The 114,183-nt window shown below is 43.5% G+C and overlaps 3 protein-coding genes across 10 annotated transcripts; 2 read left to right on the top strand and 1 right to left on the bottom strand.

Moving 5' to 3' along the window:
• Nucleotides 1–10,026: 10,026 nt before the first annotated feature.
• DCPH1 (damage control phosphatase 1) lies at nt 10,027–25,769 on the bottom strand. Its single transcript, XM_073337667.2, has 5 exons — nt 25,693–25,769; nt 20,238–20,343; nt 19,211–19,452; nt 17,432–17,597; nt 10,027–15,715 (listed from the first exon to the last, which is right to left on the bottom strand). Exons 1-5 carry the CDS (start codon nt 25,731–25,733, stop codon nt 14,948–14,950), a joined length of 1,323 nt encoding a protein of 440 aa, XP_073193768.1. The 5' UTR covers nt 25,734–25,769; the 3' UTR covers nt 10,027–14,947.
• On the top strand, nt 25,758–77,505 carry RMND1 (required for meiotic nuclear division 1 homolog). Of its 8 annotated transcripts, none has more exons than XM_073337659.1 (12): nt 25,758–25,896; nt 38,687–39,195; nt 49,410–49,518; nt 55,201–55,276; nt 56,401–56,440; nt 65,384–65,484; nt 66,741–66,847; nt 67,389–67,453; nt 68,495–68,571; nt 69,738–69,858; nt 76,816–76,932; nt 77,286–77,505. In XM_073337659.1, the coding sequence occupies exons 1-12, from the start codon at nt 25,773–25,775 to the stop codon at nt 77,316–77,318; spliced, it is 1,479 nt and encodes a 492-aa protein (XP_073193760.1). In that variant the 5' UTR covers nt 25,758–25,772; the 3' UTR covers nt 77,319–77,505. The 8 variants fall into 8 exon arrangements, with proteins under 8 accessions (XP_073193760.1, XP_073193766.1, XP_073193763.1 ...); XM_073337662.1 differs by lacking the exon at nt 25,758–25,896 and adding an exon at nt 25,905–26,021; XM_073337661.1 differs by lacking the exon at nt 25,758–25,896 and adding an exon at nt 25,905–26,028.
• A 15,760-nt stretch (nt 77,506–93,265) lies between these two features.
• Nucleotides 93,266–103,294, top strand: ZBTB2 (zinc finger and BTB domain containing 2). The gene is made up of 3 exons (XM_073337657.2): nt 93,266–93,483; nt 98,012–98,194; nt 100,343–103,294. The coding sequence occupies exons 2-3, from the start codon at nt 98,022–98,024 to the stop codon at nt 101,703–101,705; spliced, it is 1,536 nt and encodes a 511-aa protein (XP_073193758.1). The 5' UTR covers nt 93,266–93,483; nt 98,012–98,021; the 3' UTR covers nt 101,706–103,294.
• The last annotated feature ends 10,889 nt before the right edge of the window (nt 103,295–114,183 follow it).

Raw genomic sequence — 114,183 nt, 5'->3', positions numbered from 1 at the left:
GCTTGCCAGGGGCTGAGATTCGCGATGTGACGGAGAGACTGCCGAGACTCATCAAGCCCTCAGATCGCTACCCCTTCCTGCGTCTCCATGTGGGCACCAATGATACTGCCAAGAATGACCTTGAGCGGATCACTGCGGACTACGTGGCTCTGGGAAGAAGGATAAAGGAGTTTGAGGCGCAAGTGGTGTTCTTGTCCATCCTCCCCGGGGAAGGAAAAGGCCGGGGTAGGCACCATCGAATCGTGGAAGTCAACGAATGGCTACGCAGGTGGTGTCGGAGAGAAGGCTTTGGATTCTTTGACCACGGGATGGTGTTCCATGAAGGAGGAGTGCTGGGCAGAGACGGGCTCCACCTAACGAAGAGAGGGAAGAGCATCTTTGCGAGCAGGCTGGCTAACCTAGTGAGGAGGGCTTTAAACTAGGTTCACCGGGGGAAGGAGACCAAAGCCCTGAGATAGGTGGGCAAGCAGGATACCGAGAGGAAGCACAGGCAGGAACGTCTGTGAGGGGAGGGCTCCTACCTCATACTGAGAATGAGGGGTGATCAGCAGGTTATCTCAAGTGCCTATATACAAATGCACAAAGCCTTGGAAACAAGCAGGGTGAACTGGAGGTCTTAGTGATGTCAAGGAATTATGACGTGATTGGAATAACAGAGACTTGGTGGGATAACTCACATGACTGGAGTACTGTCATGGATGGTTATAAACTGTTCAGGAAGGACAGGCAGGGCAGAAAAGGTGGGAGAGTAGCACTGTATGTAAGGGAGCAGTATGACTGCTGAGAGCTCCGGTATGAAAGTGCAGAAAAACCTGAGTGTCTCTGGATTAAGTTTAGAAGTGTGAGCAACAAGAGTGATGTAGTGGTGGGAGTCTGCTATAGACCACTGGACCAGGGGGATGAGGTGGATGAGGCTTTCTTCTGGCAACTTGCAGAAGCTACTAGATCGCACGCCCTGGTTCTCATGGGAGACTTTAATCATCTTGATATCTGCTGGGAGAGCAATACAGCGGTGTATAGACAATCCAGGAAGTTTTTGGAAAATGTAGGGGACAATTTCCTGGTGCAAGTGCTGGAGGAGCCAACTAGGGGGGGAGCTTTTCTTGACCTGCTGCTCACAAACCGGGAAGAATTAGTAGGGGAAGAAAAAGTGGATGGGAATCTGGGAGGCAGTGACCATGAGGTGGTCGAGTTCAGGATCCTGACACAGGGAAGAAAGGTAAATAGCAGAATACGGACCCTGGGCTTCAGGAAAGCAGACTTCGACTCCCTCAGGGAACTGATGGGTAGGATCCCCTGGGGGAATAACATGAGGGGGAAAGGAGTCCAGGAGAGCTGGCTGTATTGCAAGGAATCCCTATTGAGGTTACAGGGACAAACCATCCCGATGTGTCGAAAGAATAGTAAATATGGCAGGAGACCAGCTTGGCTTAACGGTGAAATCCTTGCGGATCTTAAACATAAAAAAGAAGCTTACAAGAAGTGGAAGATTGGACAGATGACCAGGGAAGAATATAAAAATATTGCTCGGGCATGTAGGAATGAAATCAGGAGGGCCAAATCGCACCTGGAGCTGCAGCTAGCAAGAGATGTTAAGAGTAACAAGAAGGGTTTCTTCAGGTATGTTGGCAACAAGAAGAAAGCCAAGGAAAGTGTGGGCCCCTTACTGAATGAGAGAGGCAACCTAGTGACAGAGGATGTGGAAAAAGCTAATGTACTCAATGCTTTCTTTGCCTCTGTCTTCACGAACAAGGTCAGCTCCCAGACTGCTGCGCTGGGCAACACAGCATGGGGAGTAGGTGGCCAGCCCTCTGTGGAGAAAGAGGTGGTTAGGGACTATTTAGAAAAGCTGGACGTGCACAAGTCCATGGGGCCGGACAAGTTGCATCCAAGAGTGCTAAAGGAATTGGCGGCTGTGATTGCAGAGCCATTGGCCATTATCTTTGAAAACTCGTGGCGAACGGGGGAAGTCCCGGATGACTGGAAAAAGGCTAATGTAGTGCCAATCTTTAAAAAAGGGAAGAAGGAGGATCCTGGAAACTACAGACCAGTCAGCCTCACCTCAGTCCCCGGAAAAATCATGGAGCAGGTCCTCAAAGAATAAATCCTGAAGCACTTACATGAGAGGAAAGTGATCAGGAACAGTCAGCATGGATTCACCAAGGGAAGGTCATGCCTGACTAATCTAATCGCCTTTTATGATGAGATTACTGGTTCTGTGGATGAAGGGAAAGCAGTGGATGTATTGTTTCTTGACTTTAGCAAAGCTTTCGACACGGTCTCCCACAGTATTCTTGTCAGCAAGTTAAAGAAGTATGGGCTGGATGAAGGCACTATAAGGTGGGTAGAAAGCTGGCTAGATTGTCGGGCTCAACGGGTAGTGATCAATGGCTCCATGTCTAGTTGGCAGCCGGTATCAAGTGGAGTGCCCCAAGGGTCGGTCCTGGGGCTGGTTTTGTTCAATATCTTCATAAATGATCTGAAGGATGGTGTGGATTGCACTCTCAGCAAATTTGCGGATGATACTAAACTAGGAGGAGTGGTAGATACGGTGGCAGGTAGGGATAGGATAGAGAGGGACCTAGACAAATTAGAGGATTGGGCCAAAAGAAATCTGATGAGGTTCAACAAGGATAAGTGCAGGGTCCTGCACTTAGGACGGAAGAATCCAATGCACCGCTACAGACTAGTGACCGAATGGCTAGGCAGCAGTTCTGCAGAAAAGAACCTAGGGGTGACAGTGGACGAGAAGCTGGATATGAGTCAACAGTGTGCCCTTGTTGTCAAGAAGGCCAATGGCGTTTTGGGATGTATAAGTAGGGGCATAGCCAGCAGATCGAGGGACGTGATCGTTCCCCTCTATTCGACATTGGTGCGGCCTCATCTGGAGTACTGTGTCCAGTTTTGGGCCCCACACTACAAGAAGGATGTGGATAAATTGGAAAGAGTCCAGCGAAGGGCAACAAAAATGATTAGGGGTCTGGAACACATGACTTATGAGGAGAGGTTGAGGGAACTGGGATTGTTTAGTCTGCAGAAGAGAAGAATGAGGGGGGATTTGATAGCTGCTTTCAACTACCTGAGAGGTGGTTCCAAAGAGGATGGTTCTAGACTATTCTCAGTGGTAGAAGATGACAGGACAAGGAGTAATGGTCTCAAGTTGCAGTGGTGGAGGTTTAGGTTGGATATTAGGAAAAACTTTTTCACTTGGAGGGTGGTGAAACACTGAAATGCGTTACCTAGGGAGGTGGTAGTATCTCCTTCCTTAGAAGTTTTTAAGGTCAGGCTTGACAAAGCTCTGGCTGGGATGATTTAATTGGGGATTGGTCCTGCTTTGAGCAGGGGGTTGGAATAGATGACCTCCTGAGGTCCCTTCCAACCCTGATATTCTATGATTCTATGAAGGCTATAATTTAGTCACAGAAGTCATGGAAGTCATGGAATCCATGACTTCCAGAGACCTCCGTGTCTTCAGCCTCTGATGGTCAGGAGCTGCAGGGTTCCCCGCTGCCTGCAGAGCCACAGAGCTCCCGGCCATGGCGGGGGAATCCCACAGCTCCCAGATGCTGTGGGTGGCAAGGGAACCCAGCAGCTCCCAGCTGCTGCAGGAAGCCCTGAGCTGTGGGGGAACCCTGCAGCTGCCGGCCGCTGCAGGTGGTGAGGGAATCCCAGAGCTATGGGAGGCAGGGGTACCCCGCTGCCCCCAGCTGCTGCAGGTGGTGGTGGGGAAGTGGGCTCCCGCCACTCCCAGCTGCTGCAGGTGGCCGGGGACCCTGGAGCTCTGACACCCAACCCGCGGTGGAGACCCCCAGAGATCCCAGCCACCCTGCAGCTGCCCCCGCCCCCACTGTGGGCTGCGTGGGGAACTTCAGAACCCTATTTTGTCACAGATATTTTTAGTAAAAGCCATGGCTTCCATGAATTTTTCTTTAATGCCCATGATTTGTCCGTGACTTTTACTAAAAATATCTGTGACAAAATCTTAGCCTTACCCATAGATCACAGATATGATTGGTGGAAGCTGCCCAACCTGCACCATAACGGAACCTTTGGGTGAGTAGACAGTACATATGTTTGGAAGGAACTCTTCTGAGTCTCTTTAATCAACTGCTAATCATAGGTTCTTGAAGGGAAGTATATTGCAGGTGCCAAGTACAAGTGGACCTCTGTATTAGTGTGGTTGAAACAGAGGACTGCTGCCCTTGGATCCGGTCTGAGAGAGGTAGAAATTCAGGGTTCCACCTCGATAAACAAAAGCATAGCAAAAGGTGTCGCATGAGGGGTATAAGTCAGCAAGCACCATATATAACTGGGGAAGTATAGTGGGAGCAGGGCATGTTGTAGCCTTGTGAACCAGTCCAAAGTTAGGGGACTGTGGAGTTCCACTCTGGGAGATGAACAGGTCTGTCACTTGAAAAGAGTGCCCACCAAGAGAATGGGACAAAGATCATCATTGAAGCTCAACTCTGAATCACGACAGTGGGTAATAAAGATGAGGCACTGGATTGCTCAAGGAGATGTCAAAACAAATGGATAATTATTTATGGTAACACCTAGAGGATCCAATCAGAATTGGGGCCCCATTGAGTTAGGCACTGTAAGAAGCACATAGGAAGACATGGCTGTGAAACACTGTGCCCCAAAGAAACACTCTGCACCCCATATTCACCATGGTGATATAATTATATGTTTTGTACAAGGTATGCTTTGTAACGTATCATTCTAAAAGTCTTAATCTGTTGACCATTATTATCCTGTTAAGTTGTATGTGCTATCATTGTATATAAAGTTATGAAGTTTTGCTATGTATGTGCTACCGTAACGTATTGTGAGGTTGAAACACCCACAAGCAGACTTTCAGGTACAACAATGAACAGGCCAAACAATGTTGATGGCCCATTGAGGAAATACACACACTCACAAGGATTACCCCAGGAACTGGGTACAATAGGAACCTCTCAGAGATAGCACTACACAATGGGAACTGTGTGATCCAGGTCACAGCAAAAGATTTTTCCAGCAAGTTGGAAAAAGATATAAAGGGGGGAATGACATCATGACTGGCCTCACTCCCCACACAAGAGAACATCTGAGGAACAAAGACTGAACTGGGGGAAGTGCTGGTCCCGGGCAGGAAAGAAGGAAGCCTGTCTGTGTAGAAAACCTTGATGGACTGTTTATACTATTTAACAGGGTGAGACAGGGTGAGACACTGCTTAATTCAAACCCTATCTATTATATTAGGCTTAGTGTGCATTTTTGTTTATTTGCTAGGTAAACAACTTTGATCTATTTGCTACCACTTATAATCACTTTAATCACATTATGGAAGCTTTTACCCTTTTCTGTAAAACATCTTGTACTAGCTACAGTTGAGCCTTGGAGTTATGAACACCAGAGTTATGAAAACACCTCATTTGGAACTGGAAGTATGCAGTCAGGCAGCAGCAGAGACACAAAAAAAAAAGTATGTATAGTACAGTGTTAAATGTAAACTACTAAAAAAAGGGAAAGTTTACAAAAGATTTGACAAGATAATGAAACTGTTTCTATGCTTGTTTCATTTAAATTAAGATGGTTAAAAGCAGCATTTTCCTTCTGCATAGTAAAGTTTCAAAGCTGTATTAAGTCAATGTTCAGTTGTAAACTTTTGAAAGAACCACCATAACATTTTGTTCAGTTACAAACATTTCAGAGTTACGAACAACCTCTATTCCTGAGGTGTTCATAACTCTAAGGTTCTACTGTACTATTTGCCAAAATATTGGGCTAGACCAGGGGTTCTAAAATTGGCAGTTGGGAACAGTCAGGGGATTGCAAAGTTATTACATGGAGGGTCATTAGCTGTCAGCCTCCACCCCAAACCCCGCTTCACCTCCAGCATTTATAATAAGAACATAAGAACGGCCATACTGGGTCAGACCAAAGGTCCATCAAGCCCAATATCCTGTCCTCTGACAGTGGCCAATGCCCGGTTCCCCAAAAGGAATGAACAGCAGGTAATCATCAAGTGATCCACGCCCTATCACCCAATCCCAGCTTCTGGCAAACAGAGGCTAGGGACACCATTCCTGCCCATCCTGGCTAATAGCCATTGACGGACCTATCTTCCATGAATCTATCTAGCTCCCTTTTGAACCCCGTTATAGTATTGGCCTTCACAACACCCTGAGGCAAGGAGTTCCAGAGGTTGACAGTGTGTTGCATGAAAAAATACTTTCTTGTGTTTGTTTTAAACCTGCTACCTATTAATTTCATTTGGTGGCCCCTTGTTCTTGTATTATGAGAAGGAGTAAATAACACTTCCTTATTACTTTCTCTATACAACTCATGATTTTATAGACGTCTATCATAACCCCCCTTAGTCGCCTCTTTCCAAGCTGAAAAGTCTCAGTCTTATTGTCTCCTCATACGGAAGCCATTCCATACCTCTAATCATTTTTGTTGCCCTTTTCTGAACCTTTTCCAATTCCAATATATCTTTTTTGAGATGGGGCGACCACATCTGCACACAGTATTCAAGGTGTGGGCATACCATAGATTTATACAGAGGCAATAGGATATTTTCTGTCTTATTATCTATCCCTTTCTTGATGATTCCCAACATTCTGTTCACTTTTTTGACTGCCACTGCACATTGAGTGGATGATTTCAGAGAACTATCCACAATGACCCCAAGATCTCTTTCTTGAGTGGTAACAGCTAATTTAGACCCCATCATTATATATGTATAGCTAGGATTATGTTTTCCAATGTGCATTACTTTGCATTTATCAACATTAAATTTCATCTGCCATTTTGTTGCCCAGTCACCCAATTTTGTGAGATCCTTTTGTAGCTCTTCACCATCTGCCGGGGACATAACTATCTTGAGTAGTTTTGTATCATCTCACTGTTTGCCATCTCACTGTTTCCCCTTTTTCCAGATTGTTTATGAATATGTTAAATAGGACTGGGTTCAGTACAGATCCCTGGGGGACACCACTGTTTACTTCTCTCCATTCTGAAAACTGACCATTTATTCCTACCCTTTGTTTCCTATCTTTTAACCAGTTACCAATCCGTGAGAGAGCCTTCCCTCTTATCCCATGACTGCTTATTTTGCTTAAGAGCCTTTGGTGAGGGACGTTGTCAAAAGCTTTCTGAAAATCGAAATACACTCTATCCACTGGCTCTCCTTTGTCCACATGCTTGTTGACCCTCCCTTAAATAATTAATATTGTTTAAAAAAATTTAAGTGTTTTTAATTATTGGGGGTGGGGGTCACACTCAGAGGCTTGCTATGTGAAAGGGGTCACTAATACAAACGTTTAAGAACCGCTGGGCTAGACAGACCCGTGATGTGGTTTCACAATTTTTATATTCCTAATAAAGATTTTTAAAAATCATTTTTTATTAATTCAATCTACAATTTGGCTAGCTCAACTTTTAATGTTTTGATCCAAAAATTCTTCAGCAATATTTTTTGTACAAATGTTCTCTACACCATACACGATGTAACATGGTTATCACAAATAATCTGATATCTAAAGAGGGAAAAGAAATTGGACCCAAGAATAACTTCCAGACTCACAGTTTAAGAATTTTTTTCTGATTAGAAAACCAATTAAGTTGCCAGTGTGAACCAGATGTCTTGAGAGCATATGAAAAGTCCCAATTCCAGAAAAACAAAATATTGAAAAATATTTTCTCTGATAATAGAAAACCAAATTGCTTAAATTAACAGTTGTGCGTACTTTAAAGATGAAAAGGGCATTATCCCTAAAATACCGTATCAACATTGTTTTTGTGTGGGTATTCTGACCAAATCTTAAGTTGTGCTATTTGTATTAATATTTTATTATGTACTCTTAATTGCTACTCAGTTTAAGCAATTTTGAGTTTAGCTTCTTCAGTCAGGTGAGCATCATCCTAAGCCTTTGTTTTATAGTTTGAGAGCAAGTGAGAAATTCAGCAGACAGAAAAGTTCTTCAACCCGCAGATACGCTATGTAAATAAAGTTCTATTGTAATGGAATTAGTATTTGAAATTCAATTTGGTTTTTGTAAGTTGGTACATTTTATAGTAATAATCTTAATAGAAAACTAGAGTGAAGGTTCTGTTACCAGATTTTCCCGTTACTTTGGGGTATGCTCATTTATTAGGGTTACTCTTCTGGCGGTGGGGGGGGAGAGGGCTGTGTAATTCTGTTAATGTACTGCTTGTGTCACTTGTGTTTTCATATGGAGCTCTACTCCTCCCTTTTGCAAGTCCCCTCCCAATAGAGCTATCCTGCAGGACCTAGTTCCCCAGGACTAGGTTCCTTCAGCCCCAGAACCAGCTGGACACATGTACGTACACACACACACACACAGAGAGCAAGTCTGAGCAGACCAGGTCAATCAGCACTTTCAAGCTGACCCCTTATACGTCCCTGGACTCAGTGGGCTGGGTCAAGCAGCATTTTCAAGCTGCCACCCTTATGCGCCAAAGGTACCACACTGGAATAGAGTAAGCTTGAGCGGGCTGGCTCAAATGTCACTTCCAGGCTGCCACCCTTATGTGCTCCTGAACTCAGCAGACTGGGTCAAGCAGCACTTTCAAGCTGCCACCCCTATATGCCCCTGGACTCAGTAGTCTAGGTTGACCAGCACTTCCAAGCTGCCACCGTTGTATGTCACAGGTTCAGCACGTCCCTATCCCCACTTTCACGTCACAATTGCACTTGTAGTAACCCACTTGTTGAGCAAACCCCACAGTATTTTTGGGCGCTGCAGGGATCTTTAGCTTAGGTAAAAGAAGCGTTGCTGCAGAGTAAACGGGGAAGCTAAAAAACACAAAAGAGTAAAGTTCAGAGAGAGAGAGAGGCAACCCGCTTAACCATAAAAGTTATTAAATAATAGTAATAATTACACAAGGAGATCCTAAACCAACATCATTAAAGGTTAATACCTGAGGTAGGCGAGAGAGAGAGAGAGAGCAGGAAAGATCTCACTGCTCCATGAAGCTTGAACTGGTCGGGGTTCCCAAGTGATGGTGGTAGCTGAGGGTCTGGAGTGCTGAAGACAGGCAGAGCCCCCAGCACAATCAGTCAGGAGAAGATGAAATCCCAGTGGAACTGATGCATGTTTGGATCCATGTATCAGAACACTTACTGGAGCATAAGTAGGGGTTTTTGTAGGGAAACAACAATGGTTCAAGGGAGAATACTCGATTTGTTTACGGGTAAACTGATGACTCAAGGGTTTTCTTTAGGCTAGATAATAGGAGCTGATCCCTCTTGGCTATGGGTGGTGTTCTTCCAGGGAGCTCACAATGCAATTAGGCTGCTTCAGGATTTGGATATCAATCAAGGATTTATTACTATAATTGGTCTGATAACTGCTGAGCTAGGTGGCTGCAGGCATAGGTTCATTAACATCTGGAGCAGAGATCCCCCATGACGGAGTGCTTCCCTGCTTTTCTGGTCCCAGAGTTCAGTGCGGTTCTTGCTTTGGAATCTCTATTCTCCATTCTGTATGCTAATAGAGATATCTCCCTGTCCCATCTTCAATACAGATGGGGCTAGAGGAGTTGCCTTAATCTCGTCACCCTTGTCAGGAGGAGTCTAGGTGTCTCTCCCACCACCCTTCACTGCTCTCTGCAAGTCTTTTCTCTGATCGGTTTTGGTTCAAGCCAAGGTGGGGAGGGAGGGTGTCCTTCATGAGTCAGAGAGGCTGGATACTGTGCCCTGGTTCCCCAAGAACACAGAGCTGACTAGTATCAGTTCTCTCTCTGTTGTCTGAAGGATTCCAACTTATCAGGGAGCAAGGAGTTAAGTGGTTTAAGCATAAATGGAAGTTGTCTGAACTTGCAAGGAACTGTTTCAACTCCAACCATATATACACCCATAAGAGAAAAGGAGTACTTGTGGCACCTTAGAGACTAACCAATTTATTTGAGCATAAGCTTTCAAGTGAGCTGTAGCTCACTTGAAAGCTTATGCTCAAATAAATTGGTTAGTCTCTAAGGTGCCACAAGTACTCCTTTTCTTTTTGCGAATACAGACTAACACGGCTGTTACTCTGAAACCCTTAAGAGACTTCAGGATGACAGCAATAGACTAGTACATTTTAAGAGAATTATTGGGGAGATTCTTCAATTATGCTTAGTCGGAAAATATTAAGTTGTTTTTCTCTTCTTTTAAGTTCTTGGAATTCCTTTGGGTTTTGGAAACACTGTTGCTAAGAAAACAGCAGCAATTTGGCATGTGGTATTATATTTTGGAAGAGAGAGTCATTAGCACATATGCAGTTGGAGGAGGTTCAGGGCTACTGAACCACATCCTTAAACATTTTAATTTTCAAGATGAATTAACATTAGAAGCTGTTGGGCGGACACCAATTGGTTTGATATATATATTTTAGGAACCCTTCTCTCTTTTTTGGTTATGCCCTGTGAGGGAGTGTACTACCCCTTTAAGTGACAGGCTGGAGCCAACATTTGGAACAGCCTAGGGTGTAATCAAGGAAGCCCTGCCCTATGGCAGGGCTATATAAAAAGGAAGAGGAAGTGAAGAATGTGTGCATGCTGCAGTGGATGATGGTTTCTCTCAGGCTCCAGAGGATCAGCCCTATGACACTCAAGGCTTGTCTACATTTACAGTGCTGTAGCTGCACCAGTGCAGCTATAGCATGTAATGAAGATGCTACCTATGTCAATGGGACAGCTTCTCCCATCGGCGTAGGTACTCCACCTCCCCAAGGGGTGGTGGCTATGCCAAAGGGAGAAGACCTCCTGTCAACATAGCACTATCAACACTGGGGATTAGATCAGTAGAGCTAAGTTGCTCAGGGGTGTGGAATGACAGTTATACCAACATAAGCTGGTAGTGTAGACCAGGGCTCAGAGACTTGGTGTTATGGACTTTAAGGTGGGAGCTCTCAACCAGGGTCTGGAGGCAAGGACTTATTTGTTGTAATTGCTGCTGCCCACAAGACTTATTTAAAAAGGGACATGCCATTTTGTTTTTTTGTGTTGGCTTCTCCTTGCCTTGGGCTTTTAAAATGGAAACCTATTGCCACCCAAACAGGGGAAATTAAGATGGGGCACATCTACAGCACCACAGTGGGGTGCAAACGGACTGCCCATAAATTTACATGCCCTACATTTTATGTGGAACAATTCTTAAAATAAGAGAAATATGGAACCTTTAAGCTGGGAGAGGATTTGGTGGAGGAAATCTTGAAGGTAAATTTGAGACTGACCACACCCTAATTCTACCTTTTCTTTCATTAAGTTTTAGTACAAAAGCCTATAAACGACCAATATAAGTTGAAAAGATAGAACTGCGGAAACCTTTAAACCTGTGCTTATATAAAAGGTCTGCTTTTCCATTCAAAAATATTCATAATTAAGTGGAAGACTAACATTTCAAAACAAACAGAAATGTATTGCAAGATTCTTGTTCAAAGGTTAGGTGTTGTCTGTCTGAAGATTCTTTTTAAGGTTTGACAAAACAATACCTATTCTGATGGAAGGGAAATTACAGTTCAGCATAAATCATTCTCACTGAAAAAACCCATACTTGAGTTTCAAGTTTATAATATATTGCATATTTTTATAATACCTGATTTGTCTTTTGGAAATAAGTTTATAACTTTCTATACATTAATGTTGACTTGCTGATTTCCAAAGGCTGCAAACTGTGTGTGCAACAAATGATTTTCCTGGCGTTTGTAGGTTTATAGCTAAGAGCCACCACTGTAGTTCAAAATTCAAGAACTATGAGATAGAGCTACTTACTCAGAAGGTGGATGGAAATGCCAATAACCTAGTGATCATCTTAGAGGTGATTATAAATGCCCTTTTGTTAAGGAAATTCAAATGGCATACAAGGAAAAGCCCAAGAAATTAGTTTAGAAATCCCCTGGGCTGTTAGGTCATTGTAATATGCAACCAATGTTAGAATAATTACATAGATTAAATGTAAGTGTGCAGGAAGCATTTCCCTAAACAGAGGTATTAAAAGTATATCCTTATTCTATTTTGTTCCTACATTAATAAAAAGAATTAGTGGGCTCCCCCTAATGACATAGGCATCCTGAAAGTTACTATTACAAAGAAGTGACAAACATTCAGGAAAATACTTCATAATATACTTTGCTCCTGACAACTAAGCACATTTTTCTGAGGAAGTATCTTATTGTAATAGGTAGAGACTACTATGACATTTGTATGGGATACAACACTGTTAGTTTTTTTAGGAGAGGATAGTTAGTCTGCAAGCCCAATAGCAATTCAGTAGGGTTTTACTGTGTATTCAGTATTACATATAAAAACTCCCTTAAATGATGGTTAAGGTGGAAAGTCAAGCCTTCAAATTAGGAAGTGCCAGAATTAAGGTTGCCTATGCAATCTTAATGTGGCCTACTTCAGTGTGTGAAATATGATGGAGTCTTTAATTACATTATCTCATACTATTATTTCCACCATGCCATTTAGTGTACAGGATGTGTCCCGAGAATGAATTGTGGTTGTGTTGCTAATGATGCTCTTAGCTGTTGAATCCCTGCTTCATTTGTTGCAGAAGTTGGAAGGTGTGTAGTGAATGAGGCAGGGGAATGCAGGGAGAGGCAGGCTGTTTTCATGGTTTAGGCAGGATGGAATGCCACCTTGGAGAACTGGAGTCTCTCACAGCCTCTACTATAGAGTTCCTGGGTGATGCTGGGCAAGACACTTAAACCAAACTTTTTACAGGCGGTCACTGTGTTCCTCATTTTCCAGGTGGCCAATAGGATACCCAGGGGTCTGACTGAAGAAGTGCTAAACACTCACGGCTGCAACTGAGGTCAATGGGAGCTGTGCTCTGAATATATAAAGTTCTATAAAATACTAAGTTTTCTGAAAAGAGTCAGCCCCTCTGCATCTTAAATTGTACACCCAAAGTCCCAAGCAAGCACCCTAACCACGGGACAATTCTTCCTAGTATTCCGGTATTTCCTAGTTGTTGAGTGCTTCATTTTTAAACCTTAATGTTCTTTCCATAGAGGTTGTGTTTGTAATTTCCTAATTTAAAAAAAAAAAATGGGGAAAAAAATTCCAACATATGGCTCACAGTGAGACCAAAGCAGTCATCAGCAGAGCAGGAACCTTTAGACCCACTTCACAAATATCTGCTGCTTGAGCTAATAGTAATTCACAGCAGTGGTAGGTTGTCACCCTGTATATGCACTCTCTATTAGAGGGAGATGAGGCACAGGTTGCACTGCTATTTGCTGACAGCACAGGAATTTGGGATTTAGTCCATGCTTTGAAGGGAGCGTGCAATAATGGTTAAACCCCAGGGAGTACTTCTCCTCCCCCGCACCAGACCCTTCTTCCCTTGCCCTTCCAGTCTGTCCTTGTTCCAGTATTTCCCCCCAATACATGCAGCTCCCTCGCTACATGTGGCTCATCTGAGACCACCTGCCCTACCCCTTCCCTAGGCCTAGCTTCTCACCCCTCCGTCTTACAATCAGACCACTGCCACCACCTCATTGCATGGACTCTGGTAGCATAGGAAAGAAAATACCACTGCCTTCAGTTTCTGCTCCCAACATTTGGTTGCTGGAAGGAGGAACTCTCAGGAAAATCCTTCTCCAGCCCAGGGCTGCTGGATTGAGAATGCTCAATATTTTTTCCCCTAACCTTGTTCTGCGAACAGCTGAACCCTTTTTGCTGAAACTTAAAAAAAATTTCAGCAGGAGGCAGACACCCACCACAGAAATTTCAGCTGAAACAGATCTGGCAGTGTTATAAGCAGCTAAAATAGGGTTGCATCATTAACGGCAAGTGAGGCAACTTTAACTGTACATATTGCTACCTGTGCCATCTATACTACAAAGAAGGATTAAGCATAAATCCTGAATGAGTTTACCAAGATATCTGCTCCCTCACAACCATATTCAGGCTGCATCAAATGAGGTAGGGGTGTGGTTTCCCTGCTCACTTACACATTCTCATACTAGTGCAAGTATAAACAGCAGTGTAGTTGCAGTCACACAGGGTAGCAGCAAAGGCACAGCTTAGCTGGGATAGCAAGATTGAGTAGGTGTTCACATGCTTGCGGGGGGGAGGAGAGAAAAATCACACCCCTGGCTTGTTGCAGTCTCAAATTCTTCACACATCTTTAAAGATGGACTCTTACTCCCAAATTTCAGAGTCTGACCTTGTTGGGGGAGGAGGGGGCAACAACGACATGACACACTACCCCACTTGGCAGACAGCTAGCTGGTACTACTTACCTGTGTCTTACTGCTTTGACTCAGTTGGGTATCCAAATCTTCTTTACAGGACCATGGTCTCACCCTAAATGATTCTTCCTTAACCCACTACTGACTACACCTACTTAGCTTTCAGAATGGCAAAAAAAAAAAACTATTAAAAAACTATTTGCACATATTGACCACACAGATGAGCAAACGTTGTCAAATTATGTAAAATACTCTTTGTAAGAGACAAATCAAACAGCTTTAAAATAAGACCTCTGCTGCAGTGATGCAGAAAACCCAGAAGTTAATTTTTTTTGAATGCATGAATCTAAGTACCATGCAACATATGGCGCTTGAAAATGCCAAACAGTACTGGAACAGTAAACGCATGCCAAGGTGGATCCAGTTCCTAAAGTAAATTGTAACTTCCACTGAGCATTAATTCTCTTTACTTACTGAAAGATAAAGTATTCTTAGGGACAACTGAAGTCATGTTCATCTCCAACATCTGTTGACATTTTAGGTCATAAAATATCTACAATTTAAAAACTTGAGTGTTAAAAGGAAAGTTTGCAAACTGTTGCACAACATCTTTATATTTTGTAAATCAGTTGTAACAAGCCACTTGCCAGAAATAGGAAACAAGTAAACGAAGAGCCCAATATTTAACAGCAAAAGCACAGCTCTCTGTGCAAATTAAACCTATCCCTAGGTAAACTATCAACCTCACAGCTGAATCACAAAGATGCATCAAACTGAACTACTCCATATTTCCCACATATCATCCAGTCAGGTTCAGAATTCACAAACTGCTCACCCTGTCCAGGTTTCAGACCAACCTGAACATCAGATTTTAGTGTTCTCAAGCTGCAAAGGGGTGCAGGATGAAATTTGTTTAAGGCTTGATGAAATGGAACAGTAAACTCCCATTTTCTATCTCCAGTTAGTTTCCTGTAGTTCAGATCACCTTTAAAAATAATTAAATGTGACTTCTGCAGCTCAGTGTACAAGTCAGTAGCAACCTGAGCCATACTACAAAATTCATGTGGCAGAGTCCAAAACATGTGATCATGGTAAACCAAAACTCCTTTTTTAATACTGCCCTCCCAGTTTATCCCACACCTAGACATCCACCTATTATTAGCTGACAGCAGCTGTTTAATAGTCCAATTAAAATCTTGCTTTGTAGTATCTGATACATACCATGGAATACACTTTCCATGGAAATGGATTTCAGAAACTAACTTTGATGATAACAGAAAATCAGCCAGTACTAGATCAGTAATAAGTTCATATCCAGCATTATCCAGGACTATGTCAACTCTAGTAACTTCTTTTGAAGTTCTTCTTTTCTTGCTGTTAATAAGCAGTGACCAAATGCTTTCCATATCATCCACTAAGATGGAAGTTTTCAAGTTGTCCAGTGATTTTACAGGACTGGCTTTCTGAGAGTTGTCTTCACCAGCTGAAATGGAGAGGTCGCACTTATTCCCCCACAATGAAACCTGAAGAGAAAAAAAGTCCATTTTGCTAAAATCTCATTATTCTATAGTCTTTTGTATTGTTCTAGAGACAGTGGGACCTGACTCCACATACATACTCCCTATTAAAGCTCAACATTTGGTACATAAAGAGTTCAGAATGATTTCTGGGAGAGAAACCAAAACAATACTCTTCCCTTCCAAAGAGACACAAAAAATGAGTTGGAAGGAGGAAATACAAGCCTCTTTCCCATCTTTATCCTGGACTCGTGACAGATTAGGTTTGGTATAAACACACTGACAGAGCTAAAGAAATTTATATTATATACACAACTCCAAAAAGCCTTGGCAGGAGTACACATAGGACTAATAATGGGAGGATAAGTGAGTTTTGATTACCTGGAGTTTGATAAGTTGGTCTATATTGCAAGACTATGAAAATGTGCTCTTTTATGAAGTCTCAACAAACAGCTAGGTATGCAGTGTTGCCAACTTATGATTTTATTAAGCCTCATGGTAACTGGTGTTTTCCTAAAGCTTCAGCTCCTAGGGCAAGGAGATTGTGAGAACTTCAACTTTCAGTTAAATAAATAAGTTTCTATCCCTAATGGTTACAGAGAAAAGCTTGAAGTTGTAAACGATAACACCAAAACAATTCTTTTAAATCGTGATTTAAAGCAAATCTCATGACTTTTGAATGCTCAGGGATGGCAACACTGGATTTACATGAAAAAGAATAAGCAGGGCTTGGAACATGTAATAGACCACCAGCAGCATGGAATTGACATGATTCTTGTCAATTACATGGCTACTCATTGGTCTTATTCAAAAACCCTAATATCTAACCACAGTCTTGTTAGTTTCACTCTGCTGCTCAGATCTTTAATTAGCAGCAGAGGCACAAGAAATGTTTGCAGACTCAGCAATAAACTGCATCAGTCAACATATGATAGGATACACCTCTACCCTGACAGAACACTGTCCTCAGGAGCCAAAAAAAAAAAAAAAAAGTGTGTATATATATATCTTACTGCATTATATCGAACTTGCTTTGGCCTCGAGCATTTCTGTTATTAATAGTCACTTCCCGTCCCAACTGACCCCTCAGAACCCCGACCCATCCAACCCGCCCTGCTCCTTGTCCTGACTACTCCCTCCAGAGATGCCCCACCCCAACCACACTTCCCAAGACCCCACCCCATCTAAGCCCCCCTGCTCCTTGTCCCCTGACTGCCCCCTCCAGAGACCCCCCAGCCCCTAACCACCCTTCCCAAGACCCCACCCAACCCCCCTGCTCCCTGTCCCCTGACTGCCTCGAGCCCTATCCACACTCCTGCACGCTTACAGGCCCTCCGGGACTCCCACGCCCTATTCAACACCCCCATTCCCCATGCCCGACTGCCCCCAGAACCTCTGAACCACCAACCCCCCCGCTCCCTGTCTCCTGACCACCACCCGAGACCCTCCGGCCCTTATCCAACCCCTTGGCCCCGGCCCAGCACCCTTAACACACCGCTCAGAGCAGCATATCAGAGCCAGACAAGCTGATCCACCAGAGCGCAGCTTTACCATGTTATATCCGAACTAGTGTTATATCGGGTAGCTTTATATCGGGGTAGAGGTGTAATTGCAAACACAAGGCCACAGAATTTTTTTTAAGTTTAAAGTTTAAGTTTTGCAGAACTCAAATTTTGTAACTTGCCACAGGCAGGAACTGTGAATAAGAAATGCCAAGTTTACCTGCAGCAGCTTAAAAAATTCTTCCTGAAGTTGTTTTTCATCTAGGTCCTCAATGTTTTTAAGAAGTTCCTGCAAGTAAGTGCATAAGGCAATAATAGCTTGTTGGGATTCAAAGAAGCTCTGAACCTTTGCTTCTTTAAATACATCATAGTCATCAATAGGAGGACTAAAATAGAAGGGAAAAGATACAATTATTAATATGATTTCCATTTTCTCTCACAGCAGCAGCAGCAAAAGTGTTAAACACAACTTTATTTAGATGAATGTTAAACTCGGGGTCCTAATCTGAACTTTCACAGTAATGTGGCATGCCAGACTCCTACATGGCTCCAGTAATACTTACTTTGCCTGGTATTTGGTCTCATTTATTTTAATAACCATATATATTATGGTTGTGGCCAAATGTCTCAATCACGATGGGCCCCTTCTCCTCCCATTATATGGGGCACTGTATATGCACTTTGGCTGCCCTTGAGGGTTTTCAATCTATGAGAGACAAATTGATGAAGGGTGACAAGCCAACTGAGGTTAAATACTTGATCCAGTTTTTTTTCAGTACATTTGTATTTATGGTTGTGTGGCAACTTTTCATATGGACATACCTAAACCCTTTTTTGAAAGGAAGGGATTCGTCTTGTGGAAATTTTCATCTGGGCCATTCTAAAAATTAGCATGATAATTCTTCTGTTAAACTTTAAAAAAAAAAAAAACTTTACATTTATAATGTACTGGAAAAGATAAATACAATTTTTTTTAACAAATGACTCAATACACCACACAAATAAAAGTTTTAGTCAAAGATCCTCTAGTATTTTGAATTGCTGAACAAAAAAGCCCTTCATGTTGTTGACTCTCTAAGATTACAAAAGAATTCTTCACTTTTGGTGTAGAGGGAGATTTAGAGAACACAATTCCAAAATAACAGGAAATACAATGAATGGATTCCCAAAAGTGCAACTGACACAGAAACTGACATTTTCTGGTTTGGAAAAATGTTATTTTCCACCACCCCAATTTGGAAACTAAAAACAATTTACTCATTTAGTTTACAAAGATCTTTGTGCGACACAGAACTAATGAAAATTTTAGAAGCCTTCTTTCACACTATGATCTTTTCATTATTTGTTTCGTGTGTGGGGTGAAGCTTTTTTGGAGAACTGAATTCTTAACATTGTGGCTTACATAAATCACTCAATATTTATCTACACAAAAACGTACAATTTTTGGAAGTGTTTAAGTATCAATTAGGCTCTTTTGAAAATTTTACCCAAAAATATCAGTGGTAAGAAGTGTATTAGTATGTATAATTACAACTAACCCTACTGTCACCACATTTTCATCTTTTAGTGCCTGCTACTACTCCTGTTGAAATTAATGGGAGTTTTGCCATTAACTTCAAATGAGAGCTGGGATTGGCCCTTTGTTTTCAAATGAAAAACACCAGCCAGTTTAACCTTTTTTAGAGGGGGCACACAGAAAACGTTAGCTCAACCTTGTATATTACTTAATTAAGGGAAGGATATCAGAGTTTGAATTATGCTATGTTGCAAAGGAAGCAAAGCCTCATTAGTACCTTAACCAGGGAAATTGTTGCTAAGTCTTCTAGCAGTGGAGTTAGTAGAAAATCGAAAAAGACTACTGCTCTACATTTGTAAGAAAGGTCTGCATTTTAAACCAATTGCTTCATTTTAAGCTTACTCCCTTTCTTCCCCCTCTCAGATGCACAAAATCAGAAGAACTATACACAGGGTAACATTTCATGTTAGAGTATATACTTACTTATGAACTAGTGCTTCATGAATGCGGCGATACATGTAACACTCCACATATAACCAAGGGGACTGAAACCAGCTTGGTTGTTCATTTCCATCTAATAAATTTTGTTGATATTCTAGGTATTGATTCCACAGTGGAACATCAGGGAGTTTATCATCCAAGGGAACCAATGGTTTGTCTGTTTGCAGCTCATTCCTTAACTTAGAGAGGATAGATATAGTATTCTTCTCTGCCTCAATGCCTTTCTGAAATAAAATGGAAAATAAGTGTCCCTAGTCCAAAAATACATTCCTGGATAGCCACATACTCTATGGTAGATATTTTCTTTTGCAGTAAAATTTAAGTTTTGAATCTTAAAAATCGAACAAAAATATCAGACTCTCAGGATCTTGCACTTGAACAAAGACAAAAGTCTAAATGACGCTCAGTGAAGCTTTTGTTCTACATCTGACATTTACTGCAGTTTCAAACCTTCCAAGCTAGAAGAATCCCCTTATGCCATGAAAGTTATCTGATTCTGTGTTGAGGCAGGACCTTTTGCTCATAATCCATTCTGTTCAACAAAATGCCTGGTTCCCTGGGGAGAACTGTTAGGGGTCTGTTACAGTAGTAGGCAGATGAGGTTCTGTGGATTGCAATTTCAGGAGATTAGACTAGATGATCATGATTCTCTCTTCCGACATTAAAGTCTACAAATCTATGAGAACAGCAGCCTGAAACCTTGCCATCCCCACAAGGGCTAAGATGGATATGCCACAAAACACCATGTAGCCAAAGAACAGAGAAAACTGAGGAAGTTTCAGGAGCCAGAAAGAAAAGAAAAAAAAAATTAATAAAAGTGAGACATAACATAAATAACCAGGAAAGCAGAGGAAAAAGACAAGTCAGGGGTTGAGAGAAAAGAGGGACGACATGAGAAAAATTATGAGAGAAGACAACACGAGGAAAACAGGAATAAAAATAAAACAGAGAAAAGATCTCTAATAAGTTTCAGAATGAGAAAAATAGTATGAAACAACAGTACTCTTACCTCTCCATGTTCTTCAAAGAATTCATTTTTATGTCGGTGCAAAGTATCAATAACCCTAGTTAGGATTTGAGGCAGCCTGTCCTTAATTGTAAAATATGCAAAAGATCTAACAAGAAAAGAATCAAAGCATTACATTAATTACTCAACTAACACGAACAGATTTAATATCTTTTCCCTATTTATTCATTACTTTATTTTCAAGTGCAATCTATCACATTTAAGGATAGCATATAAAATGCAGTAATTTCTGTTTTGCTAGCTGCTTTTGAAGTTAGAGGGAGGAGTTAGCAAATGTGAAAAATTATTTTTCATTTCACCATATCCTAATGGACTAAAGAAATACTTTGGCCCTGGCAGACCAGTGAATTCCAGTGTAAAACACCCTTTCATGGAGAATGCTCAGTTATCAGATGTTGAAATCAAAGGAGGTAGGCCCAAGTGCCCAAATGACTCATCAGAAGAAACATACACTGTTTTAACCTTGTATCTTATTGACCCCGGCTAATAAAAGCAAAGTAACCTTACACTTACCCAGTTCCTAAAATAATTTACCTGGATGAATCAATACCAGATTTGAAGAAGGGCAATAAGCAGGGGTGAAAGTAAGTTAGAGGACTTACCGGTAGTCGGAGTCCTGAGCAGGGGGCGTGGCCTCAACCGGAAGAGGCAGGGCCTTAAATCCCTGGGCCCTTTAAATCTTGATTTAAAGGGCAGGGCTCCAGCTGCAGTAGTGGCGGCTGGGAGCCCGGGGCCCTTTAAATCACCCCCAAGCTACCAGCTGCAGAGGCAGCTGGGAGCCCCGGAGGCAATTTAAAGGGCCCAGGGCTCCAGCTGCCACTACCGCAGTGGAGCCCTCTGCCCTTTAAATCACTGAGGAGCCCTGGGGCTCCCAGCTGCCACCGCTACCCTGGGGCTCTGGCAGAGCTTTAAAGGGCCTGGGGCTCCACTGTGGTAGCAGCTGCCGGAGCCCTGAGCCCTTTAAATCCCCGCCTGAGCCCTGGGATAGTGGCAGCAGGGCTCTGGCGGGGATTTAAAGGGCCCCGGAGCTCCAGCTGCCGCTACTGCCCCGGGGCCCTTTAAATCCCCGCCTGAGCCCTGCTGCCCGAGCTCTGGGGTAGCGGTGGCTGGGCTCCATCACAGATTTAAAGGACCCCAGGGCTTCAGCCGCCGCTACTGCTCCAGCCCTTTAAATCCCTTCCGGAACCCCGCCACTGCTACCCCAGGGCTTCGGCAGCAGGGCTCAGGTGGGGATTAAAAGGGCCCCAGGGCAGTATCGGTGGCTGGAGCTCCAGGGCCCTTTAAATCCCGGCCTGAGCCCTGCTGCCTGAGCCCTGGGGTAGCGGCGGCGAGGCTCTGGTGGGGATTTAAAGGACCCCGGGACGGTGGCGGCGGCTGGAGCTCCGGGGCCCTTTAAATCCCCGCCACTGCCGCTACCCCAGGGCTCGGGCAGCAGGGCTCAGATGGGGATTTAAGGAGCCCCAGGGAAGTAGCAGCGGCTGGAGCGCCAGGGCCCTTTAAATCCCCGCCAGAGCCCCGCCGCCACTACCCCAGGGCTCAGGCAGCAGGGCTCAGGCCGGGATTTAAAGGGCCCGGGACGATAGCAGCGGCTGGAGCTCCAGGGCCCTTTAAATCTCCGCCGCGGCCATCCCAGGGCTTTAAATTGCCCTCTCTGAAAGCCGGTCCTGATACAGCACACCGGCTCTTACTGGTACACCGTACCGGCTTACTTTCATCTCTGGCAATAAGTAAAAGAAAATGACATGCATTAAAGCGCTCACTATAACTAGTCAGAACATTTTCATTTAAATTTCAATTCAGCAAACTATGTTTTGTCAAAATTAAAACGTTTCAGGAAGACATATTGTTTTCACTAAACTTTTGTTGGGAAGGTTTTGGGGTCCAGGATGAGGGATGAAAAGCCTTGGCTCTGAATCAGGCAGAGCAGGGACTTGAACCTGAGTCTCCCACATTCCAGACCAGTGTCCTAACTACCAAGTTGTAGAGTACGGATTGGAAACCTATGGCACGTGTGCCAAAAACAGCATGCGAGCCCAATTTTTAATGGCACGTTGCTGTTTGCTGGACCCGGGCAGACAGCAGCGTGCCACTAAAAATCCTGCCCGGCCCAGCCCACTCTTTTCCGCTCCCCACCCTCCCGTTGCAGGGCAGGCAAGCTTCCCCCTCCCCCAGCCTCTTCCCCGAGCATGCTGGGTTCCTGCCCCTCCTTCTCTCCCTCCCTTGCTACAGAGGGGGAGAGGGAAAAACGGAACTGCAGCACGCTCCGGGGACCTTGGGGAAGGGGGTGGAATCAGGGCATATCCCCTCCAGCCCCCTGCCCTGAGCTGCTCAGGGCAGTGGGCTGGGAGCACCCCCAGCCCTCTGCCCTGACCCCTGCAGCCCCCCCACACACACCCACACCCCATGCCCTGACTCTTGCACCCCCCACATCCCCACTCCCACCCCTCGCACCAAATGGGAGCTCCTGCACACACACCCCCACATTCCCACCTGCATCCCTCGCACCAAATGGGAGCTGCCCAGGTAAGCGCTCCACACCCAAACCTCCTGCCCCAACCCTGAGCCCCCCTCCCACATTCTAGCTCCTGGCCAGAGCCTGCACCCTAACCCCCAGCCTGCTCCTTCTCCCCCAGCCCTGTTCTCAGCACACACCCACCCTCATCTCAGTGCAGAGAGAGGAAGAGAATGGCTAGAACCAGGGAGAAGGTAGGTACCTACTCTACGTGGACAGGGCCGGGACTCCAGACCGGCAGCGGGCTGAGTGGGGCCGGCAGCCGGGACCCTGGCTGGCAGGAGCCGGTGGACGGAACCCCAGACCAACAGCAGGCCGAGTGGCACTCAGCCCACTGCCAGTCCGGGGTTCTGGCTGCCTGCCCCTTACCAGCCGGGGTCCTGGCTGCAGGCCCTGCTCAACCCGCTGCCGGCCTAGGTGAATGGAACCCCAGGCCAGCAACAGGCTGAGCAGGCCAGCAGCGTAAGATCAGCATTTTAATTTAATTTTAAATGAAGGTTCTTGAACATTTTGAAAACCTTGTTTACATACGACAATAGTTTAGTTATATAATATATATACTTATACTTATTATTATATAATATATACACTTATAGAGAGAGACCCTCTAAAAATGTTAAAATGTTTTACTGGCACACAAAACCTTAATTTAAAAAGTGAATAAATGAAGACTCGGCACACCACTTCTGAAAGGTTGCCGACCCCTGTTGTAAAGCAACCTGACATGCAGGCACACTCCCCTTTACCAGTCTGTTTTTCTAAACAAATTCAAAAGGAATATTTTTGGTGGTGTTGTTCCAATATGGAACAAAAACAAATTTCAAAACCTTAAGAGTTGCTACACAATAACACTGCCATTTTCCCATAGCTCTGGTCCTCATCTCATGAAGTGTTTTTCCAACTCTGGTAAAGAAGATTCATCAAGGACGCAAGTTGACAGGCATCACTTGCGTCACCTTTTCAGATGATAATATAATACTGTCAAGCTAGTGCTACAATGTATGTACACTGATAAGGTGATATACAATCCTATACATATGATTACTTTAATACACACAAAAAATTCACTGTGAAGCAATCAGGACTGCTAACCCCACAGCATACCTGATCCAAACTCACAATATCAGGGAGAAGTTATGGTATGTTAAAGTACATAGACTCTGTTCCTCCACTCACACTTCATCATCACCACAAATATCAAACACAGACCATGCACTGCAACCTCAACTCTGTTTCCCCTGTTTTGTTTCTGCACATACCCCTTTGCCAGATTTCTCCTCCTTCACTTCTTCCCCCAATACTATTAGTTATGGATATCAGGTATAAGGTAAAGGGATAGATGCAGAAGGATTGCTAAAGGAAGACTGCCCAGCCTTCTGTCATGAAAGGACAAAATTAAGGTTGTCATGTATGGTCTTTGTTGTACTGCATAAGTCTCTTCTGTCAGATTTTATTCTACAGCAGCAGAGAAAGTGTAGCTCCTGGTGGGGAAGATTTCATATGTCCCGGATTCCAATGAACCATTAGGCCACCATATGCAGTGTATAACCCTAAATCCAATCTTTTTTTAAAACCTCTCATTACACCAGCTCTACTCAGAATACACACCTCTCTACCAATTTTTTTTGTAGACAGACAATGTTTTGAAGAGATATTGGTCAATAACAAAAAGGTAAAACTCTCAAAAAAAATTTTTTGCCAGAACCCAATTTCAGAGACTTCCTGTTTAAAACCAAACCAAACAAAAGCTACCAGGGAAAACCACAAAGGGCATAAGAATTAATCCTGTGTGAAATTTCACCTCAATAAGCCACCTACCTTTAGAGAAAAATAGGAATTCAAGCAATATTTTAAGTCAATTTTAGTCATTACTAGTCACCTCCATTTACTAAATGTCAGTAATAATACAGAGAGATGACAGGCTGACAAAGGTGGCTGGTATCTACCACAGTGCATCAATTTACATTAACACTGAGTTACTGGTCACAAAAACTACATTAATAACTTTAGAGACTAACCAGTGCCACAAGTACTCCTTTTCTTTTTGCAAATACAGACTAACCCAGCTGTTACTCTGAAACCTGTCATTAATAACCTTAAACTACAATTTTAATAGATACCTACAATTTTTATATAGAGACTAAAACCCATCTTCATCCAGCTGGAGGAACACCTCCATGGGTACAGAATACATGCAGATATACCGGCGCTGAAGCCCCCAGCACAACTGCACCGACTGGGGAGCGAGAGCTGAAGGTCTGGCCAGAGGAGCAGTTTCACTTCCAGTGGCACGTCTGTACCTCTCTGCCTTACTACCAAAACAGCGTTTGCGGTGCCCCCGAGGATGCAGGGAGTGCGGGTTGACAAGGATGCCCGCAGGGCTTGTGTAGAAGGGAGACCAGCGATAAGGGCGAATCACCCAGGACAGCCGCCCCAGCTGAGCGGGGGTAAGAAGGGCCCATGACAGCCTGGTCGGCACCGCACAGGGAGCGACGCTGTCTGACCGCGCTGCGTCCCCGCGCACAGAAGCGGAGCTCAGGCGACAGCGGAGCTCCACAGCCGGCTCTCGGGCTACCCACCCCTCCGCGCCTTGGCCGCCCCCGAGTCAGGGAGCCCCGTTAGCGCACCGGCCCAGCGGCCGCCCGCGCACGCTGCCGAGCCGTGACCGGCGGGGAGTCAGGAGCCGGGGCAGGGCTCGACGTTCCGCCGCCCTCTCCAGCCGCGGCGCCCTGCGGAGGTCGCTGCTAGACGCAGCCCCCCCCCCCGGACAGGTTCGCCCCACGAGAGCCCGGTGCCAGCGCCCCGGTGTCGGGCGCTCTCAGGGAAGCCGGTGCCAGAGCGGCGCCTGGATGGGCTGAGATGCGCCGCGACTCGCCCCGCTTCAGCGCTACCCCGCTTGCGAACCCCCGCCGAGCCGTGACGGACCCCTTGAAGCTGCCCGCCAACGAAGCCGGTACCCCCGCCATCTTCCCCCCGCAGAGTAGTACTGCGGCACCGCTCCGGAAATGACGCAAGCACGCCTTGTTGCGTCCTCAATACGCAGCATTAGCGCCGCAGGGAGGAGGAACAAACGCGCGGGGCGGGGCCGCACGGGAGCGCAATTGGTGGCCGAGGGGGCGTGGTTACATGGTAAGAGCGCGCGGTGTGGCGGGGATTGAAGGTCGGGAGCCGGGTACGGGGACAGGCAGTTGGGCGCTGCCATTCCCCGCGCGACAGGAAAGGAGCCGCCCCTCCCCCCACCCCCGGAAGCTCAGGTCACTGGTAGGGTGCGACCCCCACCCCTTGTGAACAGAGCCGCGCGCGGCTGTCAGGCCTTCCGAGTGTGTCGGGGCGCGAGCCCCCCCCGTGCGCGCGAGGGGTCCGCGGGCCCCCGGAACGGCTGCCGCTGAGAATCGGCCCCCGCTGGCTGCCAACGGCCGCCTGGGGGGAGGCGCTGGGTCGGGGCTCTGAGCGCCGAGGGCTGGGCCTTATGAAGGGGAGGCTGGAGGCGGCGCCGGCCTCCCCCCGGCTCGGGCTCCCGGCTGCTGCCCTGCTGCCGCCCGCAGCCGCGCGCCTCCCCCGCAGCTCCCAGGGCGGCCTACCGAGGAGTCGGTGTCATCGCCCCATTTTATAGATGGCGAAACTGATGTCTGGAGGGAGTGGGCGAAACCACATGCGTTTCTGTTCTAGGCCTTGGCTGCCCTGGCCTGTGCCAGTTCAGCAGGCTGGTCGGAAGCAGAGGCCCCAGCTCCTGACTGATGTATGGAGGGGGAGGGGGTCTCTTAGTACAACCTTTCCAGGTGCCCTGCCCAACAGGGCTCTTCCCGTTTCAGGACCCTGAGGTAGGTCAGGATTCTGCAGCTGCTCCTACATCACAGCAGTGCTCAGATACAACCACCAGCGCCCCAAGCTGCAATTCAGGGCATGTCTACACTGGCAGAGTTACAGTGCCATCAGAGAGTGCTGAAGGGAAACCGCTGTTGTGTGGTCTCACTGTCAGCTGCCAGTGCAATAGCGTGTTCATACTTGCGGCACTTGCAGCGGTATTTGGAGCGGTGCACTCTGGGCAGCTATCCCACAGAGCACCTCTTTCTCTTCTGCTGCTAAGACTTGTGGGAAGGTGAAGGGGGTTGCAGGGCATCCTGGGTCCTGTCCCAATGTCCTGTGATGCATTGCTTTGCATCCCAGCAATTGCTGTGCTTCTGTCTGTATTTGGCGCCATCTTTCAATGGTTTCTGTACTGCGCACCCTGCCTCTTCAGGCTGCAGGAGTGGATCCCGAACTGTTGACTAGTATGCTGCTCGCTCTGACCAACACGTCACAAGTGACAGTGGAGTTATTCCTTAAACTATAAAGGCAAGAGGAGTGTGACATTGATCTCGCTACGCATAGTAGCTACGACACAAAATTACTTGTGGCATTCATGGAGGTGCTGACCATAGTGAAATGCTGCTTTTGGGCTCAGGAAACGAGCACTGAGTGGTGCGATCACATCGTGATGTATGTCTGGGATGACAAATAGTGGCTACGGTTGGTGGATGTGATTTAAATCAAATTAGTGGAAGACTCAATTCAATCATGGTTTTCTACATAAAAGTGCATTCTTGTTGATAACCTTAATACATATTCTTCACAACTCCGATAAATGTAGGTTTCATTGTTAGAAGGTGCACACTATACATTTTTAAAGTGAATTATTTTGAAAACTTTTCAGGTTAGTTTTACAGCTATATCAGAAAATGAATGATTGGTTAATTCATTTACCAAAAGTAATTAAAGCATATATTTATGAAGTTATTGGGAGGTGAGCTATCTCCAATTCAACAGGTTAATCATTAATATTTGGAGGAGTTTCTTGCTATGCTGTATTAGGAGGAGTACATCAGCAGACATTTAAATTGTTTTATTTAACTAAAACAACGTTATGTATTCTGGATTTTTTTCCTTCAACAGCAAACATAATGTTTTAACAAAACAAGCATATGAATTTTTGAATTTAGTTAAACATTCAAGTTTTTTAAAATCAGGTTTGTTTTTGTTAAAATTGTTTAAAATAGTTAAATGAAATATTTTAAAAAAATTAAATCAACTATGGCAGCCAGGTCAACATGAGAAACTTAAAATATTGGCTTCTGCAGCTAATTCAGTCGTCTTCACCTTCATTTTCCTCTTTGTTCATAATCTGGGAAAGGTCCCAAACAGTTTCTCAATTTGGAATGAATTGGTCCAAAGGAAGAAAATATTCTTTCTACACCAGCAGAGGAAGCAACTGCTGGTAAAAGTGAGATTATCACTTCAGCAGTCTCTGAATCCAAGTATTTAAGTGACTTCCAACCAGTTCACTGGTGTGACTTTCTTTAAAACATCATCAGCAAACATATATTTCTTGAATGGTTCACACTTATTATAGTTGGCATTATGGAGGGATGATTGCTGGATGTCCATGTCATAGCCAACTCCTCTTCTTCAGCAGTTAAGGTTTGACGAGTATTAGGAATATTTGCAAGAAAATGAGCTGGAGATGGTGCTTGTCCCATTTCTTTTTTTTAATGCTTGTAATTTAACTCTGTCATTGTATATTTCTCTTTTTAAGATCTCACTCAATTCCTTCGAGATTTCAACAGCGTCAGCAATAAAACAGCTATTTCCCTGCATTTTGTTCAAGGCTACAGAAATGTGCTTTGGGGTACTCTGCATGTGTTCAACATTTCTCTTAAGTCCAATGTTGAGAACTTTGGCTCTGACAGTGCAATCTATTTTTTTCACTATTTTGTTCACAAACTGTCCTAAGATTAGGCCACTTCTTGATATAGTGCTCAAAACAGTCCACTACTGAGTTCCATTGCACGTCTTGTGGGAGAGTTAGCTTGGTTCCTCCCACTTTTTTCAGAGCAGCTGCTGCAAAGTGGTTGTTACAGAAGTATTTTGCAATTTCCACAACATTATCCTTTATTTCTGGAACACTGAAGTCTGGCTAAGAAGTGGATCAAATGAGCACTGCAACTATATGTTAGCTTGGGACTCTTTTCACACACTCCTAAATTATTTCTTCTCATCTTGGATACATTTGCAGCATTGTCTGTGACCAAGCTGCTTACTAGACATTTGAATTTTTTTTTCAGTTTGTTATAGCTTTTACTGCTGCTACTACTTGTAAGTATTCTGCTGTGTGTGCATTTCCTGATGTATCAATTGTTTCTGTAAGGAAGACACTCCCTTCTTCTGTTGTCACAGAAGCACATACAACAGGATCATTGTGGACATTGCTCCACCCAAGACTTAGGTTAATAATTTCACCCTCTAGACCTTTTGCACACCGCTCAATTTCTCTTTCATACACTTTACCCAGCAATTTGCCTGCAATATCTGCTCTGTTGGGTGGATTGTATCCTGGTCTTAATGACTGAACCATGTTAATGAAGTGTGGGTTCTCAATCATATGGAAAGGGGAGTTTTTTTGCATAAACAAACCGGGCAATCTTTTAATCAATTACTACTTTTTGTAATCTGCTGGTTCTTATCACAAACTTGTCTATGGTGGTTTCTGAATGATGATGGAGTTGTTTTTTAGTTTTTGCTACAGGTGATATACTGTGGCTATGTGACATACCTTATGTGACTGAAACACTATCATTAGCAGATAACTCTGAAACTATAGAAAATTATGGTGATCTTGAAGGTGGATAGTCTTCAGAATCCTGTATGTTGAGGATGGATTCTCCTAATTAAATAATTGCATTGACTTATTTTGTTTGTTATTACTATACTGCTCATTTAGTATTACTCATTGCATTCACTGATACTCAGTACTGCTTTAAAGGTGAAATTGTAAAAGGAAGATCTGTCTATTTCAGCTATTTATTTTTTATCACAACTGCACCTAAAATGATAGTACCAGAGAGTAACAACTATATTTTTTACTCAAACATGAGAATTTAAGAATAGTCTAGAAGGAAGATAGGCAGTCCTTAAGAAAAGTATGAAATAAAAAAGTTTACCAACCTGAAGATCCTGCTAGTTCAGACATGTTCCTTTCATCATCTTCAGTGCAGCTTCCTCCTGAGAAGAAACACTTCTCATGATGATGTTTCTATCAGGCAACCCAGGCCTTGCATTTCTTTGTTGCACTGTTTGCATTTTGCACACATGCCTGTCTTACCCACAGGTAGAGGAACTTCATTAAAATATTCCCAAGCTGGGTCTCTTTTACGGCCTGCTGCTATTATAGATTTTCCCTTCTAGTGAGAGAATAGTATGGTAGATCTCAAATCAATGATGGCTAAACTCAGAAAGACCTCAAGACTTCTGGAATATGCTGCTCAAACAGTTTCACTTTTGTTTCTGCTGCCTGTCCCTCCCTTCTCACATTTATCTCCAGACTTCTTCTCCTTGTCCAGATCTATTCCGTCCTCAACAATCTTCTATTCATTGAACTTTTTGAAACTTTGCACTTTTAGAGAGAGGTAAGAGAGTGACTCTGTGTACACAAATTTGCAGAGGGACAGTAAGGTTGAGGTCTGTTATTTCTCACCTCTATATATTTTATTTATAACATTTTTGCTGTTAACAAGCATGTTATCTCTGGAGACAAATCTACCATTGGAGAACTGCAAAACTAAGCATCTCTGATGCTCAGTCTAGAAGATACCGAGTCCCATTGGGTAGATAGATTAACCTAAATAATCTATACAGAAGCTCCTGGAACCCCATAAGATTTGGGTCCTTAATCCATGAACTATTGGAACACATTTACAAGACTTTTTTAAACATTACTTGAATATATTGTCTCATACTATAGAATTAGAATTTATAATCTCTATTCTATATTATGATGAGATATCTTTGAGCTATAATGTATCTTAATTAAAACTCTTTTCCTCAAAAAGCATTTTATAAAAAATATCCGATTTAAATGAAAAATCTGATTTTTTTTTTTAATATCATTGATTTTTATCCACCATGGCTTCAGAAATTTTGTATGAGGAAAGCCACATTCATGGGACTGTGAGATGAACTCACCCCAGCCCTGCACCGCAAGGACACAAGAATGGGAGCTACCCTGCCATTGGAGAAGCGCGTGGCGATTGCACTATGGAAGCTGGCTATTCCAGACTGCTACTGATCGGTCACTAATCAGTTTGGAGTGGGAAAGTCTACCATTGGACTCATGTTGATGGAAGTGTACAGGGCCATTAATTGCATCCTGCTCCGAAAGACCGTGATTCTGGGCAATGTGCGTGACATTGTAGCTGGTTTTGCACAAATGGGCTTCCCTAACTGCGGAGGGGCAATACATGGCATGCATATTCCGATTCTGTCACCAGACCACCTAGCCACCAAGTACATTAATCACAAGGGGTATTTCTCAGTGGTTCTCCAGGCACTTATGAATCACCATGGGCATTTTACAAATGATGCAGGCTGGTCCAGAAAGGTGCATGACACATGCATCTTTCAGGACTCTGGCCTGTTCAGGAAACTGTAAACAGGGACTTTCTTCCCGGACCAGAAGATCACCAGAGGGGAAGTCGAAATGCCCATTGTGATCCTGGGAGATCCTGCCTACCCCTTAATGTCAGGACTTATGAAGTCATACACTGGGCAACTTGACAGCAGCAAGGAGCAGTTCAACAACAGGCTGTACAAGTGCAGAATGACTGTTGAGTGTGCTTTTGGCAGTTTAAAGGCCCGCTGGCGCTGCCTCTATGGGAAGCTGGACCTTATTCAATATTCCTATGCTTATTAGCTTTGTGCTGTACACTCCATAATATTTGTGAGTGGAAGGGTGAAAGCTTCACTCAGAGCTGGACCGCTGAAGCTCAGTGCCTGGAGGCTGAGTTTGAACAGACAGAGACCAGGGCTATTAGCAGGACACAGCACGGAACCATAAGGATCAGGGATGCCTTGAGGCAGCAACTTGAAGCTAAGCACCACTAATATTCGTTGCTATGCTCGGGAGTGCGGTGCTTGTAATGCTAAGAGGTGATTGGTGCACATGATGCAATATGCGGGTTTAACATAATTGTGTGTTGCTTTGCAGGGCTCATTTTGCTTTCAGTTAATAGAATAAAGATTGCTTTCAAGCCAACGCAATTCTTTTATTAAAAGACAACAACTGTAGGAGAGAGTCAAATAAAAAAAGTAGTGAGGGGGATAGGGGAAGGGAAGGTCCCAAGAGGAGGAGGAAGAAGAGGGACCCGGGGCTGGCTAAAGATTTGTGTATGGCCAGGGATCATACCCAACCTTCTCCTTTGGAGTACAATGCAACACAGACAATACTGATTCAGTGATTTAAAACACAGCCAGTACTCTCACACCTGTCACTAACTGGCTGATGCCAGGCAAGCACACATGAGCCACAAGACCCCCAAAATGGTGAGTAGCTGCAGGGGCAGGGTAAATCACTCTTCCCGGACCCTGCTGTACACTGGGCACGTGGCTCTTGGGGAGAGCCAGCACTATGGGGGGGCCTGATAATCATTCTTGTCCCCACACTTTCTACAGGATGTGATAATTATGAAAGATATCCACCATGATTTCAACAATTTCCATCCCACCACCAACCTCAGCCTGGTCCAGTCCACACAAGAGATCCACTTCCTGGACACTACAGTGCTAATAAACAATGGTCACACAAACACCACCCTATACCGGAAACCTACTGACCGCTATTCCTACCTGCATGCCTCCAGCTTTCACCCTGACCACACCACACGATTCATCGTCTACAGCCAAGCTCTGCGATACAACCGCATTTGCTCCAACCCCTCAGACAGAGACAAACACCTACAAGATCTCTGTCAAGCTTTCTTACAACTACAATACCCACCTGCAGAAGTAAAGAAACAGATTGATAGAGCCAGAAGAGTTCCCAGAAGTCACCTACTACAGGACAGGCCTAACAAAGAAAATAACAGAACGCCACTAGCCGTCACCTTCAGCCCCCAACTAAAACCCCTCCAACGCATTATTAAGGATCTACAACCTATCCTAAAGGATGACCCAACACTCTCACAAATCTTGGGAGACAGGCCAGTCCTTGCTTACAAACAGCCCCGCAACCTGAAGCAAATACTCACCAACAACCACATACCACACAACAGAACCACTAACCCAGGAACTTATCCTTGCAACAAAGCCCGTTGCCAATTGTGCCCACATATCTATTCAGGGGACACCATCACAGGGCCTAATAACATCAGTCACACTATCAGAGGCTCGTTCACCTGCACATCCACCAATGTGATATATGCCATCATGTGCCAGCAATGCCCCTCTGCCATGTACATTGGTCAAACTGGACAGTCTCTACGTAAAAGAATAAATGGACACAAATCAGATGTCAAGAATTATAACATTCATAAACCAGTCGGAGAACACTTCAATCTCTCTGGTCACGCAATCACAGACATGATGGTCGCTATCTTAAAACAAAAAAACTTCAAATCCAGACTCCAGCGAGAAACTGCTGAATTGGAATTCATTTGCAAATTGGATACTATTAATTTAGGCTTAAATAGAGACTGGGAGTGGCTAAGTCATTATGCAAGGTAGCCTGTTTCCTCTTGTTTTTTCCTACCCCCCCCCCAGATGTTCTGGTTTAACTTGGATTTAAACTTGAAGAGTGGTCAGTTTGGATGAGCTATTACCAGCAGGAAAGTGAGTTTGTGTGTGTATGGGGGTGGGGGGGATGTGAGAAAACCTGGATTTGTGCAGGAAATAGCCCAACTTGATTGTCATGCACATTGTGTAAAGAGTTGTCACTTTGGATGGGCTATCACCAGCAGGAGAGTGAATTTGTGTGGGGGGGTGGAGGGTGAGAAAACCTGGATTTGTGCTGGAAATGGCCCACCTGATGATCACTTTAGATAAGCTATTACCAGCAGGACAGTGGGGTGGGAGGAGGTATTGTTTCATATTCTCTGTGTATATATAAAGTCTGCTGCAGTTTCCACGATATGCATCTGATGAAGTGAGCTGTAGCTCACGAAAGCTTATGCTCAAATAAATTGGTTAGTCTCTAAGGTGCCACAAGTACTCCTTTTCTTTTTGCTGCTGAGGGTGAGCAAGGAATCGAGGGAGGGTCTTCTCCAAGACTGCTGCTTCCACCCTGGCCCCTATGCGGCTCGCCTGTGTGCAGCAATGGTACCTCCTCTTCCCACCCTCCCCGTGACATAGTGGAGCAGGAAAGTTACCATTAATGGGGCAAGAAACAAAGCAGCTCTGCTGAAGAACCTGCGGCAGCAGATTGCCCAGTATCTCCACAAGAGTTTCCTGGAGATCTCTGAGGGAGATTCCCATGAAGTGAAGGAATCAATCAACATCCTGTTCCGCCACTCAGACTAGGCATGTGGTGGGAGACAAACCTGCTTTCTGCAAACCTCCTGCCCCCAACTCCTTGCTTCAGCAATTCCCAAAATCAAATCCACTTACCGAGGGCTGCCTCTCCTGTTTGTGCTTTGCCAACATCCAACAGCTGTGACTAGCTAGCCTCTGAGTTATCCTCTGCCACCCCATCCTTGTCCAAGATTTCCTCCTCCTGGCTCAGTTCACTCTCAACTGGCACGTGAGCCACCGAAGTATCCACGGTGGTCTTCATATGGTTTTCATAGTGAAGGTGGGGTCACAGCTGAGTATTGCATCCAGCTCTTTGTAGACCCCGCAGCTCGTGGGCGCAGCACCAGAGCAGCTGTTTGTCTCCCATGCCTTGTGGTAGGCATTCCGCAGCTCCTTCACTTTGAGCCTGCACTGCAGTGTGTCCCGGTCATGGCCCCTTTCTGTCCTGCATCGTGAAATTTGTCCGTAGGTATCATAATTCCTACAGCTGGAGCACAGCTGTGACTGGACGGCCTCCTCTTTCCCAAATGTTGATGAGCTCCCGCAGCTCAGCATTTCTCCAAATGGGGGATTGCCTGGTGTGTAGAGCAGGCATGGCCACCTTAAGGTGACCAGATAGAAAGTGTGAAAAATCAGGACAAGGGGTGGGGGTGTAATAGGCACTTATATAAGAAAAAGCCCCAAATACCAGGACTGTCCCTAGAAAATCGGGACATCTCGTCACCTTAGGCCACCTGGAAAGATGCACTGAGACCCCTGCACGTGTCACTGAGCAAACAGGAAGGGGACTTTCAAAATTCCAAAGGAATTTACGGGGTGGGGATGACGGTTGGTCACCTGAGGGCAGGGCAGTAGAGTTCAAACTGATGACCATAGAGGTGAGAACAGGCATTGTGGGCCACCTCCCGGAGGCCAATCACAGCACTGTAATCGACCACGGTGTCTACGCTGACACCGCGGCGCTGTAGCCTCGGCACAGAAAGCTCTATGCCTCTTGTTGGGGTGGTTTTTCCAAAGCACTACAACTGCGCGGTTCCTGTGTACTAAGTGGTTTGGCCGTGTGTACACCTTGGGAGTTACAGCGCAGAAACTTGCTAGTGTAGACAGGGCCTCAGGAATCAAGTTGGATCAGTGAGGCGTGGTCTGCACCTCAAATGTAGGTTGAGCTACCTACGTTGCTCAGGGCTGTGAAAAATTTCAAGTCCTCTATGGTGTGGAAGAGTCAACCTAACCCCCACTGTGGATACGGGTAGATCAGTGGAAGAATTCTTCCATCAGCCTAGCTGTTGCTTCTTGGAGAGGTGGATTGCCTTTGTAGACAGAAAAACCCTTTCTGTTGCTGTAGCAAGAGTCTGCACTGCAGTACTTGGGTAGGTATACGCTGAGTCTCTCTGTCTTGAGACAAGAGCTCTGTCCTTTGGGGAGGAAGTGATTACTGTGTCTTCTTCCATTAGTCAGAACCTAAGAACTGATTTGAAACTTCTTCTCTCCCACTCAGTTCATATAGGTCTCTGCCCCTAATTATATCCTTCCTGCCTATAGTACAATTAAACTACACACAACTGGTCCACTGATTCTCTTCTTCTGAATGTGTAAAGCCCCTCATCCGACAAGTCTGCAAATATCGAAAAACATGTTTAACTTTGGGAGTAGTCCTATTGAACTTGTATATGTTTTTACAGGACTGGGCTACAGGCTGTGCATACACTTAATATTTTTAGAAATTCTTGCACAAGTGGTCACTGCAACTTCAGCAGTGCTGGTAATGGAAGAACACAAGTGCATTTTAACCTCTGCTGCCCTGCATCCAGTCTACATTAACGTTCCCACCATTGTGAGTACTAGTAGAGCAGCAGTGGTCATAGACAAATGGTGGAAGAGTTTCTGAAAATGCTTAGTGGAGATAAGGCCTAAATGCAGAACGCTGGTGCAAGAATGGGTTATGATTAGTACATAGTATTTAAAGGGCTTGTGTGGAAGAAACTGGAACCCATGATCCATTCACAGATTTTGATAATCCTACATACCACATGGTCTCCTCCTGTTGCATTTCCAGCTGAAAATGCGATTGACTAACTACTTATTATTTGCAAAAAGAAAAGGAGGACTTGTGGCTAACAATTTGAGACTAACAAATTTATTTGAGCATAAGCTTTCGTGACCTACAGCTCACTTAATTGGATGTGTTCAGTGGAAAATACAGTGGGGAGATTTATATACACAGAGAACTTGAAACAGTGGGTGTTACCGTACACACTAATGAGAGTGATCAGGTAAGGAGAGCTATTACCATTGGGGCGGGGGGGAGACACCTTTTGTAGTGATAATCAAGGTGGGCCATTTCCAGCAGTTGACAAGAACATCTGAGGAACAGTTGGGGGGAATAAACCAGACTCCCAAGGAGAGACTGCTGAATTGGAATTAATTTGCAAACTGGATACAATTAACTTAGGCTTGAATAAAGACTGGGAGTGGATGGGTCATCACACAAAGTAAAACTATTTCCCCATGTTTATTCCCCCCACTACCCTCCCCCCTCCCCCACCCGCTGTTCCTCAGACGTTCTTGTCAACTGCTGGAAATGGCCCACCTTGATTATCACTACAAAAGGTCCGTTCCCTCTCCCCTCGCCCCCCGCTCTCCTGCTGGTAATAGCTCACCTTATCTGATTACTCTCCTTACAGTGTGTATGGTATAACACCCATTGTTTCATGTTCTCTGTGTATATAAATCTCCCCACTGTATTTTCCACTGAATGCATCTGATGAAGTGAGCTGTAGCTCATGAAAGCTTATGCTCAAATAAATTTGTTAGTCTCTAAGGTACCACAAGTCCTCCTTCTCTCTTTGCGGATACAGACTAACATGGCTGCTACTCTGAAACCTACTTATTGTTTGTATTTATTACTTACATAGTGCCAGCAGCATTCTGGAATCTGTAGAGACATCAGAAAACAACCGATGGACATTTATCCCAGTTAGTTGTTATGTAAGATGTAGTGCACTAACTATGCTGATTATTTCTTAAAGGAGGAATGAGAACATGATTTTATATTACATTTTATTTGCTGTTATAAATTTGACATCAGCTCTGACCTTTTTGGTGAATCTTAAACTGGGTCATGGCAAGTTTTTTATTTAAAACTATTGAGTAAAAAATCATTCTTGGTATGATTAATTAAGTTAGTGGAGTTACCCTACCTGCCCCTCCGGATGGATTTAACTTTGTAGTCATGTTTTTGTTTGTTTAATTATTATTTGTATTATGTTAGTATCTAGATGCTCCATTCAGAATTGAGGTCTTGTTACAATGTGTGTTTTTGTACATTATTCTTCATCCACAAGAACATGACAATTTGAAGTATTATTTCGAATACATGTTGGAGGATTGGGAATTGGGTTCTTGTTGGGTATACTGTAATTTTAATTTGCATATTTCATTAGGAATGCTCCCATCCTTGAAAAACTTAGCACATTCCAAAAAACAAAACAAAAACCCCTAAGCAAGTGCAGTTTTAATTTCATTGTGCATTATGTCCCTATGAGGGAAAAGCATACCTTCTCCTAATAAGAAGCCTAAAGACCCCCTGAAGATGCCTCTATGCAGGAGGTTTTTCCAAAAAAATGTTCTCCAAAAAGGCAATTTTTTCCATAAGAAAACACTTGCTGTGTTTCTGTCTGCCTCTTATTACAAGGGTTATTTGCCTGAAAACAGCTCCTGTGTTTTCAGGCAAATGTTCCACATAATGAAAAGCAGGTGGGGAAAGACTTAGAGTTGCGTAACTGTTTATAAATGGAATGTGCTTCATGAGGTGTTAGTAGCATGTTAAATTTACCACCTTTGGAACAACTCTGGCAGCTTATTTATATTGGCACACATAATGTGGTCCAAAATCTTCAGGAACTCTCTCATTGTAGCATAACTGATTTTATTTTGGTTAGTGCTAGTTACTGGACAATGTCAAACTCCTGTCAAAATCATTGGGGTGGAATTCAAGCAGTTCTTCTGCAATAACTTGCAGGATCGAGGCCTTACTGACCTAATTGGTATCAGTTTCTTATGGGATTCTGTATGATAGATTAATAACCACAACACTTGTATCTGTGTTGGGCTGTTTGTGAGGCATGGTAATTGGTATTGTCAGACAACATGCATGTATTGTAGGTGACTTTCTTTAAGAAGTGTTCACTAACTAATATAAATGTTAGAGATCAGTATTCAGACTATAAGGTCTGTATAGTTTGATGTCCTAGTCAATGTGAGCATCTTAATCCATGAGTTGAAGCTAATGGGGCTTACTCCATAATAAGATGCTACTTGGTGTGAGTAAGGGTGTGAGAATCTAACTGAAAGTGCCTGCCTATCAGCTAGCATAAGAACCACTGCATTATCTTTCCCTGTCTTTTGAGGATGCTGGGCAAGAAATGCATTTTGACCTCATTCAGGAAGAATATCAAATGTTAGGGAACAGTATTCAGAACCATCAATATTTTTTTATGTAGAATGCAAGAGGAGTATTGATAGACTCTTCTCTTTAAATACAACTGAACATAATGTGATTTCTTTCCAAGAGTTGATCTTTTAAATTTTTTTTTTTATGCAGTTCAGAGAGAAGCGATGACAGTAAAACTGTTGGGATTCCTGGCTAGATGTTCCCATGTTTTAATGAAAATATGTGAATGCCAAGGCCGTCATAAACTTAGGCATCCAGTGTTGAAACTAAGCAATGATGTTGTCAGGGCATCATTCAGAATTCTAGCACCAAACAAAGACTTGAACTTGTGCACTCCTGAAACTGCTACCTGTTGCTTGACAAATCTGTGTGTGCGACTCAAGAATTGGCAAATGTCAGAAGCAAAAATTGTGAATTACCAGATCGGAGAAGTTTATCCTCCATTCAGGGACCATTTTGATACTCTAAGGACCGTGAACTACAAGCATGGACTACGTAGTGCTAGAAAGTTTATGAAAATACCAACAAGACCTTACTCAGTTGTATCAACTAGTAAAATACTGCCAAAACAAAGTATTCTGCCAACTAAGAGACCACCGAAGGCACCTAGGACCAAACAGCCATCCAGAGCTAACCAGCCACTAGTGTCAGAAACTGAGGTAAAGTATAAAACTTATGTTGTCTGTTATGTGGAATGTTAAAGGAACACTGTCAATTTAGTTTAGGTTCCAATTTTTTTAACAAACACTTTTCATAAAATTAAGTGAACTCTTTTTTTGGTGGAAGGAGGAGGATTTAAACATTCACATACGTGATTGTGAACACGAACAGTAGGACTATGCTGATAGAAGAAAAACAAAGTGAAATTCACTAGAAATAAGAATGTTATTGTCTAAAATGAAGCAGATGCAGCAAGCAGACTGCACAAATGGTGAGAAGAAAACCATATTATTAGAACAGAATAAGCTATAAAAGTTTTTTTTAATGGATTTAGCTTGTGTCCCTCTCTGGAGGTGTTGAAAGAGAAAATCTGCTCTTCAGAATCATTTAATCCTTGAACACTCTTCTCTTTCTGCCTCAGTGATTAACTGTCACCATTTAAAAGGCTTTTATTCTTCTCCATTTTTCTGCTGTTAAGAAAGTAATATGAAGGTATACAGAATAAATTTCCAAATCGGTTTAAAAAAATTTCAGTTCAGGGAAGAAATAAGCAAAAATACTTAGGAAGTTTGTTTAGCTAGACAACAGAAGTATAACATTTTTTCTTTTTTGAGTCTGATTTTGCTATTCTTATCTTTAAAGGGATAGTTACACGTCAAGCTAAAGAGAAATAAATTATGCAAAAATGTTCCTTTCATTGGAAGCTCACAATATTTTCCTATAATCAGTCCTGAATTAGTGCATAGTTGTTGCATATACATTTCCCTAGGGGTTGGAGAAGGACAGCTATACATTTTGTATAGCTAGTTTCTGGGTCTGAGAATAAGCACATCATTGCACTTAGTGTTTGTGATATAATCAATGACAGGACAAATCTTGCTTCCCTGATTCATGTGGGAAGTTCCATTGAAATCAGTAGAACTACTTGAATAAGTTGGGTGAGGAAGATTTGGTCTGACATTTATAAATGAAGGTAGTGTTTGTCACAAAGCTCTGCAGACCTGTTGGTTAAATAACTCCCAAATGATGGCAGAGGATAGAAACTGCATCAACAGAGCAGGAGGACTGAATCATTCAAAAGGAAAAACTTGTATGCTCTTAAGAAACCATCTGGCATTGGGGTAAAGATGAGTAGTATGCCAGTGTAGTGTATGTTTGTGGGATTCAATCGGAACAAATCAATCAAGAAATCCATTTAACAACAACTGTCAATAGTCTATAGATATCTTTGCTACCCATTTCGCAGCGAATACTAGACCATACTTAACATTTTGCTAAATGATGACCAAGAGGGGGTTATCATTGAGCTGAGGCTGAAGCATATGTCTACCCTACAGTGTAAGCCCATGCTTGAGCCTGGAATATGGTTACTTTTTCGGGTCTGCACATTGCCATGTGGACGCCAGAGCCCTAAGTTCAAGCACAGGTTAGAAAAGTCTTAATGTAGGGTTAAAGTACAATATAGATGCTCAAGCTTAGGGTTCCCTAACACAGTTCGGCTGACTTGAGTCCCACAAACTCTGGGCATATCTTTTGAGGCTTGTGAAAAGCACTATACAAAACTAACAAATTGCTTAATTTTTTGACACTTCCATAAGCAGAATATGCATGTAAAAATATGAGGTGCAGCTGTGATTTTTCCATTGTCAAAAGGCAGAGCAAACTGTCTGAAGTACTGAAATAGTACTTCTTTCAGAGGAAGCTTTCATATTTCAAAACATTATGCCAGAGGTCACACAAACTCAGGCCTAATAAAAACATTTGTTATTTCAGAAATGACTTCTGTGCTTTTTCTTAACGTACAGCTCCACCTACTGGAATGCTGACATTTTGTAACCCAGCAAAAAGCTGACACAGAACACGCTGCAACAAGAATATATGTTGACATTAAAAAAAACTTTCCTTACATTGTACAAAAAGTCTCTAAAAGGCGTGTCTGAATCTCTATGGATAGTAATTCCATGCTCTAATAAGAATAACACAGTAGGGAAATATTATCAATCACCCGACCAGGACAGTGATGGTGACTATGAAATGCTAAGGGGGATTAGAGAGGTTATCAAAATAAAGAACTCAATAATAGTGGGGGATTTCTGGGGGTTGGACTAGATGACCTTCTGGGGTCCCTTCCAACCCTGATATTCTATGATTCAGTTATCCCCATATTGACTGGGTAAATGTCACCTCAGGACGAAATGCAGAGACAAAATTTCTCGATACTTTACCAGCTGCTCCAAGAAGCAGTCACTTACAGGAACCCACAAGGGGAAAGGCAATTCTTGATCTAGTCCTGAGTGGAGTTCAGGATCTGGTCCAAGAAGTAACTAACAGGACCGCTTGGAAATAGTGACCAAAATATAATAACATTTAACATTCCTGTGGTGGGAAGAACACCTCAGCAGCCCAACACTGTGGCATTTAATTTCAGAAAGGGGAACTATGCAAAAATGAGGAGGTTAGTTAAACAGAAATTAAAAGGTACAGTGACTAGAGTAGAATCCCTGGAAGCTGCATGGACACTTCAAAGACACCATAATAGAGGCCCAACTTAAATGTATACCCCAAATTAAAAAACCACAGTAAAAGCACTAAAAAAGAACCAGCATGGCTTAACAACCATGTAAAAGAAAGCAGTGAGAGATAAAAAGGCATCTTTTAAAAAGTGGAAGTCAAATCCTAGTGGGGTAAATAGAAAGGAGCAAACACACTGCCAAATTAAGTGTAAAAATGTAATAAGAAAAGCCAAAAAGGAGTTTGAAGAACAGCTAGCAAAAAACTCAAAAGGTAATAACAAAATGTTTTTTAAGTACTTCAGAAGCAGGAAGCCTGCTAAACAAGCAGTGGGGCCCCTGGACAATAGAGATACAAAAGGAGCACTTAAGACGACAAAGTCATTGCGGAGAAACTAAATTAATTCTTTGCTTCAGTCTTCACGGCTGAGGATGTTAGGGAGATTCCCAAACCTGAGCCGTCTTTTGTAGGTGACGAATCTGAGGAATTGTCACAGATCGAAGTGTCATTAGAGGAGGTTTTGGAATTAATTGAGAAACTCAACAGTAACAAGTCACCGGGACCAGATGGCATTCAGAGAGTTCTCAAAGAACTCAAGTGTGAAATTGCGGAACTATTAACTATGGTTTATAACCTGCTCTTTAAATCAGCTACTGTACCCAATGACTGGAAGATAGCTAATGTAACGCCAATATTTAAAAAGGGCTCTAGAGGTGATCCTGGCAGTTACAGACTGGTAAGTTTAACATCAGTACCGGGCAAATTAGTTGAAACAATAGTAAAGAATAAAATTGTCAGACCCATAGAAGAACATAAATTGTTGTGCAAAAGTCAACATGGTTTCCGTGAAGGAAAATCATGTCTTACTAATCTATTAGAGTTCTTTAAAGGGGTCAACAAACATGTGGACAAGGGGGATCCAGTGGACATAGTGAACTTAGATTTCCAGAAAGGCTTTGACAAGGTCTCTTACCAAAGGCTCTTACATAAATTAAGTTTCGTGGAATAAGAGGGAAGATCCTTTCATGGATTGAGAACACATTAAAAGACAGGGAACAAAAGGTAGGAATAAATGGTAAATTTTCAGAATGGAGAGGGGTAACTAGAGGTGTTCCCCAAGGGTTGGTCCTAGGACCAATCGTATTCAACTTATTCATAAATGATCTGGAGAAAGGGGTAAACAGTGAGGTGGCAAAGTTTGCAGATGATTCTAAACTGCTCAAGATAGTTAAGACCAAAGCAGACTGTGAAAAACTTCAAAAAAAATCTCACAAAACTAAATGATTGGGCAACAAAATGGCAAATGAAATTTAATGTGGATAAATGTAAAGTAATGCACATTGGAAAAAATAACCCCAACTATACATACAATATGATGGGGGCTAATTTAGCTACAACTAATCAGGAAAGAGATCTTGGAGTCATCATGGATAGTTCTCTGAAGACATTCATACAGTGTACAGCAGCAGTCTAAAAAACCTAACAGGATGTTAGGAATCATTAAAAATGGGATAGAGAATAAGACGGAGAGTATCTTATTGCTCTTATATAAATCCATGGTATGCTCACATCTTGAATACTGTGTATAGATGTGGTCCCCTCATCTCAAAAAAGATACTGGCATTAGAAAAGGTTCAGAAAAGGGCAACTAAAATGATTAGGGGTTTGGAATGGGTCCCATTTGAGGAGAGATTGAAAAGACTAGGACTTTTCAGCTTGGAAAAGAGAAGACTAAGGGGGGATATGATAGAGGTCTATAAAATCATGAGTGGGGTGGAGAAAGTGAATAAGGAAAAGTTATTTACTTGTTCCCATAATATAAGAACTAGGGGCCACAAAATGAAATTAATGGGCAGCAGGTTTAAAACAAATAAAAGGAAGTTCTTCACTCAGTGCACAGTCAACCTGTGGAACTCCTTGCCTGAGGAGGTTATGAAGGCTAGGACTATAACAGGGTTTAAAAGAGAACTAGATAAATTCATGGAGGTTAAGTCCATTAATAGCTATTAGCCAGGATGGGTAAGGAATGGTGTCCCTAGCTTCTATTTGTCAGAGGGTGGAGATTGATGGCAGGAGAGAGATCACTAGATCGTTACCTGTTAGGTGCCCCAGAGGGAGTGAACCTGGCATTGGCCACTGTCGGCAGACAGGATACTGGGCTGGATGGACCTTTGATCTGACTCAGTATGGCCATTCTTATGACTTCTGCAAGATGACTGATGTAGTCCCAATGAATGGAGCAGAGTGAATTGATTCAGCTCAATCAATTGATTTAAATAGGCAAGCAGGAAACCTTGATTTAAATAATTGATTTTAATCTTGTTTTGCGTTTCTGTTCTTTAGTTATTTTTCTAAAAGTTTGATTCTCATTGGTTAGTTAATCATTGAAACATGTTGATTTGCAACATAATATAGTGGATTGTTTTTGTTTTTTTTTTTACACTAAATTTGGTATTTCTTTTTGCTAACCATGGAGATAAATTATACCTACACACATTTAGGCAGTTACATAGCTTAACATACATTTATTCAGATTCTTAATTATGTTAAGAAATGTGTCAATCATTTTTGATTCACTAGATTTTTTTTTTTATTCTTGTGATTCATGTCAAGCTGCCTTTGGTTGAAAACTGGAAATCAATTAAAATACACAACAGCAGCATTTTAAGATTGCTGTTCATTAGTTAAATAAATCTACCTTAAATGTGCTGGACACAGAAGAAAAATTTATCAAAAGATGTTTTGCATTTAAAACTGATTTATTAAACAAAGTATCCATGGCTAGGGATTGAACCTTTTCTGATCACCGTGTCTTGCAAGGTTTTAGAACTAGCAGATCTCATCCTTACACCGTCATAGTTTGGAAGAGGAAAATGAGCTTTACTGATCTTAACTCCCAATGAGTTTCTCAACTTAGAATGAGCTAGTCGTTGAACTGACCAGATAAATAAACTGAAAGGAAGAAAATATTTTCTTTTTACCTGCAGAAGAGGCTACTCTTGTTAAAAGCTGGTTTAGCACTTCAGCAAAGTCTGGTTCCAGGTGCTTAGCCAGTAGGTTGACTTTCTTTAAAACTTTGGCAGCAAACATGTACTGCTTGAATATTTTTATTTATATTATTTCAATAAATTAAGATAAGTTTAGGCCTTAATATAGGTTATCATAATTTCAAATTTAATTTCCCATACATTTCTTTTTAAATATAAACCTATTTAAATGAAAAAAAAATCTGTTTTTTGTGGAGTTCTTAACTCTGTTTTTATCCACCCTGAAATGGAAAATCTTTGAGGTATTTTTCCAAGGTGTCATTTGTTTTCCTCACTAACTTTTATTCTGCATAGGCCCTTACACCGTGGTATCTGAGTGCCTTTCAGTAGTGTATTGAACAGTGTGACTATACCTCTATCTTGTGTTGTTTGTTCTCTCAATCTCCCCAGAGGGAGGAGCATATATAGTGTAGGGTTTTTTTAAAACTGTTTTAAAAAAAAAATTTATACACATGTTGCTATATGTTCCTTAGAGAAGGCAATGCAAAGGAAATGTGTCTTGCACTTGTAACAGAAAGTGGTAATGTTTGTAATGGTCCTTAGTTCCTGTGGGAGTTCATTCCACGGTCTCAGACTGTCCCCTGAGAAAGTTCTGTCTCCTGCACAGATGAGCTTTACCCTTATTGTAGAGAGTTCAATAGAGTAGAGTGTGCCAGAGGAATGTGGTTGTCAACCATGGTCTTCATCCCAGAGCTTTAGGCAGTCTTAGATATCCTGGCCCCCACGCCATGGAGCACCTTGAATATGATTCAGTTCTATGGGAAATCAGTGTAGAGAGCAGGGGACAACTTTTGTGTGCTCACAGCCTGTGTGGTTGAAGAGAGATACTGTAACATTCTGTACTAGTTGGGGTTTCCTGAGTGCTGAAGGTTTTATGCGCAGGTATATTACATTGTTGTACTCCAGCTGAGAAGTGACTAAGGCTTGTATAAATGAGGTCAGGCCATCATCTGCCAAGGTGGGACAGAATCTCTTAGCCTACTGGAGGTGATAGAAAGCATTACTCATGAATGCTTCTGTGGAACAGTTTAGCATCAATGAGGAATCCAAGAATACTCCTAAACTATGAACTTCAAATTGACCAATTTTGAATGTGTACCTTTCACCAGTGGAGACTGTGCTGTGACTGCAAACTCCTGAAAATGCTTTTCTCTACCCACCATCACCACCTCTGGTCCTTGAAAAGCACAATCTACTCTTCCTTTGCATATCTTGAATAAACCCAGAACTCTTCAAACATGCAGGCTATATGATTATCACTGCAGTTGTAAAAGAGCATGCTGCTGTATCTGAATCATAAGTAGCCTTTAGAGAGTGTTTGACTACATCCTGCCTTTTGGAATGATGGCTTTAGGTTCCCTCTTTAGGTCTTCTGGCAGGTGATCCATGAGGGATTTCAGCTTGTTCTTTTGGAAGTAGTCTCATCTGGAAGTAGTCTGGCCAAAAGAGTTAGACAGTCATCCTCATTCACAGAATAGATGAGGAATAAGCCTTCTTATCAAGGAGATTCAGTTTCCTTATACTCTGTCATCAGGAGAGGATTTTAGTATTTCTTCAGCGACTACCGAATACTTGCTGCGGGGTGCTGGTAGAAATATCCCAGCCATGGCAGTGCAGATTTGTCTGTGGTAGTCTGTCAGCTTTTGTGGAAGAAACTAGGATGAGTGGATGGGTTACTTGCAAGTCCTTGGATTGACCAAACAAGTCCTCAGTGATTAGTGGTATCACTATTCTGTCTAGCTGCTGTGGCCACAAAGTATGAAACAACCTCCTGTTCAGCTGTCTAAAGTGGTAGCTATGCAGGCTAGTAAGAACTTGAATTTTAAGTGCAGACACAGTAGGTGAGGTGGTTCTTACATTCCTAAGAGCCCATGAAGACTGAATCCCTATAGGGATGCTAAGGAATAGGTTCTTCTTCCAGGTTTCCTGTTTTAAAGATTCAAATCTTTCAGCTAGTGGGGCAGAGGATGCGGTCTTCAATGGAAACTGGAGAACTACATTTAAGAACCAGAGTCCCCAGCTTTGTTACAGGGCCTTTTTCTAGGTGTTGATATTCAAGGCTGTCCAAACCATTCTGCTAGTTCCATAGGGATAATATGATGAACAGCAGTTCATTCACCCTGGTGCTTTAGACTGACTGATTCCTTCTTCCCCTTCAGTCCAAGGTCTTAATGGATCCACACCTCTGCTTGGCTTTTGCCAACGAAGAGGGTCCTGGTGCTCAGTCTGAGCTTCTCAGAGAGCCTGCACAATCAGGGAGGACGAGGTAAAGGTAGTACAGGAGAACACGTTTCCAGCAAGTGAGTCTTTGAGGAAGATGAGCCATTGTGCATGCATTGACCTCTCTGCATTACACAAAGAGGGCACATGTCAAGCTGGTTACCTTACCAGCCATCCTTCAGTGCCAACTGGAGGCATCCATAGCACTAAGAGAGTAAAACAACAAATTTAAATTGAAAAACTGAAAACCATGTTATGGGGCTTCTAGTCTAAAACAAGTGACAAAGAACTGCGTAAGATGGAAAGCAACTAGAGCAGAGATGGGCAAACTACGGCCCATGGGTCACATCCGGCCCATGGGACCATCCTGCCCGGCCCTTGAACTCACAGCCGGGTAGGCTATCCCCCTTTCCCCGCAGCCTCAGCTCGCCGTGCCGCCAGCACTCTGGGTGGTGGGGCTGTGAGCTCCTGCTGGGCAGCACGACTGGCTCCAGCCGGGCAGTATGGCTGCCAGTCCTGGTGCTCTGAGCGGCATGGTAAGGGGGTAGGGAGCAGGGGGGTTGGGTAAGGGCCAGTTAGGGGACAGTTGGATAAGTGTGGGGCCAGTTAGGGGACAGTTGGATAGGTGTGGGGCCTGTCAGGGGGCAGGGGTGTGGATTGGTGGTGGGGTCCTGGGGGTGGGAGGGGACAGTCAGGGGACAAAGAGCAGGGGGGGATTGGATGGGTCAAGGGTTCGGGGGGACAGTCAGGGGGCAGATAGGGGGCAGGGGCTAGGCTGTTTGGGGAGGCACAGCCTTCCCTACCCAGCCCTCCATATAGTTTCAGAACTCCAAAGTGGTCCTCAGGCCAAAAAGTTTGCCCACCACTGAACTAGAGGAAGGTTGAGGGTTTCTGACTGTGTACAGCTAGCTGGAAGGAACTGAGGGATAGAGCTGCTGCTCTCTCTGTAACCTTGGGCCCAAATGTTTGGGACCATGAGGGACCATTTTTGCAATTCCAATAACCTAAGCTTTCTAGAAACTTAGGGTAAAGACATGGATTTTATCAGCGTGAGAGTGTATAGTTGTACAAGAAATACTCTTAAAACCAGAACTTTATTTAAACAATTCTAGCAAGTGAACTGGCAACAAATACCTTCCCTTGTTAAGTTAGCCTTCCAAAATGGTCATGAACATTTACCAGATACAAAACCATTCACTCATTCTTAATATAAGGGTGATCTTAAACATGAATATTTTATTTGCTTCTCAAATTAAACTCCTTACCCCAGATGAGTGATGAAGTAGAATTTTTCTAGGCTGTGTTAAACGTAGAATTGTAACAATCATTGAATTGATGAGATAATAAGATTAGGGCAGGGATAAGAAAAAGGCTTACATTAAAAGGAAACAAAGTTTTGCTGTATGGGCACTGATTCACATAACTGGGTATAGGCATCTCTGTGAGAAAGTAGGTTCTCATCAAGTTACATGGGGTTTGATAAGTATCAGGAGTGACTCTCGCATACAACATGAAATGCACCCCCAGAAGTAAAAAGCCTTTTCCAGTAGTATTATAATCAGCTGCAGATTGCCAGTGTGTCTCATTTGCAACTGTGTGACAATACACTTTTTTCATCGATTACATTGTGCCTACAGTTTGTTTCAGTGTGGTGTTTTAGGTATTTAACATATGTTCTTTGAATATTGAAAGATTATGGCAGTTATCTGCTGTTCTGCATTAGGAGCAGTGGAGAGCACACTGTTCTTTCATGAATACCGTGCTAGCTCTCTGCAGCGTGAAATGTATCCCCTACAGTTGTCCATTTCTATTGATTGGTGCAAAGCACGGAAGGGCTATGGCCCATTCTGCACTCCAGCCCTTTTTGAGGTAGTTTACATCCCAGGGATTGCAAATGGGGAGTAGGCTCTGCACTCACAAGAATATTGGGCCTGCCGTTGTGACTAGCCCTTGCTCAGGAGACATGGGGTGGGCGGGAACTGGCCCTATTACCTTAGTTTCTTAAGGGCCTGATCCTCAATGGGAGCCTTGCCATTGTTTTCACTTGGGAGCAAGTCCTAAGTCATGTACAAAATTAAGTAGCAGTAAGAGTGGAAGGATGGTCTTTCTGTTAAGGCACTGGACTGGCATTCAGGAGACCTGAGTTCCGTTCCTGGCTTTGTCATAAGGCGACTTAAGGCACATCACTTTATCTGTTGCTCCAGTCCCCTATCTGTAAAATAGGGATAATTATACTCCACTATCTCTTAGGGACAGGATAAATTCATTAGTGTTTGTGTGGTGCTCTGATATTATGGTGATGACCACCATAGAGAAACTAATAATTAAATGAATGTCAAATCATATAACAAACTTGGCCACAGAGCCAGACATATATCCTGTAAACATGTCACTTCAGCATTTTTTTAACCCAAGCTTGTATTCCTTTGGCACAGGATCTGATGCAGTGCACAGCCTTCGCAACAGCAGATGAATATCATCTTGGTAATCTGTGTCATGACCTGACTTCATATGGATATGTTGAAATAACAAGTTTGCCTAGAGGTAGATTTTTAAAACCTATTTTGAGCAGCTTTATCTTATTTTGGGAACAAAATATGGGTGAGTTATATAGAAAAGTAGTAGTAATTTTCTACACTCTCATATGTACTTTGACATAGTATCGGAATATTTTGATACCTTCGAACAAAATTGCCTTCTCACAATTTTCTTAAGAAAACAAAAACTGAAGACAAAACAAACCTTTGGCAGAGCAACATTCTCCGCACTTGCAAATAACTTATGATTTTCCAGAAATGACAGAGCTGGTTGGAAAATAGGATCCCTCCTCCCCACCAAAAATAAATTGCCCCGAAAAAAATCATTTTGAAAGTTTGATAAAAGAATTTCTATTTTTGCAAGAAGTTTCAAATGGAAGGTTGTTCTGTTTCTAATCAACATTTCAAAACAAAAATGAAGTTTTTCGTATTTTTTCTTCCTTTATGCCACTTTTCCTGGTGAGGGTTGCAGCGGCAGCATGGAGTGTAAGAAGGACCAGACGTCCTTTTCCTCCGCAACAGATTCTAGCTGTTGTCTCACAACTTTTAAACAAAATAAAAAATGGTGGGATTTTTGATAACCAAAATTCTTCATTTTGAAAAATGTCGGAAAAAAATAAATTGTCAAATAAAAATTTCTCAAATCTTTTGACAAAAACCCTCCTTTCCAACTACAAAATTTTTTAGTCTGAACATTTTTTGACCAGCTGTCACGTATAGTAAGTGCTAATATAAGAAGGTAGCTGGTAACTTAAGATGATAACATAACCAATAAGTTGTAACCTATATATTGACTACAAAAGGTCTAAACTAGAATGCAGTAATATACCATCTGTTCTGCAGCCTACTTGTTACTGGGAAATACGAAGCTTTTTCTAGTAAGTAGTCCTTTGCCATCAAATTCGGCAGAATTAAGCTTTCATCTGAAAGTTTCTAGATATTATAGTTATGAATATAGCACAGCAGTAGTTTACATGCAGATTGTCATCTTTAGTCTCCAGACAGTTCTAATTCCTCTATAGTTGCTCATAACTTTACCAATCTGCAGCAAAATGAAAGCTGACCAGTCTTGGCAGTTTCACAGCTGTTAATCAGAGCCCTGCAGATAAAAGTAAAAACACATCTTTCACTCTGCTCTTGCTTGGAAAAGCTAAGAGGCATTGTTGCTTTTTATTGGGGAGGAAGCTTGGGATGGGAATAGAATAGTGAAGACATCTTTTGTGGGAAGCTGAATAGAGCAGTGGTGATATCCTCAACCCACCCATCCACTGCAGGGGTCTTTGGGGTGGAAAGGAGGGAGGGAGGGGATGCGGTTTCTTTCCTGCAGCCAGAAAGTTTAGAGGTTTCATATTTATTGGGCATTCTAGTGTGAGGGTGATCTTAAAAGCCCAGAACAAGATCCTGGGAGAGCAGCCTGGTTAGAATTCCAACAATCTCCCCTTTCCTTGCAGCTGGCTGGACTTCTCATCAGGGCACTTTCCCTAATCATTGATGCTCTTTTCCTGATCTTTATTGTCCCTTGCATGTCTGATAAACTTCTCCAGCCCTGATCTGTATTATGAATTTAAGATGTGTCCCCTGAATACTGCAAGCTGGCCATTAGGAGGAGGAGAGAGAAGCTTGCTGAATATTTACCCTTTAAAACAAAAATTACACACCAAAGTGAAAGGATACCTTTCTGATCAAGAAAATACAGTGGATATAGTGGGCCAAATTTAATCACTGGTGTAACTGTTGAAGAGTCCACTACGGCAAGCCTTCAACAAAATATTTGGCAATGATTCAACCTGAGATTTCTCAGAAAAATCTGGGAAGCTGTGGCTTGGATATGAATATTGTGTGATGAATGCTGAATTAGCTGAAGGGTACTAACCAGAGAATAATTCTTGGAATCGTTGTTGGTCTGGAAGACCACAAGTGGGCTTCCACAAATGTTGGCTCTTGAACAGTTTACTATCTTGGAAGAAGTGGAGAGTACATTAGTTAAACTAACAATGTATGTGAAGGTAAGAGGGATGAAAGATACTGTTAATAGGCATTTCAGCAGTGCTCAGCATAGTATCAGGGTGTTTCACAAACGTTAATGAATTAAGCCTGGCCAAACCCCAGTAATGAAAGAAAGTGATATTAACTCGTATTACAGATGAGGATGCAGAGACAACTTACACTACTGTAAACGAGAACAGAATCTAGCCCTTTGGCTTCAAACACAAAATACTTTTGGACATATTTTGCTTGGAAAGATTAATGTGGAAGAATGAAACACTGTACAACAGGTCTATGTGTATTAGAACAAGGGAGGCAATGCTTCCATATGAGCACTGGCTTTTTACTTCGAGGCAGTAATTTTGTCTTTTCTGTTTTATACAGCACAATGGGGGTCCTAACCCAGTTGGGGCCTTTACCATAAGATAATTATTATTGGTGGTGGTGGTGCCATCCCCCCAATTGTAGCTGCCATCTCTATTTCCTCACTGCTTGCTCTGACTTCTCTTCTCTCATAGATGCAAGTTTTCTACTGGGTTGGAGGGAGATTTAAAACACTTGTTCTTTTCAAAATGTGATTGTGCTAGCAGCTAGGATGTTTTGTGGGTAGTCATATCCTCATGCTGAATGTAGTGTCAGATGGCATGCTGACATGGCAATGGTTGGATAACAACTCGCTCAATCCTGTACACTGGAGAGTAAAATGTTGAGCATATATAAGCACAAAGTAACAAACTTGGGAATTATGTCCCTAATCCCTGCCTACTAAAGTGCACTGGTTGCATTGTTGTTTCATTTGGCAGCTATAGAATCATAGGTTTGGAAGGGACTTCTAATCCAGTCGTCTGCACTCAAGGCAGGACTAAGTATTGTCTAGATCACCCCTGACAAGTGTTTGTCTAACCTGCTTTTAAAAACCTCCAATGACTAAGGAGATTCCACAATCTCCCTCGGCAATTTGTTCCAGTACTTAAGTACCCTGACAGGAATTTTTTCCTAATGTCCAACCTAGACCTCCCATGCTGCAATTTAAGCATATTGCTTCTTGTCCTGTCCTCACAGGTTAAGGAGAAAAATTTTTCTCCCTCCTCCTTGTACCAACCTTTTATGTACTGGAAAACTTATGGTGTCTCCCCTCAGTCTTCTCTTCTCCAGATCAAACAAAACCAGTTTTGTCAGTCTTTCCTCATCAGTCATGTTTTCGAGACCTTTAATCATTTTTGTTGTTCTCCTCTGGACTTTCTCCAATTTGTCACACCTTTCCTGAAATGTGACTCCCAGAACTGGACACAGTACTCTGTGCTGATAAGACCTCAGCTGGAGTAGAGTGGAAAAATTACTGTTTGTGTCTTGCTTACAACACTCCTGCTAATATATCCCAGAATGATGTTTTGCAATAGTGTTACACTGTTGACTCCTGTTTAGCTTGTGATCCACTGTGACCTCCAGATCTCTTTCTGCAGTACTCCTTCCAAGGCAGTCATTTCCCATTTTGTATGTGCAATTGATTGATCCTTCTTAAGTGGAGTACTTTGCATTTGTTCTTATTAAAAATTTCAGCCTATTTACTTCAGACTATTCAGTTTTTCCAAATCATTTTGAATTTTAATCCTGCCCTTCAATGCACTTACAACCCCACCTAGCTTGGTATCATCTGCAAACTTTATAAGCATATTGTCTATGCCATTATTGAAATAGTTGACAAAGACATGGAACAGAACCAGACCCAGGACGATCCCTGTGGGACCCCACTCAATATGCCCTTCCAGCTTGACTGTGTACCACTGATAACTACTCTGGGAACAGTTTTGCAACCAGTTATGCACCCACCTTATAGTAGCTTCGTCTAGGTTGTATTTTCTTTGTTTGTTTATGAGAGGGTCATGCAAGACCATATCAAAAGTCTTACTAAAGTCAAGATATACCACACCTACTGTTTCCCCCCATTCACAAAGCTTGTTACCCTTTCAAAGAAAGCTATTAGGTTGGTTTGACATGATTTGTTCTTGACAAATCCATGCTGATTGTCACTATAGTATTTCTAAGGTGGTAAGTAACAGAGTACCACAGATTTTCCTAGAAGGCCACAGACATGAGGAAAAGTAGTATTTGGTGGGATATGGAGATGGGAAGTTGTGGCTTATCCTAATTAGGTATAAACTTTTGAAATGCCTGCCTAATTAGTAATTTATTACTAAATGATTCTTCAACTTTTCTCTCTCATTCTGTTCATGCAGTTCTCTGGTAACCACAGTGGACACAATTCTGGCATGCTATAAGTGGACAAAACTCCCATTAAATGTAATGGGATTTGTGCCCACTTTATACCATGATATTACATGTTATGTAATTCATTCTATGTCAAATGTATTTTAACCATGATGGAAAGTATAACAAATACAGATGAAATAACTGGGCTGTGATATTTTAACATGGGAAAATGAAGGGATATGCTGACAAGTGCTCTCTTCCATCAGAGAACACTGATGATATTGTAATAGTTTTGCATAGCATTTGAGACTTTTGATCATTTGATCAACCACTACAACAAAAAGAAAAGGAGTACTTGTGGCACCTTAGAGACTAACCAATTTATTTGAGCATAAGCCTTTGTGAGCTACAGTTCACTTCATCAACTTTCCCAATTCTGTACTGCCTTAGTGGATAAAAGTCATGGCTTTTAAGTGGCCGGTGTCAATTCAGTTTCCATTGGAAATGAATCCACATCACAGTCACCACCTCAAGTAGCCTTAATAGATACTTGTTTGCCAAGTAAGTTTGCAATAAGGCAAAGGACTGAATAGGCACAGACCCTGAATTTAACACTTCACCCCAGCCCTAGAAGTGATTTGGTCACATTGGGGTTGATGCACATTTGACTGCTATCTTAAGCCTTGTCTGCACTAAAAAGGGTTTGCTGGTATAGTTACACCAGCAACCCCTCACAGCTTATCCCAATTCCCCAAATGAAATAAACCATAGCAGCAAAAACGCTCTTTTTGCTGGTAAAACTGCATCAACACTAGGGCTTTTGGCAGCATGGCTATGTCTGTTATGGGGTATGATTTTTCACACTCCTAACCAACATAACTATGCTGGCAAAACTTAGTGTAGACCTGGATTTTGCTGTATGGACAAAGAGGATTTCAGTCTCCTGGCTGGCAAGCGCAACAGGGAGGTTGTCTGCAACTGTGGGGCACACCATTGTTCCTCACACATCAGTCAGAATTCCTCTGGGTGGTATCTACTGACTCCTGGGTCTCCTTCATAGAGCAGTGTTTACTTTCCAGGGTTCTCTGCTTGATATCCCCTGTCCGATTCCCTTGTTTACACCTATGACCTCACTCCCATTCCTATTTTTCATTTGTTGTCCGCTGCCATCAATTCCATCCTGTGTCCTATATTCTTCATGAGTACTATATTTCACTAAAAATTTAAGGGAACTGGGCTAGTGGAATGCAAAAATCAAAATCGGGAATGAATGTGCATTTTTGAGAAGCCATGCAATTCTATGTATTGTAATTGCTTCTTATACTCCCTCCTTGAAAGCATTTCTATTTTTAAAAAAATATGTAGTACTTTTATTTTGGAAGTACTGTTCCCAGATAAAACTGGAGTTAGTTATAAATGTTTAACAAATATAAAATACTGAAACTGTTGTGCCTCCTAAAGTGTTATTCCCTTCCTCTTATTTTTAAACTAGATGCAGCAAATGTTTTGGTGATTGGCACAGAAAATGCTGCAAAAGAATATGATCTTGGTATGATTTTTTTCTTCAGGTAAGTTGCAAACCAAGCCTGGCACATATGATACATGGGGATGTAGCAAGCTACTTTGTCAGAGTTCAGGGCAACTGCACCTGAATTTTCTTCTCGTAGTCTGGCAAGGGTACCCTTTCTAGGCTTCAGGCTCCTCAAGCAGTCACCTCACTTGGGTAGAGCCCCATGTTTTTCTACAGTGTGAAAGTCAGACTGGCTTAGCAGACAAGCTTTGCTTCTCCTCAGAGGCTATAAATGTGTACACATGCTAATTAGTTTACCAGAGATCCTCCCAACTCCAACAGGGGCTCTGGCAGGTGACTGGCAGCCCTCTCATCCCCACCAAGGGGTTTTCTGTGGTTACAAGTTAATAACAGCTGTTAGTGCAGAACAAGCACCCCGTGAATCTGAGTTCCTCATTGTTAGGCCTCTGATCTTGTCCTCATGTAACAGGTAATGAGCAGACAAAAGTCCCCTTCTCAGGGTGAAGCTTCAAAAGGCTGAGTTGTTGCACAACTGGAGAGGTACATTTGCATACACCTTCCCCTAGAGATTTCCTGGGAAACCCACAATTTTAAAATTCATTCTTGTCCAGCCTGTTGGTTCAAATAGTCCTTTGACGCAAATAAAACTTCCCACGGTTTATGTTAATCATGTCTCCCCCCTAGGGCATTACAAACAATCCCCCAATAATGCTACACATTTTTATTTTTAATACAATGAACATGTAAGATACTGAAACTTAAATAAGTTAAACTTCTTTGAATTAAAGTGAGTCCAGGCTATTGCAGGAAATTGCCATATCTCACATGTATTTTATTTTAATTATGTTAAAAAAAAACAAAAACAAGAGAGTGTTTCCTTCTGGAGATCCAGGAAACACGATGCAACCACTTACATGTTAAATAATTAAATAATTCTGACTTTAAAACTATATTTGGGTATTTTTTGTATTAAAATTAAAGCATGATTAACAGCATATTTTTATGGGGCTCATATGAAGAATAAGCATTGTAAATTTTCTTGATTCACTTTGTGCAGAGGCAATTCCTGACAATGTGACTGTAGCATTAAAGCACTTTTAGGTACAAAACAATGTAATCTGACCCTCAAGCCTAATGCATCCTTATGTTCTGTTAACACAGGGAAGGGTCTGTTGTGTTTTGGAATGTGGAAGAGAAAACTGTAAGTAGAAAAAGAAGCTGTATTATTTAAATATCAAAGCTGATTAAGGTGAAATTCCTGCAAAGCCTGAGCAGATGGGTTTTGCATAGGTGACCTGTGGAGGTGAGGGCAGAATTAAATTATTCTCCTCAGTGAAGGCAGCCACTTGGGGCTGTATCAGACAAGTGTGGATTGCTCTTGTGTAATCTTCATATCCTGCCTGCTTGCATAAGGTGGACAGGTCTTCCACAGTGCTACTGTTAGAAAATAATATCCCAGTTATAGCAAAGTAGAAGCTCTAAGATGCCATGCAGACCATGCCACCTAGTGCTGAAAGCCAGTCAAGTCTCATGAATTAACTGGAGTCAAGTCAGGTCAGTATAGCAGTGTAACAACAAGGAACCTCTAGATGATTATTCAGCATGTGATACTTTTCCCTCTTTCAATACTGAACTGCACCTGGATGATATTTTGGGGCACTGTGCTGTTGGATGTGTCATCTTAGACCAGAGGTCCCTCATCTCTTGCAATCACTGCAGATCCCATATCCTGGCCATGTACTAACTGAAGCTTCCCCTGCAGCCGGAATTGGGTACAGTGGAACTGATTCTTTGTTGCTGTGCACCTTGTAGTTATTTACACCAGTACAAAGTGGATGTAAAATATCAACAGAGCAGAATGGGAGCATTTTATACCTATTTCTAATTCACTTTTCACTAGTTTTTTTTTTTAAAACTACACAAGGGTCAGGATAATAGAGAAGCAGATATAACGTCTGGTCTGCACACACTTTGTATTGGTGTAACTCGGTTAGGGGTTTGGGGTTTTTTGTTTTGTTTAGTTAAACCAAACTAGTTATACTTGCACAACCCCTAGTATGAAATGCAGTTACACTAGGTGCCACCTACTCATGTATTTTATTTCCCTTATTCTACTGGAATAATCTACACCAGTAGAAGTGCCTTTATACCAGTATAACTGAAGGGCACCTTAAATATTACACAGGGTCCTTGGAGGTTGTTGGAAGTTTTGCTTAGTCCCTTGTACGGTCTTTAATTTTCCACGAATGATTCAGCACCTGCCTCTTGATTTCTCTTGAAAAGTCTACAAGGAAGATTTTACATCTAGGCTGTTACATTCAATTGAGGCTTTGAACAGTGTTCCCTCTGCTCAACACTTGCTTCACTAGTGGTGGATACACTTGAATAAAACAGAAGACATTTCACTGACTGCCATATTTAGCCAAATCAGAGACTATTGTAGTGGTTTCAAAGCTGAGAAAACCTTGAAGAAAGTAGAAGCACTGCATCTAGCATGGTATTGCTGTAAACCTTTGCTCAGATGCGAATATATAAGCTGTCTGTTGCTAAATTTCTATGTGTTATTTGTGTTTTTAATAGGGCTGCCAGTAGAAGGGGGAAAGAAACTTGTTTTGGTGTACAAGTCATTGCACAAGCTTAAAACTAAAATCAATGTTCTTCTTTGAGTGAATCAATGTTTTTAGACTTTCTGGGCTCCAGCTACCCACAGTTCACAGCTTGGGATAGGCATAGATTTAAACTCTTGCCAAACAGAATTCTAACACACTTTGACTGGCCAGTACTGATAGGGCCAAACAGGGTTAAAACCATGATGTTCTAATAAAGGTAAAGACATAAGTTAAACACTTTTAGAACTACTTTAAGATGATTTGGCTCAACTATAGCATCCACCCAAACAGTGTTTAGATTCCCATTTGGCCACAGTCAAATTAAAAGCATGTTTGAGGATTTTTGTTTTTAAAAAAATCCTCAATTTTAAGGCCATTGTAAATAAGGTCCATGTCCTCAAAATTCTTAACTATAAACAGACAAGCTTTCATGTCAAAGAGTGAGGATAATGGTATGGATTATTTACTTTATCTGCAATCAAGGTACTGGTACTGATCAATTCTAGTTCTACTTATTCCAGATTGCACACTACATTTTCAAAGATCTGACAAAAAGGATCGTTGCTCTTCAGTTCACTGCAACATCTTCTGCTGAAAGCAATAGAAGACCATATAGACTTCAAAAGACCTGTCACAGATTTCACTCCAGATGCAGCTTCGTACTAAAAGACTGGGTGGTTTGGTTTTTGTTTGTTGTGGTTTAGTTTCCTGATTAGCCAACATTTAAACTGCTCTCCACAATCAAATTATATAGCTTCAGTAGGTAATAAACATTCTGATTAAAGAATCTGTTTTCACGTTCCAGTATTCTAGTACAGAATCTTTCTGAGATTTCAGGTACAAGCTAAAATTCTCTCTTGATCTTAAGTTCTAAGTCTCTCAACAAACAGTATCAAATTGGTAGCATACCTAATGGTCTGTATGCCATCTGGAACTTGAACTGCTAGTTGATCTAGTAGAACTACTAGGCTGGCAAATGAGGGAAGAGGTTGAGACAGTTGCTCAGTTTTCCCTTGAGTTGGGGTCTATAAACTTAACCCAAAAGCATTAGCTTTTGAAGAAGCCAGACTTAAAATAGCAGTTTGTTTTTGTAAGTCAAGAAAATAGTTAAATCAAGGTTGCAGACTTAAAGACAGTACTCAACATGAAGATTCGTTGGCTGAATCTGCTTCATTTTTAAAGGTTAAAAATATGATCTTCACATTAGTGTCCACTGCAGCAGTAGATGGCTGGGGTACCATAAAAAGAAAATGATAGTTGCCCCATTTCTGCACCACATGACTCGGAGACAAAACACGTTGCTCAAAAGAAATGCACAAGTGAAGCAGAATAAAGTTAGTAATTACTAAGACCATGTGTACACGATCACTTACATCAGCAAAACTTATATCACTCAGGGTGTAAAAAAAAAACCACACCTCCCCCATCCCAAGTGACATAAGTTTCACTGGCATAAGTGATAGTGTGCACATCACTATGTCGATGGGAGAGCTGCTCCCGCTGACATAGCTACCACCACTCATTGGAGGTGGTTTAAATATGTCGATGGGAGAAGTCTCTCCCATCAGCATACAGTGGCTACAAGAGAAATCTTACTGCAGCGCAGCTGCATCAGTACAGCTGTGCCACTGTAATGTCTCTAGTGTAGCCAGAGCCCAAGATAGATATACATTAGCTATGGATTTGGGGAGATTGCATGAGCTGTAACTGATTTGGTGCAGAACACAGTTCATATCACTTTGCCTGCCACAAGTTTAAATCCTTTTGTTTCTCTAAACACTCATACTGTTGCACTTTACAGAAATGCCATTGCAAAACAATGACTGCACTTTAGCAATGATGTGTTCCAGAGTGCATGCAGTATCTTTGTTGTGCAACAACAAAAACACACCCTTAGATTAGGAGTAAATCTTTTAACTTTAAAAGTTATCCTATCCCCCCCAAACTTAGTTTGATTGTTCTTCCTCAAGAAGGATTTCCATCATGCCAAGTTTAAAGTTCACTCTTTCAGTCATTTGAGTTAAAAACATAAAAGAGACAGGAAAATATTCTTATGAGGGGAAAAGTGTAGTTTTTTTTCCCATTCAGCTTGGGACGTGATGTTATAGCATGTCCTCACCTTGAAATAGCTCCACCTTGTGTGTTCTTGCAGCATTGTTGGGGCCCTAGTTTCAGGCACCCCTTCTTCTGGTTACTTCCTCCTGATGGCTTGTCCGTCTGGGTCTTTTATGTGATTTAGCCGAATGGCCAGGTTATAGAAGTTCACTCCCCTTCTGAGGTAACAAGAAGTCCAACTGAAAGTCCACAACAAATACCCAAACTTACAGTTCTTCTGCCCCTCTCAGGCTCCACTGAAGTCCTCTGTTTCTTGGTCCCTACTCCTAGCCCCTGCAAAACATCTCTTTTGTCTTAGTTCCTCCCCAGCCAGATTTCCCCCACTGCTTCCCTTCCCGAGGGACACTGGCAGCTTCACTTAGGGGCTACAAGTAGCTGGGAGATCCCTATCTCAGGGCTCCCGCAGGGGTGCCTACTCTGTTCCTGTGGATCTCTTCTAGAACACCAGCCCCAGGACTGGCTCCTTGTTCCAGAGGCTCACCACAGGAGTTTGCTTACTCTGTGGCTCAGCTCACAAGCCACAGCTAGTTCCAACTTGCTGGGCTTTTCCTGTGGAATTGTCCTTCCTCCTCTGCAATCTCTCCCTCTAGGCTGAATTCCCAGCTCTATTTAAGAAGTCCCATATAATTCTCTGCAGCTGAGATCACTAATTATCATTAAGTTGTTATCACTGTCAGTTGAGGGTAAACTGGTAGGTCACAAGTGAGGCTAAGCCCAGCTTGATTTAAAGGGCCAGCCAGCCTGTAACAGGTGGTGAGCCAGGTTAGCTCAGATTTTCTATTCAATCTCAGTGTAAAGATGGCGTTACTGTTTTATGACAGGCGCAACCCCAAAGTAACATTTATCAAAAAGTTATCAAAAATTAAAAGGGCGATGAATAGAAATATCAATTTAGCTTGTCATGAATAAATGTTATAATGAGCACAGTGTACAAAGTCTTGCTTTGGATCCAGAATCTGAAACCTTTATCATGTGAGACTGACAGAAGAAAAATAAATATCCTCCTAACTGTACTTATTCAAGGAGCAGCATAGAAAATGCAAAATGTAGCTAAGTCCCATGTTTACACCTAACCTATGAGGGTAGCTAAAAGAACACACTAAATTATGTCTTCCTGAAGCAGGGAGGACGAGTTAGAGAAAACATGATCAAACCATTCTTTTGTCTCTGTATTTGATGCGTATCAAGTGTTTGTGGTGGAAGTGCGAGTCTACCATAAAAATAAGAAGAAGCATTATTCAGTTATTCTTCAGAAGAAACAAAAGAAAATACATCTGCAGATCCCAACATACAAGTGACAGCAACAAATCTTTCAGGAGTGTCGTGTGCTGAAAGTATCCAGAGGAAATGTTCTCTGAGTGTACTTGGAATGTTTTGTGTCCAAGCCTACAGAGTCTTACATTTATGTAATGCCTTTTATCCAGAGGGTAAACAAAGATCCCAACAAAGTTTCTTCCATGTATGTACAGAGTAGTTTGTAGTTACAGTACTTGTGTGAAATCATTATGGGCCTGAGCCAAACTTTGCGAGCCCAAGCTCTGGCCTGAGCTGCAATGTTCGCTCTATTTTTAGCATGCTAACTGAAGCTGTGCTAGCATTCTAGAAAGCTCACTCCCAGCTGCAATGTGGACATACCCTTTAAGTCAATGGGAATCTTTCTGTTGACTTCAGTGGGCTTTGGATCAGACCCCAAATAGATACAAGCAATCTGCCAGTGAAGTGTAGCCACTTCTGGGATGGAACACAACAGCATAGAGCAGGGGTCGGCAACCTTTCAGAAGCGGTGTGCCGAGTCTTCATTTATTCATTTTAATTTAAGGTTTCATGTGCCAGTAATACGTTTTAACGTTTTTTAGAAGGTCTCCCTCTATAAGTCTATATATTATATAACTAAACTATTGTCGAATGTAAAGTAAATAAGGTTTTCGAAATGTTTAAGAAGCTTTCAATTTAATTTAAAATTAAATTAAAATGCTGATCTTATGCTACCGGCCCGCTCAGCCCGTTGCCAGCCTGGGGTCTGTTCACCTAGGCCGGCAGCAGGCTGAGCGGGGCCTGCGGCCAGGACTCCAGCTGGCAAGGGGCCGGCAGCCAGAACCCCAGACCAGCAGCGGGCTGAGCAGGGCTGGCAGCTGGGACCCCAGCAGCTCAGCCCACTGCCGGTGTGGGGTTTCGTCCCCCGGCCCCTGCCAGCCAGGACCCCGCTCAGCCCGCTGCCGGTCTGGGATTCCAGCCCTGCCCACATAGAGTGGGTACCTCCTTCTCGCTGGTTCTAGCCCATTCTCTTCCTCTCTCTCTGCACTGAGCTGAGAGTGGGAGTGCACTGAGCATAGGGCTGGGGCTGAAGGAGCAGGCTGAGGGTGGGAGTGCACTGAGCACAGGGTTTGGCCAGGAGTTAGAATGAGGGAGGGAGCTCAGGGTTGGGGCAGGAGGTTTGGGTGTAGAGTGCTTACCTGGGCAGCTCCCATTTGGTGTGAGGGGTGCAGGTGGGAATGTGGGAGGGGGGGTGCAGGAGCTCCCGTTTGGTGCTCAGGGTGGGGGTGGGAATGTGGGGGGTGCAAAAATCAGGGCATGGGTGGGCTGGGCATGGGGGAGGTTGCAGGAGTCAGGGCAGAGGGCTGGGGGCATGTGAGGGTGGTGCTGGAGTCAGGGCTTGGGTTGTGGCGGGGTACAGGGGTCAGTGCAGAGGGCTGGGAGTGTGTGGGGGGTGCAGGGGTCAGGACAGGGGGCTGGGGTACGGGGGGGTGTAGGGGTCAGGGCAGAGGGTGTGGGCTAGGGTCGTGGGGGTGCTCCCAACCCCCTGCCCAGAGCGGCTCACAGCAGGGGGCTGGAGGGGATATGCCCTGATTCCACTCCCCCTTCCCAAAGGCCCTGTCCCCACCTCTTCTCCACCTCCTCCCCTGTTGCTTCTTCCCCTCCTCTCAAGGGCGATCAGCTGATCGGCAGCAGGGAGAGAGAGGAGGAGGGGCAGGAACCCAGCATGGCAGGGGAGGGGGGAGCTTGCCTGCCCTGCAGCAGCAGCTGCCAGGACCAAGCTTCTTCACCCTGCCCCCGCGTGATGGGGGTGGGCCAGAGAAGAGCGGGCTGGGGCGGGCAGGATTTTTAATGGCACGCTGCTGCCTGCCGGGGTCCCGGCCACTGGCCCCGCTCAGCCCACTGCCGTCCTGGGTTCGGCAGTGGGCTGATTGGGGCCAGCGGCTGGGACCCGGCAGACAGCAGCATGCTATCTTTGGCACACGTGCCATAGGTTGCCAACCCCTGGCATACAGCAATGATGCATGACAGCTGGAAATGAAATGAAGAAAATTAAGAGGAAAACTGCATCAATGAAGGAAATGAAAAGGAAAACTGCATTAATTTGTAAACTGCACGTGGCATTTAGCTAGGCAGACAGGAATTACCCAAATAGGAATGGCCAGAGAATGAATCATAGAATATCAGGGTTGGAAGGGACCTCAGGAGGTCATCTGGTTCAACCCCCTGCTCAAAGCAGGACCAATCCCCAATTAAATCATCCCAGCCAGGGCTTTGTCAAGCCTGACCTTAAAAACTTCTAAGGAAGGAGATTCTACCACCTCCCTAGGTAACGCATTCCAGTGTTTCACCACCCTCCTAGTGAAAAAGTTTTTCTTAATATCCAACCTAAACCTCCCCCACTGCAACTTGAGACCATTACTCCTTGTCCTGTCCTCTTCTACCACTGAGAATAGTCTAGAACCATCCTCTCTTGAACCACCTCTCAGGTAGTTGAAAACAGCTATCAAATCCCCCCTCATTCTTCTCTTCTGCAGACTAAACAATCCCAGTTCCCTCAGCCTCTCCTCATAAGTCATGTGTTCCAGACCCCTAATCATTTTTGTTGCCCTTCGCTGGACTCTCTCCAATTTATCCACATCCTTCTTGTAGTGTGGGGCCCAAAACTGGACACAGTACTCCAGATGAGGCCTCACCAATGTCGAATAGAGGGGGACGATCACGTCCCTCGATCTGCTCGCTATGCCCCTACTTATACATCCCAAAATGCCATTGAAGGCTAGCAGCCCTACTTTTTGAGTATAGTGCTATGAAAGTTTAATGAATGTCTCAGCTAGAACCTGGATTTTTGTTCTCATGTAAATGACAGTAGCTTCAGCAAATAACAAGCCTATGATTTCCTAGCTAAACAAATAAAGGCTGTTAAGTTCAGCAGCAGAGTGTTTCATGGCCCAAGTATTCAGTAGTTTCTAAGGGGAAGGTGTGCTGCCTACTGAATCACTAATATTCAAAGTCCTATAGCACTGTGGATTCTCCTCACAGGTCTATACAAATGCTGATCAGGCCTGATCCTGCTTGGCCTACAGGATCTTGTGAGATCACAGCCGTAGATATTATGACTGCTATAAAAATGAAAAATACTTTATCTCAGCAATACAAATCAGAATTTCTCTACCTTTTTAGCAGTAATTCTTGGTATACTTGGCAAACCTTAGACCAGTGGTTCCCAAACTTGTTCCACTGCTTGTGCAAGGAAAGCCCCTAGTGGGCTGGTCCGGTTTGTTTACCTGCCACATCCGCAGGTTCGGCCGATCGTGGCTCCCAGTGGCCGCGGTTCACTGCTCCAGGCCAATGGGAGCTGCTGGAAGTGGCAGCCAGTACGTCCCTCGGCCTGCACCGCTTCCAGCAGCTCCCATTGGCCAGAAGCAGTGAACCGCAGCCACTGGGAGCCACGATCGGCCAAACATGCGGAGGCAGCAGTTAAACAAACCAGCCCAGCCCGCCAGGGGCTTTTCCCTGCACTAGCAGCGGATCAAGTTTGGGAACCGCTGCCTTATACACGTCAGTATTTAATTCAAAATGATACGGCAATATTTCAGAAATTGCAGCCCTTCATAAAAACATATGGCAATGACTCTTATAGCATCATGTATATTGTCAATAAATATTATGAAAGCAACTAAGAAAGCTAACACCGCAGAGAAAATTATAGTCTTGTGTGGGATCGAACTGATTTTAAAGTACCTGTCTTTGGAAACTGCTTTATTAGAAATTGATTAAGCTAAAATTTTGCATTGAAAGATCCACTATTCTCCTTATGTTGAAGAGATAAGTGTTTAAAACATGGGTACCCTAGCAGTGAGTATAGTATAAGTGCCTAGATGGCACAATCTTTTGGCCAAATTAGTTTAGAATTTCTGTTCTAAAATGTACAGTGTCAGAAAGTCTTGTACTATGGAAGATTTTCTGAATGGGATGTAGAATAAAATTAAAATGGTTACTTTATCCTAATGCAAGAAGGTATTTTCACCACACCTTTAACATTATTTAAATAAGCATCAGCGTACAGCTTTAATTTTATGTATTAGATATTTGAAGACTTATGTGGGGCAGTTGTGTAGTATTTGCTAACCATTTTAATAATGTGCAATTGTCTTTTTTTCTAGATGAAGAAAATAATGCAAGTGCTGGAGCGGCATGAAATTCAGCCTTATGAAGTTGCACTGGTTCACTGGGAGAATGAAGAAATTAACTACAGGAGAGGAGAGTAAGAATTTTTATGCATCCTTTACCCAAAAACATTCCTTCCCTACCTCTCCTCCAAAGGAGTAAGATAAGTGTTTTGAGGGGTCAGTAATATGGGCTACAAACACTAAATACATCGGTCTTAATGGAGTATGCATTAATGTTTTCTTGAAAAATATGGCTTTGCAGCATTACTTGTGATCTTGATTATTTACTGATCTCACTAAAGTAGCAGAGTAATCTCCATGGCTTCATAATTGTAAGCGCTCTTCAGCAGTCTCAAATGGAAAAACTCACACCTCATGAGGGCAGATATAAAGGAAAGGTGCATATTGAGACAGCTCTGATACAGAATGGTCATCACAAGGAGTACCTTGCCTTCTTAGCTACATTGAAGTACACTGAAAACATAACAGTTTCTAATAGGGGTAAAAGTGGCATATTATGGAAGAAGATGTGTGACCTTTCTTGACTTGGTTGCTTGTTAAATCATATCTTGAGATCATGATAAGCTAAAGTTCTTGTTCAGAAAGATTTTTCATTGCAAATCATTGCTATTTCATAGAATACATTGTATTTAGTCATTTGTAGTACAATGCTGCTACATAAGATGGTCAGTTTCATAGCCAATGGAAAACTGAATGTATTGTAAATTATGGAATCTGTAACTATTGAATTGCTCCATTGTTTTTAGCTTCTCCTTCACCAGCATTTGTACTTTACATTTCGGATGCTTCGCAGACTCTGAGGTGGGACTTATGCAAGGCACCTTGAAACTTGCAGGACTCATGACTTCTACTTTGCTGCTGACACACTGAAGAGAGCTGTTGGGGAGGAGTATCACAATTCAAGAAGGGAAAGGAGCGGAAATAGAGTGACAGAACAGAGTAGGAGAGATAAAACAAGAACAGTGAAGTAGAAAGAGAGAGCACAAGAGGGGAAGAGAAGTGAGTGGGAAAGAGAAGTCCATAGTCCTGCTGTTTCTCTGAATTTTCTCAGTAGTGTTGCAGTTGTTGTAGAAGATACTAATATTAGGTTTTTGCAGAGGAGTTGCTGGTGTAGAGGTTGAAGAAAGGGCTCCTGGTGGGTTTTCTCTCGCTTTAATCGTGACTGAGAGCAAAATGCAAGGAAGTAAGATGGAGCAGTCATATACACTGCTCCATGTTTTTAAATTTTAAAAAGATGCATGAGGAATTTCCTTGTGTAAAGGATTCTACCCTGACTCTTCATTTTAGAGGTGACTTAGTCAATGAATATGTCTCAATCCTATTTTTACAGAGGCCAGTCAAAGCTCCACAGAGGAGAAATCTTGTTAAATTCTGACCTGGATATTGATGAAGTAATTCTGCAGAAATTTGCCTTTTCAAATGCTCTTTGCCTTTCTGGTAAGCTAATACTTTATGTAGTTTCCAATTTTACTTAAGATTGTGAAATGCCATCACAAATTTGGACATATACAATAACAGGGATGGAGGGAGAAGATGACCTTAAGCAAACTTTATATATGTATCAAATGGTGAATGTCTGTTTTCCATGTGGGTACCTGCTGTTTTCACATGGGTTACTCTCATTCATGAAAGTGAGGTATGCACATAAGTTGCTAGAGGCTAAATGGGAGGATTACTCTCATAGTTTTTAACTTGTGTTTTGTAAATTGGAGCCCTACTTCAATCACAGGTAAATCTTTTAAAACAACATGCTTGAGGAAACATTTTTTTTTTTTAGTTTACATCTTTTCCCTTCCCCAGCCCTAAATACTCTTCTAGTATTAGATGAACTAGAAGATAGCAGCAGTTTGTGCTTGGCGCACATAGAGTTTAATGGAATCTTGAAACATTGGCAGATAGGCACTGTATTTTATGGTTACTTGAAATCTGAGACAACACATGAGATGTAATGTGCTATTTTGTTAATTTTTTGTTGCAGTAAAACTGGCCATTTGGGAATCATCCTTGGATAATTTTGTGGAATCTATCCAGTCAATTCCTGAGGTGAAATTTCTGTTTACTTGGGTTGTTTTTTTTTAAATTCTTTGTAAAGAATTAATTTTATCAGGAAAGAGATATTGGGAAAGCATTTGAATGGCTAATAGATTTGACTGTAAAGCCAAAGCAGGTATAGAAGCTCAGAGCATCTGCACTGGGTGGAATAAGGAAAGATGTTTAAAACCTTTTTTAAAGGGAGGTGATTGTCTGCATGCAAAAATGTTTTCACACAGGTGCACTTGCTAGAACATGCATGTGCATGTACAATAAAGTATCTACCTTTTCAAAATTCGGTCAGAGAATAGTGCAGCATCCCTGATCTAAATCAAAATCTAAATCATCATGAACTTGATTAAAATCTCAAATGTGAATAACTCAAGTAAAGAGTTTTCCTGATATTTTAATTAAATCAAGATTGCAATGTCCCATATCACTTATGTAGAAACCACAGCATTGAAAGCACAACTCAGTGACTTCTTTCTCTGGGGAAAGGGGTGGAAAGCCTTAGCCAGTCTCTTTAAAAACAATTTATTCACTTTTTTTAAGCCTCTCAAAAGAAGAAATTAAGAAAGCTCAGTAGTTACAGGATAAGAGAGAAAGTTCTATCATATGTTAGAAACTGAATAGAGACTAAACAGTATAAAAGGGAATAAGTGGTCCATTTTCAGCCTGACAAAAGTTTTAACAAGGGGTGTTCCAAGGGTCTGTGTTAGGAGTGGTGGTGTTTAATATATTGATCAATGATCTAGAAAAAGGTTGACCAGTTGTATGTGACACAGCAGGTTACCAAATTATTTAGGTAAATCAAGACTATAGAAGACTAAGGATCCCTAGAGCGACCTAACAATGCAAGCTAAATGGGCAGTAGAGTAGCAGATGAAATTCAGTATTGATAAATGTGCAGTAGTGCACATTAGAAGGAATAGTTTGAACAACTGGTACAATGCTCAGTTTGTAGGATTCATGGGGTTTTTTTAACCGAGCTTAAATAAAATAAGCAGTTATGGAATGTCTTTGGCTAACGATTTATCACTAACTTCTCTGCAGATATTAAAATCAAGAAAAAAAGTGAAACTCTCTCATGCTGATGTAATGCAGAAAATTGGGGAACTCTTTGCCTTACGGTAAACTTTTTTTTAAGGGCTCACACCCTATCATTTCAAAAAGTATATTAATAGATTCTTAGAGTCCCAACACCAGAAAGAAAGAACTTCTGTGGCCCATGATTAAAGGATTGGCAAACATTCCTTATAGTGATAATCTCAAGGAGCCCAATCTATTTAGTTTAACGAAGCAAAGGCTAAGGGATAATTTGAACCCAATTTATAAGTATCTACATGGGGAACAAACATTTGATAATGGGCTCTTCAATCTAGCAGAGAAAGGTATAACACAATCCAGTGGCTGGAAGTTGAAGCTAGACAAATTCAGACTGGAAATAAGGTGTACTTTTTGAGCAGTATGGCTAATTAGCCATTGGAACAGTTTAGCAGGGGTTGTGTTGGATTCTCCAAAACTGGCAATTTTTAAGTCAAGATATGAGGAGTTTTACTGTGATAAAAATGATTCCTTTGTTGTGTCCCTCTCACAAATCACGTAAGTCTGACTGTAATACACATTCCTATATATGTCCCATACAACTTACATTCAGTAAGTTAACAGGTGGAAGGGGAAAAAAGGACTATGAAGACACACAGCTATGATACGAACACTACCTGCTAAGGCTCTGGATTTCATATCCTCACCTAGAGGAGCCTGTTGCCCGTGGGCTGGGGGAAGCTATTGTTAGTGATCCTGATAACCGTCCCAGCATTCAATATCTGTTTTGTGCTGGAGGTGGGAGATATTACAAAGTAACTTTGATGCTGTTGTGACAGGCCTGGGAAGGTGCTTCACTCTCAAGTCTATTGTTGTTGGTGCTCATCACCTGAGGCCTAAGCATTCTGTCACAATAAGTTTGTTTATTTCAGAACCATCTGTCTGTACTGATTGCTGTATAGCAAAAAGTGATTCATTCATGAGGGTCTAGTGACTTTCCATATTCTCAGAACAACCAATTTAAGCAATTCTTACTGTTTAGTATTAATCTCCTGTCCTCGGATTTGTATTTTCTATAGGGAATAAGGGGAAATACTTCATACAGTGACAGTTGATGTTTTTAAAATAAACACTGTAGAAACTGGTAGGAAACTGAATAAACTTTAATCATTGCTTTGAAATAGCAATATAAATATTTGAACCTTTAACTCCCTAAAAAAAAATTTTAACTACCATAACCATCCTTCTTTAGGCACTGTATAAATCTGAGTTCAGACCTGCTGATAACTCCTGACTTCTACTGGGACAGAGAGAATCTTGAAGAGCTTTATGACAAAACCTGTCAGTTTCTCAGCATTAATCGCAGAGTTAAAGTAAGTTTTTCACACTTAGGAGGTTCTCCCTCACCCATAACAACTACATAAGAACGGCCATATTGGGTCAGACCAAAGGTCCATCTAGCCCAGTATCCTGTCTTCGGACAGTGACCAATGCCAGATGCCCCAGAGGGAATGAACAGAACAGGTAATCATCAAGTGATCCATCCCCTGTTGCCCATTCCTAGCTGGCAAACGGATGCTAGGGACACCATCCCTGCCCATTCTGGCTAATAGCCATTGATGGACCTATCCTCCATGAATTTATCTAGTTCTTTTTTGAAGCCTGTTACAGTCTTGGCATTCACAACATTCTCTGGCAAAGAGTTCCACAGGTTGATTGTGCTTTTTGTGAAGAAATACTTCCTTTTGTTTGTTTTAAACCTGCTGCCTATTAATTTCATTTGGTGACCCCTAGTTCACGTGTTATGAGAAGGAGTAAATAACACTTCCTTATTTACTTTCTCCACACCCGTCATGACTTTATAGATCTCTATCATATCCCCCCTTAATCGTCTCTTTTCCAGGCTCAAAAGTCCTAGTCTTATTAATCACTCCTCATACGGAAGCCGTTCCATACCCCTAATCATTTTTGTTGCCCTTTCTGAACATTTTCCAATTCCAATATATCGTTTTTGAGATTGGGTGACTACATCTGCACACAGTATTCAAGATGTGGGTGTACCAGGGATTTATATAGAGGCAATATGATATTTTTCTGTCTTATTATCTATCCCTTTCTTGATGATGCCTAACATTGACTGGATGTTTTCAGAGAACTATCCATAATGATTCCAAGATCTTTCTTGAGTGGTAACAGCTCATTTAGACCGTATCATTTTATATGTATAGTTGGGATTATGTTTTCCAATGTGCATTACATGGCATTTATCAACATTAAATTTCATCTGCCATTTTGTTGCCCAGTCACCCAGATTAGAGAGATTCTTTTGTAGCTCTTCTCAGTCTGCTTGGGACTTAACTATCTTGAGTAGTTTTGTATAATCTGCAAATTTTGCCACCTCCCAGTTCACCCCCTTTTTCAGATCATTTATGAATATGTTGAATAGGACTGGTCCCAGTACAGACCTCTGGGTAACACCACTATTTACGTCTCTCCATTCTGAAAACTGACCATTTATTCCTACCCTTTGTTTCCTATCTTTTAACCAGTTACCAATCCATGAGAGGACCTTCTCTCTTATCCCATGACAGACTCTGGTTAGTCTTCTGCTGAGCAAGACTACTCCATGAGTTTTTATAAATTTGACTCTGTCCAGTGAAGCAGAGATTGAGAGAGTAACCTGGATTTTTTAATGGTTTTAAACTATTAATTAATAAAAGTTCAATATTATTTACTGCACAAAGATATTTTGTAGAAAATAATAGGGGCCTGTAAGTTGCATCTTCTTCTATAAGTTTTTCTTTATTTGCATTTTTTCTGTGACAGATTCATGATACTTCCCCATTTTTGGCCATGACAAACAGCTAACTTTTATCATTCAGGCTTACATGTAAAGAGTATTTTTTGTAAGCCTTTAAATAAAGTTTTAAACAGGAAGAGCTTTTCTTTTGTTCTAAAATACCAAACCGTATGTAAAGAAGCAAATAAAATTTTTTCTTCTGCTTTTGGGGTTTTTTTATCAAGTAAAAGTGTTTTAAAGAAACAGAGGAGTTAAAAGGCCACTGAGGTGCAAAGCAATCTTTTTAGCTAAACCAAAGAAGGTTCCTGTGACACCTTAATCAATTGGTAGAATGAACTGTAGTAAAATGAACATGCTGCTTAGGCCTTGTCTACACTACAGAGTTTTGTCGACACAAGTTATGCTGACGATTGAAAACCGGTATAATTACATTGCTTGTGCATATTCAGACAATGCTCCTTCTATTGGCAGAGCATGTCCATAGTTGGTGCACTGTGGGTCGCTATCCCACTGTGCAACTTGCCACCTTCTTCATCTAGGAGTTGTGGAAAGGCAGAGTGTATCATGGGTGTGGGCTCAACATCTCATGATGCAGTTTTTTTCCGTCCCATTATTCCATGGGTTTCCAATTGCATTTCGCAGCATTTTTCAGCAGCCCCAGTTTACTGTGTGCCTGCTATCTCTGTCTCAAAGGATGGATCCTGCACTGCTCTCTACTGTTATGGGCACTGTTATGAACAAATCGCGGCTGGTCATTCAGTGTATCATGAACAGGAATCAGAGGTGCCTGACCTGCTGCGTGCCATGGAAAGAACAGACTACTTTTGGCATTCACAGAGCAGCTGCACACAGTGAACCATTGCTTTTGGGCTCGGGAAACAAACACTGAGTGTTAAGATCGCATCATTATACAGGTCTGGGGTGACAAGCAGTGGCTGCAGAACTTTCGGATTTGGAAAGCCTCCTACCTGGAACTGTATGTGGAGCTTGCCCCAGCACTGTGGCACAAGGACACCAAAATGAGAGCTGCCCTCTTGGTGGAGAAGGGCGCGGCAATTGCCGTGTGGAATCTGGTAACGCCAGACTGCTACCAGATGGTCGCGAATCAGTTTGAAGTCGGTAAGTCCACTGTTAAGGTGGCAGTAACGCAAGCATGCGGGGCCATTAATCACATCCTGCTACAAAGGACTGTGATTTGGCAATGTGCGTGAAAGAGTGGTTACTTTGCGGCAATGGGATTCCCTAGCTGCAGCGGAACAATAGATGGCATACAGATCTCAATTTTGGCCCTGGACCATCTTGTGATGCAGTACATCAATAGAAGGGGTACTTCTCTGTGATATTGCAGGGGCTTGTGGATCACCGTGGGCATTTCACTGACATCAGTGTGGGGTGATCCGAGAAGGTGCATGACGCACGCATCTTCAGAAACACTGTCCTGTACAGAAAGCTGGAAGCAGGGACTTTATTTCCAGACCAGAAGATTCCAGTGGGGAATGTTGGAATGCCCATAGTGATCCTGGGAGATGCAGTGTACCCCTTACTCTCATGGCTCACAAAGCCTTACCCTGGAAACCTGGACATCAGCAAGGAGCACTTCAACAATAGGCTGAGCAGGTGCAGAATGACCATACAATGTGCCTTTGGTAGATTAAAAGCATGCTGGTGCTATCTTTATGGCAAGTTAGACCTCAGTGAGGAAAATATTCCCAGGGTCATAGCAACCTGCTGTGTGCTCCATAATATTTGTAAGGCTCAGGGTGAAAAGTTTTCCCCGAGGTGGAGTGCGAAGGTGGATCGCCTTGTGGCTGATCTTGAGCAGCCAGCTACCAAGGCTATTAGAGGGGTACAACGGGGGGCCTATTTGAATCAAGGAGGCTTTGAGGCACTGTTTTGATAATGAGCACCAGTAATGTGTCCTTGTATACAACTGTCTGCCGTGCTTTGCTAAATTGCCATCTTTCATGAACATTTTGATGATTCCTGATAGTGATTTGTAATCAGCAAATGATCAAGTTGCAGCTGTGTCTTAATTCCAGCAGCAGCCACTGTGTGTAAGAGACAAATAAAGATTGGTTATCTTTCAGAGAGTATGTTTTTATTAAATACCAATTAACAACACACACAAAAGGCTTAGTGGGAAAGGAGATAACAATGAAGGGCAGTGTAGCCTCTTGTAGCTGTGTGTTAACCCAGCTATCATTTTGGAAGCTGTCCAAAGGGGTGGAGTGAACAAGGTACCGACATGGTCTAGGAAGTTGCAAGGAATATGTGGGAGGAGTTTGGGAGGGCATGGAAAGAAGTTCTGTATTGACTGCAGGGGTATCGAGCATGCATGAATTCTGCTTGTAGCATGATTAGGGACTTCAACATCTTCGTTTGCTCCTCCATCACTTTCATCATCCCCTCCTGGCCCATTAGAGTTCACTCCTGGCTCTCTTTTCTGTCTTGTTTTATAATTTTCTTTTAAAGTCTCTCTCCATGCCCTGCGTTCTTGTTTTTTGGCCTCCTGCGGGTAACAGGGGTGCAACTCCTGCACGCGTGCGACTTCAGACTTGGTCCCTATGCTGCTTACCTGTGTGCCGCTTTGATCCCTACACAAGTGATTGCCAATTGGCGCAGGAAGGTTTCCTATAATTGTGGGGAGGAACAAAGCAGCTCTGCCAAGGAACCTTCGGCAGAGGATTAGCGAGTACCTCCAGGAGTGTTTCCTAGAGATCTCTCTGGAGGATTCCTGTGAAATCTTGGTATGCATTAACACACTGTTCCGCCACACCACTTAGCTGCATAGGGGAATGGGAAGCACATGCAAACCCAGCTAGTCTTTACATTTCTATCCCTTCACCCACTTTTAGAATGTACAAAGCAAAGGACAGCTCTACTCCATATAACCAAGCAGCATCAAGTCAAATAGGTCATTTACCAGGGCTCTTGTCTCCTGCATAATGTGAGCCAGAGACAAACTACTGAGACTGGCTAGACCCCTTCGGAGTGGAAAAGAGGTCCTGACTTGCCACTGGATGACTCTGCCATGTGTTCCACATCATCTTCCAGTTTAACCTCCTCATCCACAACTTTGTCCTTCTGGTCGTCTGCTGTCTCCCCCCGCCGAAGTATCCACGGGGCTCTTGGTGGTTGAGGTGGGGTCGCCAACGAGGATGGCGTCCAGCCCCTTATAGAAGCAGCAGGTCTTCGGTGTAGCACCAGCATGATGGTTTGATTTCCTTGTCTTCTGGTACACCTCTCTCAGTTCCTTTATCTTCGAACGGCACTGATGCTTGTCCTGTTCGTATCCCATATTCAACATGCCCTGAGAAATCTGACCATAAGTATTGAAGTTCCTACAGCTGGAGCGGAGCTGGGACTGCACAGCCTCCTCTCCCCATAGTGCCAGCAGATCCAACAACTCAGGTGTGCTCCAAACAGGAGAGCCTTTGCTGCTTGGAGCTGCAATGGTCAGCTGGGAAGATGCGATGCGAGCTGTCCATGCCGAGCAAACATTTCAAAAATTCCTGTGCCTTTAAAGGGGGAGTGACAGATGCCTGTGTACCTGGATGCAGGGCAGCGGAGTTTGAACCGCTGACCAGAGTAGTCAGGATGGGCATTGTGGGACACTTCTTGGAGGCTATTTACAGCAACATAACCAAGCGCAGTGTCTACACTGACACTTTGTTGATAGAACTTTGGCACAAAAAGCTCTACACCTCTCGTTGAGGTAGTTTTATTTTGTTGGCTAAGCAGGAGTGTTTTGTTGGCAGAAGGAGCATTGTAGTTTGTGCACCTCCACTGTTTTGTTGACGAAACTCTGTATTGCAGACAAGGTCTTAGGGTAAGTTACCTATTTAATGGCCTGAACCAGAGGTCAGCGACTGTTGATCTCAGTGGAAGTTACAGGCTCTTAATCCCAATCACTGACTGTCACAGAAGGAAAAAAAAACCTTGAATGAGATGCAACAGAAAATTAAATCAGAGTCTTTTAATATTAGAAGTCTCTGAATTCTTGGGATATATAAAGTACCTTCCATTTGAGGAACCTTTTTTCCCCCAACAGCATTGGTTGTGACATAAAAGGAGTTTTAATGGACACCACAGGGTAAGAAGGGTGTTACGAGTCCTGTGAAGAAGAGCTGGGTATCTTTTCTTAACCCAAAACTGTATTACACAGCTGCTTAAGTAAAAAGACAGTGACAAAGTCAAGACAGGTTTCACTGTGTGAATACTGAATAGGCTAGATTCATACATTGTCGGTGATAGGGAAACTCAAGTTACAGAAGTCCCCTTCCTCCAGAATTGTTTTGGAAGGCAACATCTCACTTTGCTCCAGTAAATCACTCATTTCACTGTTCTCAGCACTGCCCTGAACTGCATCAGCAGGTAGACTAACCCAAAGATGTGTCACAGACATTGCCTATTGCTTACTTAATCTTTGACCTATTAATCTGTTTAAAAGTTTCTGGCTATGATGGACCTGATAGTATTGGGGATGGTGGGGAGCTAAAGGAAGTTATACCTGCCTAATGGTGGGATGTTGAGAGTCTTAAATCATTAGTGTTTGTAAAGGACTCTGAGGATTTTGGATGAAAGGTGCTATAAAAGGATCAAGTGGGTGCGAGCTCATTCTACGAGAGCGCAAGCTATGTCTCAATATTGGACATTCGCGAGGCTGACGTGGTCATCAATACATATGTTTTCGAACCATTCTGCCATTACCACATCATCCAAAGCAGATGCAAATGTTGGGCAGTCCTGCAGTCTTTGTTTAGATCAGGGGTTCCCAACCTATGGCCCATGGCCTTACACGGTCCACCAGAGCATTTCATAAGGTCCACGGACTGCTTCAACACAATATACTAATGGCCAATTCATTACTGTTTTTTTTCCTGTTTACTGTAATTCATCTGATACATGTTTTATGCACTGATTTCTTTGTTTTTAAATAGACAATATCGTACCTACATTGTTTCTATCTAAATACATACGAAACAAGCTGAACTTAAAATATAAATCAATATAGGTGCCTTTAAATCTTATTAAAATATGTAGAAATCTGTTCAGCCACACAAGGTTGTGCTTAGATTTATGTGGCACTCTGTGTGATAAGATTGGGCACCACTGGTTTAGATAAACTCCTGAGGTGCGCACTGCTTGAGTCACACAAGTTGAATACATAGCTGCATCTACTTGAAGAAGAAACGGTTACTTACTGTAAATGGTTCCTCGAGATGTGATACAGACATGTATTCCACAATCCCCCATCCCATCCCTTCTGTATCAGTCTAGTCGCGGGGCATTCGGTGTGAATGAACTGAGAGGGTCAAGGTGGCATTGCCTCATATAGCCAAGGGAGGGGCTGTGCTGTACACTTTTGCATAGGGAAAAATCTCTGTCAGCCTGGGAACCAAACAGTCATGTTTAAGTTAGACAATTTCTGCATTTGGTTAGCTTTCCTTAATGATTTAATAGAATTTGTTTAACTCAGGCTTTCTGCAAGTGCAGACTCTTCAACTGAAAGCATATATTTTTGCTGCAGGTAATGAATGAGAAACTTCAGCACTGCATGGAGCTGACGGACCTGATGCGAAATCACCTGAATGAAAAACGTGCCCTGCGCTTGGAATGGATGATAGTCATACTCATCACTATAGAGGTGAGTTTGGTGTTCAGTTGCCACGCTTTTAATCATCACTCTGAAGAAGAAAATTAAATAATAAAAATATTATGATGCAGGAGTCACCCATTGTTGCAGGGTTACATAAGCAGCTGTATATTTTACATGGCATGATTTGAAATATCCTGGAATAATTTATGCTTATGTAGCCTGTGTGTAGGAATAAGTCTTCAGTTTTGGTTATTTCATGTATCATCACTGAGCCTTTTCTTTTGATTTGCAGCTACAGTCCACCTTTTCAGATTATTTTGTTTACCCTCTACCTTTTTTGTAGTATTAAAGAACTTGTACTATGCAAATCCTTATTAATACTTGTATTCATTACTCTGCAGGTCATGTTTGAACTTGCCAGAGTAGTTTTCTGACCATGGCAGAAGCTAAGAACATCTGAAAAAAGTATGACCGGACCATATTCACAACCAAAAAAAGTTCCTACTCCCACCTCTTTATTTTCTGTACATTTCTGGAAAATGCTGTAATTGTCTTACTAAATAAATATAGTTATGTATAAATGTACATCTGTTCAAATAAACTGTGAAATTAATGAATAAATCATGAGTTAGGTTCAGCACTACTAGACAACTGATCTTTTGATATAACACTATAGAATTTATGCATTTTAAGTGAAGTTTCTGCAGTGAGTAGGAAATGCTGTGTCAATAAATGTCTCCAATGTGACAGTTTTGCCTCAGTTATCATGGAGGTGACTCACTCAGCCTGTTCTGGTCCATGGATACCAAAGTCCTCGCTGCTGCCCCTGCTTCCTCTCCCCTGTCCCCCTGTACTGAAGTGTTTGCTGCCTGCTCCCTTTAAGCACTGAAAAGATACGGATATACCTACCCCCTCTTTTCCATTTTTGGTGAAAGCTTCTCTTCCTTTCACATTTTTGTTGCTTGAAATGTCTAGGAGAAGGCCATTCACCTTCTCGGTGTTCAATCTGTCAGACCTTCACCCCAAGAACCCATCAGCACAGAGAGATTTGTCTGCAACAACTTCTGCTTAAGGAAGCCCTTGAGGCTAGACCCTTTGGATCCATTCAGACTTTGGTTCAAAGGTCTAAAGAGTCAGCCTCAGCACCGTGGTCTCTGTCAATCCCAAAGGGATCCAAGAAGCTGCAGCCCCTATCTGGGCCAGACTTGGTTCCTGCGGCTCCCACAGTCAAGCCCCTGAATGATACAAGGCTGAACCAAGAGGTGTGTGGTTGGATCCCACTGCCCCAGTTCTGGAAGAAAGGTCGATGAACCGTTCAGCCACCCATGCTAGTACCAAACCTCATGCCTCACAGCAATCTGATCCTGATAGAACCCCTGCAGCTGCAGGACATGGGTCAGTTCCAACTGTCTCTTCCAGTTCCTGGAAGATGGATGTAAGCAGTGCCTTTGACAGCCCTAGTTCAATGCCTTTGGTTTCAGATGCTGTGGCACTGAGGATAAAGCAAGACAGCCAATGTTAGCAGTGTTGGTTCCTGTGCATCAGAGTTATCAGATCCATATGATTCTGATGGAGTTGTAGTTGCATAGTGGAGACATGTATCACCCCCAGCTTCAGTAATGAAGAAGATGAGCCCACATATCATTGGATCCGATGATGTCCAAACCTTCAGATCTGCTGTCATTTCCTGATCCAGTCTCTCTGTCAGTCTGGTTACTGCCACATGGCTAGATTGTGTGGTCCTATGGGTAGAGCCCCAAACCCTGCAGTGGGGGTCAGAGCACACAGCCAGAGCCTGTGGGTGGGGGAAGGGGGTGAGCCTAGGGTCAGGGTCAGGGCTCAAAGCCCATCGCCAGGGGATGGAGTCTGCAGCCACACGGCTGGAGCTTGCCGCCCGGCACCCCAGATCTGAAGCCCGAGCCCCGCCACCTGCCTGCTCCTCCAGCATTTGTGGCTCCAGAGGAGGACAGGGCCCAACCCCAAGTGGCATCCCTGGGAGGGGCCACTGCTTTGCTTTCCTCTCCTTCCCTCCCATCACCACCGAGCAGGCTGTGGTCACATGAAAAGCCCCAAGTGGCCGCATGTGAGAAACGCTGATTTAGAAACTGACCTTGAGCCTGATGTATCATCAAACTAACATGCAGTAGCTTCAACCTCTTCTCCTGAGGATGCTATGTAGGTCCACAATTTGATGGATCACATGGTGTCCATTTTGAATCTCCCTTTGGTACTGGTGGAAGAGACTTCACACATGGTATTTGATATCCTCAATGCTGTCAAGAGTAGAATGTCACTCCCCATTCTGGATCATAGAATAACAGAGTTGGAAGGGACCTCTGGAGGCCATCTAGTCCAACCCCCTGCCCAGAGCAGGACCAATCCCAACTAAATCATCCCAGCAAGGGCTTTGTCAAGCCTGACCTTAAAAACTTCTAAGGAAGGGTGTTACGGGACTTATTCCTTCACCCACTTACTTCCCTGGTCCTTCTCGCATGAACAGAGAGCAACAATACCCAAAGTCCAAAGGTGCAAACAATTCGATGTTTATTGGGGTGAACTTCCAGCAAGCATGATTCCAGTTTCCTTCCTTAGTATCCTCCTTCCCAGCTCTGACACCACAGAGCCTTACACCTGTGTCCTTGTTCCTACTCCTGCCCTTAGCCAAACATGATTCCAATTTCCTTACCCCCATTCCCTGTTCCCATCTCCCCCACCCGCATGCCCACCCCCACCCCCTTACTTCCAGATTGACTGCAGACTATATAGAAAAAATTGAGTTCTGCTTTGCTATACCTTAACCAATCATTTTCCTGAAATTTAACTAACCAATCCTAACATATTGTAACCAATTATATCCCACCACCTTAATTAGTTTACACCCAGCAAAATTAATTATACAGCAGACAGGAACAATCACAGAACCAGAGAGATTATACAGATAAACAATAGCAAAGTGGGAACTATAATGACAAAACAATACAGAAGTGAGGATTTCACATCCCAGCTATTGATAAGTGAGTTCTTGCCAGACAGGATGCTATCAAACTAAGTTTCCTTTTACATTTTCTAGGCACTTCCCTTTCTCTGGAGGTGATAGGAATACAATCCTGTCCTGATAGTGCCTAACAGCCCAATAGCACCTTATTTCAATGTGACTGGTTTGGAGTGTGAGTATGTGACCGGTCGCTTCCTAGCTTATGGCTGCCTAAGCACAGGGCCACAAACTGTCACAGTAAGAGAAGGCCCTTACACCAGCAGACATTGATTTTGATTCTTTCTTTTATACCTCTAGAACTAGCCAAGTGATAAGAATACACCTAAATTCTTAAAGTACAGGCCTTTGCAGACAGGCCTGAATATCTATATCCTAACAAAGAGGATTCCACCACCTCCCTAGGTAACGCATTCTAGTGTTTCAGTATTTCCAGTGAAAAAGTTTTTCCTAATATCCAACCTAAACCTCCCCCACTGCAACTTGAGACCATTACTCCTTGTCCTGTCATCTGCTATCACTGAGAATAGTCTAGATCCATCCTCTTTGGATCCACCTTTCAGGTAGTTAAAAGCAGCTATCAAATCCCCCCTCATTCTTCTCTTCCGTAGACTAAACAATCCCAATTCCCTCAGCCTCTCCTCATAACTCATGTGTTCCAGTCCCCTAATCATTTTTGTTGCACTTCGATGGACTCTCTCCAGTTTCTCCACATCCTTCTTGTAGTGTGGGGCCCAAAACTGGACACAGTACTCCAGATGAGGCCTCACCAATGTCAGATGGGTTGTTACAGCCAGCCAAATCTGTGTGGTCCAATCCCACCCCTTGTCCATCTGCCAGTAAGAAGGCAAATTATACCAGATACTCTGTGAAGGGTTCTCTTATTTCAATACCCAGCAACAGGGCAGGGTCTGAACAATCACATCCAAATAATAAAGGGGGGGGGAATTGACTCATTAGGGAGAAAGGCATTCTCCTCTTCCTCCATTGGTATCAGGATGGCAAATTATCAGGCAGACATGGCCTATTACAAATTCTATCTATGGGGGGGGAAGTATTTTTTCTCCAGGACTTGCCTAATGACAGAAGGTTGGCAAATGCTGTCTTATTGGAGGGTCAGATTGTGTCCAAACATGCCCTCAGGGCCTCCTTCAATGCTTTAGACTCTGCTGCTAGAGCAGGGGTGGACAAACTATGGCCCGTGAGCCAGATCTGGCCCCTCAGGGCTTTGGATCTGGCCCGCGGGATTGCCACCCTGGTTGCGCCCCGGGCCCCGCACCGCTCCAGAAAGCGGCCAGGACCATGTCCCCCCTACCCAATGGGCCGCAGGGAGTGTGCTGCACTTGCCTATGGGTACCTCCCCCAAAGCTCCCATTGGCCAGGAACGGGGAACTGGGGAACCGCGGCCAATGGGAGCTTCGGGGGAGATACCCACAGGCAAGGGCAGCGTGCTCAGCCCTCTGCCCCCCCGTCCCTCAGGGGCCACAGGGATGTTGTGCCGGGCACTTCCCAGAGCAGTGCGGGGCCAGGACCAGGGCCAGGGCCGCAGGGACCTGCCCTGGCCCCAGTGCATGCTGCTGCCACCCCAGAGCCGCTCCAGGTAAGCAGCACCAGGCCAGAGCCTGCACCCTGAGCCCCTCCTGCACCCCATACCCCAATTCCCTGCCTGAGCCCCCTCCCTGCACCCCTGCTGCACCCCAACCCCTGCCCTGAGCGCATTCCGCACCCCTTCCTGCACCCCTGCCAAGCTCCCTCCTGCACCCCTCCCTGCACCACTGCCCTGAGCCCCTCCCACACTGTGCACCCCCTCCTGCAGCCCAACCCCCTTCCCTGAGCTCCCTTGTACAACCTACACCCCTTCTCTGCCCCAATCCCTTACCCTGAGCCCCTTCCTACACACCGCACTCCCCCCCACACCCCAACCCTACATTCATGGCCCTGCATGCAATTTCCCCACCCAGATGTGGCCCTCGGTCCAAAACGTTTGCCCACCCCTGTGCTAGAGCATTGCTGTTGGCTGTGACCTTTAAGAGGCATGCCTGGCTTAGATTCTCCTCCTCAAGCTATGGACATTAGAAAGTAAGATGGAGGATCCCCCTTTTGAAGGGGAGGGGTTTTTGCAGTGAAAAGACTGAGTTATCAATCTTGTGTCCTTTAGTTTTTCTAATAAATTGTCAATCTCTGGGATTGATTCCCTCTACTCAAAGAAGGCCCTTCACTCCCCTTTTTCTGATACTAGATGCAGAGTACCCCCAATCTTTAGTGTTTCTACTTTTTGTCATGTCAAAAATGCCAACACCACCAATAGCCTGTAGTCTCTCAGAGCCATTGTAGAAAAAGGCCTTTCAAACAAGTTTCCAAATCCAACCAGCTCACTTCCTTGTCAGCTCCTTCACCCCAGAAAATTAAGCCTCGGTTTGACAAGATTTTCAAGAGTTAGGAGCCAATCAACCAGCACTGTTCTGCCTCTGCATTTGAAGACAGGCTAGCCTACTTCATCAACGCATAGAGACAGATTATATCAAACCAATAAGTCTCAGAGATCATGGGGAAAAAGCTATGCTGTACCATTTGAAAGACGGCTTTCTCCAAAATGCCCTTACCTGTCCTGTTCAGGGACTCTTCTCATGAGGCGATTCTCGCAGAAGTGGAGAAGTTGCTTCTGATAGGAGCAGTCAAAGAGCTTCCTGCTTACCTCAGGGGTTTTACTCCTGATACTTTCTGGTAAAAAGGAAGGACTGGGGTGGTGGGCATTTTGGCTGATGCTACACATGAGGGAATTTAACAAGTACATCCAGAAGTTTTGGTTCTGTACACTGCTCTGGCCTCCATAATCCCTTTGTCGTCGGTCCTGGATTGGTTCATGACAATCTAAAGGATGTGTATTTCCATATCCCAATTTACTAAAATCATCAAAAGTAACTTTGATTCATGGTGGCTGGGCACCATTTCTAGTACCAGGTGCTCCCCTCTGGCCTTTCCCCAGCACCCAGGGTATTTACAAAATGCATCTCTGTGGTAGCGATGTATCTGTGGAATCAGGCTATTTTTGTTTACACTTATTTGGCTGATTGGCAGCTGCAGGCCGCTGTGCGCAAGGATCCATTGAGCCACGTGTGCTCCATGATCAATCTTTTCTCAGACCTAGCCTTTTTTCTCAACCTTCCAAAGTCAATCAAAAAGATTCCTTTTATAGGTGCCATATTGAACTCAGTAAAAGGGAGAGCTTTTCTGCCAGAGGAGAGATTTCTCAATGTGAGACAATGTCTATTAAAGACGCAAAGTTGCCCTACACCAAGGCTATGAGTCTTCTTGTGGATCTCATGGGGTACATGGCAGCCACTACCTATCTGACTTCCCAGCTAACCATGAGACTTGTGCAGCAATGGATGTTCCAGGTCTACACTCCAGGTTGGGACAGTCTTCAGTTATTGATCACCATGCCTCAGAACATTATAGTCTCACTACACTAGTGGTCAAGCAGGAAGAACATGCTTCAGGGTATGCAATTTGGCTCAGCAGAGACAGTGCCTAGATGCACAGGTGGTCCCTGAAAGGTCAGTTGATCAGACCATATTTTCCAGATGGGGTTGACCAACTGTGGACTGTTCACAATGAAGTTCAATAGAAAGTGTCATTGTTTATGTTCCAGAGCAGGCTTGGACAATCTATCTCTAGCAGATGCTTTCCTGCTGCACTGGGGGAAGAGTCTGATGTACATCTTTCCTCCTTTTCCCTTGAGACAGAAGGTAGTGCTTTAGTCTTTATTCAACTAGGACTGTGTCCCTAGCCTCTGTTTGCCAGAAGCTGGGAATGAGCGGCAGGGGATGGATCACTTGATGATTACCTGTTCTGTTCATTCCCTCTGAGCTAGATGGACCTTTGGTCTGACCCAGTAGGGCCATTTTTATGTTCTAGGACTCTTCCTTCCTATAAGTTAATTTCAGCATTACTTATCAATCTTTCCCACAAGTCCTGTAACTTAACTTCAAGCTGTCTCTGCATTATCACACTTCCCAACGCTCCTCCTCTAGTCCATGTTCTTGAGTCTGGCATGGTGGTGGAATAAACGGAGGTGGGAGGGCACTATCACTCCATATTTAGCCTTGCCCTCAGTACAACGGGATGCTGAAGGGAGGAGCAGGGGTACTAGTTGACATTGCTAGAATAGGGTTCTACCACAAGGTTGTGCCATATCCCTTAAGTGTGAATATGCAGAATCATCTTGAAGAACTCCAGTTACAAATAACAGGTTTCAGAGTAACAGCCGTGTTAGTCTGTATTCGCAAAAAGAAAAGGAGGACTTGTGGCACCTTAGAGACTAACCAATTTATTAGAGCATAAGCTTTCGTGAGCTACAGCTCACTTCTTCAGATGCATATTTCCACGATATGCATCTGAAGAAGTGAGCTGTAGCTCACGAAAGCTTATGCTCTAATAAATTGGTTAGTCTCTAAGTTACAAATAAGTAACCTTCACTTTTCCTTTCTGGATCTTCAATCTGCAAATCACCATCTCCAAAATACAGCTATGATTCCTTCATCTTGCCTCACCTGAACCTTTTTTATGGGGTCTTTTCATTAATTTAGTCTGCCTAAAGCCCTACTATCTAAATCTGTATTGAGAATCCACAGGCATAATCCTATTCCAGATAGTGGGACCATATCAACTCAGTTTTACCAGCATTTTTATACCTAAAGTTGTCCTCATTTCCTGAATTATCCCTGTCCCATTTTTAATCTTTACCCATGCTTGTTTACTCATTCCTTCGCTTGAGTTCTTGCTACCATACATATGCTGGTGTGAAACAAGTCTTCTGGGAACTGGATTGAAATTAATTCTTTTAATGTAAACCATCCAACTACTATCAACTAGTAAAAGCTTTTGGGCAGGACTAAATTTAGGCTGGAGTCAAACTGATAAGCTACTGTGAAAAGCACCCATTTGCAATTTGACACCTCCTCATCAATTATTAGGAGTGGACCCTATCCACCCAGACTAAATTGGCCTTGTCAACACTGGTTCTCCACTTGCAAGGTAACTCACTTCTCTTCATGTGCCAGTGTACATATTTATGCCTGTATCTGTAATTTTCACTCCATGCATCTGAAAAAGTGGATTTTTTACCCACAAAAGCTCATGCCCAAATAAATCTGTTAGTCTTTAAGGTGCCACCGGACACCTCGTAGTTTTTGTGGACACAAACTAACACAGCTACCCCTCTAAAGCCATTTTTCTTAACCTGGGTGTGGGCTTCTCTGGGAAGGTGCCAGACTAGTCCAAGGGACAGGGAAAGCTGCATGACATTAGATCCACCCTTCCGCCTACTAAGAATGTCCTCCCATGGTTCCAGATAAATCACTGGCTCCCTGCCTTCCGGGCAGTTTTTCTATCCTATCCCCTTTCCACCAGTACAGAAGTCACCCACTCACAATGAATATGCAGTAGTTGAGGATTTTGCTTTTGGGACAATTCAGCTACAGTTATCTAAGACCTTTGATAGGGGAAAGGTTTGAATGATCACAGGAGCATTCACAGAGATGAATTACTCAACTGGAGGGCTCCACTGGCAGCCTATAAAATTTTCCAGAACAGCTCTGGTGCAGGGATCTTGCTTTCTATATGGCTGAAGAACCTAGCCTAGACTTGTTCCTATATTAATAATAAACTTAACTAGACACCATTTGATTCCAGTAAGGGACAAACTATTAACTTTAGAAGTTAAATTTAGTATGTGTTTTTATTGTAAACTGAATGGTCTCATTCTTTTAGCAACAACCTGTTTTTTCCCATTCCTAAATTCAATTCTTATCCATCTTGGGAATAATCCATTAGCCTACCAGCCTCTCATGCATTTTAAGTCTGTATACTTTAATGTTTCAGCTAAATTGCTAATTCTCCACCTGGTGGATTTAACCACCTTTCTGAAATATGTAAACAAGCAAGGAGGACACACAGTGTCAAACAACGGCTAGTTTGGTCACCTCTTCCTAACTGTTAAATAGTTCCAGTGATTTGTCCTATGATTATACTGTATTACATTAGGAAAACATTAAAGTTGCAAAGTCAAGCATTTAAAAATTAGGAAATGCCAGAATTAAGGTTACTTGTGCAATCTTAATGCAGCCCGTTTGCGTGAACGTATGCATTATATAGTGGTCTATTACATGACCGTGTGCTATTTTTTCCTCACAGTGCACAGGATGCACAATACTAACTGGGTAGCTATTACATTTTTTTTTTAATTATCATTCTTTGTATGGCCCTATGCATTATTTACATATCATCCAAGCTGCACTGAACACAGATTTTCCACATAGACTTTGTTATGGTACTCACATAATAGTATCCACTTTCTTTACAGACCATTCATGAATTTATGTTCTCAAAACCCCTGTGAGGTGAAGAGTATTATCTTCATTTTACACAGAGGTTGACGGCACAGAGATGAATGCAAGGCATGTGAAATAAAAGTGGCTGAAACCCAACTTGAGAAACCTTGGGCCTGATTTTTCACAGAACCTAGCATTTTATAGCACATTTTATGTACAGAACTCCCCTTGACCTCAGTTGCGAGTATTCAGCACTTCTTCAAACCAAATGCCTCAAGTTTGGTCACCAAAAAATTAGGATCAGCCAAAATTTTGGTTTAGAATCATAAAATCATAGGCTTTTCAGCTCAGAAGGGACCATTATGATAGTCTAGTCTGACCTCCTGCACAATGTAGGCCACAGAATCTCACCCATCCACTCCTGTAACAAACCCCTGACCTATGTCTGAGCTACTGAAGTCCTCAAATCGTGGTTTAAAGACTTCTAGGTGCAGAGAATCCTCCAGCAAGTGACCCGTGCCCCACGCTGACTTGCCTGAACTCTGGGGCAGAGGAAGGGATAGAATCTAGGTCTGTAGGGCAGCATTCGACTCCTTCAGCCATGAGACCATCCTGCCTCTTCTTTGCCTCCTTTACTACACACCTTCCAGTTTCTGCAACAAACGAGGGAGGGTCCTAGAGACAACAGTCTTATTCTTACACAACCCTGATTCATCCCCCAAGCATCATCCATCTTTTGCACTGAATGAGGCAGGTGTCCTGTGGAAAAACAGCAAATTACATATAACTAAAGGTTTATAAATGGATATGCAGAAGGCAGCCAAATAAAGGTTGCATGAACTTAAAATATGTCATTTACTACCTTTTTAGTACTTGATTTTGCAGCTGTAATGTTTAATGTAGTTTTTTAGCGTAATATTTTGTTAAAAAACAAAAATTGAAGAAAAATATTATATGGAACCATATTAAACTCTTACATGGGTCATCAGCAAGATTGGGATTTTTAAATGCATAAACACATCCTCTGACACTTGAGCTCAGGGAATAAATGACAGTAATAGAAAGCTCTTATCTTCTGTATAGCTCTTCCACTTGAAAGGAGGGGACACACCTTGCCAGTTAATTTCACAGCTAGCTGCTAGACAGCACAGGAATGGTGAAATTCCAGGCCCTGAAAGGAAGTGTCTAGTGGTTACAGATCATTCCTGCCTCTGCTGTCCCCATCAGCTCTTGTTCCTATCCTACCTGCCCTTCCTTTTCCTGCTCCCATCCTCTTCTCCTGTCCTTATCTTTCCCCACTTCTCCCTTCCCCAACTCCTGCTCCCCTCCTGTCAATCTTCTCCCCCAGCACCTCTGTGCTCCTATTCCCTCCTCTCCCCCAGGCTCCTGCCTCTCTCCCATCTTCTGTCCCACCTCTGCTCCTGTCCGTTCACGGCCCTGTATCTTTCCCCTCCCCCTTTGCATTGTAAGCCAGGCTGTTGCTCCTGCCCCTCTACCTTGCATGGGGACCAGCAGGGATAGCACTGAGAGCCCAGAAAATACAGCCTCCCTTTCCTCAATTTCTATACCCAGCACCACAGGAGCCCCCAAGCTTCATTACTAAAGAATGGCAGATTGTGATGTGAGAAGTACAAACTAAACTAGACACTCAATTATAAAAAATTTAAAATACGAGATTTCCACACAATCAGCAAGGATGCTAAGATCTCTTCTGAAGAAAACATACACATAACAACAGAAGAAAAACCTGCTAAATATAAGGATTATTTGACCTACAGTGCAACCTACACAAACACCGTCTATATATAAGCAACCACTCTAAAATTATTCCAGAAATCTCCAGAATATTGTTTAGGAAGCAATTAATTTTTGCTGGTCTCTGGAGTGAGAGGTTTTTTTGTTTGTTTGGTTTTTTTTTTTTATTTCACACTTTTCTTCTGTAAGAATTAAGACTGTGCACACAACCCCAGTGCATAACCTTTACAAGTTGAAAGTTTCCATCATGCAAGTTCTCCTACAAGAGCTAATTAAGAAGGTGAAGTGACACCACCAAATTTTAAAAAGTCACTTCCCCTCACCCTGTTATTATAAGAAACTGAAAATTGCTTATAAAAGATGAGAGAAAATAAAATTTGTTTCTTCAGTTTACTTTAGGCTTTTTATAGTTCTCTTCCAGAGATGTTCAATGTTTCCTCTGTTGTTTATGTGGATCTTTCAAAGAGCAACTGGGTAGGAAAAAAATTGATTGTAAAATTATAGAAATTGGCAAATATAATACCTGAAACAACTTTGTTTTTAAATACTAACTAGATTTCAAGTGGATGTTGACCAGTTAAGCACTCAAACTGATTTTGTACATACACAGTATCCCATTAATTTTAAATGTATGATACAATTTGGGGGAAAACTATGGAATACTGTAAATACTTATCAATGCTATTCAGTTAAGCAGGTGTGATTTTGTACTTTTTCCACTGAAGAGTTCAATAATGGCATAAGCTTTTAACTATGCAAGTATGGAAGCACTCAGTAAAAGCAGTAGTATTTTGTTTTTTAAATATATTAATTTGTGCCCTCTCTTACAAAAAGTATACAATCATTCACATTGATATATAATAGAGTAGCTCTCTGAAAAATGTCATACTCTAGTCAGGAGAACAGAGTCATATTCTGAGGTTGAGTACAGTTAAAGTTGGGCTCAAGTATGAAGCTGAACTGGGAAGGAGGCTGAGTCTGGAGATAGAGACCTGCATTCCAATTTTCCAGTTTTACACTTGACACAGGATATAGGAGAGATGATTTATGCTACTTCTGTACTTGGTGTATTCTCAGACTCATGTACGCTCTGGCCGCAACAGCCACATGGGCTGTTCACCCAACTGAGGCTAGTGCATTCCAGTAACACTCTCAAGGGAAGGAGGAAAGATGCAACACCTTTTCATTATTACCTGGAAATACATGAGCTATAATCTGTACAGAACTACTACCACTTATCACCTAGGAGAAATCCATCTGCTTCTAACTGGCCAGGGGGTTTCGTTGAAAGAGATACAACTGTCCTGTTAAGTGGAAAAGAAATATTGTGAAGAGCAGGAAGGCAAGTAGTTATTCAGGGCACGGACTCTACTCTAGCTTTAAAGGGACCAAACATCTCTTAAAGGCACCCCTGGAAACAATCATTAGTATCAGTCAGCCTGAACTGGATTAAAGTCAATAGGGCCATCTGATTCTAGACACCCCACAGCAGACTCAAGACTGGCACTGAGAGCTGTGCTGTAGTCTCTTAGTTTAGGGTTAGTACTAATTATTACATTTACCAAAAATAAAAAAATCACTTGAGGGGTTTGGGTGTTTAGTCCAGGCTTCTCCCACTGCTAAATTGAATTCTTACTTGCATGCATTGACAATGGGATTAACATGCATCTTCATCATCCTCGCAGCACCCGTACCATCATTGGTGTCCACTGATCTAAATCATAGTATGCGGTACTTGTGAGTAATATATTTTTTATCTGGGTGCAGGACACTTGGCAGGACAGAATAAGGTCTACTGTTATGATAGGATTGGAGCCTGTAGCCCATAGTCACATGAATAGTCATTCCTGTTCTCAAGTCCTGTATTCAAATAAGTAAGGCTTGCAGGATCAATCCAGTATTTTAGTCAGTTTGATTGTGCCTGTCAAAAGTAGTACAAGGAAAGTAAAACCATTTCATTCATCTAGTATTCAGTGACAAAGGGGAAGAAATCTGCTTTTACAAATATGATGTGGCTCAGATTCAAATAGGAATCTTTTCTTTGACTGATGGGCTTTGATCAGACCAAGGGTCCTTTTACATCAAGATATCAGATTACCATTGATTTAGAAAATGTTATGAAGTTTACAGGTCTATAAACTGTTGATGTAAATCTAACTATTAAATACAAGTATTTACATTTTCCTCCAACTTTAGAGCCTGATTATCCTTCTCTTATGCTGATGTGAATGAATAACTCCACGGAAGACACTGGAGTTACACCAAAATAAAGCGGTTTAAATAGGACACTCAAAGCCCTATCCTTCAATTATCAAATAGAAAGCTTGCCAGAAATGTATTTGTTTTCCTCTTCTGAGTAGCCCAGAGATTTATCTATAATTATTTCACTTTAAAATTATGGTTTTGCTGTTCTCAGTGAGAGTAGCATCTCTCAGTGTTTTGTGTAAACTCCATATCTTAAAACATTTGGCTTACCAGCTATGTTAATTTATATTTCAAGTAGTCAAATCAAGTATGAACCACTGTCAAAAGGAGCACAGACCATTCTGGCAAGTAGATCAGAAATGTTCCCATTTACTAATTAAATAAGTGCTGTAGAAACTTCTTTAAATCACACATTCACACACACATGGAATTGAACAAGTCAAAGGTGTTGCAGTCAACCACACACATAGGGATATGATACTGTTTATTCACAATACCAGAACATTAGTACACATTATAAACTACCAACTTTGAGTTTGGTGAGCACAAAACCAACTGAAATAAATTTTTTTTTTTTACTTATCAACTGTAAAGTCTGATTTAAGATTTTGTTTGATAATTCAGATTTTAAAAGTATTTAATTTTTTATGGGCTAGATTCTCCCTATGAACCCAAACTGAGAGCACCCCTGCATACATGCAGAGACCCACTGACTTTAATGGGACTTCCTGCAAATGAATCTGTCAAGATGTGTGTCTAAGCTTGTAGGATCAAGCCCTCCATCAATTTAGTGCTCGTAAAATGTGATGACAGACAGCCCTGCAAACTGCAGTTGCCCACTGTGTCTCAATCATGACTGGCTCTACAGGTGAAAAGTTTGTTTATTCTCTGTTATTTGTGCACCACATGAACACCTGTCCCCTACGAACTAGGCTGAGACAAGTAAGTTCACCCACCATGCTATTTAACAGCCATCAGAAAATTCTCTTTACTCCATAACATGGATCAAATTCAAACAGTTGACATGGTGTTATATCCTGCTCCTGTCAAATGGAAAAACTTCCTCTGATTTTAATAATACCAGGACAAGCCCCCTAGAGGGTAAAGTTTTATAGCTAGTGCTGGTCAAAGATTTTTCCACCAAATTGTTTTGATGGAAAATTAGGTTTTTCAACTAATTGAAATTTTTGGTGAAAAGTGTTTGCTTTCTGCCTTAAAACTTTTGATTTTTCAGTCAAAAAACCTGAAATTTTCAGCAGAAAATCTATTTACTGACCAACTCTATTTGTAACATATATACATACACACACAAGTGTTAAAGTTCAGGTCTGGACTTTGAGACTACAGAAGCGCAGCAAAGAAAAATACATGTAGACCGCTGAGAAGGTGGGATGCTTCCATTTATCAGATGACTTCCCATTGCCCTCTCCAAAGGCGAAAGCCCACCCTTAATTCACATTAATGTCAATGGCCAATTGCAAAGTATTGAAATTTGTAAATAGGTAAACAATTCAAAGACCAAGGATCACATCAAACATCAATGTATTTTGTTCAAATTTATTTATGCTACTTTAGAATACACAAGTATTCTGCACAATATATCAAATCTTTGTAAGATGAGGTCTCACTCCAGTACTACCCCTCCCTTTCCTTCCACTACAAGGAATGGGCATAGTCACAAGTGTGAAAGCTGCAGAGCAAACTTTTATAAAAGATTTTCTAAACTTTTAAAACTAGAAGTATTTTAAAACTACAGGCAAAGAGTATGAAGAACTAAGACATTTCAACTGCATTTATACTTGAGTAATGTTTTAACTTAATATTTTAGACTGCAGAGTTTAGGTATTATATATTTCACAGTTCTGCAAAATGTAAAACCTGTCTTACCTAAATTAACCTCTTAGGGTAGGTCTACATAGCAGTTAAACACCCAAGGCTGGCCTGTGTCAGCTGACTTGGGCTTGCAGGGCTCAGGCTATAGAGCTATAAAACTGCAGTGTAGACATTTGGGCTCAGGCTGGAATCCCGGCTTTTGGACCCTTCCCCTAGCAGGGTCCCAAAGCTTGGACTCCAGCCCCAAGCCAAAGTCAGCTGACACAGGCTAGCCACAGGTATTTAACAGTTGTGTAGATGTACCGTTAAAACCCAGTACTAAAGTAAAGCCTACTATACTCTGCAGTTTCTGCTTTGCCAGGTCTTTGCCATCCCCTTTACAACAGATGTTATTTCAACTTCCACATTAACTAGTGCGACCTGAGCAAGGGCACAACCATTTGCAATAGATAAAACCACCTAGATACATCTTAAAGCCTTGTTTTATCACAAAAGGTGCCTGTCGCTGATGACCAGAACCAGACCAAGACTTTACCATGGATTCAGAAATGGTGCTGACCAGACAGTACTTGGCTACCCTTACCATTAAGCCACATCCAGCACTGGATCAGTTCTGCCCAGTGCTGACAATGGGTATTTTTAATAATGTAGACAAGGTTTAAGTGGATGTTTTAAACTGCATTTTAAACTTAGTTTAGTATCCACACCCAGTTTCAAGTATAATTTTGAAGATGCCACCCTGGCAGAGGGGCACTCCTGAGCAGTGCGAGGTGCTCTCACTGGCTGAGCACTGCAGAAAGAAAGAGCAAAACCCAAAGTAGGCAGGTCCAGGGAGTTTTGGAGTATGCAGTGGGTGTGTGGGCACCGCAGGAAGGCGGCTATGCACTCCTCCACCCCAAGTCCAACCAGGCCACTCTGGTCTGCTGTGTCTGAAACAGGCCCCGACATGAGCCAGGCCTCGGATCCCCCTCCCCAGGAGCAGGCTGCGCCCTCGGCAGCAGGATGTGGTTAGGGCTGGGGGAAGCTACACTCGGGCTTCACCTCCTGCGCCCCCCTCCCCCACGGTTTTTAAAGGGGCAGCTCCCCAACAATAACGCGCGGTAGGGCTGGCTCCGGGGCTCCATTCGGCCGGGGGAGGGGGAGCTGTAGCTGGCGGCTGGGAGCAGGGGCTGAACGGGGAGCCCCGGCCCGGTGCGGCCTGTGCTCGGCACCGCGAGAGAGAGAGCGAGAGAGAGGGGAGGGGCGGGGTGGCTCCTGCTGCTGCCGCCACCAGCGCTCGCCGCCTCCCCTCCCCCCCCCCCGGCGGGGGCTCCTCGCTGCAGCCTCTGTGCTCCGCTCTCGGTCATGTGACCCTAACGTAACCGGACAGGAAAAGCCGCCGCCGCCGCCGCCGCGCTGACTCCGTTGTTGCTGCTGCTGCTGGGCGCGGAGACGGCGGCGGCCCGAGCGGGACCAGGCGCCACAGCGGCCCGAGCCCCCCAGGTGAGCGCCCTGCCCCCGGGCCCGCAGGGGGGCCGGGGCCGCTCCCACGTGCCCGATCCCCGCCGCACCGAGCCAGCCGGGAGAACGCGGGCTCCGGCGGAGCGGCTGGGCCCGGCCCCCGCTATTGTGTGTGAGGGGAGCGGGCCCGGGCCGGCCGCGGGGGCCTCGGGCGCTGGAGCGGGCGGCGGCGGCCGGGCTGGCGGGGGACAGGGGGCGGCAGCAGCGCCTGGCGGCGCCGGAGTTCCCTCGCCTCCCGACTGGGCGGCTCCATCCGGGCCGCGCGAGGCCAGGGGAATGGGGGCCGCGCGGGGAGGGAGGGGGGGAGAATCAGATCCCTTTCTCGCACGCCCTCCCCTCCTCCGGCCCGCGCGGGGCTCGGTTCGGTCGGTTGGGGCCCACTTGCCCTCGCGCTCTCTCCCCGCCCCTCGCGCCCGAAGCGGAGCGGCCCCCTGCGGCGGCATCCGGCGTGGGGGAGGGGCGAGGGCTGAGGGAGCCGCGCGAAGCGGGAGGGGGCGGCTCCGTCTGCTTCTCCTCAGCAGGCTGGGCGGCCCTGGCGGCAGCGGTGGATCCCGTCTCGCGCGCCCTGGCGGCTCCGCTCGCGCTGCGTCTTGCTTGCGCCGGCTCCGTCCCGTCCGTGCGCGCGTGGAGGGCGCGTCGCATGCGCTAGGGGGCGGAGCCCAGCCAGTAAGAGCGGCGCGCGGCCACTCAACCTTCCGCCTCGGCGACCAATCAGAGCGCGTCCTTAGTCCCTGCTGCCACAGGCCGAGCGTGACTCCTGAGGGGGTGAAGGAGCAGCCGCGAGACTCCACCCCCCCGCCGCGCGCCAGAGCCCGCTGCCCGCGGGGCTGGGGGAGGGGAGTGCTGTGGTGTGCCGTTGAGATCACGGCAACTGGGCCTAGCCCTGCAGGCCCAGGCCGCGCCCAGCCCGGCCCGCTCTGCCCGAAGGGGTCTGGCGGCGCAACCCCCATGGCTGAAATAAGCCGCTGTCCCCAAGCCCAAGCGGCAGTGTCCGGGGGGCGGCAGTGACAGGAACCTGGCTGGGTGGGTCGGGCGGGCGCGGACAATTGTCCGGGGCGGGCGCAGCCGCCAGCCAGAGCCCCGCTGCCTTCGCTCTGGGAGCGGCTGGTGTCCTACCCGCCCAGCACCAACCTGGCGCTGGAGGCCGCGCCCCGCTAGCGTGAGCCCGGGGGCTCGCTCGCTTGCAGCTCGGCAGGCATGGGGCCCGGCTCGGCACACGGCCTGCGCTGGGGCTCAGGTAGCGGCCAGGTTTTAATAAGGTGTTTACTGTAGTCTGGCTGATATAGCAAACCAGCCCTACGCCATGGCACCTTTTGAAAGTCTCCAGTCTCCCAACCCTTCCAATGGTACCCCGTCCCGATGAAGTGGACTGTAGCTCACGAAAGCTCATGCTCAAATAAATTTGTTAGTCTGTAAGGTGCCACAAGTCCTCCTTTTCTTTTAACTTCTTTAAGGTTATTTGTCATGATTTTCTCTTCATAATTAAATTGACCTGATTTTTCACTTTTATATTTTGGTTCTCCATAACAGACTTCTTCTAAATGTTTGCAAAGGGACAATTCAGTGAATTATGGTTTTTATCTGTTACTCAGTTTACATGACTTCAAAAACTGATCTTTAGAAATGATCACCAGCAGAACAAAGTAGCCCATCCAAGCTATGCTGCCAGCAACTTAGCAATAGGATCTTCTCCATAATACTAAGCACAGAGATATTTCCATGTGGTAAAGTTGTTTTAAATACAAAATTGTATTATTGAGACTGATTTATTATACTAACCTCATTTAGCTAATACTTCAACCTAATGATCATATAATAAAGTCATGAATTTTCTTAGGCTGAAAACTACGTAGATATTCTAAAACAAAATAAGGTAGGCGGTTCCCTCACTCTTTTCCCTTTCACCAGGGTGTGTGTGAAGATGGAATTAGTTTTTAGTGCTTTGATTCCAAAGACTTTATCATTTTTGAGTACCAATAAATGGGATAGGTGTACGCACATACTGAGATCATGTCATCCTGGATAGTAATTAAGCCAGCTCCGGGATGGAATGTAATTGCCGTTCAGTAGCCACATTGACTCTGCAGTTTAGAAAAGGAAAAATACTGTATCCAGGACAAGCTTAGGTAGTAGAAGGTAAATAAAGAATGCCTCTTAATACGTGCTACCACCCCCTGGATCGTTACTACCTCCTATTTCACCTAAAGGTCTTCTATCCAAGTACAAACTGGACCCAGCCCTGATTAGTTTGTAAATCCTGAGATGTTCTCAAAAATATTGCATAAAAATGAAGGCTTGATCTTGCAAAATTTTCCATGTTGTCAGAGTCTACTTGAATGGAGCACCCACCTAACAGGATTGGAACCTGAACTGTGAATGTGCTTTTTTGTTGCTGATAAATTCTCAAAAGTAAATATTTGATCTATCATAATATTTGCAGAGCCACAAATATCAAATGCCAACTTGTGTGCTTTATGGCCTTTATGATGTTGGAAAGTAATTTTTTCCTATTAAGCAGTAGTTTTTGTAACAAAATACTGCTTTTGTACACTGCATTCTTTCTTCCCCGCTCATGATTCACTTTACACATAGAATTGTAGGACTGGAAGGGACCTTGAGAGGTCTTCTTGTCCAATCTCCTGCACTCAGCAGGGTGCAGATGGCGCTGGGGGTGGGACAGGACAGGAAGGGGGCATGCTTGGGGGAGGAGGTGGAAAGAGGAGGGGAAGGAGTTGAGTGGGTGTGGGAAGAGGTGGGGTGGAGCCTTATGGGGAAGGGGTGAAGTGGGGACAGGGCCTGGGGCTGGGGAAGGTTTGGGGGTCCGTGAACATTTTAAAATCAAAATGGGGGTCCTTGGGTTGCTAAAGTTGGAGAACCACTGCTCTATGCCATTACCTAAATCTTTGATGAAGATATTGAGCCAGACCTAGAACTGATCCCTGTGGGACCCCACTTGATATGCCCTTCCATCTTGACTATGAACCACTGATAACTACTCTCAGGGAACAGTTTTCCAACTAGTTATGCACCCACCTTATATTAGCTCCATCTAGGTTATATTTCCCTAGTTTGTTTATGGGGTGATCATATTTCATAATTTCATATGAACGTCTGTGTCAGTGCAATGTATTGAAGCAGCCTGGTGCCTAATGGCAGTCACAAAGTGTAATAATACCTTGGTCCTTCAGCAGGTTTGAAAAACCTCTAATACCTACTACTACAATAACTAAACCTGTTACCTAAGGTGAAATACCTACACCACCATCCCTCTCCTGTAATTGAAAGGGAAAATACAGTTTTGCATTGTTGTAATATTGTTTAAAATGTTCTATTAAACTTTGGAAACCAACTTTCTGTATGTCCTGGGGTCTTGTTACACTTCCCCCTTTCTGGCTTCACTGTATCTTTCTTTTCTATTATGGAGCATGTATGTTTTTCTTAATTGTTGTGGATGTTTGTTTTCCTGCCTACACCTTCCACTGCTTTATACCCATTCCTCCTTTTCCTACTGTCTTTTGTACTCTATTTTCATCTCTCGCTTCTTTCCAAAGTCTCTCTTCTGTACTTTATCCCTCCTCATTTTCTTCTTCCCATTATCATCCTTGCCCTACCCACGCACTCACTTACACTCACACACGCACTCATCCACTCAAAGGCTTTCTTGGCCCCCTGTCCTAAAAGTTAAAAATATCAGGTCGTAGAGGATGCTGCGCTCCCTACTCTGCCTCCAACTCTTGAGAAAGTAGTAACAACTCCTGAGCTGCTTCTCTACTGCACTGTTTTGTGCATTCACCTCCTTAATCCTGAACAAAATCAGTAATGGCACCCTTGGACTGCTTTGTTGCTGTTCAGCCTCTTCCTTAATACAGCATCAACCTCTCAGCTGCTTCTGCTCACAGGTTTGCCCTCAGGGGAAAAAGTCAGCAAGTATAGCACCCCTGGCTACTGTTGCCGGCTCCAAATTATTACTCACTCTGGGAAAGTGAGGTTTTCCAAGCCCTGTTTGAATTTTCAGTTGCCCTGCAGGTAGGTGTTTACTTTTACACGTGTTTGTCAGTGATCTCCTCTACCCACACTGAATTGTATTGATGGAGGTGATTGAAATCCTGAGGAGGTAAAGGTCTACCAAGTGACCAGACTATAATTATATAAAAAATTAGTAGCAAAAACCTTCAATACAATTTCCCCTTAAAAATAAATTCATTCGTCTCTTACTCATCTTCTTTCTTTTGTCTCTCTTTCCCTTCTCTTGGATTGTGTATATTTATCTCTTAGGTATCTCCTATTCTAATACCCTATTTCTACCACTGTATTGTTATGTGATCCTGAGCAAATCAGTCAACCCTCTATAAAATGAGGATATTTACCTACTTATAAGACACTGTTTATAAAGCACCTTGATACTCTTGCATGAAAGGTGCAGTAGAAGCACAACGTATATTGAAAAAGAATCTTCATGTACATCTACTGTTAAGTAAATACTTTTACATAAATGTCATTTGCTTTTCAGAGTGTAAAAAATGGATCTGGCCAACCACGGACTTATACTGCTACAGCAGCTAAATGCTCAGAGGGAGTTTGGTTTCCTGTGTGACTGCACGGTTGCTATTGGTGATGTCTACTTCAAGGCACACAAATCTGTCCTTGCTTCTTTCTCCAACTACTTTAAGATGTTGTTTGTCCATCAGACCAGGTAACTATAGAAAGGTTGACTGTTAAAATGTTATTCATTTAACTTGGCTAAAAAAATCTAGCTGCATTCTGAAGCATTAAAAAAGCGATCATTTGATTTTTTTGTTAATATTCGTAGAGAACCCGGAATCTATTCTTGTTTGCAAACAAGGAAAGTCCTCAAGAAGTGGTAAGGTTGAAATTGTGTTTCATTGGAGTCCAGCTAACTTCCAAAACTAATATTATACTTCAGCAAAAATTCTTCACCTTCAAAAAACAAACACTCATTAGAATATCTCGAAGTGAATGGTTAAGGTAGCCAGCATTGTCTACACTTCTCTGTAGTTCTTGGTCACTGTCATCCACCCAAACTTAACTTTATTTCCTCAACTCTGCAAAAGAATACCCAAGAGCCAGTAATTAATTACTAGGAGAGTAAAATCTGTTAGACGTTTGTTTTTTATCTTTGCTCCATAAAAATTGCAAAAACATTACAAAGTTAAGATTTGGTGGTGTGATTGTGAACAATGAAGGATTACATGGCAGTGGAGCACAAGCTGCATCCCTTAGCTGTTTATTTCCAGACATTGTAAAAAAAAAAAATTGGGGCAGAGGGGCTTTTTTTTTAAGGGTAGAATTCGTGGAAAGCAGGTATTGTTATTGGGTGTTAGCTGGACTCTAGTGAACAAGTTCAACCTTAACTCTTAAACATTTTTTGAACTAGGACTAAAATTTTGAATCTGATATATAAGGTCCACAGGTAGAGAGCCAACTCAGATAGTTCTAACACCCATCAAGGTGGTGCTCCCTCCCTGCACATTTTAACAAGAGCTGGAGAGGAGAAAGTTATACCTGAGGAAAAAATGGGAGTGGAGGACTGTGGAGAGAGGGAAGCCTCTTATTCAGATTGAAGGTAGTGGGGCAGGAGCCTGTGGGAACAGTGTTCCCATATTCTGTAGCACTGTTGACCTCACTCACGGTATGGGTGAGGTCATGCCACATTTTATACAGAAGCTTCCTGATGGCAGTGGCATAGTACCTGCACTTAACCCCCCCCCCAAAAAAACAGGACTATACCCCTGATTAAATTGTTAATGTCTGCTATCTAGAAAATTAAGCATTTAAAGTTTACCATGAATAAGAGTCTCTGCCTGTCGCTGTCCCTCCAGTCCCTTCATCCCCCCTACTCCTAACCTCTTGCTTCCCTTCTCCAAAGCCCTTCATCCCAAGACCAGATAGCATAGCTCTATGCCAACGTCCTTTGCCCTCAGGCCCTACCCCTTCTCATCCGTTGCCCCTTTATCATGCCCCCTACTGTCTCCTCCCCAACCTCTGCCTTGATTCAGCAGTAGGTAATCCTATAAACAATTGTAATATTGCGCTGTATACATGTGAAAACAGCTTCTTAAGATTATGGCCTAAATTTAGCCATTAGCAAGATTTTAATATAAGACTGGTTGGGTGGGCGACGGAGGGAATCCTTGTAAATTGCAGAATATATTGTGTGGGACAGCAAATTCATAACAGCAGAAAAGAATTATTATCTTAGGGTCTGTCAGAACATATTTATGTTTCAAAGCAATTGGTTTACTGAGAATAAGATTGCCATTTTTCAACTGGCCAAATAAATTAATGCCTTTTGCCCCATCTACAAACCATATCTCTTATGACAAGCTCCCCCCTGTCTTTCCAAGCAAAACTAATCATTGCTGGAATTGCAGGTTGGTATGAGCTATGGGGATTATTGGTTATTGTTTTACACTTGGACTTTTAGCATTCACACATTTATAATTTAACAACAACAAATGTGATTCTCCCTATGTTTCAAAAATCTCCCTATGTTTCTGCATGGCACTTGTAGAAGTGTTATATTTAGCTATGATGCTGCATAAATGCAAGGATTGGTTCCTGCACATATGACCTTACAGTCTATCGATTGGAGCTTTCTTTCTTTAATGTGTTAGGATGACAGATGACTGCTAGTATTTCCTAAAATTCAGTTAAAATGAGGAGGTCATTTTTAAGAGCAAATACATTTTGTAATAAATTTTATGTTTATATTTCAAACATATAACACTAATTATTTTTTATTCAGACTTGAGTGACCTAGATTAGATTCTAGAGACTTTTCCTTATCTCATTGTTTACTAAACAATTATTTTTCTTTTAGTGAATGTGTCCGTTTGAAAGCAACTGACATACAACCAGATATCTTCAGCTATCTCTTGCATTTGATGTATACTGGGAAGATGGCACCTCAGCTCATTGACCCAGTTCGATTAGAACAGGGAATAAAGTTTCTGCATGCATATCCACTGATTCAAGAGGCCAGCCTTGCCAGTCAGGGTACCTTTTCTCATCCAGATCAAGTTTTTCCATTAGCCTCTTCTTTATATGGCATTCAAATTGCAGATCACCAGACAAGACATCCCACTAAGGTTACCTCAGCAACTGACAAACTTGGGCGAGAACCAAGGCCACAGCCTTCCAGGATGAGCCAAGAACCCGTGTCTGAGGGCTCACAGCTCTCACGGTTGGCTTCAAGTCTGCCACAAGTGACCCGGACAAATATGACCACTTCTGACCCTTTGCAGTCTTCACTGTCTCCAGAATTGGTTTCCACTGCTGGTAATAGTTCTCCTCCAGAGGAGGAAGCCAACATGGAAGCATCTTCTTCAGATGAACAGCCTGCTTCACTCACAATAGCACATGTCAAGCCAAGTATTATGAAAAGGAATGGAAGCTTCCCAAAATACTATGCCTGCCACCTCTGTGGTCGTCGGTTCAATCTGCGAAGCAGTTTGCGTGAGCACCTCCAGATCCACACAGGAGTACCCTTCACATCAAGCCAGCAGGGAGAAAGTAGCATTTCCCTGTCTCTTTGTAATAATGCAGCTGAAAAAGATGCCATGGAAGTGCCTGAAGCGGGAATGATTAGTGACAGTGAGCTGCAACAGATCTCAGATTCCCCAATAATTGATGGACAGCAGCAGGCAGAAACACCACCACCATCAGACATTGCAGACATAGACAACTTGGAGCAGGCAGATCAAGAAAGAGAAGTTAAAAGACGGAAATATGAATGTTCCATCTGTGGACGCAAATTTATTCAAAAAAGCCACTGGAGGGAGCATATGTACATACATACTGGCAAACCTTTCAAGTGCAGCACTTGCGACAAAAGCTTCTGCAGGGCCAACCAAGCAGCCAGACATGTGTGCCTAAATCAGAGCATGGACACATATACTATGGTGGACAAACAGACTCTGGAACTCTGTACTTTTGAGGAAGGCAGTCAAATGGACAACATGTTAGTACAGACCAACAAGCCCTACAAATGTAACTTGTGTGACAAAACATTTTCAACTCCCAATGAAGTGGTCAAACATTCGTGCCAAAATCAAAACTCTGTCTTTTCTCTAGAAGAAGATAGATCCATTCTGCTTGGTAGTGAGGACACAGAAGCTACAGAGACTGATAACTCAGTGTTAACCTCCATCAAAAAGGAGCAGGAAGCAGTGTTGTTAGACTGAAGGTGAAACCTATCAATTTTTTAAAGTTATTCATTTGTATCAAACTAATACTCCCCCTGCAACCAGAACTACGCTGGCATGGTAAAAAATTGGATCTTGCCCCTCCCACAAATAAATAAAAGTCCTTTGCCTCAAGCCACAACATAATTGATTTTAATACAAAGGAAAGTGTGTAAAGGTAATTAAGCTAACTTTGTCAATAGTCCTAGTAAACTCAAATTTAAATAGATTTTAAACAGATTTTAGATTATTTAAATGCATACTTAGATGCAATGAAGTGTGTAATGAGAAATAAAATACCATTTTGGTAAACAAAGAATATATATATATTTAATTATAATTATTTTCTCTGGTAACAAGTCTTCCTTTTGAGAAGAAATAGCAGATGATGCAGCGTGCTTTTTAGAGCTACATGTACAAACTCTGTAAGATAACTAAAAAAGGCTTAAATTTTTTCACCATGAACCCAGGAAACTTTGTTTTTAGTCTTTAGTTTTTCCTCAAGTATTCCCTGGGGTATGTATTTCAGGTATCATCATTGACATTATGTCCATTCAAGAAAATTTAGTTACTTAGTCAACTTTGACTAAAGTAGCAGTAATAATAATGTGATGGCAATCTTTTTATATGTATATATAGAAAGTGTGTGTGTGTGTGTGTTTGGTATATACAGGTAAATTAATGCACACACCCTATCTAAAGAATTGGGCATCTGCTTTCAAGTTCAACCAAAAAGGTCCATACATTTTAGTTATTTGACAGACTAGCCATTTTACACAACACTTATTTTTAAATTAAATTTAAACTGCCCCAGGATGTGTGCATTTTTATTATCATGTTTGAATGGAAACTAATATAATTAGTGCTGTCACCCAAGACATGGAGGAAACTAGAAAATAGAGAAATTGCATACTAGTGAGCACTGTGCAGTTATCAGTGCTGCATTCACACGTGCTGTAACAATAGATCCAAGTCATTCCTGATATGAGAGGAGGGGGGAGACTTGATCACCTTATTCACACAAGTAGTCTCAGACTTCAGTGGGTCTAATTGCATGAGTTAAGGTGGAAAAGATTTGGCCCTTTGTTTAATATTGTCACCTTCTAGCAGCAGACAGAGGGAAAGGTGGCTATGGATCATGGTTGTTTTAAAAGTGAAGCTGCAGTACTGGCCAGTGAATTCTGTTTAAGGGATTCCCATCACTTTAGACTCCAAGGCAAGTATGCAAACGCTGGGAGGGCAAATACCATAGCATTAGCTATTGCTCAGGATAGCACTGCATCTTTGTATTTAAAATCAAGTTGCTGATTTTTATATTTAATTTTTTATAGATGCCTGGATTTTTTGCCAGTAGCCTAAAAACTGACAGCAGTAAGGAAGCCCACTGATCAGTCATTGGGCCAATAGGAAGGCTTATGTAGGCAGAGTAAGTGCCCCACCATAAATGGAGGTGCGGGGGGGCGGGGCACAAACCATAGCTCTGCTCTGTGTATTTGTTTAAATTGAGTATCATCCTATTTTGTGTATAGTTAAGTTCTCAGATTTGTAAGTTTTTATACATCATTTCATTGAATAAAAATTGAATTAAATGGAATGTGATTTATTTTGAGTCTGATCAAAGATTATTGGCTTGTGATCTGTTCAATAGGACTCTTTTTGAAGCAGTATAAAAGCTATGGGAAGCATGCAGCATGAGATGTTAATAAAATTCTTTCATATAAGTGAACAAATGGCTTATTTAAGAAAATTACACCTGCCTAAAAATAGTGGATTCAGAGCAAAAGTACCATCTGAACCTTAAGTTTAGTACTGCTGTGATAGACTGACAGAACTAAAATAAATTAAGAATTTACTGCACAGTATAACCTTCAAGGATGAGTGTCCCCATGAATTGCTTTACTATATCAAAATAATGTCACGCTATGTCTTACTGTTTATTCTCTACTTTCAGTGCTGTCAGTTTTAAGTCTCATTTTGGGGCTTCAACTGATATTATGACTTTTATGTAATTTGATCTTCACTGGTTCTGGTGGTCACTATCTGAAGTGCACCCAAAGGAGGAAAATTAGATCTCCTTACACACCAATAAGTGGTGTATATAGATGTCTTTGGGTGTTCAAACCCATTCTGATGAGCTATCTTCTTTAAGGAGGGAGGAAAACTTGGCCATTAAAAGGAGACAGAGAGAGGAAGAACGTTTTGTGTGAGTGTACCCTTTATAACAGTTATTTTTAAATCCGATGTTATTTTCTGAAATGGGATAGTGACGTTGAATTTTTTGTCTCAGTGCGCTAGAGCTACTGCTTGGTCTGTTTTTTTCCTCACCTCAGATCAGGAACATTCCAGTCTACAGGGTCACTAAAACATGGGGTCATTGCTGAAAAATAGTTTGTAAGCTATTATAAATGCACTATGAAACTCTGTTGACGTACTACTGGTTTTCAGTGTAAATACATTTTTCTTCATCATTTTGTATATTAAATCCAATCCGAGTTAACCCTTTTAGACAAAGATAAAACTTAAGGTTTTATATAAGTCTCTTACATAGAAGGAAGGCTATGACTGGTTTATTAAATCTACCTAAGTGGTAAAATTGAAGAGATCACCAAATTAGAGAAAACAATGCTGCAGGAAATCTTAAGTGTGTTGGGTGGAATCCAGGCTCCATTGAAGTCAATAGGAGTTTTCTCCAATGCATTTCCAAAGGCCTGGTCTACAGTACAGGAACTATAGCAGCATAGCCATGGCACCATACTTATGCCAGCATAACCCTGTAACAGAGACAGAGCCTTCCGCAATGGAAGGGGGTTTTCAGCAGTTGTAGAACACCACCTCCCCAAGCAACAGTAGCTAGGTTGATGGAAGCATTCTTCCCGTCAACTTAACTACAGGCACACAGGGGGTTAGGCTGGCATAGCTACAGCACTTGGATGTGGATTTTTCAGTCCTATGAGCACTGTAGTTACGTTGACCTACATTTTAAGTGTAGACCAAGCCAAAATGATAACTTGCCAGTGGGGCTGGTGTGTGAGTTTAAAAAATAAAACACACCTATGGCCTGACTTCAGAAGTGCTGAGCACCCACAACTCCAGTTGCAAATGGAAGCAGTGGATGATTAGCACTTGTGAAAGTGAAGACCATTGTGTACAGTACAAGTAAAGAGCTTATTTTTATCACCTTTCTGTTAAGTCTCTTTTTGGCCATAGTCTTCTAGCCTCCCAATAACCTTTCTAATTGTGCAAGGGAAGAGACTTCATCGGAAAAAGCTAGTTTTACTAACACTTTATGTACTAATAGTTCAAGCATTAGGCACCTGTTCTAATATAATACATGAGGTTGTAGCTAAAAAGGAGTTAACCTTGGTAAAGATACTGGAATTATGTAATTTAATTATTGGTCTGTGAACATCAAAAGATATTCCCAGATCACAATATACTTTTGTCCATAGCCAGAAGATATTGGGAGATGTTGGGTATGAAGAGTTGGGTCTCAGGAATGTACTCCAGACAACAAAATTACTTACAATTTCACAATTTTAGTGATGGACTATATCTATTAAAGACTGCTATTGATAAAAGCAGTCAGTTTGTATAAAAAATGAGCCCAAATATTAGTAGGGCTGTTGTCCTACGAAGGCAATGGGTGTCTGTCCATGTTTATGTGGGGTTTTTTTAATCTAGCTAAGCTTGTAAGAAGTGCCTGACTGTCAACCCTGGATAACGAAATCCCAGTCATACACAGGAAAAGCACCGGCAAAGGGCAGTGAATCTTTGGCATCCTTCCCCACTAACGTGTTTAGCCTGGTCAGCAGTGAGCACCTCTAGCTGAGTCATTCACTATCCATGCTAAATTTTGGTGTTTGCTGAGATCTCCAGCAAGGGAGGCTGGTTGTGTGAACAGCTTTCTATGGAACTAGACGGAAGCCACCCAACTCACGTCACTTAATTCTTTGAAGTGCAGCTCTGTTGCAAGACAAAGTAAAGCATTACAGTTCCAAAATGTGGCCCTGCTGCAGCTAGCAAGAATTCCAAACAGGCACAAGGGCATTATGTTAATCCCTCTTTCCCCTTTCATGTCACTACCCAGATTGCTCTTCTCTAGACTCTAGACCACCACCCTGAGTACCTTTCCCCTATGCTTTACTCGGAATTAAATATGAACATCCCAATCTCATCTACTTAATTTCTCCACTCGTATTCCTTCCGCCTTATAAGCTTGATGCACACCATTCAGTGATACCAGGGCCAGTCCCTAGACGCATTTAGCTATAAGGGGCAATCCGAAGTGGCATAGCACCTTGTGTGGTGCTGGCCAAGCTTGAAAGGCAGGAGCATCAGAATAAAACAGCAGATACTGGTATTTTCATTCTTTAGAAAAAGAGAGATGAAGGATCCTTGTAGGAGCATCTAGGGAAGCATAGGGGGAGCCAGGGGAAGGAGTATGAAAAAGATTTGAAGGGCTGAATGTAACCACTAGACACATTGTACTAGTCAGTCTCTTTGGTTTCTTTCTTTTGAGACAGGATGTTTTCCTTAGACATTCTTCTGTATTTGAACTGGTAGCTTCTATTTTGCGTACATTATTATTTTCCATTCACCACAAACAATCCATTTGCTTCCTTATCTGTTCCTTTATCAACCATAGGCATGAGCGGACGAGCAAGCGGGAATGAACTGATCATGATCAGGACAGAAGGATTCAGAGAACAATTGAGTTAATTTAATATTGCAGAGGCTGTGAAAAGTTTAGGAGGTTTACAGGAGACAAGATTACAGCATTGTGATCTAGCATTGTATCAGTTTGCTGGATATTTGGTTAACAGTAAAAACATATGCTGTGGTAAAATTTATTCTCAGTGAATCAATTCATTACATTTCCATCCTCTCTTTCTCATTCAGAGTCTGTGTCCTGTTAGTGGACTTTGGTAGAAGACAAAGGCAAAGTCTATGTACGCCCCAGCCCCTGTAGACCTGTTGCCAAGATTTACTCAATTTAGTTTGTTTTGCATTCTTGAGAAAGGCAGCCTGGATCTCCTCCAAGACCCAGTCACAGAAATTAATGATGGAAGAGACCTATTAGATCATCTATCCCGTGTCACACTAGAGCTCTGCATTTAAAGCCATTTTCAAACATGATCACAGCCTTGAACATTTTTTAGATAGTTTGTGTTCACATCTAACATCTCACCTCTGCTGAAAAATCATAAGAATCAGAGGGGCTTTTGCAACATAGAAGTTCCCCAGATGCAGCTAATATACCATTCAAATTTCCAATTTAGACAGGACCAAAACATATCTTAACAGTGCTCTGTAACTCTATGCTATGTCCAAGGCTGTAACGTTTGGAGACATGGCAGTACCATGTTGCAGTCCCAACTACCTTAAGCGCTGGGGAACTCCCATGTTGTAACAGAGACCTTTGACACTGTTGATTTTACAGCATAAATAGGACCTAATAATCACAAAGTGTTCACAAACTGTGCTCCATGGGGAGAGAGAAGAGAAGCACAAGATGGGCTAGCATGGGTCTAAGTACACAGTAAAAAGAAAAGGAGTACTTGTGGCACCTTAGAGACTAACCAATTTATTGGAGCATGAGCTTTCATGAGCTACAGCTCACTTCATCGGATGAAGTACTTCATCGGATGAAGTGAGCTGTAGCTCACGAAAGCTCATGCTCAAATAAATTGGTTAGTCTCTAAGGTGCCACAAGTCCTCCTTTTCTTTTTGCGAATACAGACTAACACGGCTGTTACTCTGAAACAGTACATAGTAAGTGACCCTCTACTTACTGGACAGGGAATCCATGGTGTGACAGGATCCCAGTCCATCTTCTTAGCACTAGGAGATCTTGGGTATCCTGTGATTAAAATTTTATTATCCTTGAAGAGTTATCTTGTTCAGGAATTTTTTTCTTTTTTAATCCACACTTTTTCTCAATAAAAGCAGAAGCAATTAATTGAAGCAAGAATCAATTCACGCCCTAAAATACATTAAACGCTGCCCTGGTAGCTGATGATGAGGCTGTGTGCTACTTGGTGGGGGTTTCCTTCAGCATGGAACTGGGAAGGTCTGTGGAAACAGTTTGTTTTAAAGCCATACCATTCCACCTCTATGGTTAGACATAGGGGATAAATCTGACACAAATCTAAGGTCTTGTCTACATGGGGGAATTGTCTGGCATAGCTATTCCAAAATAGCTCATAGTGTGAACATTCTGGAATAAAAATGTCCATACAAAGAATTATTCCAAAATATCTATAGTGCTTTAAAATCACATCCTACCTTATTGCAGAATAACTTCCTGGTGTAGCCAACCCGCAGGCAATTTACACCATCTGGCTCCATCCGTGTGTAATTTACACTTAAGATCCGTTAGATTCACACAGGCTTATTGATGTATATTTGATATCCCCCTATACATCACTTCTGAATCTGATCTACTATGGGGATTTTAAATGATTGAATTATTTGCCAATGGATGGAAGACAAAGGACTGTACTTGAACCTCCAAATCCATACCCTGTCCTATGTTAGGACCCTTTCCTTCTGGCCCTTTCATGCATAGGGTACATGAGCTTAGCCTCCCCTAGTTTTGCTTACTCACAAGTGGATTTGACCTCTATTCTCTCCTCCTATTGACAATCCTATGACCTATGCTGTCCTTAAGATCCCTTTAGGCTACACAAGGAAGTTAGCTTTCCCCAGACGATAAAGGTTTGGAGGGGTTTTTTTTGTACCAATATTTGCCCTGTATAGCCGTTGTCTCAGTCAGTCAATCACAGGTGCACCAAATGATCCAATCTGGGATGGTGAAATCGAATTCTACTACCAAACCAGCAAAAGAAAAGGGGGGCTAAGCTATAAAAATGGAAGAATGCCAAGAAGAGAAAATCTTTCTGAATCAGTGCAATCCCCTGGAAATGTGAGCAAAATTACTGCCTAAGGAAGCAGAAAACTCCAGCTGGGTTCCCACCTTGTGGACCTGCTTTGTGAAAAAAATTGTTTATGCTGCTGCATATTTTGGAAATATTTTGAGGACCCTATTGTAGCCGAACATGAAATCCTGACAATGAAAAAAGATTCCATAGACACTTGGTGAATTATTTCCTCCCCCCCCCAACTACCATTATTCCACCAATCACTGTGAAGCATGAACTAACTATAGGCCTGATCATGCAAGTCTTCATGAGGGGAGTAGTCTCCCTGGAGTCAGTGGGGCTACTGGCATGAGCTAGTATTACTCAGATGACTAAAGCCTGCACAGTAAGGCCTTGTATGTAAAAGACAAAAACCACATTCTGTAACTTATTTGTCAAAATGAAAGAATAAAAGAGCATAGGAAACTATGTAAATCCTGCCCAGGTAAGTGCAAAGGAAAATTTTACTCACACACTTTGGTTTGCACCTCGTATTAGTTCCTTTTGGGCGTTGAAAGTCTCTGCTTGTTGAATTTCTTCCAGCTGTCAACTTTCTGGTTGGTACAGGATTCCTAAATTCAACTATAAACACATTCAAGCAATAACATCTGCAGATCCAGAAGTTGGTCTCTATTTCCTTCATCTTTGTTCACTTTCCCTTGGAATTTTTTATATGGTTAAATAACTTCTGTGCTTTACCCTAGCCACCACTAGTAGTATACGTGGTTCCTTCTTTCTGGCTCTGAGTTAAGGCTCTACTTATTCTCAATCACTTAAATTCTTTTTCTAGCTGTAGTGGGTTTCTTCTGATCTTTTACTGAGGGCAGAGTAAAAGACAGCAAGGTTTGCCTACGTAAAGCTTTATGGAGTTCCAATCTACCTCCATTGGGTTGTCAGATTGTCACTCCAATTCCTCATCCAATTCTTTTACCCTTTTTGAAATTAAGGGCTGAATTATAATTAACCATTTCACTTCTGTCTGCATGACAAGCAACTGGTTCTCATAAAGAAGATGTGAGATTCTGGCTATTTCTTCTACTGATCCTATTAAACCTGTGCCCTTGCACTGGCGGATGGAAGGCCGATATGGCTGCCAGGTGCACCTTGACTGACGAGGGCACCAGGTCCTGGGCCCTCAGGTGGAGGAGGTAATCAAGGATAAGCTGGATCAGGCCAGCCACAGGGAAGACACCCTGGACCACCGCCCACCTAGAAAACCAGGACCACTTCGCAAAATAAGCGCAGCGAGTGGAGGGCCATTTACTTTCGAGGAGGACACGCTGAAACTGTTCTGAGCACGTCCTTTCCTCTCCACCTAACCACTGAGCAGCCACGCCATGAGGCAAAGAGCCACTAGGTTGGGGTGGAGGAGGCAGCCCTGGTCCTGAGAGAGCAGGTCTGGGCGGAGCGGCAATGGCCACAGCGGAGCTACTGCCAGGCCTGTGAGGGTCTTGTGCCAATGCTGCCTGGGCCATGCTAGGGCAATCAGGAGGATGTGGACCTTGTCTGTCTGTATCTTTTCCAGGACCCTGCTGACTAGAGGGAATGGGGGAAAGGTGTAGAGAAGCCGGCCTGACCAGGACAGGATAAAGGCATCGGAGATAGCACCCCCTCCCCAGGCTCCGCCTGGAGCAGAGCTGGGGGCATTGCCAGTTCTGCTGCGTTGCAAATAGGTCCACCTGGGGAGTTCCCCAGAGCCAGTGGGCCACTTCCAGGTGGAGGGACCACTTGTGTTGTGAGGAAAAGTCCCTGCTCAAGCAATCTGCCCTCTTGTTCCGGGCGCCCGGTAGCTGGAAAGCCTTCAGGTGGATATCATGGGCTATACAGAAGTCCCACAGCCTGAGGGCTTTGTGGCAGAGGGCAGAGGATTGGGCCCCGCCTTGCCTGTTGATATAGAACATCGAGGCCATGTTGTCCATGAGGATCCTGACTACCGTGCCCTCCAGGTGCGAGCGGAAGGCCATACACGCCAGCCGCACCGCCCTGAGCTCCTTGATGTTTATATGTAGGGTCAGGTCTTGAGCTGACCACAGGCCTTCGGTCTGAAAGTTCTCCACATGGGCCCCCAACCCAGGTCCGCTGCATCGGACACCAGCTCCAATGATGGGGCCCTGTCCCTGAACGGGACCCATTGGGGTATACTGTTTGGGGTGGACCACCACTATAGGGAGGTGATCACAGAGTCTGGCATGGTGAGGACCTTGTCCATCCTGTCCGTGGTCTGGGAGAACTTTGAGGCCAACCAGAGCTGGAGGGGCCTCATCCTGAGTTTGGCGTGACGGACCACGTATGTGCACGCCAACATGTGACCCAAGAGCTGCAGGCAAACCCTGGCTTTCAGGGTCTCGAATCTGTCTGGCAGGAGAGAGGCCCTGGCCAACATTGCATCCAGGAGCGCCCCGATAAACTCTATGCATTGGGCTGGGACTAACATGAACTTGGTGTTGTTTACCAACAGGCCCAAGGCGGTGCACGTGGACAGGAGGAGCACCACATGATCCCTCACCTGCGACCAGGAGGTGCCCTGGACAAGCCAATCATCCAGATAGGGAAATATCTGGACCCCCCTGCCGTCTGTGGTAGGCTGCTACCACTGACATGCATTTTGTAAACACCCCGGGGGCAGTGGACAGGCCAAATGGGAGGACCGTGAATTGGTAGTGATTTTGACCCACCATGAAACGGCGGAAGTGCCTGTGCCCCTCAAATATGTGGATGTGGAAGTACGCGTCCTGTAGATCAAGGGCAGCATACTTCCACCAGTCCCCGGGATCCAGGGAGGGGATGATGGAGGCCAGGGAAACCATGCGGAACTTGAGTTTCACCATGTAGTGGTTCAGGCCTCGCAGGTCCAGGATGGGCCTGAGCCCCCCTTTGGCCTTCGGGATAAGGAAATAACGGGAGTAATACCCCTTGCCCATGAACTCCTCGGGCACCGCCTCTATCGCTCCTCGTCCTAGGAGCCGCCCCACTTCCTGCTCGAGCAGAGCTTTGTGCAAGGGGTCCCCCAAGAGGGACAGGGGTGCTGGGAGTTTGGGCAGGGAGGAAGTAAACTGGAGGGTGTAACCCCAGGAGATGGTGTTGAAGACCCATCAGCCTGAAGTTAGCTGTGACCATTCCAGGAGGAAAGCACACAACTGGTTGGAGAAGGGGAGCTTTATTGGGGGTGGATCCCTGATGAAGACTGGTGGGGTGCCCCCGAGCATCCCGTCAAAAGCGCCTTTTCCCTGCCTGCTTGCCCTTGGAGGACCCAGGCTGAGGGGCAGGCCGAGATTGCCTCCAAGGGCGTCTCTTATAGTCCCGCTGCTTCTTATGGATGGCCTCGTACTTCGAAAGGACAGCCTGGGCAGGAGTCTTCAACTTAGGTTTTGTCGGAGCTGGGACTTGGAGGCCCAGAGTCTGGAGCGTCGTATGGGAGTCTTTCATGCCATGCAGCCTTGTATCTATTTCTGCCGCAAACAGAGCTTTCCCGTCAAACGGGAGATCCTGCATGGAAGACTGCGCCTCGCTGGACAGCCCAGAGAGCAGGAGCCATGACACCCGTCTCATGGACACTGCAGAGGCTATGGATCGTGCGGCCTTGTCCGCAGCATCGAAGGCTGCCTGCAGGGACGCTCTAGCGGCCGCTGCCCCTTCCTCCACTAGTGCCTTGAACTCCTTCCTACCATGCTCCTGGAGGGAGTCCTCAAACTTGGGCAGGGAGCCCCACAGATTAAATTCGTACCAGCCCAGGAGAGCCTGATGGTTTGCCACTCATAACTGGAAGCTCGAAGACGAATAAATTTTCCTTCCGAAAGAGTCCAGTCTCTGAGAGTCTTTATTCTTTGGGGTCGGGGCTGCCGTTCCCTGTGGTTGACTAACTCAACCACCAGGGAGTTGGGCACTGGGTGGGTATACAAGTGCTCATGCCTCTTAGTAGGTACAAAGTACTTGCGTTCCACCTTCTTAGAGATGGGGGCCAACGAGGCCGGTGTTTGCCACAGGGCATTTGAAATCTTAGCCACCCCTTCATGGAGGGGCAAGGCCACCCTACCAGTGCCGATGGGGACAGCGCGTTAAACAGGGAGTCTGAGGGTCTGAAGGCTCCTCCATCTCCTCTTCCTGGAGGTGGAAGCTTGCTGCCACCCTTTTTAAGAGTTCTTGATGGGCCCTGAAGGCCTCTTGCAGGGCAGGGAGAAGTAGGGGGGGGGCGGAGAAGCAATCGCATCCTCCGGGCAGGGTGAGGAGGCCGGTGTAGTACTCTGGGTATCAGTGCTGAGGACGAATGTCCCAGAGACTACTTTCTTAGGGGTCTGGAGAGGGAGGCCGACGGTGCCTCCGAAGCTCCAGCCACTGAGCAAGCTCCCACCGGGGGCTGCGCCAGAGGCCACGGTGCCCACTGGTACCATTGGGCCAACCATGACATTCGGTGCAACTGCAGCTGCTGTGGCAGTGGCGGGGCCGGCTGTTTGGGTTGGGTGGCCTGACTCATCGAAGGATGGCTATGAATGAAGGCTGGGCTGGCATAAGATTTGCTGCTGTCTCTGGACCGGGAGAAGCAGCAGTGCTGGGATCTACGTTGGCCACAGGACTGCAATCTTGACGTGGAGGACCAGCACTGATGGTAACAGCAGGTCCGTGAACGGCCTCGGCGGGTGGACCCGTGATGGCGAGACACCAGCGATTGATGCCCGGGGCTGCGATGTCTTGGCGGCGACTTGGAGTGGGAGTCCAAGCAGGAATGGTGTCGACGACCGTACCATGACTGACTGCGGTACCCCATGCGAGATGAGGACTGTTGGCGATACCTGCCGTGGTCCCGTCAATATTCGCTCCTTGAGGACGAGCAGTGCCGAGAGTCCCAGTCAGACGGAACCCAGCCAGACAGTCTGGTCGGCGTTGAGGTGATCCACATGGACTCTGCCCTAAACAGTCTCTGGGAGGTGACTGGCATCGGGAATGTTCCCTTGACATTGTTCCCTTGAGAATGTTCCCTTGAGACTGGCATCGGGAATGTTCCCTTGAGACCGGTACCAGGCCAGAGGCGACTGCGGAGATTCCAGCGGTGGCTTGCCTCTGGAGTTGGGGCTGACATCAGCAGCGCTCTGGGCACTGGCGTGGACATAACGTCCCAGGCCACCTAGAGGGCTTCAGGCGTGGACAGCATCTGGACATCCAGAGAGGCCTGTTCCAAAGGGGCTGGGCTACTCCGCTCAACGTGAGTCGGAGGCCTGGGGCTTGGTGGGGATTGAGGACTGCCCAACATGGACCTAGCCTCTGTCCCAGACTTCCCTTGGTGCCGCTGCGAAGAGGGAGTCTTTCTGGCCCTCTTGGTGTGCCCTGTGGATGGGGACCAGTTATGACTGGTCGATGGCACTGGAGGGTCGCTGCGTACCGATGCCGCGGTGCTGGGTACTGGTTCGGAGCAGCGTGGTGGAGTCAGGGTCAGCGCCAACTCCATCAGGATGGCCCGGAGCCTAATGTCCCTTTCTCTTTTGGTCCAAGGCTTAAATGACTTGCAAGTCGTGCACCTTTTGCTGATATGGGTCTCTTCTTGGCATAGAGCACCTACAAGAGCC

The sequence above is a fragment of the Lepidochelys kempii genome, chromosome 3 (assembly GCF_965140285.1).
Source record: "Lepidochelys kempii isolate rLepKem1 chromosome 3, rLepKem1.hap1, whole genome shotgun sequence".
NCBI lineage: Eukaryota > Metazoa > Chordata > Testudines > Cheloniidae > Lepidochelys > Lepidochelys kempii.
The sequence above is the reverse complement of the archived record's forward strand: the minus strand, read 5'-3'. Positions and strand labels throughout refer to the sequence as shown.

Bases quoted from the DNA above. Each gene is read 5' to 3' on its own strand.
- DCPH1 (XM_073337667.2), bottom strand. From the start codon at position 25,733: ATGGCGGGGGTACCGGCTTCGTTGGCGGGCAGCTTCAAGGG. The intron at 19,453-20,237 runs GTAAGAGTACTG...ATTTTATTTCAG, and splicing joins TCTTTGAAGAACATGGAGAG to AAAGGCATTGAGGCAGAGAA. The intron at 15,716-17,431 runs GTAAACTTGGCA...TTTTCTCTTCAG, and splicing joins AATTTTTTAAGCTGCTGCAG to GTTTCATTGTGGGGGAATAA.
- RMND1 (XM_073337659.1), top strand. From the start codon at position 25,773: ATGACGCAAGCACGCCTTGTTGCGTCCTCAATACGCAGCATTAGCGCC. The intron at 25,897-38,686 runs GTAAGAGCGCGC...TTTTTTATGCAG, and splicing joins CGAGGGGGCGTGGTTACATG to TTCAGAGAGAAGCGATGACA. The intron at 69,859-76,815 runs GTAAGTTTTTCA...TTTTTGCTGCAG, and splicing joins GCATTAATCGCAGAGTTAAA to GTAATGAATGAGAAACTTCA.
- ZBTB2 (XM_073337657.2), top strand. From the start codon at position 98,022: ATGGATCTGGCCAACCACGGACTTATACTGCTACAGCAGCTAAATGCT. The intron at 98,195-100,342 runs GTAACTATAGAA...TTTTTCTTTTAG, and splicing joins TTGTTTGTCCATCAGACCAG to TGAATGTGTCCGTTTGAAAG.